Source organism: Protomyctophum parallelum (genome assembly GCF_964188405.1).
Source record: "Protomyctophum parallelum genome assembly, chromosome: 4".
Taxonomy (NCBI): domain Eukaryota; kingdom Metazoa; phylum Chordata; class Actinopteri; order Myctophiformes; family Myctophidae; genus Protomyctophum; species Protomyctophum parallelum.
In genome coordinates this window covers 43,896,690-44,040,868 of record NC_139700.1, presented here as the reverse complement: position 1 = coordinate 44,040,868, position 144,179 = coordinate 43,896,690, and the positions used below count along the sequence as shown (strand labels likewise).

Genomic DNA, 144,179 nt, shown 5'->3' with positions numbered 1-144,179 from the left:
ACACACTCACACAGACACACACACACCCCGCCTCCATCAATGATCCCCCTGCGTCAGTGAGTCAGCACTCTTCAGCAGGGTAAAAGGTGAAGCATCCATCGGAGGAATAGGCCTGTCACAATAATTACATAATTGTCTAATCGCAAATATTCGAGATAATTCGAGAAATTACTTTCATTTTAACGCTGCAACGCCTTTTGAGCTTGTAGATTTGCCATTTTCCAGATATGAAATTCTGTATTCATATGTTCCAATGAATGCTCAATGCCAAACACACAATTAAATCGTAAAGTACAATTATTTGTGTGAGAATTAATCGTCATGCTAAAGCTGTAATCGTGACAGCCCTAGGGAGGAAGGAAGACGCAAGTGTCCCACTTGTGTGAAAGGGTTGGCGTGTGGCGTGTGTGTGTGTGTGTGTGTGTGTGTGTGTGTGTGTGTGTGCGCGTGCGTGCGTGCGTACGTGTGTGCGCGCGTGTGTACGTGGGTGTGGACAGGTCGGTGTGGGTGGGGGGATCCATGCCTCTACTTTCCCCTCTCTGGTCACTTTTTATTTATTGATTTATTTTTGTAAATCTCTGGTGAGCTTTATCCCTGCCTCTGGTCAGATTGAATTAAACTCATCGCATTTCCTTTTGATATTTATGTTTGATAATATTACAATTTTACTTTTTAATGAACATAATGTGTGTTAGCCGTATTAACCACTACTGTCCATATATTGGGCCAATTTTAAAATTTCTGAGTTTATAAATATTCCAGTGTGTGTGTGTGTTCCAGTGCGTGCGCGCTCGCGCATGTCCCTTCTTTTCTTTTCTTTTACAAATAAAACCCTATAGGACAAAGGGTTGATTGGCGTGTGCCATGTATGCAACAGGTCATTCTAAATCTAAAATCTGGATGAATTATTATCAGGCAGCGTTTAGCAGAAGTAATTCTGCCTGGAAAACCGATACTTTCCATACTTTCCATGTAACATACGACATTGGGGCTGAATGTATTGCTTGTTGTACACCCAAGTGCAGAGTGCCTGGATGTCTCCTCCCAAACACCTCTAGAGGGCAGTGTTCCTGCTATTGTCTGATATGCCTCATAATGTACCCGGTTGGTGTGTTTTTGAAGGCCATGAGGGACTCTGGGAGTCTCCAGTTGCAGACCAGGCAGACTGGCTGGCACCCCGAAAGTAGCTTCTTCATCCTGGAGACAGCTGTTGTCTCCGTGACGACGCGAGCGGCCAATGGTGGAGCGGGGCCAGAGATATGGGGGGGGGGGGGGGGGGGGGTGTTGGGCTGGGGGGTGTGGGTGGTTGGGATAGAGGGGGCCGTGTGTGTGTGTGTGTGTGTGTGTGTGTGTGTGTGTGTGTGTGTGTGTGTGTGTGTGAGGCTGCAGCAGGGTCCCGATGGAGTGGCGCTACGGTGGTGTTACGGAGGTCCAGTTGGCTTTGGACAGTAAACACCATTCCTATAGTATAGCCCCTCTGTGGCAGGAAGAAAGGGGCTCCGTATACATTCATTGCTTCCACCCCGACAACTACGAGACATTAATTTCCGTGTCTGATACGTGTTGTTAGCGACTGTAAGTGTAAAGTGTCTGTGGGAACGATGATGATTAGTTTTTTTAAATACTGGCAGGGTTTAATTCAGACTAACTTGACAAACTGTATGTTACTATACTGTACACACATTGCAGAGGGTAGTCCACCACAAAATGACTTTCTTCTAACTTTGTGATTTTTTGGCCTACTTGAACCCTGAAAAGTAACAGTTTTGGACATAAGCGGTTTCCACCTGACAGAGACGATATTATAATATATTGTAGGCCTATACCTCATCATCTAATGATGTTTATGATGGTTGATTATTATTACTATTATTATTATTATAATAGCAACTTTCTTTTCCTAATGCCGGATTTATTTTGTCCAGGTCAGACCTGGACAGAAAATAGTGTCATTTGAAACCGACAAAGATCTAAGGGCTTAAAGAAATGGTTGAGGAGAGGGGAGGAAGAGGGGAGGATGCGGGCCAGGGGGGTAGACAAATAATTTCCATTGAATCAAACCCGGAGCGGAGGAGGAGGGCATACATACACACAGATGAAACAATGACGTGATGGTGGCAGGCTGGGTAATGTCAGCCACAGCGCAGCGTGTGCATGTGTGAAGTGGAGCCAGGGCACGGACGGAGGAAAGGACATCATACAGTTGGCATGGAGCTCCGCTCTATAGTGGTGGTGCTGCTGCTGCATGCCCGCCCCAACCCCGCCCCCTGGACAGGTGGTGTTAATGGTTCCAGTTCTTCCATCAATGTAAGCAGAGACATAAGCATAGGGGACAGACCGGTGATCTTTACGGGAGAGATGGTTAGGAGGCCGACGAGGCTACTCACATTGTTTTCTTTTAGACTGCATGGCAGGAATCTTTCACAACATATGCACGCAATGTTGAATATAAAAGGGGACTCAATGGGCTGCGCCGTGCGCACGCAGACCACATAATTGCAACACCCCCCCCCCCTGAATTTTGAGTACGAGTCCGCTTGTCATCGCCCCCCCACCCACTCTTTCATGATAGGCTCATCCTGAAACAATAATGGAGGCACATGCTCTGTGAAATAGTAGTCATCTAAAACAGTTGTGTGTGTATTAAGGGGATCAATCATTTATATTTCACTGTAAAACTTCAAACATGCAGCATGTAGTATATGGTACCTCTGTTTGCGAAAATGATATCAGTATTAGTACCGCACACACGCACACGCACACCATCAGTCCTATATAAACACAAACATGCACAATATTCCATTTCACCCCTATTGCGACAGTCATACCACACAACAGTCAAAACACACATGCACCTTCACCCCCTCTACCACACTCACCCACCTTCCAGTACCAACTCGCGCCCCCACATACACCCCCCCCCCCCCCCCTCACACATACACAGTTCCATATCATCCCTATCACACCAGACAAGCCACAACTGTACACACAGACACACCCACACCACAAGCACGATATGCTATATACTATCCCCTATGCCAGTGGTTCTCAACTTTTTCAGGTCGTCATCATGAGGTATTAAAAATGTCTTAAAAAAAAGGTCCTTAAATTGTCACTTAACTGTCATCCCAAATAAATCATGTGTGTGGGGACCCCGACCCACAGGTTTAGAACCACTGCCCTCCTCAACGCGCCCTATGCCTCCACCACGGCTCCAGCCCCCCCACCGCCCTCCCCTCCCCTCCATCCATGTATCCTGCAGTGTTTAGCTAATAGCTGCTCCCCTCGCTGGCTCTGAGTGCCACATTGTTGAGGGCTGAGGAGAACGCTGGCCCAGCACAGCCCCCTGATTCCCCGTGACAGGAGAGGCAGCTGGAACTAGGCCTGCCGCCACTAAAACCCTCATAAATCTTATCACCACCGTCCACGGGACCATCCCGTGCTATAGAGCATCAGAACAAACAATATGTCTACTATATACCTGTCATAGGCTAGCAGCACACTGCTAGAGAACTTTACAGCGCCTTCTTACAATTCATGGCATTTTCCAAGGATCCTGGCTGCGCTGTACTTTAGAAGAACTCGCAAAAGACCCCGGTCAAATCGATTCACCTATGTTAGGAAGAATCCTGTGCGAATCTTATCGTAAAAACCCAGGTTGTAGCTATTCATAAAAAATATATATATATTTTAGTTATATTGGTGTCTTTGACATTTTAATTCCTGAGGCAAATGAACAATATAATACGATTATCAATGACCTGTTCTGCCTTACAGTATCATGCCGTCCCTCTGCAATCTTTTTCTCTATAATTTTTATTTTGAAACCCATTTTTTCACCCAGTGTCAATTATCAACTGTAATCCTGGGCGCTACACTTCCTCTGCCAACCTGGGGGGGGGGGGCAGCGGACTGACCTCATGCTTCCTTCTATGCATGAGGAGTCCAAGCTGCTTCTTTTCACCTGACAGGGGAGAGTTTCCCCGGCCGGACGTAGCGAGTTATTCCGATCCCTCTGCACTCTTGATAGGTCAGCGAGTCCTACCCGTTAAACCTTGCTACTAAATAAGTTGCTAATATGAATCCAGCACAAATGTCACTGAGTCTAACGCATGCATGGGTATTAAAAGGTAAGGTAATTAATCTGCACACCACCAGTATATCCTGCTCGCACTGGAGGCTTTCCCAGATCTTAATACTGATGGCGTGCAGACACAGACAGCTTCAACTCAATGTGTGATGAGTCCCACACCTGTGGCCAATACGTTTAAATAAACACCCGGTCCCAGTATATTACTACAATATTACATAAAATATATACAGCACAACACAATATCTTTTGCCCAGACATTTAGGGATACACAAAAGGACTGTATACACTATACAGTATACTGTAGCTATACCTAAAGTCGAGCACCTCTTGTCTTAAAGGAAGTACAATGTAATATCTGCACAACATGCTGATGAGGGCAGACCATAGAGTATATATATCTATAGAGAAGACACCCGAGTTCTCCTCCCATCCACTTGCATTGAGTTGCTCAAAAGCGCATGAGGCGGATTCACTCCTCGTAGGAACAGAGTGCATTCTGGGACGGATTGCAATGGTGAGTGGCCCCAAACACATGAACGCGCTGCCGTTGAACGCGCACGAGCGTCGTCCGTCGTGAACGTGTACAATGATAGTCAACGGACAGCGCGTTCATGTGTTTGGGGCCAGGCTGCAATACCTTCATTCGGCCACTATGTCCATTTCGCCTCAAGATTTCCTCTGGGTGCCTTCTCTATAAATATATATACTCTAAGGGGCAGACCAGACAGAGGAGAGCAGATTCACACTCAAAGCTGTAAATATGCACATGTATTGATGCTATGGTCCTCTAAGTTACCGTTTCCCAAACAGTGTGTCACCGACCAATTTCAAATTGTTGTGCCTCACGACTTTCCAAAATTAAACTAATATTTTATATATTATACAGTACATTTCATATCATTATCATTTCTCGACCGCGGTCGAGATCATGGATTTCCCAATGCCACGCCAGACTTTTCGGTCCTTCATTGACATCCCCAGTTCCTGCGTACTGATGCATGTGTCCCTATAGCGATGACATCAGGGAACGACAGTTTTCTACCTCTGGTCTGCTTTGAGGCAGGACTCCAGAGACGAAGGGAAGATATAACCTCATTGTCAGCTCTGTAGCAAACCGGCAAACTGTGTTCTTCTGGATCAGACTATAGTGAAGAAACACGGGGAAGGTTGTCGTATAATAGATTAGTCAATGGGTGGCTCTTCCCAGAGAGATTTTGCACTCTCATTAGAAGGCGGGTGTAAGTGCCATCCAACCGGTTCTCTCATTTCTTTGAAAGTGTCTAGTGAAAATAGCCGATCTACAAGCCCGCAACGTGCAGTGAAGCGACGCCCTTTTCACTAGTTTGAGTGCATGCCGGGCAAACGTCTGTTCTCTCTTTTGGGTCTCGACCTGAACAGTTTGGGAACCATACACTAACTTTAAACCATTATTGGTATGTTATGCTTTAGCTATTGAAAAATAGCAGATCTACAAGCTCATAGCGCGGCACCGAGTGCCACGCTACAAGCTTGTAGGTCTGCTATTTTTGAAAATAATCGTGAAAATGTGAACAAATCTTTGAATATATATTCTTTCAGCAAACATTTTTAACTCAAATCTTTGCTTCTGGGTGGTGCCTGGAACAACATATTTTCAGATGGGGGTCCACGGCCAAATACAGATAATTCTGGGGGTCCTTGACATGAAAAAGGTTGAGCACCACTGACACAGAAACATAGGGGTTTTCAGAAAACCGTCATGTCATGATTTAGAAGACATAAGACTGTTTACCACCTGCAGCAGGCCCACCAGCTCTGCAGAGAACCACGACCTCTGACCACGTGATCGGACCAAGGCCGCTGCGGTCTCTAAAGACCTGACGGTGCACTGCTGTGTCACAGGAGGGAGGGGAGGGAGGACGACGTATAGGTCGTCGACACGGTGCCGCTCAAGTGACTGACCAGGCGACGTCAGGGAGAGAGAGCGGAACATTTGTCCCCTTCCCACCTCTTCAGGAAGTGACCTCTATGCACCTCTCCAGTGCACGGGACAATTAGCTCCTCTGTTGGTCTGCTCTTCTCATCTTTAACCCCAGCAACCCCAGACAGGAAAAGTGCTATAATCAGGCCGTTTAGTTTTTGAGGAGGCGGAGCAGGTATCTAGTGATCTATTCTCAAGAACCTTCACAGCCTATAAACAAGCTGCTTGTTTGTTTGTTTGTTTGTTTGTTTATGGGGGATGTTCTACCACAGGAGATGATCGTTCCAGCACAGTATCACTTGATATGGTGGATGAATCAAAATCTCTCTCTCTCCGTCTCCCTCTATTCCTGTCTCTCTCTATATATCGTTCTATTCATCCGTCGTTCAAAATCAGAATTAAAATATTTAATTCACAAACATTAAATTTGGCGTGTGCATTGAGCATTGAACAGCAACACGATTAGACAACACAAAAAACTAAATTGGAGATATTTTACATATTACGTTCTCAGATTATATAGGCCTTTAAGTGGGCTACAATAAAATAGAGGATAAAAACAATAGCAACAATATATAGGCTAAGAAAGGGCACAAATGGAATATGGATGAATACATATTATAGCACTATTATCATGATCATACTTTACATATTATATACTCCGTTTAAAATGGACATAAAACGTATCGATTGTGATTGCCTGCACACAGCCACACACACAAACCACTGTCGCCTAGCCAAAAGAAAAAGGTAGGCTATACCTCTGACAATGTTAGGCGCCCCTGACACAGACATACTACGCACACACACACGCACACACGCACAGACAATGGAGAAAGATAATGGCAATGATTTCCCAACTACAATAATGATGGCCAGGGCTGGATTGGCCACATGCAGGACGTACCGGGCATCAGAGTAATCTAATAAGAGAGTAATGACACTCCCGTTGACTCCCATTGTAACAATGGAATGCGGAAGTACTCATTCTATCTCAATAGGATAGTTCCAGCCATAGGAGCAATGTTTGGAACTATCGCCCATAGGCACCCGCTTTGTGGCGAGATCAAAGCGTGTCATTACGTGTAGATTACTCTGCCGGGCATATACCACGACTGTAGAGGGCAGCCATGAGAAAAAATGAAAAAAAAAATTGACAGGCAGGCAGGCCAATAGGAAAGGTCCGGGCGTGCTGCCATTTTGCCAGTGCCATCATGATAATTTCACTGTACCTGTATCAGTATCAGTGACAAATAAACCCTCTACAAAGGGTTGTGTAGTTGTCTGTTGGTTTGTATAATTCATGTTGTTCTGTAAAAGTGGTGGTATTAGGGCTTGTTTGTTGTGTGTGTGTGTGTGTGTGTGTGTGTGTGTGTGTGTGTGTGTGTGTGTGTGTGTGTGTGTGTGTGTGTGTGTGTGTGTGTGTGTGTGTGCGCCTCAACGGAGTGGGCGGTAGAGTTTCTGCTATCTGCACGCTGGTTGTGGTGGGCCGGTCTGGGGCAAATGACCGGGCCGAATTTTTGTCCCAGTCCAGCCCTGATGATGGCGGCACATCGACCAAGTCGGTGTGCCGTGCCTGCTTACCATACAGATGTACTACGGATTGTAGTCTTGATCACTTACCGCTGTAGAATAGATCATGGTCCCCCAGGGCTCTGCACTAGGCCTGATGTTTTTCACATGTGTTGGAGATCAGCAATCTTCGCCGAATGTTCGCCCTAGAATAGAAGTAAAAGTAGCCTACTGAAAATTGGAAATACTGCGTTCAGCACGACAAGATGGTGGCGTTATCACATAATTAACTAATTTAGACCCGAGTTAAAAACATTCACTTTGAAAGAATATATATTCAAAGATTTGCGCCACATTTTTAAGATTTTTCAATAGCTAAATTATAACATAATGTTTAAAACACCAAAAGGGGTTCCCGCCCAAAATGAAATTAGACACATTATAGGGGCCTAAAATGTGCTATCTATTCAATTTGTAAATACATCAAAGATGCGAATATAATCCAGTTCTAATGGATGCCTTGGCCTGGAGGTATTAAATCTATGATAAAGTTTATTCTGAAACGCAATTTTATACAATATGCGGGGGTCCCTACTTCATCTCTCTCTCAGCTGAGAGGTCTTGAAAAACTAAAGACCCCTGCCATACTCTCTCCCTCCTCAGCTCCTGTATGTGTGTCTGATGATGTGTGCAATTAGCGGACTTTCAGCACAGCCAGGGAGCCAGTACTCAGCCTGAACTCTGGCCCGGCAGACCTCTGAAAGAGTCTGTCATTGTTAGAGGCTTGAGGAGGCAGTGAGGAACAGTCAACATACCCTGGCTGTTCTCCCCATGTAGTGGTGGCATGCAAGTATATTTACTCAAGTACTGCACCTAAGTAGCCTACAATTTTGAGGTACTTTACTTGAGAATGTATACATTTTTTAATATTTTATGCTTCCAACTGCTCCACAACATCTCAGAGGCAAATAGCGTGATTATTTTTTCCTCCCCCTCCACTACAATTATTTGAAGACTTTAGTTACAATTTACTTTGTAGATTTAGATCCTTGTTACAAAACATTAACCCCTTAAGCCCCATTTCATACTTTGTCTAATCAAAGAAATCTCACAATGCACTGCGGAGAAAAAAAACCTTTTGGTGTTTTAAGCATTATGTTATAAGCTCAGTGCCGCGCTACGAGCTTGTAGTTCTGCTATTTTTTTTTATCGTGAAAATGTGGCGCAAATCTTCTATTATTCTTTCAGAGCGAACATTTTTAACTCAAATATTTGCTTCTGGGGGGGTTACCTGGAACAACATATTTTCAGATGGGGGTCCACGGCCAAATACAGATAATTCTGGGGGTCCTTGACATGAACACCATGAGCACCACTGACATAGAAACATGGGTTTTGCAGAAAACTGTTAGGATTTTTAGACATTTTTGTAGAATCGTCCTCAGGTCTAAATGGGTCAATCCAGGACTTTTACTTGTAAGAGTATTTCTGCATTTTGTTACTTTAAAAAATGTGAGTACTTCCATTTCCATTCCATCACGGCCCATCTGGTTCTCCTCCGGCCCTCCCAGCATCCTCAGCCTCCATTACAGAAGCACAAAACACAGAAACCCAACACTAACGACCCAGGAAGAAGAAGTCACGGTTAAGGTCAAGAGCAAGAGTCCAAATATCAGAAGCATTGAATGATCAATGACCGAGAGGTGTTGCAGGATGAGTGACCACCACCTGACAGCACTACTAATCCCAGGAGAGTCACACTGGAGAGAGAGGAGAGGAGCGGGGAAACAATGGCGACTGCAGAAAAACGCCAGTATCAACACCTTATATTGCAGATATGCAATATATATATATATATATATATTATAGCCATGATGTCATCGCTAGGGACACATGCATCAGTAAGCAGGAACTGGGGATCGCAATGAAGTACCGGGAAGTCTGGCGTGGCATTGAGAAATGAATGATCTCGACCGCGGTCGAAAATGATGGTGATTGGGTTTCAGAGTAAAAGCGACCATGTCTTTCCGGCACCCCAGAGCTTCTATTTTGAAGGAATCCCGGCACTGATTGTGTTAATGTGCAACATTGTTTTCTCACTAAGCAGTAAACAGGCCAACATACAGTATAAGTGTATACACTACAGGGTATCTGCACATTTCTGAAGTTACGATTGAATGACTTTTAATACCAAATTGTCAAATATATTATGCAAGAAAGAGGCAAACATTGTGAAAATATAAACTATACGAGCTCACAACGCCTCACAGTGCAAGGCGTTGAACTTGTGAAATTGAATTATTTTCGCAATATTTTCCAGTGGAACAGAGTCAAACTAAATCTAATGCTCACAATTGTAAGTGCTTGTCAGGTGTGGGGGGTTCCCAAGTTCAGATGAGATATCATTTCAAGGGGGTCAAAGGGGGTTGACAAGTTTGGGAACCCTTGCTGTACTAGTAGAAGTAGTACTGTATATAGTAATCGATAATGGATGATATCCATAATAAATAAAAATATGAGCCCCTATAAAAAGACACTCATTTTGGACTCTTTTGGATGTCAATGAGTGTACCAAAAAAAGAAAGAAAAAAAAGAAAATGTATGGAACACACACGTACACGCACGTGCAAACACACACACACACATACACATATACACACACACACACACACACACACACACACACACACACACGGCTGGGACGCAATAAATTTGAATGTTTCAGTGCTTCTTTTTTGCCTGCCTGACAAGCTCATTAAATCAGTTTTTATGGTATTAGCGTGTAGCAGCTGAGTTGCTTGGGCCTCCGACGCACACAATGTCTCCCTTTGCCGGTCACCTTCAACTGGTGTCTCATAAATTCACAACTCCATCTGACCTTTGCTACCGAAGGCAGAACAATAAGCACTTGCCAAAGGGTCACCCACAATCCTGTATAGGATTACGGTAGGAATCTGCCATTGTGTCGTCACTGTCAGGAGTTATGATAGATACGTGTAACAGCTTTCTCCACATGTCTGGGCTCTTGGGCTACGTACGTTCAGAATGTGCGTTGTTCCAATACCGATATACCAGTATCGGAAAAGTTGCCAATATATGTAGCAAAGCGTTAGTTCATACAGGGACATAATGTGAGACAGTTCATACAGGGACATAATGTGAGACACCTCAGCTGCAATCAGCTAGCTGTCAGTCAGCTGATTGATACAATCAGCCTAGCTAGCTGATTGATACAATCAGCCTAGCTTCCTATTAAGGTACTCTCAGACACGTCGCATCACGAAGATGCAAGATGCAGCTAACAGTACGTCTTAACAGCGGGTGACAGCTCCCCAGGAAGTGACTCCTGCTCTTAGAGCTGCATCATGCATCTTTGTGACTCACTCGACTGTCTGGGAGTACCCACTACCCACACTCATTCACATCTCAGCTGATCATTACGTCACACTTCCCTACTCCAATCATCACACCTCATTCCATCAACAAGGTGGTCTGTTTAAATACAGCTCTTTGATACACAATGGACCTTTCGGTAAGCGCCACCCCGCTCCCGCACCTCCCCCGACCCGCCCCCGTTACCGTTGCTAAGACAGTGAAGGACACGCTTGCTGCTCCTACACTGAGGGCCGTGTTATGTCTGAGTTTTTCCGAAGAGGAATAGAAGTATTCATATCAACAACAACTGGTTCACGGAAGTCATTTCTATAACATGGGGTTATCTTAAAATAGTTTCATATAAGCATTGTGGTCCAAAAATAAACAAGCTGTCTCAGCGTTATTGTCAGGGAGGTGTCTCTGTATCGTTTGCGACCGTCAGTCACTCATATATGATCTGTTTCTAGCGAAAATGTAACAAATTAGTAGTAGCAGTAACATTAGCGTTTTCTCTCAGTCAGTTGATTCTTCATATCCATACGAGTGTAACGGCCGGGATGACATGTTTATTTTTCAAAAACAGTTCTTATTTGAGGTGATCTAAAATCCCCCTATGGGGATTACAATGCAAATAAAAAGTACATGAACCCGTGGATTTGTGCCCTCTACCGATATTGACGTCAGACTACTCTGCTCTACTAGACCATTGATTTAACCATTGTTTAGTGAAAGTTGACGTTAATAGTATATGATTTAGTAGCAGGGAGGGTGACACCGCGTTCTCCACCTCCATATTGTAAACACTAACATGTGCATGTGCGCCCCCACGGGAATGGGAATGAAAAGAAAATGCCCCAAACCTTCTGGGTACCTATGAAGCACTGCTGCATGATGCCCAACAACAGCAACGTTTCAACATGGCGTTATTATAGTATTGATGTTGTCGATATGAATACTTCTATTCCTCTTCGGAAAAACGCTGACATAACACGGTCCTCAGTGTAGGAGCAGCAAGCGTGTCTTACTTAGCAACGGTAACGGGGGAGGGGTGTTGGAGGGGCGGGGGCGGGGTGGCGCTTATCGAAAGGTCCATTGCTTCACCTCTGCTACTTAATCTACTTTGAGTGTTTCTGTCATGAAATATTGCCTCGGTATCGGCGGGTATAACATGCAGTATACCGGTATATGCCATTCCGACACCACGTCATACATTATCACATGATGATATTTAATTTACAGTTCACAGAGAAGATTGTGTCCACATCTCAATGCCTATATTTAGGCCAGGTGCTGGATGTCAGGCATCAAGGCAAACATCAAAGTAGAGAAGAAAAAAACATCCGCACACTATAGTTTCTAGAGCTCCACGAGACTTAATTAATTAAAGGCAAGGAATTGCAACGTTTCCACTCTCTAGGTCTTCATCAGGCAAATATATTTGCCTGATGAAGACTTAGAGGGTTGAAACGTTGCAATTCGCTAATAATAAAATAATTAGCTAGGAGGACTTATGAAACAGAGGTGACACATTGCGACCACCACACACACCTCACCTCCCATCTAAAATTAAGCTGTAACTTTTAGACTGTGGTCTGGTCAAGTCTAAATGTAAGTTGTGCAATGTGCTTTGCAGTAATATGAGCCCTGTACAATATATCTACAGTACGTAGTCCCAAGCATGTTAAGCTGTAAATTGTTTCTATGGTGCACCGCTGTCACTCTGCATCACAAGCCAAATTGTAACCTATATTTGGCAATCAACTGATTGCCAAATTCTGGTGTGAATCTGATATGTCCTGAAAGTACAGATGGTATCAGAATACTAATAAAAGGCTGGAGATAACTCCAGTCACAAAAGAAAACAAAGCATTGACAATGCTTAAACATTATTTTACAATAAAACAAAGAATGAAGTTGTTTACAGACCTAACCAGACAACCTTTTGTTGTATTCTACTGGCTTACCTGCCACTGAGGAGCCCCCACTGGGAGGACAGACTCCAGAGCCTTCAACCTACTCCTCCTGCCAAACAAACACATCCCCCGAATGAATGCCCCAAACGTTCTGGGTACCTATGAAGCACTGCTGCATGACGCCCAACAGCAACATTTCACCATGGCGTTATTATAGTATGGATGTTGTTGATATGAATACTTCTATTCCTCTTCGGAAAAACGCTGACATAACACGGTCCTCAGTGTAGGAGCAGCAAGTGTGTCCTACTTGATATTACAATAAAAACAACGATTGCAGTTGTTACAGACCTAAACAGACAACCTTTTGTTGTATCCTACTGGCTCACCTGCCACTGAGGAGACCCCACTGGGAGGACAGACTCCAGAGCCTTAAAGCTACTCCTCCCGCCAAACACATCCCCCGCCACCCAGCCCATAGCAGAATGTGCTGTGACAAACATCACCCTTCCCGGCCCGGCTTCCCTCCTCCGAACACGGCCCGACTTGTGTTCGTAATGGCGATACGAAGCCTCAGACTAGGCTGGTACTTTATCACTGCGCCACCAGCTCTCCCAAAGAACATATTTGTTCCAAATAGCAGCTATTCTCAGTGATGTACAGCCGATCTACAAGCTCACAAAGCAGCATGATGCCACGCATTATGAACTTGCAGCTTACAGAGATATGCAATTTTCCAAAACGTTTGATAAATCCGCTCCAATAGGGGTTCCCGGCACACAATCTTTTCAAATGGTGGTCCTTCGCATGAAAATGTTTGCGAACCATTGCTCTAAAGGCATTGGTTCTCTTGAGGGAGTTACAGGGGGTCCCCAGCTAAAGGGGTTAATATAGCAACACAATGAATCATGTTAACCACTTTATCCATATTTCATACATGGCTATTCAAAAATAACATGCTATTTAAAAGAAAAAGTAAAACATTGTTTGGAACACTTTTGTAAATGTTGCATTTTCTTTTACATAAATCATCTCTTCTAGGCATCCCTGACACATCTTCTCAGATGTGGATCCGCGGCAACATGTATATCAATTTGGGGGCCCTTCAACCACTGCTCTGAGGAACATCTTTATTCGTTTCTTCACCCCAGTATGTTTCCTTCCGCCCTTCACGGTATACAATTACACGCGCACGCACGCACGCACACACACGTGCACTCATGCACCCCCCACGCACATGCACCCCCCCCCCCCCACACGTTTCCCTTAACTTCCTGGTCAGAAAGTCATTTGTCAGTATTAACTTGGATCATGTAGGGAGCCATCATAGGTACTAAGGTTAGGACACAGCAGTTGAGTAAATAGTGTACGTGCCCTGGCAGGGCATATCACTTTCACGCTTAAGTCGTCTGATTTACTACCGTTATCCCAAGGTAAACATAGTGTCCACAGACAGACGTTCAGGTATCAGGTCTTATACCCTCTTGCCTTTGGACCACTTTCAACCTGGCGTCACCGTTTTGGCCCATGTCATTATTATATATATGCGTGATATTCAAATATCTAAAAAGACATTCTATGATATTTTTTTCAATTTCTCACACATAAAAAAGAAAAAAGCAGGGACAACACTTTGCATTGCAATACATTTTCAGATTGTAGATCGGCTTCATGCAAGTTTAACATAGTATATAGTATTGGGGTCCAAGACAAATTTCTCCCTCGGGAGACAAAATAAGGAAACCTTGAACCTTGAAGTATATAATATAGGACTTAAAGGAGTAGTTCTACTGACCACCAGCCACCCTGTCACCAATGCATTTTAGAGTCTCCTACTGACCACCAGCCACCCAGTCACCAATGCATTTTAGAGTCTCCTACTGACCACCAGCCACCCTGTCTCACCAATGCATTTTAGAGTCTCCTACTGACCACCAGCCACCCTGTCACCAATGCATTTTAGAGTCTCCTACTGAACCCCAGCAACCCTGTCACTAATTCATTTTAGAGTCTCCTACTAACCACCATTACTTCCTTCCTGGACTACAAGTCACACCTCCATGCAGCCTCCCCCCCCTTCCACAAGGAGAGGCAGTGCACCAAAGCATTATGGTCTTTGTAGGAATTCAGCTATCCAGTCAAACACACAGCCTTCATTATTTTTCTGGCCATAGTTTGTGCAAATTTCAAATTGTGCTACTGTGTACTACATTAACATTGAGTCACTGCAGTTTCTTCCAACGGTGAAATGTCCCTGGTTACAATCAAACCCATCTCGATTTTGATTGGGTCCCGCCATGCCTCAGGCCACGTTTATGAAACCCCACACCAAAGATATAAATAAAAACCAAAGCACATAGTAAAATCTGTGTAAAGTTCTAATAAGCAAGGATGTTGAAAGCGGAAGATAAATTGCCTGCCATGTCTATTCACACTCTTTTAATAGTGCTATGCAATGTACGCTGTCTAAAGGTATTCTCTGTCCAACCTTGAACTTGAGGTAAAGTGAGGTGGTTAGGTCGGGGTGTGTGTGTGTGTGTGTGTGTGTGTGTGTGTGTGTGTGTAGGAGGGAGGTGCCATTGATATCGAGCTATTTATTGACAGTATTACGAGGAATGCCATCCCTGAGCCCCTCCTCCCTTTCTGCCGGCTGGCACACTTGGACGACCCCCCATCACTGAGGGCATCTTGCTCACCAAGCTCTCCGTTGTGATATCTGTGTTATGTGGAGGAAGCTCACTCAGTGTCATTGTTATTTTAGCACGTCACTATTAATCAAAGGGTCTGGAGTTTAAATGAGGCTATATGATCTGGTAACCTGAAGCCCGCTCCCTCACACACCAGCTGGAATCACAGGCGTGGGTAGAAGAACCACAGAATGGCGACCTGTGAAGATCCTTTTCACAGATTGGAGAAGAGAAATAAATGCACTGGTACCAGTTTATTTTTTAGGCTATTGTTGGGAAGTTATCGCCATATATCACACTGCTGTTAGAGTGGATAGACAACCAGACCCGCTCAAACAATTGGTTTTTACACATGTTCAGTCTGAACTATGTGCCTTCTGCTATGATGCTCCAGTTTCATGGAACAATCTACGATGTGTAATCTCGACAACATTGCCAACCTCGATGCTTTTTCGACAATAAATAAAGGTTTCAATTTGTTCTTGTAGAGTTTCTGCTTTAGTGAAGAGGGGCCAGAGGCATTATATAACGTATTATACGTTTGCAATTGTATGTCATGATCATAAAGAAAGAAGATTATTATATACTGTATCTCTAACATGCAAATGTATTTTTAATCTGCACATAACTGGTGAGCCAGTGCGCATGCGTCGTCAAAATGTTTGATGTGCAGCAGATCAAAGGCATGCAAGGTGCTTTTGCGTACCAAGAGCTGAGACAGGAATTTACTTCTTGAGAATCCTGACACAACATTCCGCTGCACTTCCGCAGCCACTTAAATGTCTATCTACGTCCTGTAACTAGACTTAGAAATAAAACTAGTGTCAACTAATCATTACACGTAGCTCTTATTTTGAAGAGGAAGTCAACAGAGGACGTCCGTTTCGGTTGTAACCAAGCTGCCATGACAGTTTTTGAAACTGAAACGTTAAGTTGTTTTGTTGCTGTTCAGAGTGCTAGTTGCTAACCCACGTTATCGACTATATTTCAATATGAAACCCATGCATCTGTCACTTAAACAATTAATGTACACACTTTAGAATTACGTTAAACAAGGAACCTCTGACCACAGCATTAGGTGAGAAAGCAGACTGACCTCATGCTTCCTTCTATGCATGAGGAGTCCAAGCTGCTTCTTTTCACCTGACAGGGGGGAATTTCCCCGGCCGGACATAGTACGTAGAAGGAACACGTTATTCCGACCAGTTCCTTCCCCCTCCATCAGGCGCCCCGGCTGACTAGGGGGAGGAAGTTTAGAGATCAGGATTGACGAGCACTTCACCGTCGCTTCCAGTCATCCCGGTACAACCGGCCAGCATGTTGGTATACTTGGCGCACCTGCATATTTCTTGCATACATCACGTCCTCAAACTGGTGACCGGTGCCAGTGTGTTGGTTCCCACAGCACCAATTTGCTGGCTATCAGTTATTGATGTCTTTGGCAGTGTCCTGCTAGTCTCATTCTCTTGGCTGTCATTTTCTCGCTCACCCTTTGGTATTAGTACTCTTTGGAATTTTTAGACATGGTATGGTACTTATAATATGTATGGAATGACAATAAACTCCCTTGAACCTTGTGGTACAAACATTTATGCATCTATATTAAGCACTGGGGTTTCAATGTTTGCTCCTATCAAATCAACTTGATCTTATACTGTATCACACAAAACCCCCAAAAAGGTTTGTTTGGAGGCATAGAAAACATGGGTATACTTTATATAAGTTAGGGCATTCCTCCTTCAGCCAGATGATAGATACATGTGAGGGGAAAACAAGTTATGATTTGCTATGCAGCCCATTGACGCGTGTTGGCTCAGCCGTTTGGCCACAACAAGTTTTAAAACTTCACCTATAATGACCATGCCCAAAATAGTGGACTCAACAGAGGGCGAAAGTGGTTACGATTTCATTTTGAATGCTGCAATGTTAACCCAACTGCCACACAGTCAAACAGTTGGACATTTAGCTATTCCATTTCCAAAACAACGGCCACTCTCTCTGGTGCTGTTGACGAAATATTCAATGATGATTGGGTTTCACATGATGGAACCTGGATCCTATGGCTCACACACACTCCCTCCCTCGCGTCCCCTGGGGTCTTCCAGCCCAGGGGTCCGTCCAGCTCCCCCGCCCAGTGGTGGAGGAGTGTAACAAAGTACATTTACTCAAATACTGTGCTTAGTATTTCCAATTTAATACTTCTACTACAGTACATCTTAGAGGCAAAATATTTTTTACTCCACTACAATTATTTGAAAACTTTAGTTACTTTGTTGTTTTTGATTATTATTATAAAACATAACCTACATGAACCACTTTGCATACTACAAGCTCACAAACGCGTGTTGTAGATCTGCAATAAAAAGTACATTTTGAATGCCGGACTTTCACATGAAACAGAGATTGCAGTATTGATACTTTTACTTTAGCAACAAAAGAAAATCCCCCACCACTGGACTTACATCACTCTGGACTGTGCCCTCGGGACCTATTTATAACATGTCCCCAACCCATCGGAACCCTTCTTTAGCACCTCTCTGCCAAGTGTTAAAAGAGTGCTTCTTAAAAATGGACTCACCCATAATGTACCGGGGGCCTTACGTTTTTAAATGGAACTTTTCATCGGGTGCCAGTGCATTTTCTCCACTTACAGCCAAGGAACTTAGACAGAGCCAAGTGCAAGTTTTCCTGTTGACAGGTCAGCCATCCTGAGGGCTTTTTTTGTTTTTGCGGAGCGGACTGGTCCGTCTTTAATGACTGGTTAATGTTGTATCGGGGCTCAAGTTTATTGTTAATTAACCCATTTCGACCTGAGGCCGATTCTTAAAAAATGTCTTCTAAATCCTGACAGTTTTCTGAAAAACCATATGTTTCTGTCAGTGGTTCTCAAACTATTTCATGTCAAGGAATTACATGTATTTGGCCGTCGACCCCCCCCCCCCATCTACAAAATATGTAGTTCCACGGACCCTCCAGACGCAAAGTTTTGAGTTAAAAACGTTCGCTCTGAAAAAATATATATTCAAAGATTTGCGCCACATTTTCACGATTTTTCAAAAATAGCAGACCCACAAGTTCATAGCGCGGGTTCATAGCGCGGCACTCGGTGCCACGCTATGAGCTTGTATATCTGCTATTTTTCAATAGCTAAAGTATAACATAATGCTCAAACACCAAAAGGGGTTCCCGGAACTTCCAGCCCAAAATGGGTAAAGTAAAACAAGGTGACGTCAAAACAGTTTTGCGACCATAGGTCAGTTGACTCAGTTGAATGAGAGACCCATAAAGTATGTTCCTTACAAGTGGTTTGTAATGTCTACTATTATCAGCTGATAATTCATGCATGTCACTCTGTCTGCATATGTGTCCAACAGAGGGTGCTGAAAACACCAAAACAGACTAGGGCTGAAACACTGCCATCATTGCTCAACTATGCACACCTCTAGGCAGTGATGCAAAATAGTCTGCATCCTTAAAACTCACTAAATTGAGAAAGGACGCAATCATGTAACCCTCCGGGGGTCCTGGAATGCAATACTGTACTCAGTACTGTACTCTAATGTCGTTGGCATATAGGACTCATAAAATGTCCCTGCGGTACCCATCTATTGTTCTCATTGCCAAATTTGCCAGTCACATATTCTTCAAATGCCCTTTTGTAGGAGACTTAGGTCATACCAGAGCCTTAGATATAGACAAGAGTTACGCAAACTGTGTTCACTTCATGGGGCCAGTCCGTCCTACATAGACTTCTATTGAGAATGTGGACAACCAACAAGTCCTGGACCGGAAGTAGGCAGATATGCATTGGACTCAGGCAACAGCCCAGCTTTAATGATCTTAAAGCCCTTTATTTTAGATTGTTTTGTAGTAATAGTACAACATAAACATTAAAGAGACTTTAGTTGTTACTGTGCAATACTTTAAAACAGTTGTCATGTTGCACACAATGCTTCAAATAGCTCTTATTTGCGCCGCCCTCGTTGAAAACAATGCATTTCCAACTCCAGCTTGTCTCAGTTCAGGGCTGCGTGAACAGCGCTCGAGCGCTCGGTTTCTGCCCCCTCAATATCGTAACTCTTCTATTAGATGGCTCTGGGTCATACAAGACAAAGACGGCCCCACTATAGTGACCTCACATGACCAGAAGGGTTTGAAGATGACCGACAAAACAAACAACATCCACCCATTTTGTGCTCACAAGTGGGACTAAAAAGCCTTCACAATGTGTGGTGCCGTGGTCCATCATTGTTGTTACAGTACAGCACAGCTAGATCAAGTAGAGCTTGAAATACAGTGTTTTGTATTTATTGCCATGACGTTTTAATGCATTCATTCTTTCCACATAGACTGACGGTCTCTCTCTCTACCTCCGCTTGAACCTGCACGTCTATTTTTAAAGTGAAATGCTAACTATGTGTGGAAGCCACATATAAACTATATAGTGTGACACTAAAGTGTCAGAGAGCAAAGATCTGCATGCGCAGGGCACACTGCCATGGCTTATGCAACGTTATTTTGTTCTGTGACATGCATACATTTTGGTAAAAATAAATTGCTGTGCAATTTTGCACACACACGCGCGCACACACACACACATGGCTTATGATCAGCTCCAAAAATAATCACGCTATACACTTCTATGCCACGGTTTGGAGAATGTCAGCTAGGAACACCTCATAAAGCTAGAGACCATAGGAGACTATGGGCTCCACCACAGACAATGATATGGACATTGGTCTGCTTTGTGGGGGAAACCAAGGCTTGTATCCTAATCCTAATAAGACCAATTCTACAAATATCATTGCCATATAAATCAGTAGTTCTCACACTTTCTAGATTAAAAAAAAATCCAGTGTGAAGCTCTTGTCATCATACATCATCACATTCCAGCCAATCACAATTTGCGTCTTTTCCATCTTCACTTTTTATCCTCGATATGTACTTTTCTCAGCCAATCAAATCATCGCTTGTATGGGGTGATAAGCCAATCAAATCAACGCTATGATTCACACAAACACACAAAACTGGGCATAGGAGGTTCTAGCAAACCCCCCCCCCCCAAAAAAAAATAAAGAAAAAAATAATTAAATAGCAGAGGTAAAAGCTTGCAGCGCAGCACAAAATATGCTGCACTGCAAGCTGCAAGCTTCAACCCCACTTCTATAGACTTACTTTAACTACTTGATTTATATTTTCTGTATTGTTAGAAGATAGTCCATAAGCACATAAGACCTACGTATATAAACGAATAGCAGAAACAGCATCTATAATCTCACAAACGCATTGTGATGCAACATGCGGTGACCTTGTAGATCTGCCATGGCATGTACAGTATAGTGCAGTTTTGTAAACGGTACAGTTGGACAGTACGTGTAGCGTGATAATTGGACAAATACAGCTGTTCTGCCACAGAAAACACACTGTGGTTGTGAGTCAGGGGGATCTGTGGGGGTCTGTGGGTTCGGGGCCACAGTCAGGAAGAACACATTTAATTTAAGTGCCGATTTCAGGCTGAACCAGTGTTGCCATATCTGCTTACTACAGTGTAAGCGACTTTTTGTAAATATTGGGGTAGTTTTCGTGCTTGTTTCTAAGGTGTAGTTGCTTATTTGGGCTTGCTTCCTAATGATGTTCAAACCTAGCCTCGGATCAAGACTATCATATGTATTTAGTAGATTGGGGGGGGGGGGGTGTAGGGGGTTAGTTCGATGCCTCATGAGTCCAACATACGTGGCTGGTTAAGACTCACCATGCAGTGATCGGCTATTTTCAAATAGCCTATAGGTTTAAAGTGCTCATTTGGCCTATAGTCGCTTCTTTTGGGCTTTCTCTCGCAAAATCTGGCAACACTGGCCTTAATCCATTCAGTCACCCCCCCCCCCCCCAGCTGTTAGCGTGGCGAGCAAGAGCACAGACACAACATAACCAATACATGATTTATAACGATCAATTTGTCTCTCTTGGAAACAACATGTCGACAAGTCGAATTTAGATTAGCAATGAGTGATGTCATCAAAAGGGTGTTGTAAGTGATATTTGTGCGCGCACGCGTGCGTGTATATTTGTGTGCGCACGCGTGCATGTATATTTGTGCGCGTGCGTGCGTGCGTGCGTGCGTGTGTGCGTGCGTGCGTGTCCACAGTGGGAGGGAGGGCTGGGGGTCCCCAAACGTGGAACGGATCTATATACCAGCATGAGAGGATTTCCCACCTCCTAAAGATTCTGAACAATGATGACAAGGATGTTAGGGAGCTGGCTCGATCCGCCCCGTTCCTGGACCTAAGGAGACGCAAGGTCCCCCTGGCCAGGGAGTTAAGTTAGGAGGAAGCCCAACGGGAAACTCGACACCCGTTCCACTGGCTTTGAGGGTTTTGTCGGACTGGCCAGACCTAAATGACCTCTGTGCCCGCACTGGAGTGTCCCTGGAGTGGCTGCGGTCTGACTCAGAGACTGGGAGGGTCTTAGAGGGCATTATACCTGACCCCCCTCATCCAGGTCAGGGGCAACAGTCACCTACGCTGGACACAGTGACCTGCTAACGGCTAGAGGTGCCAGACGCATCCTCATGGATGTACACCAACATAAGCAACAAAACTCGACTCCAGTCCAGTCCAAAGGGAAACTTGCATGTCTTCCCTATGCTGATCACTCCTTCTCACACGCATTCATTAAGAACACTGCACTCAATGAGGACATCGTCACATTCACAGTTGAAGCCAGACTACAAGTCCTTCCCACCAGACGCAATCTTTCCATCTGGTTCCCCAGCAACTCAGGTCTCTCATTGTTTGCACGGTGGCACCACACCACAGAACAGATCATCAGATGAAACACTGTCACACATCTTGAACAGCTGTTGTGCATACAAAGGGATGTAAATAGCACGCCATGATAGTGGAACTCATAGCAAAGCAAATATCATAATGAATTGCATTTTTATAGCACTTTTCCAAGTGCTCAAAGCGCTTTACAATGGTTCATTCATTCATACAGTGGGAAGTGAAGCGGCGAACAGTCGACGTCAGCGTCCTCACTTCCCTCATTCACACACACCAATGGTGGCAAGCTCACACCGACCAACTCATTGGAGGCAATGTAGGGTTCAGTGTCTTGCCCAAGGACACGTAAACATGTGGACAGGAGGAGCCGGGATTCGAACCACCGACTCAGGGATCATTGGACGACCTGCTCGACCTCCTGAGACACAGCCGCCCTAAATGCATCCTCATGCATACAAACATTCCTGTGTCATTCCGTCCATGTTCCAACTCTGTGATAACCCAGACAACTTTACCTCTGAAAGCTAATACACCAGATATTGTTGTGGTACTATAAAGAGTCCAGATAAGTGTCTGTATTAGAGATAGCCTGCACCTTTGACCACAGCCTAGAGGAAGCCTTTATGACCATGGTCATTAAATACCAATACCAACCACTTCTGCATATACAATCTCAGAGCTGGGCTATAGGTGCAGACTATTTGTCTTTATATTTGGCAGCCAAGGGCATACGCACAGACTGGTTGTTAGAGGGTTCCAACAACTTGGGATGCCCAAAAACGAGGCGAAAAGGATGGAAAAGTATTGTGGCGTCTCTGCTATAAGCCGTCATATATGGCTGGAGACGTTGTTACTTATACCCATATAATAGTACTGAGTGACATGCCTACCTACCTTGAAAGCACATGATTTTGTAAGTGTAACACCAATGCACCTATAATGATTTGTGTCCTTGTATGCATCTCCTTTGTGTGGACATAAATTATTATTAACTATGATTAACTACACAAATCATGCGATTAATCATGATTAAACATTTTAATCGCCTGACAGCACTAGTTAAAATGTGTTTTAAAAAGTTTTAACTTGACCGTCTCTGAGTCTCCTAACAAAAAATACATGTTCAGGTCAGGATACCAATTGTATCCAATCGGAAGAGAGACGTCCTTGAAGATCATTTATCAGCTTCACAATTTGATTCTCATCATCACTGTTTATCCTGTATCATTATTTGGGGGGTGGGTGGGGACGTCATGACTCACATTATTAGCCCACTGCCCGCCTGACACCTTGATCGAGTTGAGACTAAGCAACTGCAGTTACTACTACTACTGTATGTATGCAGACAATACACAATGAAACAGTGTTAGATCATATTGCACCATATGCACCAGCACTGGTCGGAATAAATAATAAATAGACCAGGCCCCAAACGACCCCCCCCCCTCTTCGGCGCCTATGACGCGAAGCGTTGTGACTTGTGATCTTGTAGATCGGCTATTTGTACAACTTTCTTAGGTTAATATTTGACAATTTGGCCAATGTTTGACCCTTTTATATTGTATAGTTTGTTTGTCACTTTTGACGGTCTTATTAGTTTTTCAAATTTGTTCCTTTTTTTGTTCCGATACCCATGTATACACTGTATGTTGGTTTGTTTACTGTGAGAACACAATGTTGCACATTAACCCATTTTGAGTGGGAACCCCTTTTGGTGGTTACATACATTATGTTATAATTTAGCTATTGAAAAATAGCAGATCTACAAGCTCTTGTAGGTCTGCTATTTTTGAAAAATCGTTAAAATGTGCCTCAAATCTTTCAGAAAATTGTCATGATTTAGAAAACCTTTTTTTTTTATTTCGACATCAGGCCTAAATCATCTGGGGGGACCCCCCCCCCCCCCCCCCCCTCCCCCCGAAAATTGTCATGATTTAGAAAACCTTTTTTTTTTTTTCGACATCAGGCCTAAATCATCTGGGGGGACCCCCCTCCCCCCAAAAAAACCAATCCTTCGGAGGACCCCCCGACCCACAGTTTGGGAACCATTGATGTAACAGACACTAGAAGGGGGGTGGGGGAGGGGGAGGTTATGCCTTAAATAGTGTTTTCCTGTTTGGTGCCCTTCTCTGTGCCCTGCTGCAGTGCAACGAGTGCACGGTGGTTCTCCTATACTCCACTAACAGTATGAGTTTCACAGATGGGGCTGTAGCTGCAGTGTGTGTGTAGGTCTGACTGTGACTGACGACTGGCTGCAGACACCTGTTGTGTTCCTGCTGCCCAGGACGGCTGCTGCTAGGCTAACCAGCCTGAGACAATGGCCCCCAGTCAGAGGGGTCAAGGGTGACGGGGTGTAAATAAACATGCTGGGCCTACTTTAGAAGAAGCACAGACAATAAAAGTAAAACTGTGTGTGCGTGCGTGCGCGTGCGTGTGTGTGTCTGCGTGTGTACGCGTCTGCGTGCGTACTAGGGCTTGTGTGTAAAGCACATTAAGTTGTCTTGAAATGTACATTACATGCATTGCCTTTACTTCCCTTGCCCTAAAAAAAAGCTTATACAATGTGTGGTATTTAACTTAACTTAACTTTTGAAATGTTATGATATTTTTTGTTTTATGTCTCACCTATAAAGACATGCCCCAAAATAGGGATTGCGCTGAAGACACTACAACAAATCTAGTTTGAATTGAGATAACTGAAACACAACAACTGCTGTGTCAGCAATACACAGTTGTAATGACAGCGTGTGTGTGTGTGTGTGTGTGTGTGTGTGTGTGTGTGTGTGTGTGTGTGTGTGTGTGTGTGTGTGTGTGTGTGTGGTGGGGGGGGGGGGGGGGGGTGAGGAGGGGTGAGGGGGAGCACCAAGATCATCTGGAATCTACATCCACTGCCACCTTCTAAAACCTCTCCGTCAGTGTTGCCAGATTTTGCGAGAGCAATAAGCAAACTCAAAAGAAGCAACTATATCAGTTTAACCACTTGAAATAAACCTATATGCATCGGTATATAGCAGACCTATAAACTCACAACACATTGCGATGCATTGAGAGCTTGTAGATCTGCTATTTTCAAAAATAACTATTGAAAAAGACAATATTTGGAATCTATATTTTTTTACATTATATGGGGGTCCCTGGCACAAGATAGTTTCAGATGGGGTCCACAAACAAATACATATTCATTCGGGGGTTTACCTTGACATGACAAATGTTTGAGAACCACTGGTCTAAACAACATTAGGAATAGGGATGGAGCTCGATAAACGATACCCGAAAATAAATCAGATAACAAGCTTATAGAGTACCCGTTATCAATAAGCTTTGGGCTTATCAAGCCTGTTATCGAGCATAGCGGCCCATGATGACGTCATGTTTAAAAGTGATCAAGAAATGTAATGTAATCGTCCATGGTGGCACAAACATGTCAGTCTAAAAGTGTATTGATAGATACCTGCCAACCAGCGCTGTCCGGGTAAACAAAATGACACTTTCAATTGCCTTCCGTCTGTTAGAAGTACTGTATTTTATTTGAAGGCCCTATTTAACAGATACTGGTTCTGTTCAGAATTTATGGTCTCCCGTCCTTCCCACGAAATAATAGAAAATGCTCAATAGTGGGCTCGATAAACCTGATCAATAAGGTGCTCGTTATCAATAAAAAAGAAACGAGCTCCATCCCTAAAAAAGCAAGGCCCAAATAAGCACACATTAATAAGCCACAAAAACCGCAACTACCAATATTTACAAACTACTTGACATAAAACAAGCCCAAAGTCTCGCTTATAAATAACAAGCAGACATGGCAACACTGCTTCTAAAACCTCTCTCTGTGTCTCCCCTCATATACCCCCTGGTGGGGGTGTCCAGGGTGGGGACAGTTAGCAGCAGTGATTGACGTCGACACCAGAAGAACAGCATGTCTGTGCATGTCCCACCAGCCCCAGGACTCCTGCTTGGCTACTGTGTGTGGCTAGCAGTGGCCATTGGGAAGTGACAACTGGTCGCGGTCCCACGGGCACAAACGAGCCTGCCTGCCATGTTATACTGTACCGACGATGACATGACCTGGAAGTCAGGTCTCAATGTGGTAGACCAATCCTACAAGCACTCCGTCTCCATCATGGGAACAGGAGATGCCGGGGAGCTACGAGAGAAAGTAGTTAAGCACTTAAAACGCTATATAATAGTTGACCAGGGTCTCCTAAGGCAGTGGTTCTCAAAATGTGGGTCCCCAAATTATTTTGGGGGGGGGGGGTCTCAAGATCATGTGCAACATTGAATTCTCACTCAAGATGATTAGAAAATCAATAACAATACCGTGTCAAAAGTAATCAAACTATATTAGAAAATGATCAAACATTGGCTAAATTGTCAAATATTACCAAAGAAAGTGGCAAAAGATGGGAAAATAGCCAATTACAAGCTCACAAGATTGGCTATTTTCATAACATTTCTCTGTGAAAACGAGTCAAATAAAATATAATGCCTCAACTCCTACAATTCCAAGTGCTTGCCAGGGTGGGGGTCCCCAGTTAAAAAATGATTATTTTGCGGGGTCTCCAGTTTTTTTAGGGGTCGCAGACAGAATAGTTTGAGAACCACAGTCCCATCAAGGGTTCCCCAAACCTTTCAGGCCACGACCGCCCAAAATAATTATATATTTGATCTGGGGACCCCCCACCCTGACAACTGATATAATAATAGTAAGCACCCTCTAGTGTTTAACCCATTTAGACCATAGGACGATTCTACAAATGTCTTCTGAAAAACAGTTTTCTGAAAAACGCATGTGGTTCTTTGGTGGTCAAAGACCGCCAAAAATATATGTAATTGGCCACCAACCCCATATGAGAATAATAAATATGTTGTTCCAGGGACCCTCCCAGAAGAAAATATTTGAGTTAAAAACGTTCGCTCTGAAAGAATATATATCCAAAGATTTGCAGCACTTTTTCGCGATTTTTCAAAAATAACAGATCTACAAGCTCAGAGCATGAGCTTGTAGATCTGCTATTTTTCAATAGCTAAAGTATTACATAATGCTTAAAACCCCAAAAGGGCCAGAATGGGTTAACATTTACACAAAATATTGTCTTTCTCACCATGGCAAAAAAAAAAGACAAAATGTCTTGTCTATGGCACCCAAAGTTAAAAAGGTCTTAAGTCATTAAATTGTCACTTTAGAAACGTGCAGATACTCCGTATACACTTATACAGTATGTTGATTTGTTTACTGATGAGTGAGAAAACAGTGTTGCACGTCGTTAAGCTATCTAGCTATCTATGATCCTGTCCATTGAGGACAGGTCTTCCATATAATAGGGCCTTCATGGCTCCGTGCCCAATCCTATCACCGTTTCGTTTTCACCACGGATCATTAGCATTTCCGTTGTGATGGGCAGTGGTGGAAAAACTCAATTTGTACACCTTTTTTCACTGAGGAAAACTAAATGGAAACTAAATGAAAACTAAGCTATGATGACTAAAACTAAATATATTGACAATTTCGTCAACAAATAAAAACTGTTACTGTTACTGGGACTAGTGGACAAGAGATCCAGTATAAGTCTTATTTTTTACACATTTTACACGCTCACAACGTAAGTAGTACTCACATTTTTTACTTGAGTAAAAGTATCAATACCCTATTGTAGAAATAGTCTGTTAAAAGTACAACTCCAGTATTCAAAAATGTATAGAGTAAAAGTACTCATTATGCAGAATGTCCCATTTCACAAGTTTTCAAAATGTATTAAAATCATTTGAAAATCTATGTCAAATAAAATATACCGAGTTACTTTCCACCACTGCACAACAGTATATGAAAACAAAATAAAAAAATCACTCTTTTGACACTTTCAGTCACAACGTAAACAGGTGGTAACAGGACAACAACGCTCTCTGTTCGGTTTCGATGGGTTTTGCAGCCCCTGGCTTTTCATTGTCGTGCTGTGTAAACACTGGGATGTGTAGGGCAGACCAGTTGGGTATCAGATTTAATATCAACCTGCCGAAGTGCACGTTCGGGGCACCTAGGAGGGCTTAGCGTGGCAGGGCGCCAGGCCGGGCCCGGAGGTAACCCGAGTGGGCGTGGAGAATCGACCCCGCGCCCAGGTGTGTTTATACTGGGTGGCAGACGGGGCAATAAATCGGCCAGCTGAGGAGCCTGTGTGCCACTTTATGACAGAGCCATGACCGTCCGTCGTAAGACGTGAGTCATGTTTCATGGCTTTCCTTTTAGTTCTGTGTTCTTCTTTTTTAGCTGGATAGTAATATGACAGAGATTTAGCTATAGGTACTGTATGGATATGAACTTCGTTAAACTACTTTGCTTTGCCACAAAGCTGTCTCCTGTACTTCCGTCTCCGTCTTGTCTCGTGTTCCCATGAATACAGACGGAGGATTGGTCTACCACATTGAGACTGACTTCCAGGTCGTGTCATTTAGTAGTATAGTTACATTATGGTATTGGCAGGCTTGTTTCATTGTGACCGTGGGATCGTGACCAGTGGCTAATTCTCCCCAATAGCCACTAGTAGACCAGTAGCCTAATGATCTATAAGTCCAGCAGCCAACATTCTTCTTATGTTTAAAGTGCAACATTTGGTATAGTCTTTTTTTATTGCTCTAGTCTAAAATATTGTCTATTATACACATGTATACATTCATGAATCCACTTGCTGACTGGCTGTTGGTATTGAGCAATTGGCCCTACTGTAATGGATGGAAAAATGTGATGATTCTGATTATGAATCCATTCCAAGCATTATTTTTGCACAAAAAAACACTCCTTGGGCAAAAAATTACCATAGCCGTCATGACAAATGTGATGAGGTCAGCACAAATGTTTGTTTTGGGCACATTTGGGCAAGTGGCTATATGGCTGTGTTTAGCCCAAGGAGTGTTTTCTGTGCAAAACTAATGCTTGGAATGGATTCAGAATCCTGAAAACCCCCTAGTTTGACATGTCACTGTTGTCACATGCTACTTAAAGCATAAGGAAAGTTTGACATTTTTGCCTTAGGATGTTAATGGTAGGGTCACATATAAACCCATATAAAAAGAATTGCTCAATGCAGACAGCCTTTCAGCAAGCTCATGAATGTATTATAGACAATATTTTAGGGTAATAAATAAAGAGTAGTATACCAAATTTCCCACTCCACAACCCCGACTGCCGGACTACTAGTCTAGTGCAATGGTTCCCAAACTGGGGGTCTAAATGAATTTGGGGGGGGTCCCTAAATGATTAACTTAATGTGCAACATTGTTTTCTCACGCAGTAAACAAACCAACTGAACTTACAGTATAAGTGTATACAGGGTATCCCACGATTTTGCAACCCATTTCTTCACCCAGTGTCAATTATCTAATGTAATACTGGGCACAACACTTCCTCTGCCAACCTGGGGGGCCTTAAAAATAATACTGAGGATTTTACAGTGTAGATTGGACACACACACACACACACACACACACACACACACACACCCCACACACCACACACAACCCAGAGATTAGAACATCTGGTTTACTCTAGTCTACAGTACACTAGCTGGTTAAACTCTTAGATAAAAGTTAAAGTAGATTATTTTAAATAGTTTCCATTAAAACAGCTGTCAATCATAGCTTTTGACAGACACACACACACACACACACACACACACACACACACACGCTGCGCGCACGCACCACACTTACCTATAGGTGTGCGTGGCCGAACCACGTATTACTGGACAACCTTCATGGGATGTGTGGACAGGCGGAATGGCTACTTCTTGTTGTGAATCCATGTTGTAAATTGCTGCTGGTTAAATGGAATGTTATTATGTTGAGCTATTAGTAATTTCAAGCTAGTGCACTGTCTATTCACATTGCCTACTTGAAATAATGTTGCTAGCCAATTGCAATTATATAGTCTACTTATCCTATAAAACAGAGTAGAAAACATGAATAGGTAATGAGCTGGAACGTAGCCTACCTGTATTTCTCTTCTGCTCGCAACTTATTGTTGTTGTTTCCATGGTTAGCAGCACGTGCACAGCATTCCACGGCTAATTTAAATGTTGTCGTGATTAATATTGTGGCGTTGAAGGGTGAAACTCAAGCACTCAAACCCCTGCAGCTGTATCATATTAGCTACTTATATCCTGATTGGAACTTTGACAACAGCAGTGGCGTAACCGTGATGTGGTTCTCAACCTGTGGGTCGGGACCCGGACCCACATGATTTTGGAGGGGTCCCAGTCTGACACTGCAGTGACAATTTAAGGACTAAGAACTTTAAAAAATAAAATAAAAAAGGCATTACATCAAAAGTAAAAAACAAACTTGCTGTGAGCTTGTAGATCTGCTATTTTCACAATATTTATCCATGGAACCGAGTCAATCAAAATGTAACTTAATTCTTAATTTCCAGTGATGGACAAAGTTCTTCTCATCTCAACCCCAGTGTTGCCAGAGTTCACGAGAGAAACAAGCAACCAGGTCTATGAAAACAAGCCCAAAAGAAGCGACTTCATAATAACTAGTCTATACTTTTAAACTTTTTGGCTTACATTGGCTATTTTCAAGAGAAAAAATATTTTATTTTTTAAAGTGAAATAATTTGGTAGGCCTAGATGTTTTATTCTTTACATTTTAACTAGCCAACACAAATCTTGTAGGCCGCTATAGGTCCCTGGCACAAAATATTTTCATATGGGGACAAATACATATAGGCCTACTAATTTGGCGGTCCTTGGCATGAGAAAGTTTGAGAACCACTGACGTAGGGCATGGTGATGATGAAGATGATGATGATGACGACGATGATGCCACCACCACCACCATGGTGGTAGTTGGTGCGGTAACCAGAATGCATGTTTTGGCCTCCAACCTCAATCTGAAAATATGTTGTTCCAGGAATTCCCCAGAAGCAAAGATTTGAGTTAAAAAACATTTGCTCTGAAAGAATATATATTATTCCATTTAAAAAAAATAGCAGACCTATAAGCTCATAGTGCACAGAGTGCCGCGCTACGAGCTTGTAGGTCTGCTATTTTTTAATAGCTAAAGTATAACATAATGCTTAAAACACCAAATTGGGTTCCCGCCAGCTTAACTATGAGAAGGGGGTTATGTGTATGCTCTCAGAGTTAACCTAACACTCAGAGTCAGGAGTCAGGACTCTATAGACCGATTCCGTACCGGTTTCATGGTCGCAGCCTACGTATTTCCTGTAGGCGGACTCGACGTAGCTGCGGGGGTAAAACCCTCACCAGGCGCATCTCTTCCACTACAGTGAACGGCAGAGTGACTGATGTTAGTTTGCCTCAAACTTTACTCCTTTACCTGCTTTTTTACTAACACTAACATTACAAAGATGCCCAGAACATCGAGATGAACCTGTGTAGTTTATGGCTGCTCCAACAGTAGTGGCAACATAACAAATAAAATAAAACGGAATGTCTAATATCCACCGCGATGGCTGAGACCAGAGCCATTGAGTAATGGTTGAGACAAAGCAGTGAAGAATCCTGCAAGATACATAATTTCAGTCTTACCCAATACCCAATCTTTCTGTTTTATGAACACAAGGCTGCTGTATTTTATACCTCATACTAAGCATTTAAAGTATGAGGTATAAAGTACAGCAGCCTTGTGTTAATAAAACATAAATATTTGGTATTGGGTAAGACTGGCGTTATGTATCTTTCACTGCTTTGTCTCAACCATTACTCAATGGCTCTGGTCTCCGCCATCGCGGTGGATATTAGACATTCCGTTTTTATTTTATTTTTATGTTGCCACTACTGTTGGAGCAGCCATAAACTACAAAGGTTCATCTCGATGTTCTGGGCATCTTTGTAATGTTAGTGTTAGTAAAAAATCAGGTAAAGGAGTAAAGTTTGAGGCAAACTAACATCAGTCACTCTGCCGTTCACTGTAGTGGAAGAGGTGCGCCTGGTGAGGGTTTTGCTCCCGCAGCTATGTCGAGTCCGCCTACAGGAAATACGTAGGCTGCGACCATGAAACCGGTACGGAATCGGTCTATAGGCTACTATATGTAGAGGTGAGTGAAGGACAAAAGGAGGCGGGGTTAAAAGGTTCCAATCCTAACTTCCTACAGTCAGACTGAACTGAACAGCCTCACCATCTCTTTCATCATTACAACCCTCTGTAACCCTCTCTCTCTCTCTCTCCCCCTCTCTCTCTCTCTCTCTCTCTCTCTCTCTCTGTCTCAGCTCTGTCTCTATGACTCTCTAACTCTCTCTCTTTCTCTCTCTCTCTCTCTCTCTCTCTCTCTCTCTCTCCCCCCCCCCCTCTCTCTCTCTTTCTCCCTCTCTCTCTCAGCTCTCTCTCTCTCTTTCTCCCTCTCTCTCTCTCAGCTCTGTCTCTCTGTCTCTCTCTGTCTCCCCCCTCTCTCTCTCCCTCTATCTCTCTTTCTCTCTCTATCTGTCTGTGTGTTTGTCTGTCCATCTGTCTCCACACACACACGTGCGCGCGCGCGCACACACACACACACACACACACACACACACACACACACACACACACACACACACACACACAGCTTATATGACTCGGTGTGACTTTAAGCACTGGGCATGTTGCTCTTGTCCAACAGTGCTCGGCACAACAGACTGAGACCCCCCACCCTGTAGACTGGCAGAGTGCCCTCGTTGGAGGACAGACCCGGCCGGGGCAGGACGGACGGCGCCTCTCGTACTTAAGGGGCAACATCTGAACGGTCCAGGGCTCCATCTCGGTGTGGAAAAGTGGGATTATGTTCTGGGGGTCCTTCCAAATCCAGTGCTTTTCTGCACCGAAACCGATCGCTGATGTCCGATTATGAGGCTGAAGCACGTGGGAATATTATAGACCCACGAGTTATACCATCATGCCGCCCCCGCTATGCCCACAGTATGTCCAGTCACACCTCTTATAGGGGCAACTCAGACCATGTGATGTTTCTCCACAACGTTTTAAATCAGGGGTCTTCAACGTTTTTTTCAGGCCAAGGACCCCTTTGTTGAGAGAGAGAGATGAAGCCATGGGACGCCCACTGCATAATCGTATAAAATGACATTGCACATTAAACTTTTTCATAGATTTCATAGATAGGTTCTTATTTGACAGCATTGTGATCAATGAATGTGTATTTTCAGACATTTAAGGAGCCTGAGGAAGGTCGCAAGACCGAAACGTTGCACTTGGACTATAATTAAAAGCTATGAACCAGCAAGTGGCAGTCTCCCTTCTCTACTCCTAGACATTTAAGGTAAAAAAGGATATATCCTATTCCTATCATACAACGGTTTGTTGGCCCCCCATACCTGTAGTAACTCTGTGAGGAGGACCCCCTAGGGCGGAATACCCATCTAATGCTTAATTAGTAGTCCAAACATACATCGATGTTGAGTGCCAAAAATAGCAGATCTATATACAAGTGCACGTGTCATGAATGCGATGGGTTTTGCACGTATCATGGATGCGATGGGTTGTGCACGTGTCATGGATGCGATGGGTTGTGCACGTGTCATGGATGCGATGGGTTGTGCACGTGTCATGGATGCAATGGGTTGTGCACACGTATGTCATGGATGCGATGCGCGGGGTCATGGTGGCACAGTCGGTAGTGCTGTCGCCTCACAGCTAGAAGGTCCTGGGTTCGATTCCCGCTGTGGGCGCTGGGGGCGTGCTCCCTCCTCCGTGTCATCAGTGCCCATACCTGAGGCGGGGTTGGCGAAAGGGCCTTTCTGTGTGGAGTTTGCATGTTCTCCCCGTGTCCCCTATAGGGTAGGTACCCTCACAAAAAACATGCAGTAATCCTGGTCTCTAAACTACCTCCCCCTGGCCAGACAGAATCATGAGGTGAGTCCTCTGCCCCCCCCAGGTTGGCAGAGGAAGTGCAGCGCCCAGGATTACATTAGATAATTGACACAAAAAAATGGGTTACAAAATCGTGGGATAAAAATGTAAAAGCTATGGATGACGACGTATGAATCAGCCTCATAATCATAATCTGCCTCGTTTAGTCTTGTTGCAATCTGGGAACCCATTCAGGGAAAAATATATATTGTCGTTATATATGAAACAGGAACTCGGTTCGTCTCCTCTCCTTTCTTAGTCCACTTCTACCGGGTGCTTCTGTGTTCATTCCTACTAACAACAACAACAGTTGAATGTTCATGGCAGTGGTGCTGACAGATTCTGCTGAGAGATTATAGCCTCGTTGTGAATCTTTGGTCTGAACCGGGCTTCGCCAGAAGCCGAGATGACTATTGCATAGAGTGGGAGGAGATTCTTGTCCGTTTAACTCTCCGCAACACCACGGGACATCTGATCCAAGTCATATAATATAAGAGGGTATAACTGGGTTTAAATTAGGGCTTTGGGGTAGTGGGGGAGGTGGGAGGTGAAAGGAGGGGGAGATGAAGGCGAAGCCATTGGGACCCTCGGAGGGGGGTTTTGTGAGAAGCTCTTCTGCTGAGCTCTTCCGTATGGCTCCTCGATGAGGAATGGAGAGAGCGTGACACGGCCCAAATGGGGCTGTCACGGAGAGCCAAACAGGCTTCACTTCCTCTCAGATCCGGATTATAGTATATCGGCTACCTCCCTCTTCTTCGGTGGCACACGCAAGCGTATACACAAGTGTGTGCACATGTACATGACCATGAACACAGGCACTCACGTTTGTACAAGCACACACACACACACACACACACACACACACACATATGAGTAGAGTACGAGTAGAGTACACAATAACACAGACTACTGTATACATAAAAGAAAATACAAAGACTCTTGAATACACACTTGTGTGTATAGGCTCAGATGTACATGCTTGCATTGACGAACAGATACACATTATGTGCACAAACGTGCAGTATACACACATTCATGCACAATACGTGCACGTCAGTGCAAAAGCACACACACACATACAAACTCACAGGACCTATACCTAATCCCATCACATCACTTCACTTCCACTCTCTTTTTTTCTCCTCCATAATTTTGTTTTGAAAAAACAACGGCTCGTATTGCCTGTCTCGGAGTAGCACCAGTGCTTTTTGAGTTCAGCGTCCGTTTTATGTATGAGGCCCTGGGTTCAGGCTACCGCTACTTAAAGACCTTTGTTTGGCTGCCGCTGGCCGGGCCGGGGGGGGGGAGATTTGGCAGGCCGGTCAGGTGGTGATAGGGACATTTTCCATAATGTCAAACACGCACGCCAAAGCCCTGCGCTAATGGCTAACTTGAGGGGGGGGGGGGGGGGGGGGGGGAAGAGAGAGAGAGAGAGAGAGAGAGAGAGAGAGAGTGTGTGTGTGTGTGTGTGTGTGTGTGTGTGTGTGTGTGTGTGTGTGTGTGTGTGTGTGTGTGTGTGTGTGTGTGTGTGTGTGTGTGTGTGCGTGTGTGTGTGTGCGTGTGTGCGTGTGCGTGTGTGTGTGTACTGTGGAACATATCTGTGGGGACGCTGTTGTTTCTGGGAAGAATGATGAGCTCAACTGTGCTCATAATTCAATGTTTTCCCCCCTCTCTCTGTCTCTGTCTCTGTCTCTGTCTCTGTCTCTGTCTCTGTCTCTGTCTCTGTCTCTGTCTCTGTCTCTCTCTCTCTCTCTCTCTCTCTCTCTCGCTCTCGCTCTCGCTCTCGCTCTCTCTCTCTCTCTCTCTCTCTACAGTGATTTGATACACAATGTATCCTATACCGTACATGCAAACGTCCTGTAGGCAGAACAGTTCTGGACCAACATCGTTGGGGTGACTGTGGTCCCCAGGGGCCTGTGGTCCCGGCCTGTGGTCCCCAGGGGCCTGTGGTCCCCCAGGGGCCTGTGGTCCCCAGGGGACTGTGGTCCCCCAGGGGCCTGTGGTCCCCAGGGGACTGTGGTCCCCCAGGGGCCTGTACTTGGGGCCCCCTCCTTTCTCTCCATGCACTCCACACACTCAGCTCTTTGCCGTTGTGAACTTATAGAGCATGCCATTTTTCTTGAACTCCCCAAAATAATCATATTTGAACCGGGGGGACCCCCCCCCCCCACCTGCTACCCAAACTGGGGCTCCTGACTCTCAGTTTGGGGGTTACCACTACCATACAGTAGTATAAGTATGTGCAGTGAAATGTTGGTGTGACATTTCACTTCGAAGATTAATACAACCATGCATGCGTTCTGTTTTCCACACACACGAGGGCCCAGATATACCTCTGTCCGACGTGCTTTAGCCCGTGTTAACCCATTTAGACCTGAGGACGATTCTACAACGGCCTTCTAAGTCCTTTTTTTGTTGTCTGAAAACTGTCAGGAACATGTCAAGGACCCACATAATTATATGTATGTGTAGGGCGACCCCCATCTGAAAATGTGTTGTTCCAGGGACCTTCCAGAAGCAAACATATTATGAGTTAAAACGTTCGCTGTAAAAGAATATATATTCAAAGATTTGCGATTTTTCACGCTTTTTCAAAAAAAGCAGACCTACAAGCTCGTAGTGCGGCACCGAGTGCCGCGCTACAAGCTTGTAGATCTGCTATTTTTCAATGGTTAAAACACAAAAAGGGGTTTCCCGCCCGAAACGGGTTAATGACGGCGCGGCCCTCTGCCCTCGCCGGGTGCGCATGCACAGGATGCAGAATTCGTCGTGCCCACGCAGGTAACCCAATCCTCCATATAGTCCAACCGGGGGCCTCGCTCTCTGCTGAGTGTTTATAGTGAGCAGCACTACAATTACACCGCTTCACACCAAGGTATAGTCGACAAGCAAGTGCATTCCTGTGCTTTTGTCACAGCCACGCTTTTTCCTATAATTTTGCCATTCAGAAGTTGAGGGAGAGCGAACGACGGCGACCGGGGCCCAAAGATGGCTAAAAGCAGGAAGATGTTCAGGAATGTGGAGGTGGACTATAGCTGCACGGACTTGGTTTTGGGTTTCCATGACTAGACGTGTGCATTCTTTTTTTTACTGCAAGGTGAAATACCGTGAACGCGATCTTGTCGAGGCTGACTTTCAGTTTATGTGATGTGAATAGCAAATGTGTATCCAATTATGTAACCTAATAATATTGTACGTGAATGAGTTGTTTCCTGTCACTGCCCAATGTTCTGGTGATATCCTAATTCACTCCCAGTCTAACGTTTGGTCCAAACTGGGCCAGGTAGTGTCTGACGACTGACTGTGTACGTCCTGTAAGTACGTACTGTATTTATGTAGTTTAGCTGTGATTCGTTTAGCAAATTCCTACACTATACAGCATATTTGAAATATAAGAGCAAAGACAAAAATAAGAAATCACCCATCGACGACGACAACAAGGCCTCTAATGAACTGTGACTACTTTAGCAACACTGTCACAATTCTCCTCAATTCTCCATCTTCTTTGAACATAATATTGCATCCATTCTGAATGACTATAATCTGAATCAATAAATTATTGACCAGACATATAGAATTAATTTTGTCTCAAAATAGTGGCTTCAAATAAAACGTTTTGGAATTTTACAATACAAATCTTTAAAGGCCGTTTTCTCAAAATGAGTTTTCCTCATACCTGGGACGAAGGAATCTCCACTTCAGTTGCACTCACATACACCAAACTTTCCAGTCTTATTCATAACTATATTCTGCAGGAATTTACAGAAGGGTTTGTTGATATATCATTCATAGCCTGATTTACATCACATTTTATTTCTGTTTCTGTATTTGTTTCTGTTTTTTGTTTTTATGCCTGATTTTCTGATTTGTGGAGTGATAATTAGAGATATCTAAGATAAATTGTCTTTATCTCTAATATGTCAACAAAATGAAACCTGGCTTTGTCAAATTAGCCCATATAATGCCTCATTTGCATATTTAAACATATAATTTCAGAAAACTTGTAATACAAAGAATCTTAGTCTTAATATAAGTAATCAACTGGAGAAGTTTCATTGTGATAACTATTAGTTAACTTTATTTCCCTATTCACCTGCAGTGTCTCACCTTGAGAATTCTAATGGCAAGTGACAAGTTAGTTATTTTGACACATGTTAAATTAACCACATGAACCCCTTAGTGTCCCTATTCTGGGCTTGTTATACAGTAGGCGAACATTTGGCAAAAACAGCTGATGTGTGTTTTGTGAGCTTGTAGATCGGCTATTTTTGGCAAGCAGATTTGGTGTAGAAGCAGGGGTGTGACGAGTCGCGGACACACACACACACACACACACACACATGCACGCTCAGCTCGCACGCGTTCACTTACACAGCTGCTGTCACTGGCTGCAGCGGCGTCATAACAGGTAGTATGTTTTTACTTTTCTGAAAAGCATGTATGGGACCTCTTTGGGGGCCGTATTTGGCCCCCAAAACGCTAGTTTAACACCCCGGTGTAGACGGGAAAAGGGGGAAGGATACCTCACTCAGAATCCCATCCCCCCCCCCCCCCCCCACATGTGATGAAGTGTATAGGTTTTAACCGGGTTTATTTCCTCCGCTCTATTCATTTGTACAGTTTTACATACAGTGCAAGCAAATGTACAAAGCCAAATATTGTCTCTGTCAGGTGGACAAAACTGTTACTTTTCAGGATAAAAAAAACAAAAAACAAAACAGAAAAAGTAGTACTGTAGATAGACAAGCTCTACACATGTTACTTGTGGATGTGCCACTCTTTTTCGACATAGTATCAAGTATAGGACATTAATTTACAACAACAACAAAAAATCTCACAAAAAGTTAGAATGTTTCTCCCCGAGAGTAACGATATACAGTAGATACTTTGAAGCAGATGGATTAAAGTACCCATTGACACCATGGGTGACACTGAATTGAATGATGCCAGTGACAACAAATGCAAGAATTTTTTGCCAAACATTGAAGGTTATATACAGTTGCATCAAATGGAGCCCATGTACAGGTGTGGATATCTTCAGGACCCTAATGGTATACTACACCATTTGGACAAACAACACAAATGTAGCAAAGTGGCCAAGGGACCACCAGGAAGGAACTAGGGGGAAAAGCAAACGCAGGAGCCAGAATTTATGTGCTACCTCGGCCACCTTAGGAATTACAAGAGGTCGTTAGGAGATGCTAAAAACCAAGCTTTTGTGTGTCGGAGTGAGGCTAATTATGGCTCTTTTTTTTTTAGCTGGTTGGTTCTTCACCTCTTGAGTTGTTCTCACCTGCTGGGGGGCGGGGGGGGGGGGGGTGTTGTGGAGACTCCAGCACCACACTGGTGGTGGAGGGGGACACAATTCAATTCAATTCAATTCAATTCATTTCAAAGGACATTTATTGGCATGAGAAAACATACGTTTACATTGCCAAAGCAAATGTTATGAGGCATTGTGTCGTTATACTGTACATGATACAGGGACAGGGACAGGGTATACAGTATACAGTATTTGAAACAAATAGCAGCAATCATTTGCAGTCACTTTTGGAGAATTAGCAGCATTTTTCTCATATATAGTAGCCTATACAAAAAAGCCCCAGATATAAAATGTGTTTAAAGGTAGCAGCTCGTGTCTAGTATAGGTGTAGAGGTCCACTCGTTACAGATAGTGCAGGAAACACAATGGTTAGTAGTCCTTAGGGTGGTTGTATTCCATTGGCTAAACCTTATTTTATCGCAACAGTTCACAAATCTTGTTGCTGTGTGTTCAAATATTGTTGTATTTCTCCCAGTAGGTATATGGAAGTTTTTTTTGTCATTGGTCATGTTTTCAAACTCACTTTGGGTGTACAGTAAAAATCTGTGTCTCTGATGTATTGGTATAGTGGGCAGGTACAGTTGTTGGAAAGTGTACTTCTGTTGCCACCACATTATTTTTCTTCTTTTTTTTAACACTTTTTATTTAAAAAAAATGAATAAACATAATGTGTACATTTTGTTGTATCCGACATGTAAATATCCTCCCCTCCCCCCCAATCAAGGTCAGAACAAGACAAATAAAACAAAGACAGACAGTACAAGACAGTAAAAGTAATTAGTAAACTAGTATTGAAAGTACTAATGAACATAGTAAGAAGAAAATAATAAAATAATAAAATAATAATAAAATAAATAAAAAATAAAAAAGGGTAAAACAGCATTTTCCATCAGGGTATGGTATCTAGGTTACATACATTGTATCCATCATTCAGTTTAGATATTAAATTGCTCTATATCCAACTGTCTACTTACTGAGGGCCTCTAACCGGAGGTCTGCCACCACATTGTGTGTGGCTGGGGACACAACCGTGGAGTCTCCAAACGCATTAGTCAGGCTCTTTCCTATCTGTGTGTGGTTCTTCAACGTCTTCTGTCCTGGAGTGGAAGCTATAGCTCTGCTGGGGACTAAGAGGTGACGCAGGGCAAAAGACGAGAGCGAAATGTAAATATTGTCTTGCTGTGATCTTAACTTGTGGAACTGCTTGGCCCCCCGCCGCCATGACGAGGGCCACCGCCTGTCCTGTCTGTCTGTCTGTCCAGACTGCCAGGCTGGGGTGGGACAGTCAGACTGAAGGCCACAGGCCTCAGGGGTCATAGGTCATAGGCCTCCTGCCTGAGCTATAGAAGAGAGAGAACCACCAACGCTCATGGGTTGCATTATCGGTTTAACCACGATTCTACAAATGCCTTCTAAATGCTGACAGTTTTCTGAAAACCCCATGTTTCTGTCAGTCATTCTCAAACATTTTCATGTCAAGGACCCCCAAGATTATATGTAATTGGCTGCCGACCCCCATCTGAAAATACCTTATTCCAGGGACCCCCCCCCCCCCCCCAGAAGCAAAGATTTGAGTTAAAAACTTTCAATCTGAAAGAATATATATTCAAAGATTTGCATCACATTTTCACGACTTTAAATCTACAAGCTCGGTGCCGCACTACAATCTTGTGGATTTGCTATTTTTCAATAGCTAAAGTATAACATAACGCTTAAAACACCAAAAAGGGTTCCCGCCCAGAATGACCACTGTTTTTTTCGTAAATGTATGCCCTGTATACTTGTTCAAACTACAGCGTCACTCAGAAGTATCAAAAGTAGCAGATATACAAGCTCGGGTTTTGAGCTTGTAGACCTGCTATTTTTGAAACATTATTTACCTCAAATAGGGACACCATGGGTTAATGTGGTCATTATTACTGCAATGGACAAGTTGGACATACATAAATTGACATTTCCTTCAATATATCATTGTTTCAAAATGTAAGCCTTGCCAGCATTGTTTTGAGGGGCACTAGCCCTCTCCTATATTCAGCTATTGGTGTAGATTTTCATCATACACAAAATTGTATTCCCATGCATTGACAATGAATGGAGAATTTACGATAGTGTCTGAGCAAATCAACTTAGTGTCTATTTTTGTCCTATACAGAAACATTAAATTCCCATTGACAATGAATGGAGAGTTTTACGTCATAGTGTCTGAGCAAATAGGCAGTGTCTATTTTACGTCATGATGATGACAATGACAAGAGCGCCCCTCACTTCACACGGGTGTGATTTTTATATTTTATGTTGATATGTCTCTCTGCAACAATATTTGGTATACAGAACCAAGAGAAGGCTTGAAAAATGACAGAATTTTGCACTCCGTCCGTCTGTGTACAGCTAATCTCCGGCACCGTTGGAGCGGCCGATGTCAAACTTTGCACACACACTCCCTAGATGCCAACGTCGAACCTCTGCCCCAATGTTTCCACAATGGCCTGTTATAGCGCCACCATGAGGCTGACTTTTTCTAAACACATTTCTTTATATTACTCGTACACATTTTATATACATCACGCAACTCGGTAGTGGTCCATGTTGATCCATGTTGATCACATGACTATAGAGATGGTATACACCATCTCTATAGTCATGTGATCAACATGGACCACTCCTCGTCCCCATATTCCATCCAGAGATTTCCCATATCACCGACAACCTAATCTAAGTTGTACACACTGATCTGTGTACAACATTGCATGCTCACTCCCTAGAGGCCAAGACAAACCCTTTGCCCTGCATTTTCCACCATGAGGCCAACTTAAACGCTTACTGTAAATCGCTCGGGATTAAAAGCATCTGCAATAAATGCTTAAATTGTAAATTGTCAATTGCTATATTATCCTGGAGGAGAACACACAAGTTGTCTTTTGGAGACAACGTGTAAGATTGTCATATAGAAATGAGACACGAAGATATCCCATATCACCGACAACCTATAACAGACGTGCTGTTGACTCAGACTTAACACCGTGAATTGAGGCTGGGTGTTGGGGTGGGGGTGGGGGGGGGGGGTGTCTCCCCAGGACCTCAGGTTAAAGGGTTAGAGAGACCACACAGGGAGCCCACTCACTTGTTTGACCACACACTAAAACACGCGCGCACACACACACACACACACACACACACACACACACACACACACACACACACACACACACACGAGCGCGCACACGCACACACACGTATACAAATTAATATGACATATCTTCCAAACTGCCATGTAACATGAGTCTCTCGTTAGTGTCAGCGGTCTGCAACGGCATTCGTTTTGGGGTCCGAGGATTAGCAGTATACGGATCTGTATATAGGAGGCAGGATGGGGGTCTTCATCATGTCATCATCGTCTGTTGGGATTGAGTGGTTCTCAACCTGTGGGTCAGGTGGGGGGGTGGGGTGGGGGGGGTGTGCTCCCCAAACTTTGGCTAATATAAAGAAAGAGAGACGATATAGCCGATCTACAAAGACCACTGAATGGGTATATGTATAGAGGCCCACCTGGGAAACAGAAGGTCTTATATATAGGTTCAATTCCCACAGCCCTATGGCAATTTGTCGAGATGTCCCTAAGCAAGGCACTTAACCCCTTCACATGCCCCCCTCCCCCCATGTGCTCCTCATGTGGGCATCAGCTGGAAAAAAACCTCCCCCACAGCCATGAAATTACAATTACAATTTGTGTAAGCTAAGAACGTAACAGTGGAATATCTACATAATGAAACTATACATATAAACTATACATATATACTATACTATGCTATACATATGTACTATGAAGTGCTATGACTACATACAATGATACAATGCAATTCTAGTGCTGTCTACAACTCTACATAACATGATATTTAGAAATGTCTGGTCAAAGAAGAGCATACAGTTTAATAAATGGAACAATGTACAACCAACACATTCATCATTCCTGCACACCCCCCGTCCTATACGCATGCACAAACATACACTCACACACATGCGCACGCACACGCACACGCACACGCAGTGAGTAAGACACAGCAAGAAGTCATGGCAGGGCCACGGTGTCTCTGGGTGGGCCCCCGTGCCCCTACAGAAGGTGTGCTCTCTCGTAACATCTTGTTTTTAAAGAGCTCCTCTTCAAAGAAGGTGTTTACAGGGAGGATGGCACGAGACACCCCAGGCAGGGCCTCTCACACACACACACACACACACACACACACACACACACACACACACACACACACACACACACACACACACACACACACACACACACACACACATGCGCGCATGCTGGGGGTCCTCATGGCGGGTGCCCCGTGCAGCGTCCAGTGGGACAGCCGGCCACTGCGTTGCTGCTGAGAGAGGGGCTCTTTACGCAGGCTTTGGTTTCAGCGTAGTTATCTCATAGAGTTACATTGCCCTTTAAATGGATGGACGCCTCATCTCCCGACACCATGCATGCATACAACACCCCTTGTATCCCCAACAGGGTGCACTGACTGTAAAACACTCACCCATGTTCACTCACCCATCTGGAACTCATAGGGAGAGGGAACACTGACTCAAGGGTTTTACTGCAATTCAATCCATTTTTGATTGATTGCATACTTTATTAGTCAAAAAAATGTAAACAGCAGTCAGACATTGAGGATAACACAGAAAGGACTTGTTTCCATTGTGGTTCATATACTGTATGTATTCAGTTAATCAACATAGCATGAGAAATGTACACAATAATACATTGTCGTCAACAAATACAAAACTATTGTGTTGCAGTGTTACACATCCTCTAATGCAGTGATTCTCCGGACCGGTACAGGACGACGACCCCTCTGGTACGAGGAATCTTCCCGAAAATGAAAAAGGTGTCCGAATGTCTCGGACGGACCTATACAACATATTGCTGCCTTCAGGACCGCCAAATATTTTCGGAGGTGGTATACTTGGTGAAAAAAGGTTGAGAACCACAGTAATCCGTGGTTTTCAGGGGCTTTCCACGTTTTGGCAGCTGAGTAGTAGAATGTTTGCTCTCTATATTTTGGCGTCAGATTGTTGTCGCTCCGCTCTAAGGATGTGGGTGTCGCTCACTTCAGGTATACGAGGCCGCACTGTGGTGCGTGCATTTGTAAATTTTTCTAAAGTGCATTACAAAGTGCATTGACTCATTCATTCACGCACGCACGCACGCACGCACACGCACACACGCACACACACACTCCTGTCCTGAGCCACTGTCGCGGTCGCCCAGTGAGCACAACTTACCCTCATCCACTGCACAGATTCCACAATAACACTCGAGTTATTGTCCATTGGTGAATGTATATATTTTTTTTTCATTACTACTTTTGTTTTAATTTAACTTTGTGACTTCCGTGTATAAATTGGTGCTATCTAAATAAAGATATTATTTATTACGTTACTGAAATAGAGTTAACACACTTGTTGATATATTATCTTTTCCAGGCAGCTATAAATATGTGCTGTGTAAGACTACCTTGATGAATGGGTGATGTCATGTAAGGTCAGAGGGTGATACAGTACATTTGGAACGGTAGAACATTTATTTCATATGACTCCAGTCCTGGGTCATCGTCACTATTCCTAGAGTGTCTGTTGGAGAGATAAATCTTCAAACTGTAAACTGGCATATGGATTTAGCACGGCTATCACATTCGTTTCTTCTTAAATCATCCACTTAAATCTATCTGGGCCGTATTGTTTTAATGCACCATGACCACCATAGTCCAGAGAATATGATACGCAGTATAGAGTATAGAGATATTATTCACAAAGATACACTATACTGGGCACATCTGTATTTATATTGATTGATTGATTGATTGATTGATTGATTGATCTGAATAATCTTATACATAACATAATCAGATTTGATTATGTGTACATATCTGACAGAAGGGGGAAAAAAACGAGAACCTAAAACCACACAATAACTATGTTTCACGCTGTCAAAGTTACAAAAGATAAAAAAGATGGCTGGCTGACATTGAAAAGGAATGATAGCCTGTATCTTAGCTGCCAGTGTGAACGCGGCATTGGCTCGGAAGTCGGAAACTTCCGGTGACCACATCCTCTGAGTGGAAGTTAAAGTCTGTGTAAACTGAGTGGCACTCAAGCGTTGTTGTTGTTGTTTTCCACGCTATTTAATCCATGTTTATCCCCTGCGTAATACGCTAAACCCGCTATTTGTTTTATGTGTTTATTCGCGTTTTTTTAATAATTGAAAAGATTATTAAGCGGATTTGTCGCGGACCTGGTTATGATGAGAAAACCGGAATTTGACCCGTGCTCTGGGATGCAAAGGCTTCTGGGAAAATGTGTTCAATGCAAGTGAACGGTAGTTTCACACTGGTATGTTGTTCCAGGGAGGTCCCTGGAACAACACATTTTCAAATGGGGGAGCGGAGGCATATTACATATAATTTGCGGGGTCCTTGACATGAAATATTGAGCACCACTGATACAGAAAGATAATGTTTTTCAGAAAACTGTCAGGATTTTGAAGACATTTTTTTTAATTTGCCTAAGTGGATTAAAAGCCAGGGCATGGATCCTCCCAGGAAATCGAACCATACGTATTCCCATAAATCATAAAACAAACTGATCTCTTATAGGACTTTGCCTTAACTAAAGAGCTACCATGGTGGTCTTTCCTATAGGAAGCATCAACAATGAGAGTGAGAGTTTTCACGCTGGCTCTCACTGGGATCCCTCCCTGGCACTCTAGTGGTCTTCCTTGTCCTGGCCCACCCCCATGTGTAAATCACCATCATCATTCATCATTAATTTTTGTCACATAATGCAAGAGGCATCCATTACATACACCCACCACCATATTTTTGACTAGGACCATGCCAGGCTATATTTGTCTCTTTAATGAGGAGAGGGCATTCCAGGGGGCTTTTCTGGGTAATCACAGTGTCTGGCACAAAGGCATCCGGGGCTCGGTGGTCTCAGTGGAACCTCAACACCAGCGCCGGGATCTACTTACCCCCACAGCGGGCAACAACATTTCTTAAAAGATCTGAGTACACATAGGGATTGGCTGACATGTTTTTTTTTTTATAACTCAACCAAAGCGGGGGAAAATTCAAGTGCAAAAAGAAAAAAAGCCCCTCATGAAAGTTAGACAAGTATACCCTCCGATGAGGTTACAGCGCCCACAGTAACAAGGCCCTGTTTCGGGACAGACACTGGTATCGGGTACCAGCCAATGAAACAGGGCACCGGGCCAAGGCTGGCGTTATGATCATTAATTGTATTTACCTTGTCTCTGTCTCCCCTCCATTAAGGTTTGTAATTAGCAGAGTTGTGAGCTGAGGAGCGGGGACGGGCTGATGATGACGATCTAAAGTATTCTTAATAGACAGCTGTTGGCCCGGGTTTAAAGAGAAGGCCTTTCGTGATCACTTCCACAGCTGTGACCGACCGGTGGAGTCAAAGTGCACTGAAAACTATAGTACAGACCAGAGGAAAGAATGCTTTCACTTTTTTGTTGCAAATGTGAGGTTATTCTTTATCAATTGTGTAAGATAAGTGTTCTATAGCAGACTTTTCAATGTTATTGAAACCCTTATTCCATATCATAAATTCATACAATTGTATTTTTGAGGGGCGCTAGCTCCTCCTATGTCCAGTTTTGAGTGTGTGTGTGTGTGTGTGTGTGTGTGTGTGTGTGTGTGTGTGTGTGTGTGTGTGTGTGTGTGTGTGTGACTGTGTGTACACAAAACATTAAATTCCCATTGACAATGAATGGACAATTTTACATCAGTGTGTAAACACAAACGTTGCGTAACACAAACATTGACAGGAGGCTTTCAACTCAGTAAAGGCCTATTCATAGTCTGGATTTTCGGTGATGAGGTGACCACCGCTCCGGTGGTGAGCTGACCACCGGAGCTGAAATAACGTTGAGCGGTGGTGAGTAAAAACAGAGAGAAGGGCTGGAACGGTGGCGGTGGTTTGCTCTTCACCGCGGCTCGTGACGTCATGTTGTAGTTCGGTGGTCACCCCACCACCGTAAATCCAGACTATGTATGAGCCTTAAGAAGTCTGTGATGAAGATGTACGATGATGATAAGAGCGGTGTGATTTTTTATTCTTTATAGTTTGCTTGACTAAATCACCTCTGAAAGCCGTAGACTGACCATAGTGTAATTTCACTGTACTGCAACAAAGGGCTGTGTACTGTAGTGTGTACAAAATGGAAAACTGCAAAACCTTAGTTATACACACAGCTCACAACACAATGCTATTTTTGGTGCACGACACAATGTAGAACCAAGTATAAATTGGTAGATAGTTGAAGATCAGTGTTTTTTATTGTGATGCTTGGTATACATGGTGAAAGCAAATCAAGAGATATAATAATACATTAAGAACAATCCAGTTTACACATTTGCACTGTTTGACGTATATGTCCTTTTGACCGATGTGTACAAATGCACATATACATTTCGGTCAATGAAAACCTCAATCAAATAACATATCGTTGCTGTCGGGGCAGAAAACTCTCATCTCCATATTTATACCTTTGTCTGTTTGTTTTCGTAAATGAACGCCCTATAGTTGATCATTCTAAAGCATCACACAAAAGTATACAAAATAGCAGATTTACAAGCTTGAAACATTTTCAAGCTAGTCAATCTGCTGTTTTTGCTATTTTTTTATTTGAATCCATTTCAGGTTTCTAACCGGCAGAGACGATATATAAGTTGAGAGAGATAATGTATGTATACAGTACAATGTTTGTATGCGCAAAGTCATATGTGCAATGAATCAGTGATCTGTACAGATGTGCAATAAGAGATGAGAGAGAGAGATGAGATATACTTTATTAATCCCCGAAGGGAAATTGGAGTGCCACAACAGCACAGAGTGACGCATAAATCAAGCATGACAGACAGAAAAACAATAAACACAAATTAACACAAGTGGACATGAACACACTAGACCAGGACCACTATGTGACCATAAGCAAACTTTGGGGAGGCAGTTCTTATGCATTTGCATTATAGAGTCTGATGGCATGCAAGAGTGTCTATATCGCTCCGTGTGCATTCTCGGGGTTTCAATAAGTATGAAATGTACATGTATACTGCATACTGTACAAGTACGTACTAATGGATGACATGATCCATCAACTGTACAAACATGATAATGAAATATACAAAAATAACATCAAAGAGAGAGAATGGGAGCAGGGGGGGCGTCCAGTTGTCCTCAGCTCTTTTATAAGTGGCGCAACATTTCAGAGATGCACAATTTACCCCACGACGTGGGGCTGTTTTCGTCTGTTTTCCTCCTCGGCAACCAGCTGTTGCATGGCTGAACTTTGTCGGAGAGAGAGCGTGAGGGAAGTCTGGTACATGACGCATGTGGGCATCCATGTATTTACATTTTTAGTCATGTGATGAGAGATTGGAATTCAAATTGAAAGGCAGCATGTGGGGCGTTAGCGTGTGCTATTAGGCCTGCATTTCTCCATGCGACTTAGATCAACAACTTCTAAAATAACCCGCTCCGCTGACCAGGCAAGCTATAGAACTAATGAGTCCTCGAGGGACCGTCCAGTACAGTAGACATACGTACTGGACAGCCTAAAGCTGGCTCTGGTGCCTCATGTGTACAGCAAATACACATGATACAATATATAAGTGATTTAAACTTCCTTGTTCATTTGACCCTTTTAGGCCTGACGTCTGAAAGTCTGAAATACCCATGTTTCTATATCAGTGGTTCTCAATATTTCATGTCAAGGACCCCAAATATTATATGTAATTGGCCTCCGACCCCATCTGAAAATATGTTGTTCCAGGGACCTCACACCCAGAAGCAAATATTTTAGTTAAAAATGTTCGCTCTGAAAGAATATATATATTCCAAATTTGCGCCACATTTTCACGATTTGTCTGCTCATTTCTTTGTGTCATCATCACTTCCCATGCCACTTTATTCATCCTGTATCTTGTATGAGTTCTCTCGCCTGATTGGATCAAATTGGTATCCTCTTGTTTGCAAAAGAGCTGGAGAGACAGGGATGAGACCCTGGTTACGAAAACCAACACTATAGCAATGATTACTGAATAAATATAGAACTATTGGTGTAAACGTGCCGCAGCTTGTGAGCTTGTAGATCTGCTATTTTCAGAGAGTGTAACATCAGCCATTGCGACAGCATCAAGGCCCGCCAAAATACATTTTAGTCGACTAAATCAACTGCAGATTTAGTCGACTAAAATCTTATGATAATTAGAGTGTGTGGAGGGCAGCAATTCAGGAGTCCCGAGTTGGTGTTGGCTTTCCAGTTTTTCATGTGGTGACAAATATAATACTTCATTAGACACCCTGGAGTCGTTTTTATGTGCAATGGTGTATTAACTTTGTATTTAGGATTTCTTCCTGGATGCTGAACACTTGACAGTCAAACGGGCCAATGAAATAAACAGAAATATAGTGACATCACACTATCAGCCACTCCCCTAACCCCTCCCCCTTTATCATACAAATACAGCTGTGGGTGTGGCTTCAGTTCAGGTAGATCACCACCCATCACCACCCACCAGGCAAACCAGGCATACTTAATGAACTGGTGGGCGTGTCCACATAAAAGCATGATTTTAACAAATACTGTACACTTTTTGGAAAAGGTTCTTCCCCCTTATATTGTAATAATACCTGATGATCATGTTTTAGGGTGGAAAAAGATCACGGCACTCCATCTTTAACAAAAAGCAGATGCATGAATCCCCCCCACCCCCCCCAGATACCCCATACACGCCCTGTGGGGTATATATCTTGTTGTTTGTGTAACTTAATGAGGAGGGATTGAAGAGCCACTCTATACGCCTCTTCCCCCACGCTATAATTTCTTGCGGGTCCCGTGGGTCCAACACAAGATCCTCCTGGGGCCGTCTCCATGTATACCAGAGCATGGACCAAGGTAGAGGTTTAGAGTCAGACAATATACAAACACTAGCTAAAGCAGCTCCTGGATGGGACGGGGCACAACCCTAAATCTGGTGGCTTTGAGGGGTAATCCCTGAGCTAGCCCCAACAACACAAGGACCCTCATGTCCAACTATACTCTCCAGCCTGTAGTGTATAGTGTATATAGTCTCTCCCCTTAACCCCCAGGGTCCCAGGAACATGGGAGGGGGAGGGGGGGGGGGGTCTTGAGGGAGTGGTTGCCTGAATTGTAGTGTGTGTGTGTGTGTGTGTGTGTGTGTGTGTGTGTGTGTGTGTGTGTGTGTGTGTGTGTGTGTGTGTGTGTGTGTGTGTGTGTGTGTGTGTGTGTGTGTGTGTGTGTGTGTAAAGCAGCCATTCTCAAACTTTTCCTGGCACGACCCCTCAAAATAAAATGTATATATATTTTTTATATATATTTTTATTTATTTATATTTGAACTGTAGACCCCCCCACCCTGACAAGCATTTGGCATTTTTCACAATATTATGCTTCTTTCTTAGGTAATCATTGACAATCTGGCCACGGTGGCCAATGTTTGACCAATATTTTATGGTATAGTTGTAGATATTATTTTATGCAGTATTGGTCTTATTTATTATCATTATTATTATTTTAATTTTAAAGTCCTTAAATTGTCACTTTGGAACTGAGCAGATACTTATGTTGGTTTGTATACTGTGTTGAGTGAGTGCAACTTCAAGGCACCAATCTGCTCATCTGCAGCAGTTAGGGTCTTTCTTAAGCAAAATGTTCTGGGGGGCCCCCAAAAGTATTGTGGGGGCCCTGGGGGTCCCGGCCCACACTTAGAGAACCACTGGTGTAAAGTAATCTTCCTCCATGCAGGGCAGCCCCCCGCTCTGGTACAATGCTGCTTTTGTGGCTTGGTGGGTCATTAGGGGCAGGGCCGCCCGGGGTCTTTACAACAGGCAGCAGGTGTGAGCAATGGCACCTTGCCTGTCAGTCAAGGCAAACACCCGCCCATGGAGGCATTAGTTAGTAAGTATTTTGTATAAGCGTGCAGGCACGCATGTTTGTGATGCCACTGAACTGGTGGTGAAAGGGTTCGATTGGGTGGTGGTGGTGGGGATTCCATGCCTCTGCTTTTGATAACCCAACCCCCCCGTCCCCCAACACACGCGCACGCGGCATACGGCACACAGCACACACGCGTGCACACGCAGGCAGGCACACACCCTCTCTTGTCATTCTTTTGAGGATATACTTCTGGTCTAAATGAATTAATTAGATGCATTTCCTTTTGGGAAATGTAGATTGATTGTCTGATTGATATTTATGTTTGATAATGTCACAATTTAGATTGACCAAGATGTGCCTCTTTTTTCTTAGATTTTAAAATAGATTTTTTACAAATCAAAGCCTGAATGGCGATCATTCTCAATATTTCCTTGCTGGCTCCCAGAGAAATGAGGAAGGAAGTGGATCGTCCCCTCTCGTTCAAAAAACAAACAAACAAACAAACAAAAGACTGATAAAGTCAGTGATAGGGCAATATGGCATTAAAGGAGTAAAAACAACTAGTTTTCCACTCCACCGGTCACTAACTACATCCATTAGGTGTGTGGGGGGGAGTGTTGATCTGTTAAAGGCTGACACCCGCTCTGCATTTAAGCAGCTGGGCACCAGCGACACAAGTGTCCAACTAGTGCCTTTGAGTGTCTGTCGACAGCTGGGCCTACCAAGACACCAAGACACAGTGCAGGCCAGCAGGGACCGAGGATGGATGGATGGTCATGGACTGGGGGGGGGCACCTTATTGCGGGGGAGGGGCAGTGCCTTGTTGAGGGGGGGGGGGGGGGGGGGTGTGCCTTATTAACCCATTTCGACCTGTGCCTTCCAAATAGTGCATTACATTCACCCATACACACACATTCATACACCGATTGCGGCGGAATCCTTGCAAGGTCCCAACCAGCACATTGGGATCAATTTGGGGTTCAGTGTCTTGCCCAAGGACACTTCGACATGTAGGCAGGAGGAGCCGAGATTCGAACCGCCGACCCACGGATCATTGGACGGACGACCTGCTCTACCTCCTGAGCCACAGTCACCCCTGTTAGGTTTAAGTATAGTTTTACTGAGGTTTACTGAGGTTAGGGTTAAGGTTAGGTTTAGGTATTGTTTTACTGAGGTTATAGGGTTAGGCATAGTTTCAAAAGCGAGAACTGCCAATCACATGCAGCGACTACTGGCCAATCACAGTGGGGCTTCCCTAACTGTGGTGGCATCCATATATAATAATGTGTCTGCAACACATGGAATTAATCACTTAATTAGTACTGTATATAGCTAAAATAGAGCCCACACTCACAAGCTGGTAGATGTGCTATTTTAGCTGTTTAGTAATACACACACACGTCACACACACACACACACACACACACACACACACACACACACACACACACACACACACACACACACACACACACACACACACCCTCACACACACACACACACACACACACACACACACACACACACACACACACACACACACACACACACACACACAGGACACTTTTTTCCCCTCCCCGTTCCAGCAGCATCAGTCTCAGTATCTCTGACTGACTGAACATCATTGGAACCTATAGTCTCTCTGGACAGACTTCCAGGGTTAAGCGTGGTGGTGGTGGACATCATTTGTTACACTTAAGTCCAGCCGGGGTGATTATGTAGGTGTCTGCGGGTCACAGGGGGTCATGTCAAGGGTGCAGGTCCCCGTTGACCCCTTGTCCGGGCCGTGCGGGGCTTGAGGGGGGCTGAGGGGACTGCGCGGCTGCCCTATATACCGGGGCCGAGCATGGAGCAGACCCCCGAGGTGCGCCCAGCCCCACGCGTCACTCATCTGCCCCCCCGAGGGCTTGGTGATCACCACCAACACGAGAGGAACCCTCAGGAGAATATGAGAAGGACAGAGTGTGTGTGTGTGTGTGTGTGGGGGGGGGGGGGGGGGGCGGGGGGTTGGATAACGTTACATCTATTTATCATGGATGTGTGAATGAAGCATAATACAGTATATAGTTCTCCAACTTTTTTGTTCCAAGGACCCCCCAAATTGATATATTTGGCCCACGGACCAGGGCAGGCCACAAGAGAAGATTTGTGGGTTTTTTTCAAACACTTTCAAGATTTCTTCGAAAACGTCAAAAATATAGCAGACGTACAAGCTCGCAGCGTGGCACGAAGTGATGCGCTTGTGAGCTTTTCTTACATTTTTATAGCCACGGTAAAACATTTAGCTGGGGAACCCCTACTTGGAACCCCTCCAAGGACCACCGGGATGCTATAGGACATTCACATGTATCATCATGTAAAATAGTCATGTAAAATAGTTAAATACTTACGTGGTTTACAATGCTGTCACTTTGGCTATAGCGTCCACTTGGGGGCGGGGCTGTAGCTCCGGTCCTCCCTCTATCCTTTGATACCTCTATGGTCTGTCTCCACTTAGTCTATCAATAAAAAGGCAAAAATACCCCCCCCCCCCCCCCCCCCACCCCAAAAGAAAGTTGCCTATAAGTGCATGGGCACCAAGGAGGAAGAGTGGGCATCTCAGTGTTAAATTGACTATTTACTGTTCTGGAACCCACAATGGAAAAGGAAGAGAGGCAGACCACGAAACACCTGGCCTGGATGCAGATGTGAAGAGATCTGGCCACATGTACATGGGGACAGCTGGAGAAGATGGCCCAGGACCGTGATGTCTGGAGAGCTCTTGTTCGTGGCCTATGCCCAAAGTTGGGCTATAGGCGTAAGTGAAGTGATTCCAAAAAAAAGATAAAATATTTGGAAAATGTGTTTAAAGAAAACATTTGACAATTAAGATCTAATATGTCTACAATTGCATGTTCACATTTACAATAAGACCATTGTTCAAATATTCAATGCTAGTAGCTACATTTTGGACAACATAGCCAATTTTACATCGAGATGTAAAATATAGATAGTGCCCACCTATTCTGTATCCTTTCAAGTCTTCAGTAACATGTTCTATAAAGCTAGCCTATAGGCTATTGGCTGGCAGCAAACATGAAAAATAAATAATAATAAATTAAATCATAAACGACAACCCATTAATGATTATGAAGAAGAAGAAGAAGAAGAAGAAGAAGAAGAAGAAGATAATGATGATTGTTTTCCCCTTTTGAGGAAGTGTTACCAGCACCAATTCTAACAACAATGATTATTATTATCATCATCATCATATTAATTAGGCTAAAATTACCTACATTCAGACAACTTGCTATAATCATGCATATTTATAAAATTAACTAACTAACTGCTCTTTGAACTGTGTGTGAACCAACTGAAGGCCGGTCACGGTGCGATCATGACGCACACTGCACCGGATGAACTTGGGAGGCTGAACCGGCTCAACGGGTTACATGTTGTTCCGTGGCGCGCCGCCGCTGCGTATTGTAATCCCTGTGTGTGTGTGTGTGTGTGTGTGTGTGTGTGTGTGTGTGTGTGTGTGTGTGTGTGTGTGTGTGTGTGTGTGTGTGTGTGTGTGTGTGTGTGTGTGTGTGTGTGACTCCTATTTTTGACCACAGCTCTCTCTGGCAGAGCAATGATTGGAACCGAACCGACGCTCATTGTTCATTTTGTCCTATTCAATCAAGCCTTTTAAGCGCTGTATTTCGTTTTGCAGTTCAGACACCTGTTGGTTGAAAAAAGGCTGTAAGATTACGAGTCCGACTTAATACTGACTGTTGTTGTTGCGACTGATTAGGCTACTTAAGTTGCGCAACGTAATAATGGCTGAACCTGAACCAAGTGGCAAGAGATTTAAAAGCAACCTACCGATGTGTAAATGTCACCGAGCGTTTCTCGGCAGCAGAGTTAGACAGAACCTCCCTGCTGTGGTGGAAGAGACGCTGTGCGCCGTGGCCACGTTGATCATGGAGGGGGCGTACAGGCTGGAGGCTCTGGTAAGATAGGATCTCCGGCTGAGGGAGGGGGAGGAGGGGTTGTATGTAACACGCATGTAATGTTCTAAATGTAAACAAACATAACAGTCGCCTCTGTCCCAGCCTTACTGCGAGCTATTATAACGGGTTCTCAAACGTTTTCAAGTCAAGCCATTGGACCCCCAAATAAAAATTGTATTTGGCATTGCTCATCTGAAAAGGTTTTGTGCCAGGGACCCCCCAGAAGAGAATTCAAGATTATTCAACAGTGAATAGCTAGCATATATATGGATATGGATATGGTCATATGGATAAAGTGGTTGAAGGTTAAAGTGGTGAGCTGTGAAGGTTTTTCCAACTTGTTCAACTTTCTGTCTTCTGTTTTCATATTGTTTACTATCTACGGTATACAGGCAAGTACATTTGAGCAGGACGACATGGCGTTGCCAAGGGTGGCTGCATTCTTCCGTCAACAGTCTGTGGAAGAGCAGACTCAGGCCGCTGCCATGCTGGCCTACCTGTCAGAGCGGGGAGGGCAGTACTGCAACAAAGACATACCGGTAGATACCTCTATACCTCCCATACTGCACATGTATGCTGCGTCGTATGATGATGTATAAATCTGGTTATATAAGGTACGAGCCATCATGACAATTAATTCCTCCCCACACACACACACACACACACACACGCACGCACCACACACACACACACACACACACACACACACACACACACATTTCTGTGTAGTCACTGTTGCTGTATCCTACTGACTCAGGGACATGCACACACATAGACATTTTACCCGTCTGTAAAACAACTGCCCCTTTCCAGACCACGAATACAGCTATTTACTATGGTGAAAAAAAAATGCAAATGCCACTCCTTTCCATGCTATGCCGGATGTAGCATTTAGGAGAATTACTTTTTTTCCCCGAAGTCTCCTGAACTTGAACGCAGCATTTTTCGTTGAACAAATTTGTTTAGAAATCCATGTCGTTACACCTGCATCTCCACTAGCTAAAGGGTGCTGGGTTGAGCCCCGAAAATAGCTGATCTACAAGCTCTCAACGCTCTCAACTTGAGAGCGTTGTGAGCTTGTAGATCTGCTATTTTTGCTGTGTAAAAGTGCCCTCTTACGGGATGTCAGCCAGCCCCTGCCTCTCTAACACTCTGCACGTCCCTGTACTGACTCACCTGCCAGTGAGGAGCCCCCAGCGGGAGGATGTGGAGCCTTCATCCTACTCCTCCCGCCCTGCACAACACTCCCTGTCGACAGGTGCCACCCCAGTCGTAGGATTACCCTGTCCGGTCTTCCCTCACCAGAACACTGACCAATTGTGCGTCGTCTAGACGAAGCCGGATGCACCACGGTGGTTTCGAACCCACAACCTCTGTGGTGGTGGACAGGCATGTTACCAATGAATGCTCCCTAGTGGGTGGTCTGCATTTTTAACTAGTAACTACTTATAACTGGCCCTATTTTGGGCATGTCATTATAGGGGAATCTTCACAACGTTTTCGTGCGTAACCGCGTATTGTCGATCTTGCTTTGATTTTTACAGTTCGATCATAATTAATGTTTTGTTTTTTGTTTTCTTTAACTAAATATCATGTGGGTGGATTCTCCAAAATTTGGCATTATAGACCCATAAATCTTGCATCAGGGCAGGTTCTGCAAAGTCACACCACATGCATCGTCATGCCAGTGTGGAAAGTCCCCGTTCCAACCTTGGCACGAGATTAAAAAAAACGTGGGCACTTGAGAGTCTGCTCTAAATATTTCAGCTGGCACGCTCATCCCAAAGTCAAAATATATACTGTACTTCCTGTATTTAAATGCACTGCATAACTCTCGAAATACACGCGTGAAACGCATGGCGTCTTGTATTTATGATCTGGAGCATCATGATATACGGCTGTATCCGTAATATATAGGGCAGGGCCGCCCTAGGGGCTATACACCACAATACACACAGTAAACGCAATACCCTACGTCATCTCTGTCGGGTGGAAACCTCATATGTCCAAATGAAAACTTTTCAGGATTCAAATTCTAAAATAATGAAAGTGGCAGATCTGTAAGTTCTTAACGTGTCACTTTGCGCCACGTTTAGAGCTTGTAGATCTGCTCTGATACTTTGTGTGTGTTAATTTACAGGGATTTTTGTTTTTACTTAAGTTGTTACTCTCCTGCAAGTCACACACCTAGTGTTTCCATAGGGATTCTAAGCTTCAAGTATTAGACTATTATTATAACGTTACACAGTAAAATAACATCCTGCTGTGTAAACTATAGGCCACAAATTCTCGGTCTCAGTGAATGGAAACAGAAAATTCGCAATTTTGGGAAATTGGAAATTGCAAGTGTGGTTGCAGTGCCCAACGCAAGTCGTGGTTTGCGGCGACACGAGCTCAGCCCACAACTAGAACATACTATTCCTGAATAAGTACAGTATGATGACGATGTATTGACCCACATGACGTCACAGGGGGGGGGGGGGGGGGGGGGGGGCTCTATAAATAAAGTCGGGCAGTTGCTATTGTCTTTGTAAAGACACAGTATACTATAGTCATAGTTAGGGGCATGCATTGTACAACAGGCTATTGCAGTGCAGAAAGGCAGTACTCAACTGTCGGGGTTGGGCTTAAAAATGAGATGGTGTTTGAGATACAAGCTGGCCGGTGAGAGGGGTAGAGGGGCTTCTATACCCCCCAGGGTTTTACCCTTGGCCCGTTTCTAATGCGCCTGCCAGGGTGTACATTTCCCCTGAGTTCCGGAAAATCGGCGAGATTAATGTGAAGGCAGAGGGACAGTGTATTAATTGTGTTTCCAGATGTGACGTGTGTGTGTGTGTGTGTGTGTGTGTGTGTGTGTGTGTGTGTGTGTGTGTGTGCGTGTGTGTGTGTGTGTGTGTGTGTGTGTGCGTGTGTGCGTGCGTGCGTGCGTGCATGCGTGCGTGCGTGCGTGCGCGCGTGCGTGCACGCGTGTCGGGGGAGGGGTGTATAGCGTTGCCACTCGGATGCGTGTCCTCTTTCTGTCTCCTCTGGTTTTATGACTTTTATGATGACAAAATCGGTCCTGAGTGAGACCACTAAGGCTCCATCATCGGCGATTTGGGACACCTTGTTATCACGAATGATCGTAGTGTGGGCCGAACGCAGTGTCCATCTTGTGACAACATCGTCACTTCTTTTCGGGAGAGTCATGTTTGTTGAGCATGTCTGTCTGTCTGTCTGTCTGTCTGTCTGTCTGTCTGTCTGTCTGTCTGTCTGTCTGTGAGTGAGTGAGTGAGTGAGTGATTCCCAAACCTTTTAGCTCGAGACCCAAACTAGTGAAATTAGCCATTGGCTAAGCTCATGGCTGTGTACAGTATGTGTGTGCATGGCTACTATATGTGTGTGTGTACTGTACTATGTGCCTGTCTTAACAACATGAACCCCTGCACCATTACCCTGGGCATATGTCATAATAATATACGGTAGGCAATCATTCATTTCACCAAAATGTGCATGACCTTGTCTCTATCTGCATCGATTAAAGTTCTCAGTCATTTGAGTTCCATTCAGGCCAGAATGTCTTCTTTGAATGTATATTGATTCGCACACCGAAAATAGCAGACCTACAAGCTCACAACATGTCGTGAGCTTGGAGAACGGCTATTACCTAGTTATTTTAAGATTAAAGAGTATTTGGTACATGGTCAAACTTAGCAACAAAGTAAACATTTAGAAGTGTCTCCCATAAACATGAATGTTCTCGGAAATGTCGTAAAAGCAAAGGTCAAGGCCTGAACCTGTGATTTCCTTGAACTGGTCGGCTGTATGTAGAACAGCACCAACATAGGTTTAAATCATACATGGGCAACTGGTGGCCCGGGGGCCACATGCGGCCCCCACCTTCACTTAATGTGGCCCTCAGGTTAATGTCAGATACTGATATAGCCGTTCGACGCTGCGACGCGTTTTGAGCTTGTAGATCGGCTATTTTTGCTACAACACTACCATGCAATGTGGCCCTCTGGGGTGAGTGTGGAAATATAGTGGCCCTCTCCATCGTCAACGTTTCCCACCCCTGGTTTAAATGATAATACATAAACATCATTACATTTTCAGTCAGGAGATTTTATTTCGCTTCATTCCATGTCTCTGTCTGTCTGTCACAGAGGCCAGGCAGTGAGACGGTGTGCGCGCTGCTACCAGCCCTGGAGCTGACCCTGGGCCAGTGGAAGGAGGAGATGGCCGCCCTGGAGGCAGTGAGCCGGCTGGCCCGCGACCGCGGCGACCCGCACACAGCCAGCGTGGTCAAGAACCGCTTCTTGGCACCGCTGGTCTCCCGCGTCAAGCTGGCCGGGGACCTCCTCACCAACGCCCGCAGGGTGGGCTGTGCCGGCGACCGCTCGGGGGGCTTTGGGGAGTACCTCATTAATGAACTTCAGGAAGAGCTCACCGTATGAGACAATAATTAATTATGCAACTCTGTGATTATCAATTATGAGCATACCTATACTTGTAGCCTACCCAGGTATGATGATGGGTACAGCAGAGGTGTGATTGAACCAGTCAATTTGGGAACCCATTTGTCACCACCTCCTTTTTTGCATAGAGACAGGAACTCGTTCGGGCTCCTCCCCTTTCTTAGTCCACTTCCTCCAGGGCGCTTCTGTGTTTATTCCTCCTAACAACACCACTGTATGGCAGTGGTGCCTTAAACATGTATCTGTTTTGAGAGATTTGGAGAACATTCGTCGAAAATACACAATCTATGGCCTGGGCTGCCGGCGTGGTGGTCCGCACACCCTAGGCCGCAATGCCAGCCTGACAGTGTGTCACGGATTCGAATACCGATCCCGGCGATCTTTGCTGCATGGCACTCACCATCTCTCTCCTCATTCCCTGTCAGTCTACTGTCCTATCAATAATGGCATGAACAAATCTTACAAAAATAAGAAAATACACAATCTACAAGCTTGCAACGCATCGTGAGCTCAGTTGATCTGCTATTTTCAGCAAAGATATTTGGTGGAGGCTTGAGCCGCTTGACCCACTTCTGGGTCACGACCCACTGATTGAATATAGCGTCAGCAAGGTTGACTGAACTCTTCTACAGCCTAACTACTTTTTTTGGGCACACTGACTTATCGTGTATCCTAAAGGTCAACTTGGCCTTCGTGATTTTGAGGATTAGTGCAATATCACTAATATGCTGCTAATACCTTTTTAAACCCTTTTTATTTGGCTTTGTAGGACATATTTTATAGGAGTAGATCACTTGCGTATTTTTAAATAGTAAAGGACAATGGTATATTTACTTGCCAATAGACTGAGGAGAATACTTGTGATTGTATGAAGATAAATGAATCCCATGGTTGTTGCTATAGTTGTGATTTGGATCCACATCAGGCCTCTTCACGGTTTGTGTTTGTACGAGGCATCTGTGGCGTGGTTACGATAGCATTTGGAACTCGCACAAACAGCACCTGGATCTCCCACAGAGTTTTACTTTGAATGAAGATTACAGTAGCCTACATAGTTATTTCTTTGTGGAAATACCGGTATATAGAACAAATTAATTTTAGGTTTATAGGTTTGTCTTGAGTCTATAGAGTTTTAGCTGTATGGCATAATATCGGTATATAAAGGTGTTATAAATGTTTCTTTCCAATCACAGCACCACCTTTAAGAGTTGTTAATACATCTACTGATGCACAGACTTGGACACATCATCAGTTTAAGACGGCATACCAAAATATAATTGACCAATCCTTCAAAAGGGCAAAGCTTAGCTCTATGATGCATCTCATATTCTTAATACGTTATCCTCATGAAATTACATGCAGTAAATCCTCAGTGTTCATATTTGTCGGCTCATTTGCATCTATCTTTACACGCTGAGCACAACATTGAGGATTTTACTGTGCACATTTAAATTTTATGACAGACTGTCATCTGTCTGTCATATAATATCTGCCTTTTGATAACCTACAAATATATTTTTACTGCCGCTCTACTAAGATCAGTAGCGCTCAGTTGGTGTCTCTCTTACTATGAACTATAAAGCCATGATCAGCGATGATCCCTGCCGTGACGTACTTCGGTGACGCTTGCAGAACTCGGATAAAGCCTTGTTACATTACTGGCGTGCCAATAATCACGATATAAAAGCACACCACTGACTAGTTGTCATGTCCAGCAGGGAGTACATCATGCTGCCTCATGCAAACAGAAACAGGAGATAGGGTCCTGCCCTATCCACATGCTATACTTACTTATAAAGCATCTGTTTTTAAATGCGTTATGTTCTTACTGTCTTGGCTGTGTCATCATGCCAAGACACTTTGGTGTCTCGACCTACTGTATACTGATTGGAATTTGGAAAACACACTCCATCTATTTATCATCATAAGCTTTTTTTAATTTATAGTTTATAGTTTATTTATTACTTAATATGACAAATCTTTTTCGTGATGTCCTCCCCATGAAATATCACAAACACATCATTTTAATCAGTTTTTGCTTTTTTTAAATGTGGTATTTATTGCTTCAGGGCTGTGCATTGCCTTGGTTTGTTTTTCAAAAATAATATAAGTAATATATTGGCATGGTACATGTGTGTCTACTTATGAAATAAAGTTTTGATCATTATTTCACCAAGTATTGTTATTATTATTATTATTATTATTGGACCACTTCTTAAAACAAATGTCCTTTCTATCATTAGATTTTTTTAAGCTTTTGATTACTTTATGTAGCCTATGTGAAGTTCGAGTTCACATCTGTTGACAGTAAAGTAACTACTTGTCCTTAAGTAGGCCTACTGTACTTAAGTATAACCTACAATTTTGAAGTAGTCCATTTGTATACTTTATTAGAGAGAGTATTTCCACTTTCCAGTTGAAAATATTTTTTTTTTATAGATATTGAACTTGTGAAATGGGACACTCTAATGAGTATATAATACTTTTGGTACTTTTAAGTATATTTTGAAGTCAATAGCCTACTTTTGTACTTTGACTTGTAATAGAGTATTTCTACATGGCAGTATTAATACTTTTACTTAAGTAAAACATGCTAGTACTTACTGTACTTCCACTAAGAAGCCACAAGTGTCTTAGAGCTTAGAGGTCTAAAGATCAACTCACTACCGCCATCTAGCGACATCAGAACTTCAAGGCTACTACAAACAGCAGTTTTAGAGCTGAACAAAGTTGGTTAAAAGTTAAACAAACAGACAAAAAGATGGTGTTTCAAAGAAAGCTAATGACATGAATTATGTTAGATCTGTGTCAAATAACAAATAATCCAAAACAGCTATCGTTTTAATTCCTGTATTTTCAGCTGTAGGCCCCTGTTTTCACACTCATGGACAACAGGCCCACACCTACAGTATAGGTACCAGCAGGCCTTTGGCATACATGCAGCTGCTATTGTTAAAAAACAAACACAAAAACAAACAATTATTTTAAGACAAACGGACGGCATGTATGTTCCCATACCATCATAGCTATAGTGTTTCACACAGCTATGATTGCATTTATTTTTGATCATTTTAGAGGCTGTATAATTTGAATGTATATTGTGTACTAGACTAATAATAGTTTAATCATGTATGACTCGCATTATTTTCTATTTATGTTGTGTTGTTCTAATTCGAGGCAGCAGCCCTCTCTCTTTACATTATATTATTGCCCACACTAGACAGTTACGGGTAATTGTACACTAATTACCGTGCAGTTGTAAATGCCCCTCCCTGTGCGCCCATAACGCAGCCCATTGGCCGAAGCCTTGAGCTGTCAGAAACCAGAGCAACGCCCCATCCTTCTCACCCCAAACATATAAGCTGCCTGGGGTCCCATCATCAGCAACAGGTACCTACCGAAAGGGGTGCAGCAGCACAAATAGACAAAGTTGTGTGAAAAACAACTACATTCCTCTTACTAACAGCAACTACCCATCCTTATATTGTAGTTTGTGTTAGCTGCCCATAAGGATCTTAATATTATTTTATTTTTTTGGCCCCCACCAAGCTTTCTTTCCTTTTTCCTCGGGGACATTTGACAACTGCTAGCCTATACTTTGTTATACAAAGTTGGAAGTGCAGGATTTGTGTTTATCAGTGAAACTAAAAACATGGAGTTGTCGGATATTTCCTTCCCCATCACCTCGGCCGATGACTTCTACGACGACCCGTGCTTCAACACGAGCGACATGCACTTCTTCGAGGACCTGGATCCGAGGCTGGTCCATGCGGGCCTCCTGAAGGCCGGTGGCGGTGCCGCCGATGGCGACAGCACCCACGGCCACCACCACCACCACCACCACGGCCACCACAACGAGGACGAGCACGTCCGGGCGCCCAGCGGCCACCACCAGGCCGGCAGGTGCCTGCTGTGGGCGTGCAAGGCGTGCAAGCGCAAGACCACCAACGCCGACCGCAGGAAGGCCGCCACCATGCGCGAGAGGCGGAGGCTGAGCAAGGTCAACGACGCCTTCGAGACGCTGAAGCGCTGCACGTCCACCAACCCCAACCAGCGGCTGCCCAAGGTGGAGATCCTGCGCAACGCCATCAGCTACATCGAGTCCCTGCAGGCGCTGCTGCGCGGCCAGGACGACAGCTACTACCCGGTGATGGAGCACTACAGCGGGGACTCGGACGCGTCCAGCCCCCGGTCAAACTGCTCCGATGGAATGGTGAGTTTGTTTGTTATTATGAACTTTGTTATAGGCTATAGCTCTCTGATATAGGACCCTACAATTACGAAACAAATAGAGCATGTGCTCATGCAGTTCATTCATTTATTAAAATGTATCAAGCATTTATTTGTTCATTCATTTTATACAATTTAATAAGCGTTTTACTACATTTCATTGAATTGGTAAACAACCAAAGTTAGGCAGGCCATTGGATGGCTGCATTTGTTAGTCTATATTGTTGTTGCTTGTTTTTTATTATTATTCAAATTGCTTGATTTTTTTTAGGCCTACTATGGTCTAATTAAATGTATTAATTAGGCCTGCTGTTATAGTTCTGGTTGAATGCAAACTAAAAATGTAAACTTAATTCTATTTCTCTCTCTTCTCTCCAGATGGATTTTAATGGCCCAACATGCACGTCATCAGCCAGAAGAAGCAGTTATGACAGCTCGTATTTCGCTGAGACGCCAAATGGTAAGAAAGAGATTCCCTCGCCTCTCTCACTCCATTGCTCCATTCATTCGTATTAACAAACTGTCCTAATTATTTCACTGTATATGGCTGCTTCAACACCATGTTTCTTCTTTAACACGCGCATATTTTGTTTACAACAGCAGGTGCCAAAAGCGACAACAAGAGCTCTGTGATTTCCAGCCTGGACTGTCTATCGAGCATCGTGGAGAGGATTTCCACGGACACCTCGACGGCGTCCTGCACGCTGCAGCTGCAGGCGGCTCCTAACTGTTCCAGCCAGGACGGCTCCTCCTCCGGGTCGGAGGGGAGCACCGGCGAGCCGTGCTCCCCGCAAGAGGGCTCTGTCCTGGGGGAGAGCGGGCCCTCCGTGCCCTCGGCGACCAACTGTCCCCAGCAGGCCGGCGGCGCCGCCGCGCGTCACGACCCGAACCTCATCTACCAAGTTCTCTGAGAACTTAATATACTTTGAGATTAAGGGACACTTATTAAAAAAAAACTGGACAATTATTATTTTTCTACTATTCTTCTGCAGAGGATCCATGTGTGATCGAAAGAAACGTGTCCCGAAGTCGGATCGAGCCGATGCGGTTCACGGCCACGGATCGAGTTTTATTTTTTACTGAAGAAAGGAGGGTTAGTTTTGGCCAAATGAAATCGCCACATTCCTCCAACTACGAGGCCCTATACATTAATGTCATATCGAACGAAGTAATTTTTTTTTCTTATTTTAAATTCTCCAAATAGACATGCTATGTAAACGTAGAAAAAAAGACCACTTTGTTTGATTTCTTTAGTGTAAAAAAAAAAGTTTGCATTACCTACTATTTCATTCTCATCAAGGACGGCGGACCATTTTGTTTTTGTACATGTTGTAAATAAGAGCTGATTTGTTACGACGCGCAACGATCGAAAAGTATTAATATTTGTATTTAATGTCTCCTTGTCTATACTGTGTGTTTGTTGTGAGAAATGGTAAACTTTATATTTATACATCTAAAAATGAGTGAAAGTCGATGTTATTATAACAAATAAATGAACTTGGCTATTTATACAAAATACACGACTCGTTGTTTATTTATTCTGCATTATAGGCCACTGTCCTATAGGGCTGTTTTGTAGCATATAGCATCTATACATTATATACCCTATCTTTACTATATCCATTGTATTCATTCGTGATGTTCATGCATGCATGCCTACAGTCAATAGAGTTTTTTAAATAGAATAATTGGTGAAAACTATAGCGAATTTGAGGCTTTTGGGTTAATGTTGGGCTAACTGCAAACAACATTTTCCAAACCCCAAATTCTATATAAATATTTGAGCATTGTTATTTAGCCAGCGCTTTGAATTCTTATAGGCCTGCAATGTTGACAATGGTCCTGACAGATCATATGTTGAAACATGATTACTTAATTACTGCAAGCCGCAATGTTAGTTTTATTGTCTTTGCGTGAGCAATGAGCATGTACAGTAAATTATTATGCTATAAGTATAAATTGAACTATAGCCTATAGGCTACTAACTTATAGGTACTGTCTGTATAGGCTATAAAATATCAAGCTGTTGCCATAATAATGCAGCGATCATTATAGCTGAATAGTATTGGCAATTGGCATCATTGAAAATGCTTGACAAATAGTTGTAGCATATAGGTTCTCAAAGTGGGGTCCGGGGAATCGGGGTCCCTGGCACAAAATATTTTTGAAATGGGGGTCCACGGCCAAATTAATAGAATTTTGGGTCCTAAATTGGCAATTGGCATGAAAGAGTTTGAGAACCGCAAAGTTTAAGTAATAAAATATATTCTAATATATTCTTAATCTCAAGTAGCCTACATGGCTATGCATGCATATATTGGGATAGATAGATTAGTCATGCCGTTACAGGTTAAAGAAATTAAATTGTACAATTATATGTTGTAGGCCTATATTGTATGGCCTATTGTTGCTGTCGGGCACAAACCTCTTATATCTCCATATTTTACATTATTGTTTGAGTTTTTCCCTCGTAAATGCAAAAAGCCTGCATGCATGCCCTATTGATCATCTGCCACTTTTGCTATTTTTGAATTATATAGGCCTTATGGCGCAACAAGCCAACAAGACACGTCTGTGTATAATTTCCTTAACATTCTACAATTTTAATAATAATAATAATAATAATAATAATAATAATAATAATAATAATAATAATAATAATAATAATAATAATAATAATAATAATAATAATAATAATAATATAAAATACAATCAAGTGTTATATAGGTAAGCTAGATACAAGTAACAAAATAGCGCCATCATTCAATAGGATGAAAATATAATAGGCATCTTTAAAACTGTAAAACACAGTGATAAACATAAAAGTTAGCTACCATGTTACAAATAATCTATGATAATAATAATAATAATAATAGCAAACGTTAGAAATCTATATCAGTTAATAGCCTATACTGGTATACTCCTTTGTTGTTCTTCTGTTTTTAGTTGGGTTTTTGTTTTTAGGTTTGTAGGCTTTGACATTATACAATATTATTAACATAATAGGCCTGTATGAATGAAGATAATTCAAGGCAAGGCACAATTATTTCAGTTTTGTGGTTTTCCACTCTCCACAGTACCATTTACTATAGGCTATAATATGACCTTTAGGTCATCTAGAATATGAACATCCGTAGCGAACGAAAAGCCTGTGTACCGAGGCTAGTATATGAACACAGAACCGAGGAAGTGGCGCCATCCAGTGGTCTAACAGTTTACTACCAACGACCAAAAGTTTAGCCGTTCATTATACAATATTGGCTACTCCAGTCTCCAGGCCACGGAGTATTTGCTTGCACATGGTCTTCGCAGGACGGACTAATTCGCACTAATATAGACTATATTAGTGCATTATTAAGAGGTACTAAGGTATACACGTCACCGTGGCCATACAGTGGTGAGTGGTTATGGTTAACATGTCACATTTCTTTTGTATTGCACTGATTGTAATGGGGTTTTTTCCTACTAGGCCAGGTGTATATCCGGGCACCTTATTGTTTCATTGATTCACTGTGTGAGGGCACCCACCGAGTTGTTATCCTGACCTGCATAATTATGCAGGATAGTTCAGTTGTAAGGCCTACATAGCATAGCCTACTGTAATTTGTGTTGGAAACATTATGCCCGGACATGCCAAGTTGCCAACAACGGCTCTGTAGGCTACTATCAGTCGCCTGTACAGGCCTTACTTACAGACTCTGTAGGTATAATGCCTGTACAGGCGACTGAGACGCAATAAGCCACGGTCAGCAGCAGTGATCTTTGACAAAACCATCGAATATTACATGCGCAGCAGCAGCAGCCATGTTGGGAAGAAATTGGGCCTCTTAATGCTCTGTTGTCTGTTCAACTGCAATTCTCACTGGAAATAGGCTACTCTGATACACACTGGGTATTGGGACACTGGGTTCCTTGATAGGCTAGGCCGCGTGACCCAAAATAAAATTATATATATAATATTATAGGGTCATCCAAATAACATATAAAAATGTGTCAATTAAATATGTGGCTCATGGTAAATTCAGGGGTTGAAGTTGGGGTAGGCCGGCCTACCATTAACAACCTATATAATGCAAAAATAATAATAATCAAGATTTCATTATGCTTTAAGTGGCATGTGACATGTCAAACTAGAGGGTTTTCATGATTCTGAATCCATTTGCAAGCATTAGTTTTGCACTCCTTGGGCTAAATTCGACCATAGCCACTTGCCCAAATGTCATATGAGGGGGTTCCCTTCCCCCTTATAGACCGATTCACAGAGGGTTTCCTGGGTGCGGCCATTACTGAGGTGTACCATTGAGTGCAGCAGCACTGATTAGCTACACCTGGCCTACGGAGCACCTGCTCCATGGATTACCCCTCAGTAATGGCCGCGCCCAGGGCACCCCTCTGTGAATCGGTCTATACCTGAGGACCATGGACCTGAGAGTGCCGCAGACTGTGGAATGTTTTAAAACAGGCCTGAAAACCTTCCTGTTTCGGAAGGCCTTTTTGTGTTGAACTGTCGCTTTGCACTGTTTTTGTTTTGTTTCGTTAACCCTGTTTTTAACCTTCTATGATAGATTACTTTAATATTTGTTTTCTGTAGGGGGGTTGTTAAGATTTTAGGCCTATACGTCTTACATATATGCAATTTTGAGAACATAAGACTAATGTAAATAAAATAAGCACAATGCCACAGCCAATCAGTATTGATTGATTGAACATTTAAAAGCACTAAGACGGTAAAGACCACTATTTTCAATTCATTAAACATTTAAAGACGCACAAATACACTTCTATGCAAAAAACAGAAATAATCAAATACACGGTTAGAAGAAAAGGAGAATGTGTACAGTATTGAAATATTGTATATACCGGTAGTATATAATGTGTTACAGGGGCCATTTTGGAATTGCAGCCGCTTTTACAGTAAGTGCTCTTTGAAAGCGGTTTTGAAGGTATCTTGGGTTGAATGGGTATCTTAGTGCCACTAAGATACCCATGTACCTGTCTGGTGTAGCGAATCTTGTAGACCAGGCCCATTGCAAGTCACTGGGGCGGTGGTGGCTCAGGGGTAGAGTGCCTGGATGGTAACCGTAAGGTTGCCAGTTCGAACCCGGGCTCCTCCAGAGTTACTGTCGAAGTGTCCTTGAGCAAGACACTGAACCCCTAATTGCTCCCGATGTGCTAGTTGGTGCCTTGCATGGTTTCCGCTGCCATTGGTGTGTGAATGGGTGAATGTAATGCACAATCTCTGTAAAGCGCCTTGGATAAAGGCGCTATATAAATGCACCATTTACCATTTACTCCGTCGTCAGCTCTAAGCCATTCCAACCTAAAACGAGCAGGAGTGCAGAGGTGGGTTCTGGAGTAAGGCCAAGTAGTATAGTCACCAGTGGTGGAAAAAATACTCAATTGTTTTAAGTAAAAGTACCAATACTGCAATTTAGAACTACTCCGTTACAAGTAAAAAAACGGTATTGAAACTGTACTTGATTAAAAGTACAAAAGTGTCGGCATCAAAATGTATACTTAAAGTACTCATATTGCAGAATGACCCACTTCACAAGTTAAAAATGTGTACAAAGTCTATTGAAAATAGCAGATCTACAAGCTCACAATGCGTCGCGTTGCGACGCATTGTGAGCTTGTAGATCGGCTATTTTCAAATGGCCAAAATGTATAGGGTATATAACTGTAGTGGAGTAGAAGTACAAATATTGGCTCCGAGATGTAGTGGAGTAGAAGTAAAAGTATTGGAAATTGGAAATACTCAAGTGAAGTACAAATACCTCAAAATTGTACTTAAGTGCAGTACTCAAGTAAAAATATGTAGTTACTTTCCACCACTGGTAGTCACTGTCTGACCAGTTTGTTTTGGGATGTCTGGAGCTTGTTTATGGTCTTTGAGGTGCTGTGGTACCATGAGGTGCATAGTGCATAGTCGAAGAAACCTTGTATGAGGGCTCTTGTTCAACGTATTTTTAGCTGGAGATACTGTACAGGAATCTTAGATGCTGTACACAGGAATCTACACAGACTGCATGTAACCAATCCAACACAAATCTGGACAGCAGCAAATCACATTTGGGTTGCCAGTCGGTCCGAACAAGGCCTAAATGCCATATACTGTCAACAGTGATTCTCATCCTTTTCAGGCCGTGATCCGTGACACCCCCAAAATAATAATTGAACTGATCGAGGACCCCCAAACCTGGCACCCACCCTGACACGCATGTGGAATGTATAGTTGATGATGCATTACATTTAGTTTGACTCAGTTCCACAGATGATTGTGAAAATAGCAGATCTACGAGATTATAGATCAGCTATTTTCTTTCTTTTCATTTTGTTTTTGTTGCCTCTTTTGATATTTTGGCCAATGTTTGACCTATTCTTATAGTGTAGTTTCTAGTTTGTTGATTACCTTTGATGCAGTAATTGGTAATTGTCTAATTTCTTTAAAACTAGGGTCCAGTAAGTGATTTTTTTCCCCATTGCTACAGAGTGTTTGTTCAGTAACAGTGAGTCTCCCTGTCTCTCCAGCTCTTTAGTACAAAAAAGAAAATACATTCCCAGGTCGGGATACCAACTTTATCCAATCAGGAGAGAGAACTCAAACAGAGTACAGTATAAACAGGTGAAATTGGGAGTGGAGGACACAGAAATGAGCAGACAAAATTGGAAGTGGAACACTAAAATTTAAGCTACGCTCTCTCTGATATTATCAGAATATAGACCGTTTATGAATGGTTTTTAACCACCTTTTTAAAATTAGAATGCAAACAGTGTTGAAATAAAAGTACATGGCTATAGAAATATTGATCTTTATTAAGGGTTGAATAATAACAGATCTACAGACATGGCTTGAAGTGTCACACTTTATTTACAAAAATATTTGAGAACCAACAACAGCCCAAATCAAAGCGGGAAGGGCGGATATTCCTACAACAGCATGCTAATGGCTCCTTAGGGGATGTAACACAGAAACATGAGTGTAACAAAAGGCAGTGGCTCAGTGCTACTAATGTCTGATCCAACACCTTTGCCATAGCGTGCGTTGCAACTTTTGAGGCGTATGTCCGACAACAGTTACGATGGCAATTCTGGTTTCCAAGCCGGTACGACAGGTCCTGTCTACTTCCTGCGCATAGTTTTCGCTCCCTTCTTGCTGCTACAATGCGTCAAAGGAAACAGAATAAGAAGAAGAAACGAGTGAGATACTGTGACACAGAGTTCATCATTGTATTAGGAATGAATATCTGAAGAGGTGCTGTGAACCACCTGTGCTCATGTTTTACTTACTATTTACTGAGCTCCTCCACTCTCTTACGCAGGGTGGTCACCTGAAGGACATCAGAGCGTTATGTCTATGTTCATAATCTATGTTCATGTTCTCGACATAGAGCACTGTGGGTGTTAACCGCGTGGATTTACCACTTAAACCGTAGCATGCCGTATTCTGGGAAAACATTCGGCGGAAAATAGCCGGTTGACAAGCTCAACACGCGCCATTTTCAGCAAAAGCTTTCCCCACGATAACGGAAAACAGGGAATACACCAGTATGGACCCCTGAGGGACCCCACTCAACAACATATGGGTGGTGAATGTGGTGAATAAAAAAAGAAATATCAATCTTTGGCATTTAGCATTCAGATATGGGTGGAGGTCCTCCTCCGTCGTCTCATCCTGCCACTAGGCAACCATTACCATCCTCATCATCGCAAGTCCACTTGGTAAAAAAACCTCAGATACACCTCAAACCTCTCTGAATAGGAGGATGCTTTTACAGTGCCGGCCATTTTGGCTCAGCTCTAGAAATGTGAAAAAACAACAAGATTATACAAGGAGTACAACACCTTGGATATCGTCGCTGTCGGGCATAAACCTAATATCTCCATTTGTTTTACAAACTTTTTCTTTTGATGTTTTTGAACAGTTTTGGACATAATGTGGTTTTCCAACCGACAGAGACGATATGTTTCCAAGGTGAGATAACGGATATGTGGAAGCGTATATACACACATTGTGTAACAGTCACACCATAACATTATGATGTTTCATCTTTGTGCAGCACCTGGATGGACACCCACCTCATACTTCTGCCTCTTCTGCCTCTCCATGTGGTCGAACTTCTCAGATTCCAGGGTGACCATCCAGTCATGCAGCTCCTTGATCTTCTCTCTGGAGGTGAACCGAAATGCCATCATGTAAGTTCAAAATGTCTTCAATGCAAATGTACGCTAATAGTGCTTCAAATAAACTATACCGGGTGAACTTCAAAACTATAGCATCTCTCTGTCCAAACAGCATCACATAGCATCTAAATAACATCCTTAGCATTTGAAGTCAAGCTAAAAACCATTAATTTGATCTATGCGAGCCAGTATTGGTAAGTAACCAACAATCACGTCGCACTCACTTCAGCTTGTCCTCACTGAGATGGTCAATGTTGACCTGCTTGCGTCTGCCTGCCAAGATCTTCTTCTTCTTCTCTCTCTCAGTCTCTTTCTTTCCACCTCTCTTCTGGTCGGCCTGTGAAAGAGCGGTGATGATAAAGTTAAACGTTTTATTCATGGAAGTCCTCTACACTTAGCAGGGGTCTTTCAACTGGTGGTCCAGGACCACTCATTCCTCAGTTACTACAGGGGGGGAATATTTGTGTGATAGGATCCCCTCCCCCCTTTCCCCTCACTGTATATGTTTCTTTTCCCTTTTTGCTTCCTTTATGATGAATTCCTGTTCTGTTCTTTGACTATATGGAAGTATAGTCTTGTAAACAAGTGTAATGCTTAATTGGGTCGTCCACTCACAGTTAACAGTCTTTGTATTGAGTTTGTGCTTGAAATGTACTGTCATTCTGCAAACTGTTAATACATATTTCAATCAATCAATCAATCCCTATTCTGAGGAGAACTTTAGCTCCCCCAAAAAGTACAGAGTGAAAGTAGTAGTAGTAAAATACATTAATCCCAAACACACTGATGATCGTGCTATCAAACAAATCTATAAATTAAATCTTATCTATGAAACATCTATGAAAAAGTTTATTCTGCAACACAACTTTACACAATACGTATAGTGGGGGTCTCTGCTTCATCTTTCAGCCAGGTGGGAGTCCTTGGCTGAAAAACTCGTAAGGACCCCCATGGTCTCCAGCATGTCTGCAGTAGTAGATAGATACTGACCCTCTGGAGATGGCTGCTGGCACTGCCCATGTTGGTCAGCGCAGACTTCTTCTTGGCATCCTCATCAGACTTCTTCTGCAGATCCTTCTCCTCCCTCGCGCGCCTCTCCTCCTGTATTCAGGAAGGAAGCACACGGCGCAGGGTATTAGCACAACCTCAGTCTGACTCTGAACACAACAGCGGAAGCCGGAGGAAGCGCATCCAACATTGAGGAACTGGAATTGGTACATTTGGAACCAGTTACGGAACCATTTTTCTTAAAAAGAAATAAATAATAATAAAATATTGATGATAATAATAATAATAATAATATTGAACCAAATGAATCCGTAAGGGTCCATTTTGTTCCATCTGTACACAAATGGAACAAAATGGACAGACCTATCAGAGTTAATTTGGAACCCTCTATATAGGAATTGGATTAGGACCGGAGTCGTTAGACCCCGGCCGGTATACAGAACGATACGAACCTCACGTTTGGCCTGGCGCTCCTTGTCCTTCTCGGAACGGATTCTCTGCTGCTCTGCCCTCTCTGCCCTACGCTTCTCCTGTAGACGGACAGAAAAGGTGTTGCATCCACAGAATCAGAACCAGAACCACCAACAATCTGAGTCATTTAATGTACACGCACAAGGGATTCAATTCAGTTCAGGCTCTATCTTAACTGTGAGAATGGACAAATGGATTTGTTCTCAGAATATTCACATTTTTGATCGCGAATATTTGATTTTTGTCATATAATATCCCAGGATACTCTAAACACTGATGCACTGCAACATTCTTATTAATATATACATATATCCATATTTTAACCTTTTTCGTTATTTATTTCTTCTTCTAATACATTAACGTAAAGTAGCAGGCATTATGTTCTCATAATATTCAAATGTTTTGGGTTGTTTCTATTTTATTTTTGTCAAATATAATATCCCAAGATACTCTAACACTGATGCACTGCAACATTCTTATCCATATATCCATTATTTCTTTCTTGAACGTAAAGTAGCAGCCATTTTCTTTTATTATTTGAATCCTGTCATTCACACTCCCAACACAGAGTTGGCGGCACAACAACTCAAACTCACGATTCTCTCCTTGAGAGCGATGAGCTCCTCCTCCTCCTTCTTCCTGCACTCAAAGTGAGCATCGATCAGGCCCTGCAGCTCCTGCAGGTCCTTTCCCATGCGCTTCTTTGCGATGTCCTGCAGGGGGCGACAGACCAGAGGCAAAGGAGCATTAGAACCACACACGCCATCACCATCAATGCCCGAGAGATCCCAGACACAATCCCGTTGGAAAACACAGGATTCAGTAATATTCACCTTATTCCTGGCCACGCGCACCATTTCCGCTCTAACTTTCGTGTTTACCAGTGTTGCCATTATCTGTTTATTATGAGCGATGTTGGATGTTTGCAACACTGCTTATTACCTGCATTACACGTGCAGTGGCCTACTAGGGAGAATTATGAACAGATGATAGCACACAGCGGGAGAACTCAATGGTGGCCGCCCCCACTGAGGAGAGCCAAGAATAAGGTGAATAGCCCCTCTGAGGTCTACTCACATCAAAGTTGACTGCATCACCGTCGGGAAGCTTAGGTGCTCTATGGGAAATGAAATATATCGATGTCTTACCATGAATGCATTCACGAAGGCAATAATGGAACATGACAGAAGATTGAAATGTGTGGTGGAGATCATTTCAATGCGGGGTTACATGAGAAGTTAAACTTACTTGAACTTGGGCTTCTCCTCTGTTCATTACGAAACGAAGAAGGGGAACAAGTACACGTTACTGGGTTAGAGATGCACACTAGATTGTGTTGTTTGATGTAGTACTATGATATAAGTTAAACACAAGATGTTAAAATGAGATAATACAAATCGTTGTCTGGGCTTTCGAGTGAAAGGAAAACATCAACAACATATCAAAACTTCACATCTTCTACTACTAGACACGCAGATTTACACAAACAAATATAAGATATTTAGTAGGCTATAACATCGTGCTGATGTCTTGGCTGTTAACTATATTTTCATGTTCACTACGGCACGTTCAAAACAGATCAGCTTGTTTATTACAAATTAAAGTTTGCTTCACGTACACTACTACACATGCAGTTCATGTTACTGTTACTGGCATCCTTATTTGGGGCATGTCATTATATATGCGAACATTTTCAATGATTTGTCTTCCAAAAACTACTAGATCTTAAGATCTTTCGAAAATGTTCAAGTGTTGAAAGTGGTTAAAACGTTGAGTGTCATTGCTGAAAGTTGGGAAAAACCTAAAAACAGTTTGTATCATGTTTTTGGCTTGACCCCAAAGCCTGCTTCAAAGGCAAGGTAACACATGTTCCTTTTGGAACATGTGGGTGAAACCATGCCATGCAAAGTTGTATAGTTAAGCAATAAGTCAGGAGAGGGAGAGCTTTCTTGTGGTTATTGGCGCGGCAGCGCTACTACGGCATAGGCGCGACGCGGACTTGTTAGCATTATTCTTTCACCCTTCTTCTCCGCCTTTTGTCAAACTAAATTCCTTTTGGAAACTAATACATATATAATTAAATAAATGTATTGATATCCTATTGTGGTAATTTGACCTCAGAGTGTAGCCAAATAACAGACAAATATAATTTTGGACAGACATTTTGTGCCCAGCAGAGCAGATATTCCCTCATCACCAGAAACAACAGACACAACAGGGTCCAACCAAACCAGAATGAACACACCAAATTCACCCAAGTTTTAATCAACATACCTTCCTCTTCAATGGCCTCTGCATGCAGCAAGCATTGAAAATAAGAGCAGAGCAGAATGAACAGCATTAACATGGCAGCGAGAGCTGCACGCCGTTAGCCTCCTAGCATAATGGCCTAAGTCATATTTTGAAGGTTTTCAGAAAAGATCATCTGCCTAAGTCATCTAGTAGTTGACTTAGGCAATCATGAGTAATAAAACTCATGTGTGACTTTATTCATATCTGCCTAACTCTACTCTACTCCTGATTTACCCTGCCTTATTGCCTATGTCAATATGCTTGTTACATTAAAAGATAATTGATGCTGAGGTCAAAAAGTTGACTTAAACTTCTGAGGACATATAGGCAATAAGGAACAATGAAGCAGCAGTGTTTAGGAGAGTAGAGTTAGGCAGAAATGTCAATTTGACCCAAAAATTACTGTGAGGCTAAGGACATTCACTATGGTTTCTTCTCTAGCGCACTATAGCTTTAGTGCTAGTCCCTCTTCAGTGTTTGATCAATGATACTTTGTTGAAATAAGGATTGTAAAGTTATACTAGAGATAATGTTGTAATCAATTAATTGATACAATTATATTTAAATTGACGTTCAGAGACTTTACTACTGTATTTAGACATTCCAATGGCTCGTCAAAGTATCATTGTTCTATTATGGAACAAGTTATGCCCATTGAGAAGAAACAAACAAAAGATCGCACTCCAAAAGCCTTAATTTCTTTCCCAATAAAATTATCTTTGGAGCATAGCAGTTTTCATGTCTCCTTTAAGGAAACGGGCATTTCATGATTAGTGATAACATTAGCAAGCCTTTGATATGCTGACATCATTAACACTGAATGACAGATATCAAAAGTGATAATTTAAATGTGTTTCCAACGAGTGCCTTTATTTTGGCCAAATTACAATGGAAGGCCAATAATTTAGTTACAGTGTGTGATAGCAACACACAAAACTTTAACTGCAAATTCGTTATTTTAGGTTTCTGTTTTTGGCAAATGTTGGCACACATGCATTTTGAGTTGTGTTCTGAAATGCATTTGCATTAATTGGCGCTTTGAAACCTAAATTGTTGTCGAGAGAAACATTCATAATCGTCAGCCATCTTTAATCTGGCCAGTAGTGAAGGGAAGGTACAGATTAGTAATAGTGTAGGGTATAGAAGAATAGAGGTGTGGTTGGTTAACCCATTAAAACCAGTAAAGGATCCGTATAATTTTAGATCTTGGCGTTGGCTATTAAAAAAATATTTAACCAGTAAAAAACACATTGAGACAGCGTCTCTTTTTCAAGTGGGAACTGGCCAAGTGGCAGAATACATTAGGGAATACAAAAACAGCAGATCTACAAGCTCACAGCACGTCACTTTGTACCGCGCTGCAAGTTTATACATCTGCCGTTGTTGAACCATAAAAAAAAATCTTGAAAGTGTTTGGGAAAAAACGTTGAATAACTAGTCACAACATAGTTTGAGAACTACTGGTTTTGTTAACGCAGAATTATAATAGAATTGGCCTCGCTCGCTGGTCTTAATGGGTTAAAAAAGGGTCTGTCTGCCTTTGGTAGCAGATGGTAGCTGCTGCTGCTGGTAGGGGGTGGATGAGATGAGAGAAATACCCCCATCGTGCCACATACCTTCAGGCTCTGGCTCGGGTTCTGGTTCTACCACGGGCTCTGGCTCTGGCTCGGGTTCTGGCTCAGGCTCGGCCTCGGGCTCAGGCTCAGGCTCGGGCTCTGGGGCAGCCTCAGGCTCAGGCTCTGCCTCGGGCTCTGGGGCCGCCTCAGGGGCCACCTCAACTTCCTCCTCTACTACTTCCTCCACGGCTGCACCACCAGCACAACACCATGCAGCACGAAGGAGTAACCGGGGAGAGGAAGGGCGATGAAAGGGTTAATGGAAGCATGGGTGGGGGGGGGATGATGAGAGAGATGAAGGAGGTTGGGGAGGTGATAGTGTGGGGGTGGAAGATGGAAGGGGGGGGGGGGGGGGGGGGGGTTGTAAGTCGGAAGAACTGAATGAGGTGAGGTGTTTTTTTTTTGTTTGTTTTTTTGTTTTGCTAAGAGAGTTGTTTCACAGTAATGGCCACCAGGCGGCGCTAAAGCGGATAAGAGAGCAAGCAGGTTAAAAAAAAGGGAGGAAAAAGGTCAATGAGTGATGGACATTTATTTTGGCGGACTGTTTTGACAACCAGGCAAACTCCAGATTTGTCTTTAAGGGTGTCAGGATTCAGGATTGCTACATCAACTGACCATAATAATGCAGTGGGCACATCAACACATAAGGCACATACTAGTTTGCATTTGTGTTGTCTGTCCTTTTATTTTCTTTTATTTTCTTGAGTTAGTGTTGATCGGCATGCCACAAAGACGACTTTTGTATTTAATCATCACGATGTAGGAAAACACCGACAAAAATTAGTTATTATAGATGAGGACATGAGCGTTATCATCTGAAGTTTGTAGGCCGTTCCTTACCATCGTACTCTTCATTTTGGTCCGAAAAAGAAAGGAGCAAAACAACATACATGATCAAAAGATCTCATCTGGACCCTCTGCATTTTTATGCAGAATAAACACTGCAAAAAATGTGGGTGAGGCTGAAATCCATGCTAAGCATTCAAAATACAGTCTCCTCAACTGACGAGAGTTCACATTTCTTCACAAGTATATTGTGAATTGACTAAAGAATCATGGCTAGGATAACTTTAGTGCAATTCCTTCTCACATAAAGGTTCAGCTAAGGAGACCTGTGCAGTTGCAGTGCCACAGATTAGCAGGACCCTGTTGCCAGTAGACCAGCGCATTTTAAAATTATGCCCTGATAATTTTCACTCAGGTGCAAAATGACACTGTTCTGTTGTCAATTTTGGTGCCTGCATCCATGCAAATAGAGTGCGAGTTGCTGCCTGTCTCACAGCCAGTGTGCATTGTACAATACATGTGTATTGTATGTGCTGCACATACAATACATGTGTATTGTATGTGCTGCGCAGTGCAGTAGCCTATTCGTAACGTGTTGAATCTCAGGGAGTCAAGCCAAACCTGGACCAATTATTTATCCAGTGCCATTTAATTCTATGGGGGATTGGAAAATCAGTTAAGCAACATTTTCGGTAAACATTTTGATATTAAAAGTCAATACATTTTTGTATAATGACAATAATTGTGCATGATGACTGTATCTACACTATCTATTATCAGTAATGATAATATATAATGTACTTACCCCCACTGTAAGAGAAAAAGAAAGAAAGGGATATTTAGAAAACGGCCAGAACTACTCGCCAATAATGAATTATAAAAGGATACATTTCAGCATTTTTAGATGGAAATTTGGATAAAATAAATATACATTTTATAAATATAAATGTATTTTATTATGTACTTACACATCTTCTGTGTCAGACATGATGACAAGTGTGATTTAAACCTGTGCACAAGAGAGGGCAAAAGAGAGGAGATATTTATAGCACAGGATTAAGTTGCAAACTTCTAGAATGCCCCCCCCCCCGCTCCCCCACAAGTGCCCCTTTAACACCACCCTGTGGTCCAAAGCTTTTTGTTTTGGGGTATACCAGAGAGTTGTTATTTAATTTAAGTGTTGCTGTCATTGGCAACGATGATGCTCACGCATTAAGGGGATGAAAGAAACATCTGACTTTATGATTATAATTAGATTCAAGTTTAGATTCAACAGAAATTTGAACCCTAACCTGAATCTGCTTCTCAACTTGTAAGTGAGAAGTCGACCAAACATAGCTTTGTGCCCAGCGGCCTCTCTCTCTCTGCCACCACCCAGGGCGTGAGATTCATTTAGCCATACATCGGGTCATCGGAAAGGTCGTGGTCCAAACCCACCCCATGTTTCCATGTGTTAATGAAGGCCTTAAAGAGTTTTAGGCGTTCTCTAATATATATACGTTCTTTAACAGCCTTTACCTCCTCCTATACACCTTAATTCTTCTTATAGCATTCCATTGTATTTGTTTGTCTTGAACATTAATCGTATAGTGTTTTAAGGTGACTACTAGGATTTAAAATGTAATCGCTAATGAAACGTGTATTTATAAATGGTGAGAGGCTTGCATGGGTAACCCATTAGCCTCATTAGTGTGAGGGCCCTGCGAAGGGCTTCTCGCATCAGAACTATTTCCAAGCGAGACAGCTGCAGATGTCTCCAGGACGCCGGGCAGCTAGGATCCTGTTTCAATAGATGCACAGATGATGCATCTCAGGTTCTTTCTCTTGGAATAGTCTTTCCACAATTCCAAGTCTCCATAGCAGTCCATATCTGGGCATCGCTCGCACCTAGGGCCTTTCAATCATTTTCCTTTTCAGACCCCCCCTCCCCCCTTCCCCCCTCCCCCCTTATGGCAACTAATGACTTCCTTCAAGGTAAAAAAAAAAAAGAAAAGACAAATAATTATAAACAAAACAATAAAAAGTAGCAATTTTAAAAGAATTATTTAGAAAATGAAATCTTTCAAATATAGCAGTCGTATATAGATGTCCTCATTCGTTTCTCTGGTGTAATGCTGGTGGCTGTTGAATGAGAGGCTACAGTGTGTTGACTGCATGCTGAGCCTGTGTATATTTGTTTATCCCGACGGTATGCCAACCATGCCCCACCCACCCTCAGGTTATAAGTTAATAACCACACGGCCAATTATCAATTAGCCAATTAACCAGAAAAAACTAACTAAATCGAAAACGGAAAAAAACAATGTCCAAATATCCAAGCCATGTTGTAGTAGCACTGCTCGGTAGTAGTGACTACTGTACTGACTGTTCTGTCACATAATCAAAGAACAAGGACCGTCTGCATAGCTGTGACTCTTCAGAGGCTTATCTGTAAATCCCACTCTGATGACACACAGCTGGGTGATTGAAATCTGATGCCACGTCCGATTGTCAGAGTACAAAACAATGTCACTTTCATCTTTTTAGACAGCAATGTCAAAGGTGTCATAGCCAACACACACACGCACGCACGCAGGCGCGCGCACACACACACGCGCAACCGCAGGCGCACGCGCACACACACACACACACACAGTCACACAAAGACACACACAGACGCACACAGGCGCACGCAGGCACACACACACACACACACACACACACACACACACATTCAACCAAAATTCCTTATCAATGAGCAACGATTTGATTGCAACTAAGCTGAGATCGGTCTGTATCGATTATGTGTGACCTTCCGCACAAACCCTATGCACTCTGGGTAAACCCCATATGTTCCAAAAATCCATTAGATAATTCAACAACTGTATATTCCAAACCCCAGGCTGGGTCCTTCACCTCAAACAATACTGTGGAGCAGCTTCTGCTTTTAGGCAGAATGTTCCGAGTCAGTGGCAATGTTTTTTTTTTTACAACACGTGGATTCAGCTGCTGGGGCCGGGCAGGGGCTCGTATAACACTGTACTTTAGCTTTAGTTGTTTTGCCTTATAGCCATTGTCACCCACTCTCAGACACACTCATTCTCAGTCACACCCTAATCTCTCTCTCTCATACTCTTACCTCGAAAAAGGGTGAAAGACGTGAGCTCCCTGACGGCCGAGACTGAGGCTGTAAGGTTCTGCAAACTTACCGCTCTGATTATCTCTTCTGTTATACTGACACCCAATACAGGCCGGCTCCCCATTGGCCAAGGAGCTGCTGGAGGGCGAGGCCGGGAGGGGGGACGTCTAATAAGGAGATGCGACAGACCCTGTGGTATGGCCGGAGGCATCGAGTTGTGGAGCCTCAGCTATTTTTGCCACAGCATTAGGCAAGCACATTTTCCCAAGGGTCTTAGTAGCTGTAAAGACACAAAGGGAAGCCATCATAGAGAGGTGTATAGGACTAGACAACATAAACATAATGCATGGTAACGGTCGTAGGAGGACAGAGAAACCTGAGTTGTGCGTGTCTTTGCGACGTCATAGAAGTGTTGGCGATACTTGTATAAACAAAATGTATGATACGCTGATGCGCGGTCAAAGCAGGACGGGGAACCTGAGTTGTATCTTTGCCCCAAATGCGTGTGGCTCGATGAGTCATCTTGTGTTTTCACATGAGTCATCCTTTAAGCTGTCTGTCAGTCTGTCTGTCTTCGTGTGTGTGTGTATTTGTGTGCAGAGTTGACGTTATGCGGCGTTGTTCTGAGTAGTTTTAAATTAAGGTTGCATGTTTTTAATATAACTGGACAAAAAGACAGAAGAGAGGTTTGCACTCAAGGCTTACTATAGGTCTGAGGACAGGTGCGAGAGACAAAGCATGACAGGCCATAAACAACAACAAGACAGACTCACAGCACACACTGACAACAGTGGTACACTTTGTCAACTTTATTTTCACCATGTCACCTTTTGCACTTTTGCAAGTGAAAGACTGATATTTTTTTGCATCCAAAGAGCTTTTTAGTACAGTGTAAGAACATCTCTTCGCCCTAATAACTTACAAACCGCTTCTCCAATGTGATTGACACCCACAGCCACAACACCATGACCTGGTACCACCCAAATTTAGAACAAACCTGGGACAATTCTTATTTTACTGCTCTGTCACCAAAATGTGGCAAAAATTCATTTGGTTTTTTAAGCATTATATGCTATACTTTAGCAAGCTCATACAGCTCATACAGAGTGCCGTGCTACGAGCTTGTAGAGCTGCTATTTTTCTTTATCATGAAAATGTGGCACAAATCTTTGAATATATATTCTTTCAGAGCGAACGTTTTTAACTCAAATCTTTCCTTTTGGGGGGGTCCCTGGAACAACATATTTTCAGATGGGGGTTGGCGGCCTATTACATATAATTTTGAGGACTTGACATGAAATATTGAGAACCACTGATATAGAATGTTTTTTAATTTCGACGTCAGGCCTAAATGGGTTAAAAGATGTGTAACACTGGTTATTTTCTAAATTGGCCTGAAAAGAACATCTATCAGGAGACTGCAAGGGGATGTAAATGTAATCTTAATATCTTTTGTACATAATAATAGTGTTTGTATTTGTTGATGACATGTATTACTGTGTTAATTGTGCATGCTATGTTGATTGATTGAATACATGGGACCACAATAGAAGTCCCCCAGGAGTTCTTTGTGTTATCCTTTTAACCTTAATGTCTTACTTACTGTACCACATGCTGTTGCTGTTAACATTTCTGATCAGTGAAATATTCAATCAATGAAAACCTTAATTTAAGTAGAAGTATCAATACTGCAACATAGAAATAAAAGTATCAATTCTGCAACATAGAAATACTCTGTTAAAAGTAAAAGTCTGGTAATCAAAATATATATAAGTATATAGTATATATATATATAAGTATATATATAAGTATAAAGTATTGGTATCAAAAGTAGGCTACCTAAAGGCGTGATAAGCATTGGTATTTATTTATTTTCAAATCCATCTCAGGAATGGTTCTCAGGAACATTTGCTCTATGTTGGATCAGTACCTATCAAACCCATTCTTGTGACTTCCTGATCCTCAAGGTTCCATTTGCTAACACAAAGCTAGGTTCTGGTTGGAATGAGATCCAGAAGTCCTTAACCCATTTAGGCCTGATATCGAAATATTAAAAAAAGTCTTCTGAAAGAATATATATTCAAAGATTTTTGCCGCATTTTCATGATTTTTCAAAAATAGCAGATCTACAAGCTCATAGCACGCCACCGAGTGGCGCGCTATGAGCTTGTAGATCTGCTATTTTTCAATAGCTAAAGTATAACATAATGATTAGTTATCACTGCCTTCCCTGGGACAATTCAGGGAAATTATTTCCAGCACTTTTGCTCAATATTGTAATTGTTTTCATAAATTATCTGTCTATATCTCTTATAGTTCTTTAGTTTTGGTATCATATATGTTTTCTGATTCGTATATTTAAGATTTCTGTTGTAAATTGCTGACTTGTATAGTGTTGATTTGTGTTCTGTGTTCGGCTACATTGAAAATGAGGGCCTGCCCCTCAATTGTACCATTTCACAAGTTGAAAATAGAAGATCTAACAATTTCACAATGGGTCACGTCGTGAGGCATTGTGAGCTTGTAGATCTGCTATTTTCAAATGGTCGAAATGTATACAGAGCCGAAGTGTTTAATGTATGTTAATTTATAATAATAATAGCCTAAATCTATAAAAGTAACTAGTAACCGGGACAACGCTCCACACGTCCCAAACTCTTCTCCCTTCTGGCTCCAAAACTGTGGAATGCACTTCCCATTGCAGTCAGAACTGCAGCATCACTCCCAATCTTCCGCCATAGTCTGAAAACCCACCTTTTCAGACTCCATCATGGCCCATAGCACTTACCCTATACCCCCTTAGATAGCATTTGATACAGACTTATAGCATGTTATGTAGACAGCACTATAATTGCATTGTGTATGTAGTCATAGCACGTCATAGTACATATGTATAGCATAGTATAGTAATACTATACTATGCATACTATACATAAACTATACATATATACTGTATATATGTATAGTTTATATGTATAGTTTCATTATATAGATATTCCACTGTTACTTTCTTAGCTTACGCATGTTTCATGATAAATGCTTTTTATGTGATGTATTCCCATGCTTTTTGTTGTTCTTGCTTAATGTAAATCGCTCTGGATTAAGAGCGTCTGCTAAATGCCTAAATTGTAAATTGTAACTAAAGTTGTCAAATAATTGTAGTGGAGTAAAAGTGTAATATTTGCCTCTGAGATTTAGTGGAGTAGAAGTAAAAGTACTGAGATTTTGGAAATACTATTTTGGAAATATATAATAATAATACTTGTACCGGTAGCACTGTTGTTTTTGGCAGCAAATTTTAGTTTTAGTCATAGTCTCTTGAATAGTTTTAGTCACATTTTAGTCACCTGGAATGTTTTAGAGTTAGTCTAGTTTTAGTCGACTAAAATGTATTTTGGCAGGCCTTGATGCCGTCGTAATGACTGGTTTTACACTCGTTGAAAAAGGCCGGTCTACATTAAGCTCACAACGTGTTGTGAGCTTAATGTATCTGCTATTTTCAGCATACAACCAAGTGTAAAATGACTTATACTGGATCTCTTGTCCACTAGTCCCTTCCTAACATTTTAGTCTAGTTTTTATCTGTTGACAAAATTATCATAGCTTAGTTTTCATTTAGTTTCCATTAGTGTTCATCAGTGGAAAAAAGGTAGTCGACGGAAATGTTTAGTCTTAGTTTTTCGACAAAAACAACACTGCCTGGCAGCACTGTTTAATGCAATACATTTGTGCGTGTATAAGTATTTTTGTTGACAAAGTTGTAAATGTCGACAGTATGTATATCCAGCAAGCGGCACGCTAGCAGACAATACACTAGTTCTGTCTTTCAATCATTTTATTATTATTTTCACAATTACATTATCGATTATTATGATAATCTTCTTCTTAATTAAATACACTATAGTTTAAGCTCGTCACATGAAACTCTATACCGTCATATGCATATACATCTGTCGCTCAAATTATCAAAGCATTAGAAAGTAGCCGGTGTATCTGTGTATCAGATTGTGAAAATATAATAATAATAAAATGATTGAAAGACATAACTAGTGTATTTTTCAATTCAATTCAATTAAATCTTTATTGCAGACTCATATCACAGTAAAAAACAACAATATAATAAATAAAAATAATATAGAAAGAAATATACAATAAAAAGAGTTCCACCATGTTCAGTTTCAAACATACAGACAAGTTTGTCAATGGTTCCACAGTCTGGAGGAGAACCTGACAGAACTACGTATCGGGTTAGTAATGACATCAATGATGTCATTTACTGACCCAGATACCCTACACATAAATCTATTTATTCTTGCATTGGAGCTTCTTGGAGCTCTCAGTAGCAGCCTCATACAGTCATTATAGGCCACTGTCAATGGTCTAATACTGGCTTGTTTGTAACGACACCGCAGGTGGGCGGTATACAGGGGTGTACAGAAGGATTTAAAAAGTGATGTGTGATTGTCAAATTTGTCTGATTGTGCATACAGCTTCCGACGTTGTCTTATGTCCTTGTCATCAGAGAGATATTGTCTGCTAGCGTGCTGCTTGCTTATTTCATGGATATAGGGCCTACATACTGTTGACTTTTACTTTGTCATGAGTATATCAACCACAAAAACGTATAACGCACACAAATACATTTCATTAAACAGTGCTGCCGGTCTTTGCGCGACCGCTCCGGGATTTAGATATACAGTAGACAGTGGATCTTCTCTATACTACCAATGGCTTTCTCTTCCTGCTTCTTGCAGTGAGTGGTATTCTAAGTGTTCCTAATTTACACGGGACACTTTCCAGCGAGACGGGTTTAGGGTGGGACCAATTTATCCGCAGCTCTGTTTCCGTAGACTTTGTGCAGCTGCGTTGAACCAACGCTGGGGGTCCTTCCTGACAGTCTCTCTCACCGACCTCTTGAACGGGCTCATACTTTCCTCCAGGGGGCAGCCGGCAACCTGTTGGGGAGACAGACGCAGGCCACCCACCCACCCACCACCCACCCTAGGGTGGGCTCATGATTATCTGAGGGTGCCGTGCTGGACACCACCCCCTGCCTCTCACTGAGGGGTCGCTGTGCGCTGTCACACGGCTGGAGCAATTCTGAGCAAAGGGCTCAGGACTTTATTTTTGGACTTGCCATGGAGACGGCTCCGTCCATTTGTAGGAAGAGGGGGTATAGTTGGGAGCTCAACATGAGCCTCCCGCTCTGACACACTCCGGGCTGGGACTAGCAGGCGGCAGCAGCCGGCCGCCCCCAAAGCAGCAAATCACACAGGTAAACACAACGCCGCACAATTCAACATTTTTGTCTTAGTATTCGGTCCGGGAAGGATTGGCAGGGAAGCGACAGGTGTCAAACGGCAAATCCCGCAGCCCGCCCCATTAGCTATTTTGTCATGTCTATAGGGTATAGGGAGATATTCAGTGCAACGTAAAACCACCTTGAGCTTACACATTCCATTACAGTTTCTGCTGCCATTGAGTAAAGACTCATTTGAATAAACTGAATATAAATTATGACTTAATTAAGATCAATTATGTATGGTATTGCTTGTTCGATATTAAAGAAACTCAAGCAAAGATGCCACAGACTTGATATGTATTTGACTTGAAGCGTTTAATTTACAATACATTTTCTCTCCTGCCGCCTCAAGGGGGACCCTCTCTCCGGGGTGTTTTTGTACCACCAGCAATAAGCTCTACCTGGTAAGTCCCTGTGATATTGAATGGAAGGTCATCAGGGGATGTCTGTCTTATAGCATCCATGGCATGTGAATGGTTTTTTGGGGAGGATTCCATTTGCTCCCGAGGCCATTGTGCCACAGAGTCATCTTATTACCGGGGTTATTATTACCCTTTCCTCTTTTGAACTTGCGTCTTGGAGGTGCTCCAAATACCTAACCTACCACGGCCTTAAAAGGGAGGAGCTCTTCTCGTATGTCAGGCTGTGAGAATCCAGTCCAGCCTGTCTTCTTGCTGTGGAAGTGAGGGCCCTTTAAAAACAGGAACCTACGCTGGCCTATATTTCTGTGGCGTGACACAGATATTAAACTCGGCACATGATCGAATACACAGACCTCAGCCCGGGGGCTGTGTTTTGCTCACTATATTTACACCATTAAAAATAAGCTAAGGATTATATTGCTGAGCTATAATATGTTAAGCTTCTTCCTGTGATACAGCAGATGTTGCACGTTCCATTCTAGAACAGGTCTTTAGCAGTCCTGCCATTAGGCCCTGACAAGAAGATCTTGTCACGCTATGATTTAAACTGTAATACCTGATTCATTCATATGTTGTCGTACAATGGAGAGATGCCTAGAAATAGCCCGATCTACAAGCTCACAAAGCATAGCCGACACGCTGCGTTGTGAGCTTGCAGATCGGGCCATGTCCGGCTACGCAGCTGTAGTTGTATACGACAAAGCATAAATGAGGCTTAACCCTGAAACTTGACCTGCATGTAAAACGTGTGGTCCAGTTACCAACTGGCATTCTGATAACAGCTGCAAAGCTCTAAAATGTCATATTTGTTATGCAAGGAGTATTTATGATGTGCAGTACAATGTAGGCAATTGATTTATTGTTGTGTGAAAAGTGACGCTACTTGTAATGAAGTGTTCTCAATAAAAACCAAGCAAAGTGATTGGCTGACAGGCCTCATCTCCACGACTATCAGCCTATAATTAGGCCAAGGAACCCTTCCAGCTGGGTGGGTGGGTCCAGCTGGGTGGGTGGGTGTGTGCACTGTAGTTTGTTGTGTGTTTGTTGTTCATGATGAAACTCCAAAGGTGGACATGAAATCTATAATAATTGCTCCATTGATTAGAAATTGATAATTCAAAATAGAGGGTATGCGCGTGACATCATCATCATACCAGGAAGTTATGCAGGAACACTTACTAAGTGGCAAAAAACGACATTCTGGCCATGACAGCCCATACATCTAAACATAAAAGTCCTATCTGACTGCATTAAACGTTGTTAAACTGACTTTGTCACTCACTTTGCCTCGATTTGCCCTTCACTTTATGCATGCACATACCCTCTATAATATGCTCCTCATTGACTTACATTGTGCAGTGAAACAGCTCTCAAAGTCACCCTTTTAACACATAAAACGATCGAATGCAACGAAAGATGATTCTGATGTAGAACATCACAAAACCCAGTAGTTTTCTTTATATAAAATGGTGAACTCCCTATTGGTTTTTATATATATTTATTAGGACTGGATCTGCAGATATGGTTCTTCAAATGGTAAAATCAATAGGAAGTTGTCATTTTTATTTAAAAACAAACGGTACTGGCAGGTTTTGTGATGTTCTATCTATATTATATTATTACTTTGTTTGTGTTTGTTTATGTGCTAAAAGAGTGACTTTGATAGTTGTTAGCTTGTTTCATGCAATTATTAGAGATTTCTTGTCCACCTTTGGAGTGACATAACGACAAGGTAACTACACAACCCAAACCTCTTTCCCTTTAAGGAGCAAACGCCAAGAAGCCAAGAAACTAACAACGCACAAAGTCATATATGACACCGCAGAGCAAATGAAAGTAGAAAATGCTTTTAATTTATTTAAGAAAATGTAGTTATATAAACACATCAAATAAGAAATAATAGGCTATTTGTGTATGAGGTGAAAATGTTTGCATTAAGAGCATAAATATAGCTGGAAGGCACCAGATCACATTACTGAAAAAAGAACAGCATAGAAAAATAACAGTATGTGTAGAGTAAGTTTACATCATGCTTGTGTATTGATTATGCATGCTGTCATACAACAGAAATATAAGTAATATTCTCTACTTAGGCATTTGTTGGTGAAACCCATATATTTTTTCAAGGCCTGTGTTGCATAAATACAAATCGTAAAAAAGATAGATCAATTTAACACTTATAACTGCAGTAATACAGGTTAACAGAATAATGGGTATTTGTATGATATTTGAACGGGGCACTTAAAGTAATTTGTCTCTGTCGGGTGGAAACCGCACATTAGAATCTGTTACTTTTCAGGATTTATATAAAAAAATAGCAAAAGTAGCAGATTCTACAAGTGTCACGCCGCCTTTCGAAACCTGTTGTTGCTGTTATATGGTCAAGTAGGGCGTACATGTATGGGAAAAAAACACACAAGGTTATGGGTTTCTGCCCGACGGCAACAAATTAATCCTCCACATTTGGCAACTGGTAAAAGAATGATTTTGGTTTTTGAGAGTTTTTCACCACACCAGCATAAACAAATACTTGGTGTGAAAAGACACCACAACAACAACAAAAACAATAATCCGTAAAAAAAAAGAAAAGGAAAAAAAAGCATTGTCACAGTCACATACAGTATATAATATATACACAGCACAAACCATTTGGAGCAAAATGTGTTTGGAAAACTGAAGTTGGACATGATTTGTTTATAGAGAACTAATCGTCCCTTTTGTCTTTAAGCATTGCACTGAAAGTGGCAGAAAATAATGATTTAGCCATATGAAATGTTTCACAAGAGGTGCTTCTGGTAGTTGGCATGATGCTAAATGGGGTTTATTTGGGTGGGTGGGTGGCTGGGTGGGCCACATCTTCAAACCATCTGACGGGAAGACAACTCTTCAATAATCGTCTTGGCAAAGGTCTGAAAATAAAAGAAAAATGTTAAAGATGTAGGCTACTGTCAAGCGTCCTTGAATGGGTTATTGATATTTAGAAACCAAATTGACATTTCTTTGTACACATGGAAACAAATTGACCCTCTGAGGAGGGCCTAAAAATGGGGAATCTGTGGCTATATGCATGTCAAACTAGGAGCCCTTGAAATTAAAAACTACCAGAGGTCAATATTCAGCATTGCTGAGACTGCTAAAGGGTGCATTTATATAGCGCCTTTATCCAAGGTGCTTTACATAGATTGTGCATTACATTCACCCATTCCTTGCGGTTACCATCCAGCCACTCTACCCCTGAGCCACTGCCACTGTTGACTATGATAACGTTTTAGGCGGATAGCTTGGGTCAGAACTAACTGAACAACATAAAAGATATATAATGTAAGATCATCTTCTTGAATTTCACCATAATAATCTTGCCCTTGTATTTTTTCCCCCTCCCCAGGGGGCTGAAGTGGTCATGGCCGTCAGTTATAGTAGCATCATGCTGCCCAACCTGCTGTACCCGCAGTACCGTCCGCCACCTCTGCTGCCCAAGCCTGGCAAGGACAATGTACGTCTTCAGAAACTCCTCAAGAAATCCGCCAAGAAGAAAGCCGCCCCTCAGATAACGCACGTTCCCGCCCCGTTCCGCATAAGTCTCTCTCCCGTGAACGAAGCGAGCGCTGACCTGGAACACAGTGACCACTCCACGCCGCCAAGGACTCCCGAGACGCCGTATTACTATTATGGAGGGACACAGCCTCAGGCCCCACGCTTCACGGTCAGGCCCCTGTATCAACACGTGCAGTCGCCTTATCCACAACGTGCCGGATTCAGCAGGTTCTCCCCGCAGCCGGTGCCCGCGCCGTCGTCGGCTTTCCCCCAGCACGTGACGCCGCTGTCCTGTCACGTGCAACAGTCTTACGTGATAGGAGTGCCGTCGTTTCCGGGGTCGGCTACGAGCACGACGCCCGTGCCAGAGGTGACGAGGCCTCCTGTTAAGGTGACAATAGTAGCCCCTACTACTGCCTCACAAATGGCGCCTAGAAGCCCACTTCCCCGTCCTTTCATGGCATCGGGCGGCGAGACCTTTCTGAAACCCCTTACGGTGTTAGTCCCACTTGGGAAACCCAGAAGTCCTCGTCCGACATTCATAGCGACTGAAACTTCAAGATCGCCCAAACCGATGTTTGACGTTCCTCAGATTAGGATTTACACCGCAAACACGTCATATTACGAGCCATCTAGGACGCCACCGGTGTACGATATGACTGGACTAACCTCTATTGGAAGTACCGTACCTCGAAGTAAGACGCCTTCATCGGAAGTAAGAAGAGCCATAACTCCGACGCCTGAGGTAAAAATTGTGATCACAACGTCAGAAGTCAAAAGAGGTGCGACACCAACAGGTCAAACACCTAGCTCGGCCACAGATCCCAGGAGTAGAACGCCTACATTAGAAGTCAAAAGAAGCACCACACCTACACCAGAAGCAAATAGATCTGTAACCCCAACGTCTGAAAACAAAAGAGCCTTGACCGTGACATCTGATGTGATGAGGGCTAAATCACCTACTTACGACTACGGTAGAGCAAGAACTCCAACCGGGCGGCCTAGGACGCCTTCATACGGAACCCGAGCTGCAACACCGATCTTTGAAGTATCAAGACCCAATCCTCTTTTATTTGCGGTGTCACTAGTGCTGGTAGAAAAAGAGCAACCAACAGCATCAACGCCTGTTCCTTCTCACGCCAGTTTATCAACTTCCCAAAGTGTGAAAAGCACAGAGGCTCAGATCACTGAAACAACATTAAATTCAAAGATTACTGTAAATGGTGATATTCATTTAGACATGGCACCAGTTGAATCAACTCAAGGATGTATTTCCAAGCCAGAATCGGCTCAACAGCAAGTTGACCGATTGCTGAAAGATTTCACAAAAACAAAGACAACACCCTTGCCAGCTGCTTTTCCACCACCTAAGACTCCAACAAATGCCACGCCAAAACCTGCAGTGGTGGCACCAACGCCAAAACCTGCAGTGGTGGCACCAACGCCAAAACCTGCAGTGGTGGCACCAACGCCAAAACCTGCAGTGGTGGCACCAACGCCAAAACCTGCAGTGGTGGTGGTACCAACAGGATATCAGAGACCCAAGACTCCAACAAATGCCACACCAAAACCTGCATTTGGTGTACCAACAGGAGGATTTCAACGACCACGGACACCATATTATGGAACATTACCCTCAGAGCCTGTAGCTTTTCAAAGACCTAAAACACCAACCTCTGGGGCCCTCAAATCAAAATCAGCGTATCGCGGTTTGACACCAGCTGAATATGTCGCTTTTGGTGGAATCCAAAGTTTTACACCAGCATTTGGTATATCCAGGGCTAGGACGCCAACTCAAGAAGAGGATGAAACCGAGAGAGAATTATCAGAATACCTTGTGAAGCCAACCCAACCTGTGAAAACACATTCTTTGGTTGAGGTATTTACAATGGAAGATATAATGGAAGATATAGCTGTAGATCACACCCCAGCGCCGGTGATTCCAACCATTGTCGTTTCACAAGCTTCAGATGTCCCCAAACCCGCAGGACCAGTAACAAGTTATGTTCCAAAAACACCCGAAAAACAAACTATGTTGCAAGAAATGACATGTCCCACAGCAGAGAAAGTGGACGTCAAAACTCCTGAGAAAGAGAGGACCACAACACCATCTCAGCAAGTCCCAAAAGCAAAGATACCTGAAGCGAAGCAACCTGTGACCACTCCAGTAATCATGAGTGATATGAAAGTGCCTCTGATGGTCAAATCAAAACCCATAGTCAAAGATACAGCCAAGACCACAGAATCAGTAGCAAAAACAGAGACATCAACCAGTGCCTCTCAACAAAAAGAGTCAGTAAAACCTACGTTTGTAACCAGTGCAAAGGCAGAGGAGTCAAAGCCAATAACGCCAACCCTACCAGCTGAGGGTTCAACTGTTAAAGCACTTGCTAAGTCAACAGTCAACGAAGACAAAGTCAAAGATGAAAAAGATGCTTCAGCCGTGCCTTCACCAGTGAAGAAGGAAGGGGACGCCTCACCCATGGCAGCTGAGCCTCTTCTTAAAGCACTTCTGAAGCCAAAGGGAGCTAAATCTAAACTCAGTGGCTGGGGACGCCTCAAGAAACACATGGTTGTGGAGCAAGAAGAACCCAAGTTTCCAGAAGCAGAGCCGACACAGAAAGACTCCACACAGAAAGAACCGACCAGGCATGATCAGAGTGCAGGTCAAAAGGATCAAAAGGATGAACAGAAGCCGAGTGATAAATCTGCCGCCAAGGATGAGACACAGAGTGCAGATGGCGCTAAGGCACCCCAGATGTGGGAGGCCGTCCTTTTCGGGATGTTTTCCAGCAAGGAAAAGATCATGCGCCAGATCGAGTTAAGTAAAGACGAGGGAGACGCAAAGGAGGAGAGAGCAGCTGAGAAACCGGACGAGGCGAAAGACACAGACATCCCGACATTCGCTCATCGTCTGCCCGTGCTCCTTTTCAGTCCCAAGTTCGATGCCAAGAGACTGAGAGAGGCGGCGTCGAGACCAGTCACAAAAATGAGCACGGTGTTTGAGATGGGTCTGATTGGGCGTAAAAACAAGGAGGAACCTAAGGACTTTAACAGAACAACAAGAGGGTTCATTGTTTCTTAACCACGTCAAATGTGACATTTGTACAAGAGCTGAAAATATTGAAAATTGCTTACTCAGTTAATGTTTTATGTACAGGTGTAGAAATCCTATAGTGAAAACACATTGTACAGGTCTGGTGTTTTTGTCTGTGTGTAAAGGGGATGACATTTGTGGCAGTGTCGTAGAGGGAGTTGGGTATTACATTTATACTGTATACTTGCCAAATGCATTGTGTTGCATTTTGGGGTGCTGATTGTATGATTGATTGGTTGTCTTGACTGTTACAGTTCAAATTTGTTGCTATGGATTAACCTTGATAGAATATGATACATTTGTCTTAAAGTCATTTAGGCACCGTATGAGATTAAAGCGTATGTTTTAAGTAATTTCAGAGCTTCTCTTTTGTCAAGTGTGGAACCTTTGTTGGTCATTATTATAGGTGTACTGAAAATGAATGAATCCAGGCCATTATGCTATGTGTTCTTGATATACCACATAGTTTAACTCATGACCTTGCATTGTGACTGGCTGAGAGGCATGCTCATGTGTGCCAATATCTCCTGATATCAGCACTCCGAATGCATCCACTTTATTTACAAAACCTAACCTAAAAAATAATAATGAAACTAAATTGGCACTGCTGTGCTGTAATATACAGCACTCAACCTTTGTAAACTTTGTAGCAAATTATAGATTATATTCAGATTTACTCGTTCCAACAAAGCTTAATGTAATGATAATGGGCCCTATTTTGCACTGCATCGTATGCCTTATAGCTAATATTATTAGGCTTTGTTTTATTTTTTACATTTGACAATACTGAAAATAGTCAATCTACAGCGAATCGCTGTGAGTTTGTAAATCAGCTATAGCCTATTTATAATTAAAAAATGTTTGTTTTTTTCCAGAATGATGAAAAATAATGCGTAAATAACTGTCACAAGGCATAAGACACCATGCCAAATAGGTCCCTATGTGCTATTCTGTAAGATCAGTAGGCCTACATGCAGTAAATGCTTTATAATTGGCTCGGGTTGTGCAGAATTGCTTAAATAAATGCTTAGAATCTGTAGATGTTTTAAACCTAAAATGTAATATATATGCAGTATCTTTCTTCTCTGTTTTGTTTTTCTCTCCAATACATTTCCCATATTCACAATGGTGCTACTTTTTGATGCAAGACTTTCAATCCATAGGTATAGTGACAGGTTTTAGCATTGCTTTTGGTTATGAATTGCTGAGATAAAAGCTCAACCCCTTTTGGTGTTTTAAGCATACTTTAGCTATTGAAAAATAACAGATCTACAAGCTCATACGAGCTTGTAGATCTGCTATTTGTTTAAATCGTGAAAATGTGGCGTAAATGTCAGAGCGAAGTTTTTAACTCAAATCTTTGCTTCTGGGGGGGGGGAGGAGGAAGGAGTGAGGGGGGCATTTGTAGAAGGCATTATTTTGTAGAATCGTCCTCAGGTCTAAATGGGTTAATGCATGTCATAGATAGATTAGTAGGTTGTATAGTGCGGTGCAGTACTTAGTTCAAACTTCAGACAGTATTTAACTTTAGACTAGTCATTGGTTAGACCAGTCATTGGTCCTACAACTACAACCTATGTCAAACCCTCACCCTTACCCTAACCTCCCACAGGGCAGCACACCTAAACCTAACCCATGTCTAACCAATGACTAGTCTAAACTAAGTATGCACCCCGTATAGTGGCGCTATAGTGAAAGAAGCAAGTGAAGGACACTGGAGTTATACTGTAGGACAGGACGGAAGGGAGGTTCAGATATGTGTCATAACTCAATGGTGAAGTAAGTAGCTATAGCTATGTGGAATGGACTTCAGGCTGTCAAATGAAAGGTATTGATTTATAAGTGTTGAGGTTGAGCCGTACTGTGTGAAGAATCTTAACATGCAAACACTGTGCAACAAACAGGCAGCTGTCTACTTTAAGGGCCGATTCATACTAACATTTTAACGCTGTAGTGCCGAAATGATTTCGGCTCGTCAGAAATCTTCAGTAGCACCGCCCCCCGAACCTCAATTGTAGGCTCTACAGAGCCGAACCGACTTTTATTCGGCTCTAAAATAGGAGTATGAATCGCGCCTTAAGGCAGTGGGTCTCAAAGTGTGTTCCAGGTACCCTAGGTTCCTTGGGGGAGTTAAAAAATGGCCCCTTACGGGTGTGTAACGCTGAGAGTTATTATGGGGGTCCTTGAAAATAAAAAGGTTTTGAGAGCCACTGCACTAAAGGGACTCAAACGGTTTGTATTTCAGGACTCTTTGTGCTTTGTATTTTCTTGCATGTTTTCCACGTTATTGTTTTCATGCCCAGTTAAATGCTGCGCATTAAATAAAGTAAGCATATTTCTTTTTATAAACACAGATTTGAATAGAGGACTGGTAATCTTACTTAAGGAATGTTTCAGCGTTGTACAAAACAATGAACTGGAGAAGGCTTTGATCGTTGCAAAATTGATGGAAAATAAATGTACATACATACAGAAATATCATTCAATGGTAATTCAGAAAAGGGTCTTAGTTTATACCTATGTTAATATAACAATTGGATCAGCAGAATAGAAATTATCATTTGGCCATATGATATGACTTGGTGAGAATGTATTGAAGTGTGCACTAATAAACACTAAACACTGTTTTATTATGATTTCTTGTGGCATAAATGATAAAACCATAACGCAATAGAATAAAAACCCACACTGCTTACCAGATTTTCTGTTAGGGTATTCCTCTCCATTCTCATCTGCTGCTGCAGGTTTCTTCTTCTCATATTTTCCGTGACCAGTTACCACAAATTTGTACTTTTTACCAGTGGGTGTACCCTAAAACAGAGATTAAAGACACGTTAAATACTCACCTACTGTGTGTATTACTATTTGTGTGTGTGCGTGCGTGCGTGTATGGTTACTCACAATAGTCCTTTGCCCTGTTCTTCCAGATGTATCTGAAATACCCTCCCACATGTTCTTTTTGTTCATTACATCGCCTGGTTTGACATCCTGAAAAAGGAATAACAATCATTGAGTATGTGGAAACAAAACAAAAAAGTATTGCCTGGAATTGAAGGTTTCACAATCAAATTGTATTGTTTCAATAGTCATACTGTACAACCTCCACAAGAGGGCGATCTCTGATAAGAGGCACAATGCCTGCACAATGCATTCTAGCACTATCACTGTCTATAACTGTTGCAACTTCATGAGTTATTTCATATGATAGAATCCTATGGATAAAAAAATGATTTAGGGAAATTAATACCTTAAATATTAATACCTTTTGATGTAACAAGGACAACTAGAGAAAATCAGTAGGTCTACGACGTCCCTTTATTAGTATTGACAGCAACATTGTGTTTTTTCATATACATCACTTAGGCATGTATATCTCAGCCATAAGCAGCTCACAATTTGTACGTTAAAAAATCTTTGGTGAATATGACCCCGGGGAGAAATAAATAAAGAACTGCTTTAGGGTTGACAGAAATACTAGCTGACATACAGTACAACGGCCAGAGAATGATAAAAACACAGATTTAAATTATGGCCCTTGAGCCTTCGAAAATAAAGTTTGTGTTTCTTTCAGCACCGTTGAGGTATGCTTTAGCTGAAAGCAATTACTCACGTAAAAGAATAGTGTACTAGTTAATTTAACCACTTGAACCCTGGCCTGGGGGTAACATTTGCTGAAATTAGCCGGGACGCATTTTGAGCTGTACTTATGGATTAAAGCAAAATAAAATCTCACAGCTGAAAAAAAAAGACCATATACCAGACCGGACAAAAAAGGACAGTATTTTTGTATTTTAAAACAAAATGACACAGACACGCCAGAGGGTTATAATAACCCTTGCTTTCATGAAATACCTGATATCATTATGATTTCATGGAAGATTGACGGTGTATTCTATTGCTAGTTTGACCACGTCAAATACTCACAACAACAACACGTGTTGTAAAGCTTGTCGATGGCCTATTTTGGGTGCATACCGTGCATGACATGCTTCCATAGAAGACACGCTGACTTCTATGCTGCCCGACAGCCTGGGCACACTTGAACTTCCATGAGCGGCCAAAGGAAGCTGTCTTTTTTGCGTCATTTCCGGGTTTTTAGACAGCTGGTGGATGGAAATGAAGCTCCACCCACGGAGCAGAATGCCGCTGGGGCAAACTTTTCCGGGAATCTGGCCGTCGCGGCATTCAGCCGCGTGGGTGGAGCTTCATTTCCATCCCCCAGTTGTCTAAAAACCCGGATATGACGCAAAAGACAGCTTCTTCTGTCCGCGCATGGAATCTTAGGTGTGCCCAGACCCCATACAAAGCCAAAGTGCAGTAACTACAGGGGGGAGAAAAGGTCTGATAAATGGGTGTAAAAGTGTTTCAACTGGTCAGATGAGATTTCAGCAAATAAGTGATGTTACAGTTACACTAATTCTAAATATGTTCTTGAGGTAAATGGTTTATCCCCCCAAAATTCACAAAGGCTAGTTTGATCTTTGGGATACACAAATAAGTCGGTGTGTCCAAAAATGTGGTTATACTGGACTTTGGCTTTATTAGGGCAATGTTATGGAATCCAAACAACCAGTGTTTGATTTAGTTGACTAAAGCTAAGACGGAAAATGTTCGTCGACTAAAAACTGACGAAAACTAAATGGAAACTAAGCTATGATGACTAAAACTAAGACTAAATATACTGACAATTTCATCAACAAATAAAAACTAGACCAGATGTGAGGAAGGGACTAGTGGACAGGAGATCCAGTATGAGTCATTTTACACCTTAGTCTACAAGCTCACAACGTGTTGCAGCGCAATGCGTTTTGAGCTTGTAGATGGGCTATTTTCAGCAAGTGTAAAATCAGCCATTACAAAGCCAAAGTGCAGTAACTACAGGGGGGAGAAAAGGTCTGATAAATGGGTGTAAAAGTGTTTCAACTGGTCAGATGAGATTTCAGCAAATAAGTGATGTTACACTAATTCTAAATATGTTCTTGAGGTAAATGGTTTATCCCCCCAAAATTCACAAAGGCTAGTTTGATCTTTGGGATACACAAATAAGTCGGTGTCAACTGTCAAGGCTCGCCAAAATAAAATGTAGTCCTAAATCAACTGTAGATTTGGTTGACTAAAGTCTTATGATATTTAGTCGACTAAAACTAGACTAGACACTAAAACATTCCAGGTGACTAAAATCTGACTAAAACGAAATGAAAACTATTCAAGAGACTATGACTAAAACTAAAATCAAAATTAGCTGCCAAAAACAACGCTGCAAACAACTGAGATCAGTCGTGGCGACAGAGAACTTTTGGGTTTTGGGTTCTAGGACATTGGACTTATACAGCTGGCTTGGACAGAGACTGTTTGAGTTTTGGGGTTCTATAGGACATTATTGGACTTACAGCTGGCCTGGACAGAGACTGTTTGCCGCTGCCGTCTGGGTTCCCCTTCACCCACTGGGTAATCAGGTCTGCCACGCCCACTTTCAAATCCTCAGTGTCCTGAGATGAAGATAGCACAACACTTGTGTTTACCACCTGGACAAAGGCTTTCTTTATCAACATTTTTTATCACACGATTTTGAAGCAGCGGACTGAACTCATGCTTCCTTCTATGCATGAGGAGTCCAAGCTGCTTCTTTTCACCTGACAAGGGAGAGTTTCCCCAGCCGGACGTAGTGCGTGGAAGGAACACGTTATTCCAACCAGTTCCTTTCCCCTCCATCAGGCGCCTCGGCTGGCCAGGGGGAGGCAGTTTAGAGACCAGGATTATTGCATGTTTTTTGTGAGGATACCACTACCTACCCTAGGGGACACGGGGAGAACATGCAAACTCCACACAGGAAGACAAAGGCCTTTGTCTTTCTGTGTGGAGTTTGCATGTGGGCCGTCTTTCCAGCAGTAGGCTACCTGGCTGGGAAGAATGCTCGCCCCAAAACGCACTCGCCCCTGGGTCATATCCGGCGACCTCGGAACGGTCACGAAAATATATTCTTAACCCATGGGCGGGAACCCCTTTTGGTGTTTTATTTATGTTTATACTTTAGCTATTGAAAAATAGCAGATCTACAAGCTCATCTACAAGCTCATAGCGCGGTAGATCAACATATTTTCAGATGGGGGTCGGCGGCCGATTTCATATATTTTTGGAGGTCCTTGACATGAAAATGTTTGAAAAAGACTGACATAGAAACATGGGGTTTTCAGAAAACTGTCAGGATTTAGAAGGCATTTGTAGAATCGTCCTCAGGTCCAAACCTTGGTATAAAAGAATTGGAGCAAGAGTGTTTTTTGGGGGCAAGCGTTCCAGTTACCCCTGAGGGTCTCCCTCTCTAAAGACCTATTGTAGAATGTGTGAAGTCCAATGCTTTTGAAGCTTGGAGTGCAACATTGGTTGAACTTTAGCTGGATGTCAATCCGATAGGAAAGAAGCACAGCCATTTGCTTGTTTTTCAGTGAGCCAATCACTCCCGAGTCAAATGAATGAACTACACACCAGAAAACTGGCACTCTTGCTGGAAACGTTTTTTTGGAAAACGTTCATCAAAATAACAATTCTTCTACATTCTCTAATTGTGCATACTTCTTGTAAAAGAAGTAATGCAGATGTGTAACAATAATGTAACTCTTAATTATATTGTATTTAACATAGTCTACCAAATCTTTATTCATTCAAAAAAGTCTAAGCTTTAGAATTATTTTTCTATTTTAGTGGGGCTCTCATATACGCTGCCTCATTCCAGACATTTTGCACTTCAGCCTGGAAGTGTGAATCTTGGGGTTTTTGGAGGACAGGTTAGGCCTAGCGTGTGGAAACACCAGGGATTCATCCGAGACGGCGGAGCATAGGGGAAAACCGAGCGCTTTGTGGGAAGCGTATGAAAACAAACGGAGCCAGGAAAGAGCCTCAGATCTCTTCAGCAGTGCGGCTCGTGCTCTCATTATTACCGCTTGTGCCGGAGTGTTGCCACGTCTGCTTATTATAAGCAATCTGGCTCATTTTGTCTGTGAAGTCTGCTTGTAAATAATGCGGTGGCTTGTTTTTTTTGAGCAGTGCTAAGTGCTCACAATAAAGGGTTTTGTGTGTACTGTGTAGTCTGTAGAAATGTGTCCGAGCACGAAAATAGCGTTATAGCCTTTGTTCACCACCAAGTGTCACTCTGTTGCACAGCCTGACACACACAGGCCAGGGAGGAGGGCTTGCACAGTACAGTACAGTACAGTACAGTACAGTACAGTACAGTACAGTACAGTACAGTACAGTACAGTACAGTACAGTACAGTACAGTACAGTACAGTACAGTACAGTACAGTACAGTACAGACCCCCAAATTAATAGTATTTGTCTGCATATACCCCGTTACCAGATTTGTGTTTCCAAAATGTTCCACATTTTGCACTTTATTTCCACAAGATAGCAGATTATGCGATGCGTTGTGTGCTTGTAGATCTGCTATTCTCAAATAGCCAATGTATATAGTAGGTTTAAAGTGCTCATGTCATGTGGCCTGGCTATCATAGTCACGTCTTTTGGGCGGGAGGCGTACTATCATCCGACAGAGCATTGCTCCGAAGGAGCAATGCTCCGAGGTGCGCTGCGGGTCGGGAGAGGGTTGCGGTTAGGTTTAGGTGTCTGCCCCGGGGGAGGTTAGGGTTAGGGTGAGGGAGGAGGTAGGTTGTCGTTCGGACCAATGCTCCGTCGGATGAAAGGCATGCACTCCTTTTGGGCTCGTTTTCTTAAGACCTGGTTGCTTTATATCTTCCACAGAACCTGGCAACACTGCTCGTGCCCCAGTCAGACCCATACCTTCTTGGTTGCCTCAAAGAACGCTGCTGCACAGTGTGCACAATAAAACAAATTAAGTAATTAAACGTTCGTGGAAGAAGGGGAGTGAGGGTCTCTCTCTGCCAAGCCTGGATGATTTTACACAGGAGCAGTGAGGTCATCATAGCAAAGAGCACGCACACAATGTCTGGATCCTGGACAAACACATTCTTCCATTGGAGTTTGGAGACAGGAACTGTTTTGTGTTTGTGAACACAACATCGTCAAACGATCTGGTTATTTGAAGAAATATTGCATGGCGATTTCTTCTTTGTGGGGTTGGGAAGTATAGCCTATAATTTAAGACTGATTTATACTTTATACACGGCAGAAATGGACAATCACGATGCGTCCCGTCGTGATGTATTGTGAGCTTGTAGATTCTTTTGCACATTTTGGGTGCATGACACTCTTTAGCTAGTGGAGATGCGGTGTAACGACATGGATTTCTAAAACAAATTCGTTCAACGCTAAATATTTTGTTCATGTTCAGGAGACTTCGGGAAAAAAACGCTATGCTCCTGAATGCTGCTGCCTATAACGACATGGCATGGAAGGAAAGGAGGGGCATTTGCGTTTCTTTCACGGTAGTAAATGCTGCATTCGTGGTCTGGACAGGGCAGTTGTTTTACAGACGGGTAAAAGGGCAGGGGCCCTAAGCCTCCTTTGATGTCTATGTGTGCACGTCCCTGCTCTCCTGCAATTATAGCTCAGGGTCCGACTGCTTGAATCGGCCATTAACCCACTCAACCTTTCTTGTTAAAATGTATACTACAGCCATATGGCTGTGTTCCAGCCTTCATACCTTGCATGACGTGCCCTTGGCAGGACTCTGGGTCCATACTTCTCCTCCCTCAAAGAGGTTCTTCTTGGAGGAGACCGCTTCAGGAGGGCTGGGGATGTCCATCACACCTTGTTTGACTGCCTTGGCCTCCTGGGAGTTCTGGTGAACATAAAAAACGCCTGTGTTTTAGTTACAGTATACATGAAAGGTTCTTCTTCTGGCTTCTTCTGGCTCGTCGGGGTCGACCTCCAACAAAACAAAGAGATCCCCTGCTTTGCAACCCCCTGTTGCACGAGCAAACACACTGCCAGGTGAACTTTGACACCCAAAAGCTTTTAATGTTCACTTTTGAAGATATTATATCGTTATATAAGTCCAGGAGGCTGAATATATTAGTGTTTCTTACGATGAAAAACACATTCGTCACAAAGATGAAACATCGTGATCATAAATTGTGATCAAGAACAGAAACTTTGTGTTTTTCTTTCTATTCTTTATTTTCTTTTCTTTTTTACATTCCATGAATCCTCTATTAGTCATATACATGTCAAATTTTTTATGTAGCACTAATCAAAAACATGTGTACATTTAATATGTCGTAATAACTATACTCTTAACCACTTAACCCCTATACAGTAGGCTGTACATCCCCTTTACACCAGCCAATCTATACAAGCTCTTAACGTGTTGTGAATTGCGACATTTTGTGAGCTTACAGATTTGCTATTATCGCAGAATGTTCGCCTAAATAGGGCATGGCAGTGGCAGCCATTGTCTGGTTCTATCAATCCAGACCCCATTCATTTTCCCATAGAGATTAAAAAAAAAAAATCAATCAATTATTTTAAGAGAAAATTAAATAAAACAGCAAAACAAATATTATTATTATTATTATTCACAGAATCAAATGTTTTGTGGTCATGGTTCACCAGGATCCTGGATGGCTTGATTCTAGGCTTAAAATAATTTCTATATAGTGTGGAGTCTCGCCACAGTACCACCAGAATAAGGGGCGCGTTCCTATGGCAACCAGACAAACGCCGGCCGCGCCGACGCGTTCCGCCCATGGACGTGTCATAGACGCCGTCTACTACCCCAGAGCGATCCTAAACCAGCTGCGCCTAATCCGGCCGCCGCCCGTATAAGCAATCAACGACAGCCGCAATCTGCGCCCTTTATAAACGACACTCACACACTTAGCAGTGTCACTCGCTGGTTCACTCCAAGACGCTCGGGCAGCGTATGCCGACAACTTGGCTCTGGATGGTAAGTCCACACTTCTCTCACTAATGGATCCAGCAACACGAACTAAACGTACTGTTTGATTGTTTGTACCGCCACTCAAATCTGTCTTGTATTCCGCTTCATCAGGCTTGTAGGAGTGGGGCTGAAAGCACACACAGGAGTGTGTGCCCCCCATAAATAAGAGTCGCCTGGAAAGCCGCACATACCTGGAAACCCTCCTGGCTCGGTTCGGGGACGAGTAGCAGAAGACGGGACCCTCGTATCAACCGGCAGTCCACCGCACGTTAAGGTCGCAGTAAGACAAACGTTCTCTCACTATCACACGTTTTGTTAAGAGGCACTCACAGACGCTTGAGAAGCTAAGGATAATAAGAAGAATTGTGAACGAAGAAAACCACCCTGTTGATGTTTACTGAAGAGAAGACGTTTAGTTAACTGTGTCACGTTAACCCTGAAGACTGTGAAAGAAGAAAACCCTGTTGATGTTTATGGAAGAAAGCATGTTCTAGTTAAAGTGTCACGTTAACCCTGTGAACGAAGACAGGCCCGTTTGTGTTCAGTTAAACCCTTAAAAGACTTTAAGTTGACGAGAGCCCCCTTACACCGGTGAAAGAAGACCGAGACTGTAGTTAGAAATATAGTGCTCTTTTACCCACTGGCTGCCTTTGAAGTAGAGCGACCCCAGTATATAGAGAGAAATCAGAGTATAAATGCTTGTGTACCTACCTGTTGGCCGAGCCTAAGGGGCCCTAGGTCACATACTCCCCCCGGTCCCAAACCAAGTACTTTTACTCTGATTACTCACCCAAATGTAACCGAGTACTTCTACTCAAAAGTACTCTTCTGTACCCTGTGGATAGAGAAAGCTACCTAACCTCGTACCTACCTCCGGGGGAGCCTCCTGGCGCCCTCTGGACCCTGGAGAAGAAGAGGCGGAAAGTTACAGAAAAGTCTAGTTGGTAGATTGCCTAGACCGGAGTCTCCGGCCCCAACCCTGTACTTACCTTAACGGTGCTCTGACCGTTTGCTAACCACCCCTCTCATCCTCTGCAGTGACGTATCCATCCTAGGGGACCGGACTTCAAGAAAGAATGTTGTCTGATGAATTCTGATGTGAAACTGACTTTTGTTTGACCTTATCTGAAATAAAACAAGGGGCGCACCGTGTGTCTAACCCCTGATACTGCACTCTGAGTCCTGATTCCCACCCGACCTCCCACAATATATTTCTCTGGTCTGGAACCATTATGGAACCAGCAAATGACTGCCACTAAATATGCCCTGTAAGCTACAGTGTAAACATGTGTTTCTGACACCATGCGCTCTGCTTCATCGACATACTGCAGACCAAAGTATCGTCCGCTTCCTAGAATAATGGTATTTTTTTGTAAGATTTGTTTTGGAGCTTAGTATAGGCCTTTATTTAATACAGTAGACTGACAGGAACCAGCAACACGCAGCCTGCAGGGTGCCTGGTATATCTGTATCTCTGCTGAACAACACAGCACGTATAAAACCAAGCATGCTGTGTGTGGACGGTGATGTCATACTGTTGGCATTGGGGGTTTTGCAACAACCAGGGGCCTTCGGGCATGCACCCGGCCGGCTCCCTCATGTTTTAATGGCAGGTGTGATGATGACTCAGGTACGACGTACAGGGATGAGCGAGAGAGAGAGCTTGGCTCTGCCTCAGACGAGGCTGTAAATCCTCTCTCTCTAATGACAGAGCAGGCAGGTGTTTTGATGGTCTGACCTAAGGGGCCAGGTGGTTGACTTTGATGTGAGTACTCGGAGATATGACGAAGAGACACCCTCTGTATCAGTGGTTCCCAAAGTGGGGTCCGGGGACCCCCAGGGGTCCTTGAGGGAGTTCCAGGGGGTCCCCAGCTAAATGATAGTTTGGAACCAAATGGACCCTTATGCGTCTGTAACTCTGAGAGTGTACAAATGGAACCAAATGGACCCATGAGGGTCCATTTGGTTCCATTTGGTTAAATTAACATGATTTTACAATATACATTTTGGGGTCCCAGATATATAAATGCCATTAAATGGGGGTGTCAAACTGGGGGTCCTTGAAATTAAACTGCTAGAGCCCTAAAAATCTTCACTTATGGGGGTCCCTGGCATATATTTTCAAAGGGGGTCTGTGGGACAATTAGTGTCAATTTGGGGGTCCTTGACATGAAAATGTTTGGGAACCACTGATCTATATCGTCGCTGTTGGTAAGAAGCATCCTATCTCCATATTTTAAGTTTTGGTGTTTTTTTGTAAATTAACGCCCTACTTGATCATACTACAGCATCACACAGAAGCATCAGCTATCTGTTTTGGAATTTGGATCCTGAAAAGTTTATTTGGACATTGAGGTTTCCTGCCCGACAGAGACAACAATATAGACAAGTGAGGCGTTCTGAATAAGCCTGATTCATACTTCAGGCATTATTATAAACCAAGGCAACGGAGTAATAACACATTGTGTCACCACCAACAGTAGTATTGGTGGTGGTGGTGGTGCTGTGGAGGGGAAGCCCGTGAGGAGGGCGTTGATCATCGTCTCATCAATGGGGCCCTGTGTGTGTGTGTGTGTGTGTGTGTGTGTGTGTGTGTGTGTGTGTGTGTGTGTGTGTGTGTGTGTGTTGGACTTGGACGGGCACACACACACACACACACACACACACACACACACACACACACACACACACGCCAGGTGGCCGATCTCACCTCAACAGCGTGTGTGTACTGCTCTCTCTTGTCGTCGATCTTGGTCAGCAGGACGGGGGGATGGGTCTTCTTGAAGCTGTTGCTGTATTCCCCCCAAAAAACAAAGACATTCATTGTCAGTGAAATGTTAAACGTGTCACATACAAGGAGAAGAGAGAGAAGCACATGTGGGATAGAGGTCCGTTGTGCACCAATGGGACATATGATCCATTTCACACACTGGGTCCCATTTATACAATGTGAGTAATCATTTAAGTCTAGCTCTCTAGCTCTAGACGTGTGTTGCGTCAGGTCAGAGCTCCAGGGAGTGATACGGCCAGTTCATGTATAATACGTATCACCCTCAGGACAAAATGTGTCCTGAGGACAAATGTGTCCCCCATGGCATTGCCAGGACAAACATGTTCCTCTGGCCCAGTAGACGTGTCATATTTTGTCCTGTCATTTGTATAGACCAGCGGTCCCCGAAGCGTTTATGGCTGTCATATGATGTAAACTCAATGTACTTGTAACAATAATTATGCAGACACTATACAAACACACAAAGTGCTAGACCAATTCAATCTGATCTCAACTACTATGCTCTTTTTCAGTACTTGGACATTATTGAATAAATACGGCATTACAGAGTAATGGTTTTGCCAGTTTTTATTATACTTTTTATTTTTACCTGTCATGCAAAATCTATGTAGTATTTTGAGAAACCAGTAAGACGCCTTAATATAGGCGACGGGCGACCGAAGGGCTGACACACACTACCGGAAATAATGTCACTTCATTATGTCAGCACTGTCGTAGAAGTTTCATTTTAAATTGTCTCATGCAAGCATTGTGGTCCAAAAATAACTGTCTCAGCGATATTGTCAGGGAGTTAATTGTCTATGTGTCGGCACAACTGTAAATAAACTGTATCATTGCATTTTTATTTGTACACAAACACACATGGCCTCGACCAGGTTCCCATTTTATGTTGTGTAACCATTAAGAAAGAGTGTAAATTCCATCCCCCAGCCACACACACACACACACACGTGCGTGCATTTCATAGACCCTCGGAGCACAGTGTTGCAGTGCATCGATCACTCTTTGTGTACTGTAGACGGTGTTGATACGATTCTTGGCCTGGTTCAGGTGACTTTTGGCAGTGCAAAGGTACCTTCTAGTCTTATGCGTATGTATACTTGCGTCGATTACGTTAGACTCTGCAAGGCACTTTACAGTAAAGTGAGTCTTATATACTGGCCTCAGAATGAGACACGGTCTCACTCTCAGCCCACCTTCTGATGTCCAAATAAAGCCCATAGCAGCCTAATCCACGGCTAATCTCTCGCCTTTTTTTTTACTAAAACACAAAGACAAACCACATCCCGTCTGGTTTATACAGACTGACCCCGACATCTTGTGTTATTATTATGTCACCGGCTCACTTTGTGCATTATTTGTATTTGGAGTGTTTTGTGGAGAAACCTAGGCATGCCTGAGTCATTAGAATAAAAGTCCTGGCAGATTACATGGTAGCTTTTTGCCATGCCTGGATTCATTGTTAACTGCTGAGATACTGATCCAGCTGAATGATGTCATACCTTCTGTACAAGGAGGGGGGGGGGGGCGGCAGGACATTTTAATATGGACAAGATCCTTCACTTGCATTTAATAAGAATGGCTCAATTCCTTTTCCACAACTGGAGGGAGAACACACACATCAAAAGACATATATGTCTAATGATGTCATGATTAGTAAATGGGATGTCAGAAAAAATGGGGCAATCTGGGAATTATAGAGGCCTACTAGGCTATATTCACTGTTCTCACTCTGGGACCAAGAAAGAACTCTCACTACTTCATCGTACGATAGTGCCGCGCACAGAAACTAGCTGATCTATAAGCTCACAAAAACGGCGTGTTTTGCAGTCTTGTTTTTGACAGTAAATTAGTCAAATAATCTACAAGTTTTAGTCATAGTCCTTTGAATAATTTTCATTTAGTTTAGTCATATTTTAGTCACCTGGAATGTTTTAGTGTTAGTCGACTAAATGTCATGCGATTTTAGTCGACTAAATCTACAGTTGATTTAGTCGACTAAAATGTATTTCGGCGGTCCTTGATGTCGTCTTAATGGTTGATTTTACAGCAGCGCGATGCATTGTGAGCTTGTAGATCGGCTATTTTCAGCATGCAACCAAGTGTAAAATGACTTGTACTGGATGACTTGTCCACTAGTCCATTCCTAACATTTTAGTCTAGTTTTTATTTGGTGACAAAATTGTCAGTATATTTAGTGTATCTTAACCATCGTAGCTTAGTTTTCATTTAGTTTCCATTTAGTTTTCCATTTAGTTTTCCATTCAGTAGTCAACGAACATTCCGGCCGCGCGACGACACCGCCGTACGAGAAAAGCAACAGATCATAATGGGGCTTTATAACACTTGATAACTTACTACCGTAGAGTAGACTGCCCGGAGCCATGTGGCCGTTCAACAGCCCATACTTCAACCGTCCGGCCACTAGAGAAAAGAATACGCTAACCCCAGCCAGCGCCCCCCCACCCCCACCCCCCCTGCCTGCATCTGGTCGGAGTTATAACCACCAGCCATAAATCACGGCTGACAAAAGGTGATGCACGGAGAGAGGTGGAGAGGTCGCCTCTAAACCCTCTTGTGTCTGTGTTTACTTTCCGACACCAGCCGTTTAACCAGCATAAACTGCCTTTAGTGCCGTCAAGGGGCCGCGCTGTCTAAAGACATGTATAATAGGCCCTTCGGGGGGTTCTCACGCAATCAGACATAGCGATTTGGATTTGGAGGGGTTTTCTTTTTTTATTGCTTCCTTGGAATACTGTATTACTGCTACATACTTTATCACCACTGGCACTGGTTCCTTGCTTATAACTTTTGTTTCTTTTTATCACCTATTTATTACACAGTATTTCGTTATATCGTCGCTGTCAGGTGAGAACCGTGTAGCCTAATAAAGCCTATATGTCCGAAACTGTTACTTTTCAGTAGATGGAAAGAAAATAATCAGTTTTGCTTTTTTGCTAAAATGTGAACTCACCTTTTCTTCAGCGACCTGTTGAGGGATTGTGTTCTCTCCGTGATCTGAAAAAGAAAACGATATTATGTTATTTCTTGGACTGGAAGATGGATGACTTCCACATTTCTACATAAATTCAGCGCACGGGGAGGAATTTGCTGATCGAGGTAGTGTTGTTAATTACACTTCTGCATTTTTGGTCTTAGATTTCTCTATTTTTCCTCCAATTCAAACAAAGTAACCTCTACTGGGCTTCATCAAACGACTGCAACCATAGCTGCTCTCATAACTTCAATGTATTCATGCAGCCCCTGTACAGTGCAAGGCTAGTATTTATGCATGATTACAGTGAATTCCCAATATCAGGAGAGTCCATTCCATCTGCATTCGTTCGTCATCTTAAGGCCGTGGTTAGATGTTAAATGTCTCAAATCTTTTTAATTACAAGGTTTTGGTATGCATTAGTCCTCGGACCCCCTGCATAACTCACTCTGCGTTACAGACCTGTAAAGGTCCATTTGGTTAATCGTAACTATTATTAATTTAGCTGGGAAGGAACCCCCTGGAACCTCCTCAAGGATCTCTTGGGGGTTCGCGGAACCCATACTCTGAGAACCAGCGGTTTAGGAGGTGAATCAGAATCAGAAAAGTTTTATTGTCACACATTTAACTTTACAGTGGACAATTTACAGTCATGAAACCCTTGTAATGCAAAACTATATGGGCCCCTTGGTGGCAAAAACTACTTGACCGCCCTGTATCCAAACAGAAAAGTCCTATCTGATTGTTACACGATGTTAAACTCACTTTGTCACTTACTTTGCCACTCGATTTGCCACTCGATTTGTCATTCACTTTAGCATGTGCATACCCTCTATTGAACCAGTCCAGAGTGTTTCCACTGAAAATGAACTGGTTCAGAACCCTAAAAGTTGGTTCGGAACTGGAACCAAAAAATGGCCGCCGGTTCCGTGAAAGCACCAAGGTTCCAAGAATAACAACTAAATTAAATAAATAAATTGTAGTGGTTTTCTTTTCCCTTCCATTGAGACATTTAGATCCCGTGTCTATCGGTTTTACATGCCCTTATAGACACCTGGTTTCTGGTTTGACACAAATTTTGACCTGGATGTATAAAAAATGTGTTTCTCAGTGATAGAAATAACTAAATAATAAAGAAATAAACATTTGAGCAGGAGATCCGGGTTCACTTCAAATACCCACCGGCTGCAAACCAAAACAGGAAAGTTACAGTGCAGCTTAATCTAATCACGCACGCACGCACGCACGCACGCGCACACACTCACACACACACACACACACACACACACACACACACACACACTCACCGAGAAAGTATTTTCTGCTGTCAGAACCTCTTCATTCCCTTTCTGAAATTACAGACACAAGCAGAAGGCTGGCTCAAGGACACAGCCTTCAAAAACCATGAACCTGTCCTGACCTATCGCTGGGTCAATCAGTCTGAACTAGCTTTCATAAAGAGAAGAATGTTTTAATAGAGAATTGATATTGTCAATAAAGAAGACTGGATTTGCAATTGTCTTATAGTTTGAGTGGATTCAGTTACGTATAGCCTGTGGACAAAGACAAAGAGCATGTTCTGGTTACAAGGGATAACGGCGTTATCCTCTCCGTTTAATCAAAACCTCATATTGTCCAAAACTCTTACTTTTCAGAAGAAAAATATATATCAAGGCGAGATAAGTTAACATTGAACTTACTGTAGTTATATTTAATGTTTTACTTCCATAATTGAAGTGAGAACTTGTGAGTAGTTATTGAATATGTACACCTCTGTGGGAAGTTGGTTAGAAATTCCTTTGGGGACAAAAAAAACCCCTTAACTCTGTGACAGTGTTGATTTAGTCGACTACCTTTTTCCACTGACGAAATCTATTGGAAACTACATTTAAACTAAGCTATGATGACTAAAACTAAGACTAAATATACTGACAATTTCATCAACAAATAAAAACTAGACTAAAATGTTAGGAAGAGACAAGAGATTCAGTATTCAGTCATTTTACAATTGGTTGCATGCTGAAAATAGCAGATCTACAAGCTTGCAGATCGGCTATTTTCAGCAATCGAGGCATCGAGGCCCGTCAAAACACATTTTAGTCGACTAAATCAACTGCAGATTTAGTCGACTAAAATCATATGATATTTAGTGGACTAAAACTAGACATTCCAGGTGACTAAAATGTGACTAAAACTAAATTAAAACTATTGAAGAGACAAACAAAATAGTCAAAATAATTAAAAAATATATATAAGATCTAGCTCACAATGAGTCACATTGCAAAGTATTGTGAGCTTGTAGATCAGCTATTTTCACTAAAGTTTCGGGAACTACTGTTTTAGTATAACACAGCACAAAATGTTTGTTTTGCCGTCGTTATCTTTACCATCTCCAACATGAGTGGAACATTTCAACCAATTAAAATCCTACATTATACGTATTTGATCCCCGATCCCTTTTCCCCCTCAACATCAAATCATTCTTCCCCCATATTGGCTGATCCCCAAGCTCACAACGTGCTGTGTTGTGATGCGTTGTGAGCTAATAGATCTACTATTGTTCACCTATCATGACATACCAAGGAATAGGGGGTTCATGTGGTTAACTTGACAAACCTTTGTTCTCCAGTGGAGTGGAACATTTTAAATTGTAAATGGTGCACACCACACTGTACAGGCATGCTTAAACCACTTATGTGAGGTTGCATTACAAATGAGTGACAAACAATTACTGGGTTGAACCCAAAGTAACCCGTTGTCTTTAGCAGGTCTCACACAACACAATGTGCTGAACAAACACACCGCAATAAATCCATCCATTATGCATCCATTATGAGTTCCTTGATCACACTAACATGCACTGTAGTGGGACACACGCACGCACGCACACACACACACACACACACACACAAATACACATGCATGCGACTTACAAGTTGAAACTGAACACATTGGCTGTAAAGATAATATAAAATGATGTTACATTTTCTCCCCAGCAATTTGTTAACTGCATCATAATCATTTTAAAGCCTTTATCCATATTTTATGTTGGCTATTAAAATATATCTATCTAATCTACCTTTTTACCTTCTTTTTCTTTGATTTCTTCTTTCTTTTTTATTTCACCTTTTTTTTCTTTGGAAAATGCTGAATAATTTTGTCATTTTGAATTTGAATACAGATGTTCCATCCTGGGGGTCCCTGGCACAAAACAAAACATTTTCAGATGGGAGTCCGTGGCCAAAATATCAATATGGGGTATTTGACAGGACAGTGTCAGTTTGTGAAGGACCCCCAGATATATGTATTTGGCCGACGACCTCCATCTGAAAATATGTTGTTCCAGGGACCTCTCAGAAGCAAAGATTTGAATTAAAAACGTTCGCTCTGAAAGAATATATATTCAAAGATTTGCACCACATTCGAACTTTTCAAAAATAGCAGACCTACAAGCTCGTAGCGCGGCACCGAGTGCCGCGCTACGAGCTTGTAGATCTGCTATTTTTCAACAGCTAAATCATAACATAAAGCTTAAAGAAAACACCAAAAATGGGTTAATTACCTTGGGGACGGGACCCTTGGGACTGAAGGGACTGAGGGTCATCTCGTCTCCGTCCACACTGGTGCTGCTGAAGATCCTCATCCTCTCCGCTGCCTCCTGGCGTCTCTTCTCCATGTCCCCCTTCATCCTCCTCTTCTCCTCCTGCTCATCCATACAGACACACACACACACACACACACACACACACCGTTTTAATGAGGGGACGCACAATTTTATATACGGTTTATTTATAATGATACAGAACTAATTGATTTAATCGATTATAAAATATATATATATATATTTTAGATTTAATTTAAAGAATATATTTTTAGGGAAACCTTACATTTCTTTCTTTTTTGGTTTTTAAAAGCGTTGAAACTGATGATTTTGTAGATCGGCTATATTGGGTATATTTTGGTTTGACACCACTTTGGCGTGAGCTGCGTGACACTGTTGTATGATTAAGTATAAAGTGGCTAATCAGACTAATTGATTATAGTCGATTATACATTTTAAATTCATTGTTTTGAATGCGCTTCTCAATGATTTGATTAATTGATAAAGGTGATCGATAGAATAATATTAATCGCTAATCAATCATTGCAGCCCTACTACTGAGAAATATTGTCCACTGGAAGTGTGTTATCATGTTGTAATGATACTAAATTAATGGTATTTGGCTTTTTACCTGTCACTTCAGGCATCGTTGCAAGTCCAGTGCAGAATGTTTTGATAATATTTGACTGTGTAAAACGGGCGGTTTTTCAGTCTACACCAAGTCTCTTCGCCAAACTCTATCTTTCAAACTATTCAATCAAAGTATGATCAAAACTACACACCTGTAAAGTTTTCTGACTGCATGTTGCACGGTCGTGACGCAAGGAGGATGTTGACAAAATGTGTCCACAGACACATAAACACCAAACACACACAGACTCACAGGGGTAAACCAATACGAGCCACACTGTCGCGGCTGGTAACCACATGTATGTATGTGAAGGAAGCAGAACAGTTTGCATTGTGGGTAGTGAAGACGCAAGACTTTACTGGCTTACAAACACATACCAAAAAGGAAGATATTTACTTAAAGCTTCTGGGTAGAAAATGTTGGTGGCTTTGCCATCTGGAGAGAGCGGATTGTTACCATTCTTTTTATCTACAGTTACGTCACGTCCTAGACTCCTAGTACGTGTGAATAGGGGAAAGGAATTGATTGCGTTGGAGAGGGAAACAAAGGTGGTTGTTATCTTGCATAGATTTGGCTCCTTTTTATGGCTCAGGAGCTTGAAAAACTAATATTTGGATGTCCTGTCTTGTGTATACTATCCTCAAACACACCCCTCAAATACCTGTATGTGTGTCTCAAAGAAACTCCAAAATACAGCTGACCAAAAGTGACGTAGGGTGGCTGGAGCCGGTTAAAGATTATGTAATCTTTGGGCATAATAGTTCTATATAGCTAATGATGAAATATAGCTAATGATGTTTGAGCTGTCCTGGTGAAAAGAGGCATCCGTATCGGAGTGATATCGGAATCAGAATTTTAGAGCAATCGGACATATCAGCAAAAAATGCCAATATCGGACATCTCTACACGTGGCCTGGATTTTGACCCGCATGACCTTCTCAAGATTCTTTGCTTTCCAAGATTGTTAAGGCCAATCTGAACCGGGAATGTGTGTGTGTGTGTGTGTGTGTGTGTGTGTGTGTGTGTGTGTGTGTGTGTGTGTGTGTGTGTGTGTTGTGTGTGTGTGTGTGTGTGTGTGTGTGTGTGTGTGTGCGTGCGTGCGTGTGGGATGGGGAATGGTGGGGGCGTGCAACACATTTTGAAGGAACCTTAACGGTGCACAGCTGTACGTCACCTCCTCTTTGGCCAAGCGTTGCTGGTCCTCCTCCTCTCTGCGGTGCTCCTCGTCGGCGCGGACCCTGCGCCTCTCCTCCCTCCTCGTCTTCAGCTCCTCCAGCTCCTGCTCGGCGCCCGCCTGCCGCTGTCTTAGCTGCTCCAGCTCCTGGCTCTCCTTCTCCTGGTGGCTCCGGCGGATCTTCTCCAGACGCTGCTCTGTCTCCAGGACCGCCGCCACCTCCGGTTGGTCCGGTTGCTCCGCCGCCTGAACCCCCGTTCTGTTACTGAACGACGACGCACAGCGAGAAACATGAACCACTGTTCTGTTACTGAACGACGACGCACAGCGAGAAACATGAACCACCGTTCTGTTACTGAACGACGACGCACAGTCAGAAACATGAACCACCGTTCTGTTACTGAACGACGACGCACAGTCAGAAACATGAACCACCGTTCTGTTTTCGTCGAATAAAACTAAGACGAAAAATGTTCGTCGACTACCTTTTTTCACTGACGAAAACTAAATGGAAACTAAGCTACGATGACTAAAACCAAGATACCGACAATTTCGTCAACAAATAAAAACTAGACTAAAATGTTAGGAAGGGACTAGTGGACAAGAGAAAGAGATGCAGTATAAGTGATTTTACAATCGGTTTCATGCTGAAGATAGCCGATCCCATGCCCCTCTAACACTCTCCGCACGTCCCTGGTCCCCGACATATCGGTAGACATAGATCTCCATACACCAGACTATAGTCATGATACCACACTGTAATGGAGGTGACCTCATTAGCTGCCACGGTCGTGGATACGTACCCGGAAGGTGTTTTGGATTTATTGTTATTGCAGGACGTCGTCACATCCTCCCTGGCTGATGCGTCTCTGTGGCTGACGTGGCTGGGCTTTGCCTCCTGGTGAAGGAAGACCTTGGACGTGTACGAGACTTTCACCTCTTTCCTCTTTTCAACCTGCACAGTGACGACGGTTGTGGAAATGTGATGTCCGGTTAGCTTTCACATTATTCAATCGTTTACTTTTTTCACGGTAAATTTCCTGGGTGTTCATTTTACCCTGAAGGCCTTTGCAGTTTACACAGTCAATATTTACTGGAAAAGCTTCTGTGGAATTAATATTTGGAGCTCCTCCCAGAGTCTTTATCACTGTGTGTTGGAGGGCAAGTTAGTGCATGTGAGTGTGTGTGTTTTCGGTGTGAATCACCGGAAGGCAATAAGGCCAGTGAGACAACTCCCGCTGACTGGATCATGAGTCGTGTCAGTGACATTGTTAAAGTAGTTGTGTATCTGTGTGTGTGTGTGTGTGTGTGTGTGTGTGTGTGTGTGTGTGTGTGTGTGTGTGTGTGTGTGTGTGTGTGTGTGTGTGTGCGTGCGTGTGTCTGTGTGTGTGTGTGTGTGTGTGTGTGTGTGTGTGTGTGTGTGTGTGTGTGTGCGTGCGTGCGTGCGTGCGTGCGTGCGTGCGTGCGTGCGTGCGTGCGTGCGTCATTAGAACGTGGGGGCCCTTTAGGGCAGTGTTTTACCGGTAATTACTCCCATAACCTCATATGTCCAAAATGCTTACTGTTTTTTGTTTTTGTTTTGCTTTAAGAACTAAAATTAGACAATCCCCTCCCCCTATAATGACACAGTAAACAGAGACGCCAGGCTGACAGAAACTACAGTTTATGTGTTTTTGTTCAAAGAAGGGACTCCACCATTATACCTCTGCTTGTGACTTTTGAAGCTCCTCCACCTTCTTGGCCGCCCGTCTCTGTTCCTCCCTCGTTTTCTCCTCTCTCGCCTTCTCCCTCCTGGCCTGCTCTGCTGCTCTAAACGCCTCCTCCTCCTCCTCGCGTTCCTTCCTCCTCTCGCTCGATGTCCTCCTCGTCGTCTTCTCCTCTTCCTCCCGCTCTTTCTGCTGTCTGTGTAAACGCGTGGAGGCCGCCGCCGTCGTCGTCGTCGTCGTCGTCGTCGTGGTCGTGGTGGCTGTCCGGGCGGTCTTGTTCCGGAGAGCTCCTTCTCTCACGGAGGTCGTCGTCTGCTTTCCGTTCAGCAGCGCCTTGCCGTCCACCTCCTCCGGCTCCTGCATGCGCTGCTGCTGCCTGCGTTTCTCCTCCTCCGGCTCCTGGCTGCTGCCGAGCTCCTGCATGCGCTGCTGCCTGCGTTTCTCCTCCTCCTCCGGCTCCTGGCTGCTGCCGAGCTCCTGCATGCGCTGCTGCCTGCGTTTCTCCTCCTCCTCCGGCTCCTGGCTGCTGCCGAGCTCCTGCATGCGCTGCTGCCTGCGTTTCTCCCGGCGCTGCGTCCAGTCGCTGAAGCCCTCGTCCTCCTCCAGAGAGGGAGAGCTGCCGGGCTTCAGGCTGCTGTCGTACCTGAGGAGGGAACACAGGGAGAAGTTTGTTATGTTATGTCATACTTATAGGTCATATACTACTCAGGTCATAGGCTACTACTCGGGAGGGTACTCGGGCGGTAACGTGCCTGCTCACCACCGCGGAGGTTGTAACTTGTAGTTGTAATCCACCGTGGTGCATGCATCCGCCTTTGTCGAGCTTCGGAGGGGGGAGTCAGTATAGGATGCAATAGCAGTGACAACACACTTAATGTGTGGCATAATGACTAAAATTGGAGATATCGGTCGCATCAGCACTTCTGCACAACTGAACCGTCCACAGAATGTACAGTATGCCTATGATTGTGCATATTGGTCAGATCAGTTGGTTCTGCCTATCTGACTGACTTCGGTGGGACGGTTCTCAGGTGAAGGAAAGATACACACACCCTGCACACACGTACGCAGAGATTTTGCACATTTATAGATAGATAGATGCTGATGAAGGATGTAGAGTTGATTTATATTCATAGTGGCTATATAGCTATACTACAGTTAATTAATTATTAACCCATTCTGGACGGGAACCGCTTTTGGTGTTTTAACTAAGCATTATGTTATACTTTAGCTATTGAAAAATAGCAGATCTACAAGCTTGTAGATCTGCTATTTTTTTTTAAATCGTAAAAATGCGGCACAAATCTTTGAATATATATTCTTTCAGAGCAAACTTTTTTTTTGTTTCAACGTCAGGCCTAAATGATTTTGAGTTGGGTGACTTTTGTCTCTTTGGGGGTTTTAATCATAGAGTACAATAATTCAACATAAGACAATGGGTCCATTTTTGGTTCCATTATTTTGTTCACCCACGCAGGTCATGCTCCCTCCCCCTGCTTCCTGTAAGTGGATGATAATCTCTCTAGAGGCTTTTCTCATGACTCATGTGTCAGCTGTGCAGGTCGTGTGCAGGGGTGCATATATAAGAAATGGCGTCCGCCCCGGTTAAAGAATCCACACTACACCACTGTACTGGTCGTGTATTAGCGCAGGGGTTCACAATGTTTTTTAAATGGAAATGATTTGGCCATGTCTCGCGACACCCGCCCCGCCCCCCTTCCCCACCCCCAATACAAACTGACTGCAAAAATAACCTTAATAATAGAGAAAATACATCATAAATAAATACTGACACCAGATATAATCATTAAGGAAAGTTTATGCATGTACTATGTGAGTATGTATGTGTACTATGTAAACTCTTCATTTCCATTTCCCAGCCATTCCGTTTTTTTTTTTCTCAACCCACGGGTTGAGAACGCCTGGTGTAACCAAGGGTAGAGAAGGGGGCTCAACATGCAGCCCTGAGGGGCTCCCGTGTTGATGTGTGTGTGCATGCTGCCCATTCCCACCACCTGGCGACGGCCTGACAGGAAGTGCGATATCCAGCTACGTGCGGTCGGATGCAAGCCCTGCCCTGATCCCCGAGCGCGGCTGGCAGGAACTATTGTGTTGAATGGTGAGATGTGCTGTTAGGCCACAAATAGCATTATTCACACACTACAGTTACTTTTCTGGCTGAGTTAACAGTTATTAAAGCTGAGAAGGCGGTGTGAAGACGAGCCATCGTATCACCGGGTCATGTTTTGAGGATATCGCTGATGTCAGAAAACCTCTTTTCTCCATATTCAAACTTGTGTGGTTTTGTTTTCCGTAAATTATACCTGTATATACTGTATGTTGTGTGTATTGCTTTGTACTCAAATTATTGTTTTTTTTTTATACCTGTGTTTGTATGTTGTTTGTATGTCTGGCCTCGTGGGGAAAGATGGTGGGTGGGTGGGGAGGACTGGGAAGGGAGTTGTGGGAGAAAATGTAAAAAAAGAGTCGTATTCTCTTTCTGTGAAAACTGCACATGATCTAACTCTTTGAATAGAATTTACTTAATTCTTTTTTATAGTGTTCCAGTTCCAATGTTGTCTGCTAATTTCTTTGTGTCATCAAGTACAATTCCACTTGTTTAATCTGTACAATCCGTCATTAATGGCACTTCTGCGCTGTCTATACGGAACTTGCCTTATATGGGCTCGTTCTTGCAGCAACGCAGGCATAATAATGAATTGCATTTTAAACGCTTTTCCCAGTGCTCAAGGCACTTTACAATGGTTCATTCATTCATACATTGGGAGGTGAAGTGGCGAACAGTCGACACCAGCATCCTCGCTTCCCACATTCACACACCGATGGTGGCATGCAAGCTCACACCGATCAACTCATTGGAGGCAATGTAGGGTTCAGTGTCTTGCCCAAGGACACTTCGACATGTGGACAGGAGGAGCCGGGAAACCTCACATGTCCAAAACTGTTACTTTTCACGATTCAAATGGAAAGCAATATAGCTTCATGCCATGCTTATACTGCTTGTAGATCTGCTACTTTTTATGCATTTGTGTGACACTGTATAGTATGATCAAGTAGGGCGTTCATTCCCGAAAAGAAAGTTAGAATATGGAGATAAGAGGTGTCCGCCCGACAGCAAAGATATACAGTATATAGATATATATACACTTTGCACAAGCCAGATTAGGTGACTGGAAGATATGTGAGCAATCATGAGTGGTAGGGAAGACAGGATATGAACAGGAATGCAGTAGTTAGAAAACATGCTGTTCTAACAAATACATCCTGTATCCTTGTCTCTGCAGTATGCTGATAAAGGAACACATATCTACATATGATTACACAGCTAAGAGTACTGTGTAGTTATCTATAATGCTTATACGCAGCTTAGCAGTGAATAAGTATAGTTATAAATATTATGTACAGATGTGTACAGTAAAATAAAATAAGTAGTAAATGTACAGTCAAGAAGTAGTGTTGCCAGGGGCACGGTGGCACAGTTGGTAGTGCTGTCGCCTCACAGCTAGAAGGCCCTGAGTTCGATTCCCGCTCGGGGCGCTGTGGGTGCTTGTGGCGTGTTTCCTCCTCCGCGTCATCAGTGCCCATACCCGAAGGCGGGGTTGGCGAAAGGGCCTTTCTGTGTGGAGTTTGCATGTTCTCCCCGTGTCCCCTAGGGTAGGTACCCTCACAAAAACATGCAGTAATCCTGGTCTCTAAACTGCCTCCCCCTGGCCAGCAGGGGCGCCTCATGGAGGGGAAAGGAACTGGTTGGAATAATGTGTTCCTTCCACGTGCTATGTCCAACCAGGGAAACTCAGGTGTAAAGAGCAACTTGGACACTCAAGCATGAAGGAAGCATGTGAGCCCAGGATCACATTAGATGATTGACACAGGGGTGAAAAATGGGTTACAAAAATGAAAAATATAAATTAAAAAAGTAGTGTTGCCTGCTGCCGAATCCATGTTGGTCCTCTGCACTGTCTTTGTTTAATCTGTGATTTATTGGATTGAAGATGGCATTCTTTGTACGTATATAGTTTTTGATAACGGGGGCCATTAAGAGTGTGTCGTAAATAAACACACACATTATTGAATTTCAAGGGGGTCCTCCTCATCGAAAATCTGTAGCATCATAATCATTTAAACCACTTTATGCATACGTTGGCTATTAAAGAAAATATCAGATCTTCGTGCCACAGTAGTACTTAGGCTACTATAACTTTGCGGGTCTGTGGCACAAAATGCTTTGAGAACCACTGCACTATATAGGCCATGTGGGCATTGGGCACCCCCATGCTGAGTCTATTTTTAATCTTCACTGAATCTCTGTGGGAGTGGAGAGGGAGATAACAGGATGAGAATGGACTGGACTGAGCTCAACTGTCTGTCAGCAGCCAGGCCGGAGCACCTACACTACACACACACACAACATGAGGAAACAGCTGGCATGTGTCTATGTTGTTGTTGATGTTGTTGTTGTTGTTGTTAATGCATTTCCTCTGTAGCTGCTGGGCCGGGCCGGGCCGAGCAGAGCAGAGGCTTGTGAAACTCACACATGGAGCGAAGAAGGTGCGAAAATTGGAATGCAGCTGACATCTGCACGCAGCACACACAGTGGGTGGCTGTGGTGGAGGCTTTGGTCTGCAGGTGTGTGCGTGTGCGTGTGCGTATGTGTGTGTGCGTGTGCGTGCGGCTGTACACTGCAGCTGGGCGTGTGTCTGAATGGACGCGTGCGTGCATGTGAGTGTATGTGAGCAGGGTGGGTAAAAACTTAGAACACCCAACTAGAGTGTGTTAGCTAAATCCCCTTTTATAGCCATAATCTTACTGGCTACCTGGGCGACAGACAGACAGACATGCATTTTGGACAACAACAGGCCCCGACAAACTAGAGACCACACAAGCTGGACAAAAGATCTATCCAGCAGCAGCACCACCTGGGAGAAAGTCCTGTTTCTGTCAAACGGTATTAAGTGATATCCTTTAGTGCCCTGAGCACGTAAGCCCAGGGCTTAGAGACTATAACGTATACCGGCAGGCAGGTGCCCACTAGTCTAGAGAACCCAGGACCCAGGACCCATGTTCTGTTTTAAGCCAGCAGCCGTGACACGGGGGGGGACATTTTAGTGGAATCCAAACATGTCACGAGTGGGGGGAAAGTGGGGAAAGGCTTCCGCTGGGTAAACAGCTAAAGTAATCTCTCTCTCTCTCTCTCTTGATTACAGTGTGTAATCAGAATGCTATTAGCAGCAGCAGCGGCAGCAGGGCACGGCTTGACAAATGAGTGTGCGGTATATATATGGATGTGGTCACGGCAGCAGACAAAATAGAAAGTGGAAGTGGCTGGAAAAACATAACATCATTATCTGGACTTTGGCCAGGAATGTTTTACACATACACACAGCTGGCACCAAGTCAACACAATCATTACTGAGTGATATTTTAAACAGAGCAAAAGTACAGCATAATACGCGAGGTTTCCAGAAACCTACTGTCTCTGTATACAACATTACACATCGATATCAAATCTGTCTGGAGCCGTAAGTCTGGGTTTTACTTCATCAGACGATGGTATCACACAACAGAAATAGGGGGTGCATATAGTATTACGCGGATGGATGTGTTTCGCCGCCAAGCCTTTCTACGTGCTGAGGAAGGCTCAATGTCCGTGCCTCTTCAAATTGAAAGTAGAAGGACTTTAGAGTGCTAACTATTATTTTCTTTTAAATGGCTGAAAGTGCCAGTGAGAGAGCTGTTTTTTTTCCTTTGGGTCAGTCAATATTGACCCTGCTGCTATACGTTCCACACAGAGAACGTGTGGAAGGACCATCGATCATGGTTAGCGTATTTGGGTCGTCGTCACCCTTTCACCAGCCTCCAGTACAGTGCCCTGACCTGACTTCTTTATCCTCACACTAGTAAACCAGGGGTCTTCAACATTTCTCAGCCAAGGACCCCTAATCTGAGAGACAGATGAAGCAGGGACTCCCACTGACTACATATTTTATGAAAGTGTGGTGCAACGTTTCATAGCTTCCATGCATAGCTTCATAGATTTTGGATTTGTTTCACTATCACCAATGTTGTGTAAATTATTATCTTCTCTATTAATTCCTGTTAATCTGTCATTTCAGATATTTAGCCACAGCCTCAACGCTAAGCTTGACAGTTGGCTCTGTACTTATAGTTCGCTCTTTCATCTCTCTTTTCTCTTTGCCAAAAATATCCGATCTAGCTCACAGATAGATTGGCTATTATTGGCCAATGTTCCCCTCACTCCTCTCAGAATCCTATCGCACGAAGATGTGGAGGACCCCCCGTTTTTCCCCTTTCTTTTCCTTTTTTACCTTCTTTATGATGAAATCCTGATCTGTTCTTTGTCTATAATAGAAGTGTCTATTTGTACGTCTCTAAATGTTTTGATGAATTGAACATGGTGGACCCTCAAGTGTACTGCTTAATTGGGTCGTCCACTCACAGTTAACAGTCTTTGTATTGAGTTTGTGCTTGAAATGTACTGTAATTCTGCAAACTGTTAATAAATATTTCAATCAATCAATCAATCAATCAAACCCCCTGTAGTAACTCTGAGGACCCCCTATGGATCCTGGACCCATGGTTGAGTGCGTCTCTCTCAGCTAGGGGGTCCTTGTACTGAAAAACGTTGAAGACCTCTGCTTTAGGGTTTAGTACTTCGTCCACCACTTATACTGATGTATCGTGCCAAGGTTTTCTCTGGCAACCAGGCGGAAGTATAAAATAGGGCTTTAGTGCTTAAAGACCCATTTACTTTTGGCCATAAAGAACAGATTTCCAATGTTGACCACATGTTCTTTTAGCCAAACAACGGCATCGTAAGACGAGGTGTAAATAATGAGGCTTTTAGCCTAAACATCTGCATCTACTGTACAGGCTGCGATGGGATACCAGGCCTATTGTTGTACACGGCTACACACAGCTCCGTTTAACCGGGATAATGCAACTTTTTTTTTTTTAAATCATTAGCAAGTTGCTAATGATTTTTTTTTTAATGACTTGTGCAAATGTCCGAGGTGCACACCTCGGACATTTGCCCCCACATTCATTAAAAGTGAAGTCATAATAATGCACGTCTTCCCAGGAGCTGCCTGGAAAGGTTTCAAGCAGGCATTCCAAAAATGATTAAGCAGATTCGGCTAGCTAGTCGCTAGAATAAACGGCTCCCAGATGGCTGGAAGCCGGCGTTCTAATCTCTGAATGGCAAATTAGCGATAATGAACAGTGATTCCGGCGAGTGCTTTGCGTTTGAGATGTTAAGATGTTTAAGTCACGAACATGATTTTTACATGCTGCGGCTGCTTTTCTGGCAGGAACAACATGACACCTGGTTGAGCGCTGTGGTGTGTAAAGTAACTATAAGTGCATGAGTACTTTAAACAAAAGTTTTTTTTTTTAAAGGTTAAATCACTATATTCTGATAGTAATCATAATCATTGCTATAGAGCACCGAAGTCTGACGTCAATATCGGTAGGGGGCGCAAATCCACGGGTTCATGTACTTTTTATTTGCATTGTAATCCCCATAGGGGGATTTTAGATCGCCTCATATGAGAACTGTGTTGGGAAAATAAACATGTCATCGCGGCCGTTTCACTCGTATGGATATGAAGAATCAACTGACTGAGAGAAAACGCTATTGTTACTGCTGCTGAATTAGTTACATTTTCACTAGAAACAGACTGTTTGGAAGCACTCGTTGATTAATCACTCAACAGCCCTGTACCACCTGTTTTGAATTTGCACATAATGCAGGAGGCAGCAGGATGTTGTGTTACTGAAAGGGAGCACTTCCAAACTCCAACACTTTTAAAAATCACCTGCAAGGAATTTCTTGACATAAAGTAGCATGATAGAAAGAGCATCATTCAAGCTTTTCGTACAGCTGCAATTTGAGTGAGTTTGACATAATTTAATACAATTAGATAGGACTTTGTCTGTTTGGATGTATGGGCAGCAGTCGTTGGCAAATTGCGGCTAGTTTCCACCCTGTCATTAACTTGTGGAAAGATGACCGCCGTGTGCATATGGTCTATTGAGTATTCAAACATGAGTATTCTGAACATTTTGAGCATCTCAGGAAATCTGTCGCACAAACAGTTTAGAAGATATAGAGCCATGTTTGAAGTAGCTGTCTGGTGTGGTCATTTCCGGGTATTTCGCCCCGGATAGAGAATTTTTCACAGTTCCCACGTTGTTTGCAGCGGTCATATTAGCCAAGAACAGTAAAGATATTCTCAGCTAAATGAAGGGCATACAGTACATATCTTAGCCAAGTCCTAGAGTATATAATTATGAAACGATTTTAAGATGACCCCATGTTATTCTCCATAGAGAAATTACTTCCGTGAACCAGGGGAGACCAGGGGATGTGACGACAGGACTTCGGTCTTCGGCGCTCTATAGAGTGTTTGTTAAGTGTCTCACTGTCTCTCCAGCTCTTTAATAAACAGAAAATACAATTTCAGCCAATCAGGAGAGAGTAGACATTTATCAGCCAAATTTGTATAGTGTTCCAGTTCCAATTTTGTCTGCTCATAGATGGTCGAAAAGTGGGCGGAGCAACGTCGCCCGAAAAGATAAAAATTATTCATCAACTTGAGACACAATGAGTACATGAGTTAAATACACTTTTACTCAAGAATACCGACCTTTTACTTGCAGCAGAGTATTTCTACATTGTGGTATTGCTACTTTTACTTAAGTAAAAAAAATATTGGCACTTCTTCCACCACTGCACCTGGTGGAGTGGAATGCTTTGAGTTTGAGTTTTGAGTTTTGAGTTCGGGTCGAACAACAACACAGAGAAGCTGCTGCCCGGTTTGATTTTGACCCATTGAGACGTTTGTCGACAGAGCGTGGATGTCAGCAACATGCCACCGATGTGGGCGATGACAGCCGGTTGACTTTTCGTATTCCCCAAACTCTTAATGGACTGTAGCATTAACTCCCCAGGGGGGTTGGTTTAGTTGAGAGGAAACAGTGTGAATGTTCCCGAAGAGGCTTTGGTGGAATTTTTTCCCACAAGCCTCTTTCATGTTCATATACCACAATTACAGACTACTGTACATGTGGGAACTGCTCTTATGTCAAGTGTGTTATACTATCCGGATTGGGAAACACTACAGTGTCTCTGCTATGATGTAGTAATACTTAATTATGGTGCTGGCCTCGCCCCCTCTACACCAAGGAGAAGGTGTTGGAGAGAGAGAGAGAGGCAGTCCATAATTAGGCATCTGAAATTAAAAGTGGCAGCCGCCATGCTGAGGGCGATGACATAGCGGTAGTTTTCCCAAGACACTTTGTAGTATGTAGTAAACATTCTTCGGAGATTGTGTAATGAGAAGGCAGCTGTGCGGCGGCCTTCTTCCTCACGTAGATGGAGATGGGATAGGGAAGGGGGTGTGTGTGTGTGTGTGTGTGTGTGTGTGTGTGTGTGTGTGTGTGTGTGTGTGTGTGTGTGTGTGTGTGCGTGTGCGTGTGTGTGTGTGTATGTGTGTGGGCGTGCGTGTGTGTGTGGTGTGTGGTTTTCCCAATGGAAACATTTATTTTATGTAAACCGTGCGTCCGTGCAACTAAAGGATTAGCGAATCATTAGCGAATGATCGGTGGAGAATATACATCACAGCTAGTGCACGACGACCGCTATAGCGCTGACGTCCACAGCTGGGAACCGTGACAAGCAAACAGTATTATCGCGAAGACAAAACATCCTGCAATAAAGTTATCGGTGGGCTCAACCAATGTCGGACCCCGGCGAGACAAAAAGGAATGAGTAATGTCCCCGCGAGTTCAATCCCTTCATTATGTGTCGGAGCTGTAAAACGAGGGGGATTTAAACGTACGTGCTGTCGTGGTCTTCTTCGGCGGGCGTGCCGTTATTGTCCTGCGAACACTCTCCTCCGGGGCCTTCTCCTCCGCCTGAGTTGGTCCTGCGGAAGGACTGGCGGGACCTCCGTCTGCGTTCCCTCTCCACCTCCTCTGCGTCCTCCATGCTCCTCTGGGCCGTGACCCTATGGAGGAGAAAACCGGGGGAGGGGAAGAGACGAGACATTGTTTAATCCATTTTGACCTGGGAACGATTTTGCAAATGTCTTCTAAATCCTGACTGTTTTCTTGAAAAAGCAGTTTTTCTATGTCAGTCGTTCTCAAACACTTTCATGTCACTTTTCACGATTCTTCAAAAATAGCAGACCTACAAGCTCTGAGTGAGTATAAACTTCTTTATGTTGCAGGACCCCCAGAATTATATTTGGCTGCGTGGGTCCTGCCTTCTGCAAATATTTTGTTCCAGGGACCCCCCCCCCCCCCCCCCCCCAGAAGGAAAGATTTGAGTTAAAAATGTTTGCTTTAAAAAATATACAAAGATTGGCACACATTTTCATGATTTATTTAAAATATCTTTATCGTGACGCACACACTCATATATAGTGTAAAGGAAATCTAAAATGACACAGACGCTTTCCCGGTTTTAATAGGTTATACCACCATCCCCCCCCCTGTTTTGAACAAGAACCATCTTTCAAAAGGATGACACCGATATTCCCTGAGTCATCGTCCAATTACACCGGCCTCTTTGGCTCTCCCTCCCAATAAGATCTTTCTAAACAATGGGCGCCGTTAATTCCTGAAGATGCTTCAGAGAGTGAGCGGCGGGGGCCAATGGAACATCTGGCTCGGGGGAACTTGATGCTCACCGCGGAGGAGCCATGACATCCCGGGCGGGAGGACATCGCAGACACGGCAGCATCCTCCCCTCGTGTTTATGTCTACCATAAACATAACGTAACGCACATGATGTAGTCACACCGCATGATTGTTTGTATTAATTACTGATGGAGCCATCTGCACTTTGGAGGGGAGTTTGGACTACTGCTTACGTGGCTCTTACACTGGTTTTGACAATTCCACTTTGTCAGGCTTTCCAGACAAAAATGTAATTCACGAATTGAACGAGCATATTGACAAATTCAATACACATTTCAGCCAAAAAAGAGTGTAGTAACAGCAACAGGCGTAGTACAGCAGTGTTGAAGAATAATATTCTGCAGACAACTTATGTGTGTTGTTGTCGTCTAAATGACAAGATAAATGTAACAATTTCATTACTCTATCTATGCCAATAGAAAGTATACAATTTTAGACTCGGAGGAGAGACGAGGCACAAGAGGATTAACTGGTCAATAGGTTCCAGCTGGGTACCGTAGCGTAGAGCGTATACGTGGTGTCGGGTTGCTACACTCACATTTGGCTTCTGGGCCAATTAAAGCAGCCCGGGTCACTAATAGACCCCTAATGGATCCCAGGCCAAGCGGTACCACCTGAGACTCCATCTGTTACAAACACTGCATGGCCCCCCTTTTATTTTTTTACAGCATAGCTTATAATCAACGTAGGTGGGATGGATGGCTCAATATAACCCTTCACCCTGAACGTCAGCGACAACAACCTTTAGTCTTGAAATGTGGTTTCAGGACCTTGTAGATTTTTTTATGTGCAGATACAAAGTTGCAACTTCTCCCCTCTCCCTAACATACACCTCTAGTCTACACAGGATTTGATCAAAGAAAGATAGAAAGAAAATCATAAGGGGGGTGGGGGGGGGGGGGGGTATTATCTTAACCACTTAAGCCCTGGCCTATATACTTATGGCTTAGAATAGCCATACGAGCTCGCAATGTGTCGCGGTGCAATGCGTCTTGAACTTGAACTCGAAGTGTGAGCTCTCTCTCCTATATGATAACATATATTTAATTAAAACTAGTTGTCAACCACATTAACCCCGGCTTAACATAGATTTTTAATTAAATTGTTAAGCTGTGATATTATCAAACATACAAATATGAAAACATATCAAATGTATTTAATTTGGTCGAATCTATGGGAACCTGAATTTGATCAGTCTGACCAGAAACAGAGATGAAAATGAGCTGCAACTCTTTTTCATAATCTTTCCTGTGTTCTCATAGCCGTTGCGTCATCAGTTTGCCGTCACGGTGTGAGGCGGGGGGGGGGGGGGGGGGGGGGGGGGGGAGGGGTCAGGGGTCGACATGCAGCTGGGTGTTGGACCACGTTACTCATGGTTTCTCTGGACAATAGTTTTGTGTGACCTCAGAGTCTGTGACATCATGACATCATGTGTGGGTTAAAGATCAATGCACTGCAGAACAGGATCATACACTTCATTTTCTAGGGTTTTGTTTTGAACTTCTTGGCAGAGTAGAGGAGCGTATGTTGCTACATACTGTACAATGATCGACAGAAAAGCTACGCTGCAGAGATGTATTTGAAAGTCAAGTTATCAGAGGGCTGACCGTACCATTTGTTTTTGTTGCATGTCACCCTCGCCATGTTTCCTGTCTCTCTTAGTTGTGGGCGGATGGGTTGACTGATGGGTGAACTGGACTGGTGGACGAACGCTCATCTATAGAGTAGACCAGTGGTTCTCAAAAGTCAGTGTTCATTGAGGGGCTCTAAATTGACCTTTACAGGTCTGTATAACTCAGTACGAATGGAACCAAATGGACCCGTATAACCCATCAGGGTGCATTTGGTTCCATTCGAGTTGAGGGGAGTTCTTGAAATGAAAAAGTTTGAGAACCAATGTTCTAGACGGATCATAGACGCCACACTGTAAAATATATGAATTCTAAGTAGATGTCAGTTTGCAGCTGTATCTCGTTTACTAGTTTGTTTTGGCATTTTGACACATCATGTTGGGACATAGTGTAACCAGCCTGCGGGCAACTGGGACAACCATCCTGATTTATTTAAAGGGGAGGGGATCTTAAAAGAAAACCCCAATGCTATTTAACCAAACCTACATGTGCCTGCTCATTATTTTTTACCCTATAATCAACCTTGTGGGATTATCTCATATTTGGCACTACTAATGTCTGAGTCAAGATTAAGCGAATAATTCTGCTAATAAACGGAGACAACGGTGAAATGATCTGGATTAATAACGTCTTTGCTTCTGCTCTCTCATTTGGTGCCTCACTGATGCAAATCAACTCAAATTATTGTCTCTCGGTCCTCTTCGTCATCTCAGGTCACAGCGGGGGAGAGAGAGAGAATAAACCTCTTCCTCCCTCAAGTCCTTCACAGTAGTGAGAGAAGACGACGTGCCAGGGAGTCTGGTTTGAATTTATTGGACTGATGTGTTGTCTCTCCTGGCAGAGATGCAGCAGCTTCATCTCAACGATGAAGAAGCATGCAAGGCAGCAGCAAAGAAAATACCTAACATAGTGAGTGTTCAAATTAACCACATGGTCCCTATAACGTTCCTATTCTGGGTCTTGTCTTAATAATATGACAAGCCCCCAGAATAGACAAATGTTTGGCAGGAGTTATTTTAGCGTCACGCCCCTTGTGCACAACTAGGGAATTGACGTCAAATGAGTTTGTTGGGAGCTACAAAGGAGCATGCTTCTTGCGTGGATTTGGCTCCTTTCTTGTGGCTCGGGAGCTTGAAAATGGTATCTTTGGACAACCGTGTTCATTTTTCACGTTGCAGCCATGGGTCCCCTGCGCTATTATACTTAACCATAGTTTTGCACCAGGACAGAAAATAACATCACTGTGTGTACGATCCATCTCACAAATGCTGACAACTGCGCCGCGTTGTCAGCTTGGAGATAGATCGGCTATTTTCGGGGAACCGATTTATAGACGAGGAAAAATGAGGGGCCGAAGGAAAGTATAGAGTAGACCCCTGAGGGAGACACCAGTCAACAAAGTATATAGGATTTAAAGGGTGGGGGATGTTTTTCTTTTTGCATTTGTGCCAAATCACGAACGCAATGAAAGGGAATGCTTTCTGTCTTTTTGACTGACTGTATCTTTCTTTTTTCTTTTTTCTTTTTTACTGCTTGTAAAGTTTCACGGCCGAAGCTTGTCTGAGCGTGCCGCCTTCCTCTTGCAGAGTGCTTCCGAGGCGAGCTGAAGACAAACGGGCCCCGGAGGGGTTTCGTGTTAGGTGTCACAGGTGAGTGTGATTTCAGGAAGTGCCAAGTGCCATCAGATAACGTGACCCAACGCCACAGCTGTGTGCCAGACATCTGTTTTTTGGAGCAACGGATACATATCGTCGGTCTAACACAACGTTAGAATATGTAATGGAGATAGGAGGATTCTGCCCCACAACAACGACATAACTCGTATATCGGTGTGCTTTTCATCCGTTTCTCATCCGCTTTTCATTGTGTACGTGGTCCCACAATGTGGCTATTGTGGTGGAAAGGTCATACTCATTGCTTCCCTGTGAACTATGAAGTCAGAATGCTGTGTGCGCGAGACACATTTACAGATCTATTTTTTATGCTCTCTCAGAGTTAAATGAACACTGGATTTTAACGGTGTATCCCTGTCCCTGCGCTACCCCATCATTGCGTGTTTTGTGGAAATGCGGTGTGTTAAATGTTCCAACCAGACTTGGAAATGTCACCAGAAGTCTCCGCATCACTAGCTATTATCGACAGTCATCAACCTTTTTACAGTGGAAAAAGGTTACGACTCCCAAATGTCCCACTTGTTGAAAGCTAGATACTCCACCACCACGCCAATGACGATGACTCATTTTCACTGACCCTCTTGTGATGTGGAGCACCTGGGTGGTGAAGGCGGAGACATATACTGCACACTCAGCCAGGACAGTGGTGGAAAGTAACTGATACATTTACTCCAAGTACTGTACTTAAGTACAATTTTGAGATACTTTTACTTTACTGGAGTTTTTCCAATTTTCTATACTTTTACTTCTGCTCCACTGCATCTCAAATATTATACTTTGGGGGGGACTTACTTTGTAGATTGTTATTATATATTATTTAAACTAGCAGATTTGCTAGATCGACATATAATAACTTGAAATGGGATATTCTGCATAATGAGTATTTTAACTTTTGTTACATTTAGTACATTGGTATATTTTGAAGCCAATACTTTTGTACTTTTTACTCAGGTACATTTTGAATACAGGACCTTTACTTGTAACAGAGTATTCCTCCATTGGAGTATTGATACTTTTACTTAAGCGGTCTAAATACCTTTTCCACCACTGAGCCAGGGTTCATGGCAGGACAGGAAAACACTTGATGACCTGGAGTCCCTGTGTACATCAGAGCTTTCCTGTAACGTGCCGAACTCACAAGCACACAGACACAGAGGCAGATTTTCGTACCATTTTGGTGAATACAAGAAAGTTGTATTCCTACATGTCTCTAGTTTATTATTTTGGTATGATACATCTCCATTCAGTAGCTTAACCCATTCTGACCGGGCACCATTTTGGTGTTAGCATCATGTTATGCTTTATCTATTGAAAAATAGCAGATCTACAAGCTCATATCGCGCCACCGAGTGGCGCGATACGAGCTTGTAGGTCTGCTATTTTTGAAAAATCGAAGAACGACTGACATTTTTAGAATCTGATCTCAGGTCAGAATGGGTTAATCAGACCAGTGTGTGTCCAGTGGAAACCTCGTATGAATCTGATCTCAGGTCAGAATGGGTTTAATGCCAGTTATTGCCAGTTATACTGTATGTGACCATACCATTAACAGAAAGAAGGTAGGATGTCCGCACACCATTCTTAATGCTCCCACTAGTATTTGATTTAAGATTCAACGTTTCGACCCTATCAGGTCTTCATCGGGAATCAACCCTTATCAACCTACGGCAAAATTTCCCAAATTTCATAATGCATGGTGTCAAACTAGGGGGTTTTCATGATTCTGAAACACTCCTTGGCCTAAATTCGGCCATAGCCACAGGTCATTTGTGGCCATAGCCACATTTGTGATTTTTAGCCTATGGACTGTGTTTCGTGCAAAACTAATGCTTAGAATGGATTCAGAATAATGAAACCCCTAGTTTGACACATCACATGCTACTTAAAGTATACAGAAATGTTGAAAATGTTGCCTTATATACAGTATGTTGTTAACAGTATATGGTTTCATATAACTGGCGATAACTGGCATTAATAAGCTGCTGAATTGGGAGATGTATCATACCAAAACATAAACTAGAGACATGTAGAAATACAAAAATACAAAAATGTTACGGTCACCTTAGGTGGTACCAATTCGTCAAAATATCCCTATTGGCGCCTGCACTATCAGGGCTTTCCCTGCAAAGAGGAATCCGTGCCCAAGTTAGATAACGTTGCCGTCGGCCGGCAGAAACATCTTATCTCCATAATTGTAAATGTTTTCACGTTAATTAGCTGTTATTTGTCTATCAACAAATCAATCACTAGTATTGCCCCTACATCTAATAATAGCATTCCACTCCCGTCTCCCTCAGGAATAAAGTTAACACGGAGACACACTGCCTTTATGGTTTAGAGTCCCGAAATATAAGAAAAACAGGCTAAATAACTATTTTGTACACCATAGTCTGTTCTGCTTTCTGCTGTTCTGCTTTCTGCTGTTCTGCTTTTAAACCAAGAGGATGTGTTCTATGTTGTTCTTGTTCCTGTCTGCTCTGTGATTTGTGTCCTGTAATGTATCTTTTGGAATGTATTGTGTCTGTCTTGTCTGTAAACTCTGTATCTTGAACGGTGACGTCATGGACGCAAAGAAATTCAGTGAAAGCTGACAATAAAGTTGTATCGTATCTTTTACTGTTGTGCATTGTCCAGAGGCCCTTCATTCAGAGCTAGGATCCTCTGCACACACCAAACACACACTGATACTGTATTTGCTAGATACTGTACAGTACACTCCGCAAATAACATCCGCTTTCCAAGCACATAGATTCCAGACATAGTGATAAGGGACCTTATCACTATTTCTGTAATCTATACGCTTCTGTATCCAAGCTTGTCATTGAGATTATCACTTTATTGTTTTGTCAACAAAATGTTTCACCGGAAGGAGAGCAAAAAAAGACGTCTTCACTCTTAATGAATGGCACCTTTCTATGTAAAGAATACAATGCTGTTATTATGGCATGGGGACTTGACCAGAATCAAAACATGTTGGCCTTCTTTGTGTGTTTGTTGCAAAGCCTGCAGAGGTCTGGGGAGGAGGAGGAGGAGGAGATGGTTGGGAAACGCTTGTGAGATGATGTCATGGATGTCTTAAAACAAGTTACAACAGCAGAGGGTACTGAATCACTCTCAGGCCCAACTGCATGTTGACAGTACAGAAAGAGAGAGAAGCTATTCCCAGAAGCACATGTCACCCAAAAAACAACCTTGCATTAATTCATTTCCACTGTAATAGAAATTAAACAAAATGCTAAACAGTTACAACCTGATTTCTATATCACTGCGCAAAAAGCATGGAATATGGATGTGTATATTACAGGATCTCCCATTAAACTTTCCAACAAACTCCGGTAAACTCCCGAATTGTAACATCTGCACCTGTAAATTACCGTATATTACTGTATATGCCTGCTAAACTTAAGGTTTACGGGCAAATCCAGTGCCCATAATTGCCCATTAACTCCTCTTTTCACGCAGTATTGCCTGTTTGATTTGTTTGAAGTCCCTCCTTTGAGAGTCTATAGCCTCATGCTATACGTGTAGATATTTTCCGTGTACAACACACACAGTATACATTTACCGCACTTGATTTTGTTGAATCTGTTCACCAAAAACAGCCAATCTAACAAGACGTTCACACCGGTGAGCTTGTAGATATTTGTGTGTTTTGAGTGTTCGGCTATTATGACATTATGCCCACATTGCCAGGCTAAGTTTGGGAACTTGTGAGTGAATCCCACGTGATCAGTCTGGCAATGCCAGGCTATGGATGCCAGGGTTCACTTGGCATGATGGTACTGTCAAGTACTGTATGTCACAAATGTCTTGACATTTCGTTCAAAAAGCAGCTTTAAGCGCTTATATTTTGTCACTGGAGACACACAGGGGTGACGTCCATGCAGGCCAGACAGGGTTGTACACACACAGTAGCCAGGAAGGGGACCATGGCTGGCAGTGTACCAGGCTGGGGGTCCGTCCCTCTCCGCTGGGGGTCCCTCTCTGTCTCTGTAAATAAAAGCTGTCAGACAGTAATCACCATGTTCTGGGTTATGGCTGTGTGTCTGACCCCCCCTCCCCCCCTCCTCCCCACTCCTCACGCTGAGCTCAAATGGTCCACAGCTCATTTCCTACAGAACCAAAGGTCTGAGGGACTCAGAGGGGGGGGGGGGGGGGGGGGTATGTGAAATGTCACTTTTTCACCCAGTGAGACTGAGGATGGAATGTCCTGGTAGACATGTACGACGTGTCACCCAGAAATGTGGTCCAATGAGGGTTCAATTACTCAATAAATCATTCATTGAAGCCTATAAGAGCAAACTATGTAAACGTTATTGAACAGCAGGGGGGGGGGGGGGCTATCTTGGCGGACCGACGGCTGAGCAACATTTCCACGTTATTAAACGGAGTGGGAGGATAGATTGGACAGAACTATGCTACCTGCTGATCGCTATGACATTCCAAGCATTTCTAGAGTGATGGCAAACCAAAAACCACCTAATCTACTGCTAATCTTTGCTGACCAAGCTTGGGACAGATAAGGACAGTACAGCTCTCTCTCTCTCTCTCTCTCTCTCTCTCTCACTGTAAGCAGAGCTGTGTGACATTGCATAGATTCATAGAGGCTATATTGCATACAGGGAAGACTATCTTACAAAACTAATACGGCAATTGTGCATTTTGTGTCCAAAACAGTTACACGCGTCACACATCCATAGGAAAGGTTAGCTTGGTATAAACCTTTGAAAGTTGACAGTAGCGTTTCAATGTTTTGCCTTCACTTGGTACAAAACCTTTGTGACAAATAGCAGCAATTTGTTCAAATGAAATTCTCTCTCTCTCTCTCTCTTTCTCTCTCTCTCTCTCTCTCTCTCTCTCTCCATGCCCACCTCTCTGTAATCAGAGTGACATGACCCCTGGAAACAGGAAACCCCGTGCTGTTTACTTTATTTCCCCCTGTCCTAAGCTGACAACCTTCGGTAAAGCGGCAAAGCCCATAGGGGAGGGGCAGGGGAGAGGAGGCAGGGTTCAGTGCCCCCTTCACTCAGCAGTCAATCCCTCCCAACACACACACACACACACACACACACACACACACTCCCCCAACATTCCAGAGTGAGTACCTTATCTCTACATATCATAAACAGAGACTAGTGTGGTGGATTTAGGGGTCATGGGTGCTCAGGAGAGGAGGGGGATTATAGCCAATGTGTTTTTGATGCAGGTTAGCAGAGGAGAACACACTGCTCTGCTCTCCCACACTATGCTATACTCTCTCAGAGTTGCCATCATGTCTGCTTTAATATCATAAGTGGCTTGTGTTTTTCTGTAAAGTCGCTTGGAAATATTGGTAGTTGCGTGTTGCGTTTATTTATTTATCTTTGTACATACTGTAGTGTAAACGCTTATTTTGGGCTTGCTTCCTAAATGTTGCTTACGCATAAACCAGTGCTTCTCAAACATTTTCATGCCACGGTCCAAAGTGTTTTGCTTTTTTTTCTCCAATATGTTTGTTTGTTTTTGCCGATGCGACAAGTTGTGAGCTTGTGGATCGGCTATTTTCAAATATCCGATGATGATGTGGCCTAGCGTCTCTTCTTTGGGGCTTGTTTCCGTAGACTTGGCTGTTCTCTCTCTCTCTCTCTCTCTGTCTCTTTCTACCTGGATGCTTCCTGAGTGACATCACCATCGCAGGCGGTTTCGGAGCCATCCTGAGATCAGAGGCGATGTCAGTGCAGGGTAAGAGCTTTCTCTCACTTGGCTGATTAAAAGCAGGCCAGCAGCTCTGCATGCCTGACTGCCGCTAAGCCGCTCAGACGAATGGCAGAGGATTGGGATCAAAAACATGTTTTTTGGCCTCGAGCCCCGCCTGACGTTGGATTCTGCCCAGAGAGAGTGAGACATTCGGGTGAGAGTTTGAAATTGTGTCGCTATATCCGTTGGGAGCACTGATGAATGAATATACCTGTGTCACTTTGGAGTATCTCCTTACACTGCAGGAGCTGTCATAAAAATAAAAACTGTGCTTGTTGTCACTATGAGAAAAAAGTTTAAACCACATGAACCCTAGCATCTCTACATTCTGGGCATGTCACAGAGTAGGTGAACATGAAAAATGAATGAACATTCAGCAAAAATGAATGAACATTCAGCAAAAACACTCAGAAAACCTGGATTTCTCTGGTCTCTAAACTGCCTCAAATGGAGGGGAAAGGAACTGGTTGGAATAACGTGGTCCTTCCACGCGCTTATATGTACAACCAGGGAAACTCCCACCTGTCAGGTGAAAAGAAGCGGACGCTCAGGCACTGAAGGAAGCATGAGATCAGTTCGTTGCTCTCCCCAGGTTGGCAGAGCGCCCAGGATTACATTAGATAATTGACACTGGGTGAAAAAAATGGGTTACATAATCGTGGGATAAATATTATAGAAGAAAAAGAGGAAAACCCACATTTATGAAAATTCAGCAAAAATAGGTTTCACATTAGGCAACAATCTACAGGCTCACACAATGCCTTGTGTTGCGACTCACGTTATACGAGCTTGCACATCAGCTATTTTAACCACGACGGACAGTACTACAAAGTAATAGTATACAAGGTTCAAGTGGTTAAACAACCAGGTATCATCAGTGCTCTGCTTTCACCATGGTTTTGCCTTTCAACCAGCCCTCCTCGCTCCCGCAACATCCACCAACACGACTAAAGTCTGTCTCCGGTGAGTCTTTCAGACTCTGACTCACAGGTTGATAAATCCGAAACAACGACAGACAGACGCTGACGTATTGCGAGTGATCCAACACTTTAGGGATGAAGGAGGAGGAGGAGGAGTATCTGTGGGAAGGTGATGTCATTCATCTGTCTTCACTCTCCCAGAGTGATGCCATCTGCTGAAGTGCAGTGGATTAGTACCTCTTATATACCGCCATGGCGGTCGCCACTTCACCAAGCGGTTATCTTCTCTAACGTGCAATTCATTACATCCTCAAAGCTCACTGCTATAGCCAAGCTACCGTACTACATCATGCCACAAAGTTTACATAAAATGTGATAAGCTTGAGTGGGGTTGAGCACATTTGAAAGAATCATTGCAAGTGTGTGTGTGTGTGTGTGGGGGGGGGGGGCACACACCAGTAGCTCAGGATAAGATTGCATGCATTTAGTTACCACCATAAATATAAGACGTCCATGTGGTATGCACTTGTCTTATCAGGTCTTATCAGGTTCACGGTACGGAATAGTAGTAAGGTATAACAGGCGCGTATAGCGTGGATCAAAATGATTGACTGGGCAAATTAGCGTTGCGTGGGGGGGTAGAGCATCCCCGGCCGATAGGTGTGAAGTGTGAACAGTATGGGGGGACCATTTAAAACAAAGGCAGCTTGCATGCTGTGGTTTGCTATACTAAACAGAAATGTGCATGAACGACCTCAGGCTGCCAAAGTAGGCTATCTTTTGTTGTTTTTCTTGTTTTTTTCGCCCCCTCTCTCTTCGAAGTTAGACTGGGCCTGCTCTAAACTGACTGGGCCATGGCCCGCGTGGCCCAATGAACCCTACGCCGGGGAGGTATAATGGTCGATAGTTTCTGCAGCTAGTCCCGCGGGTTAAAATCCGACCCAGACTTTCTTTCTCCCCCTCCTCTCACCTCCGGATTTATAGTGTCTCTTGTCTCCCTGTCAGTTAAAGCAGCACTATGTAACTTTCATCCTCTACCCCGGATTTGAACCCGGTTTTTACCATTGAGCTAAATAGAGCCTGTCTGCTTGCTCAGGGGATAAATTAAATCCTGACTATCAGTTCAAAATTCGTGTCAGATCCTGGACATGACCTTTGACACAATCTAAATCTATTGTATTAACACAATCTACCATATATACAGATTGGACATGACATTTTATTAATTAATAGTTTGTATAGAGCTGTAACTTTAGAGATGGTAAAACTGGTAGTATAGAACTGTCGAAATTAGGTTACAGTGTAAAAAGTGTTGCAGTGACTTCTTCTTTCTAGTTTTCTATTCTATACTATTCTACTCAGCTCTGCAGTTGTAAAGATGTACCCTGTTGAGTGAGAGAGATTTGGCAGGACAGAGAGAGAGGGCTCAGAGGTTGATCCTCCTGGACACCACACACTCCAAACAACACTGCACAACTGTTATAGAGAGCTCTCCTGATTCACCTGAAACAATTTTTCTTACTGTACTATATCGTACATGTCCAAAACTGTCACTTTTCAAAATGAGCAAAAGTAGCTTGAACTACAAGCTGGAAATGCGCCTTGCTTTGAGTGTGTACAGTATGTATTACTTTTGATGCTTTTGGTGTGACGCTCTAGTATGATCACGGTGTGGCCATTAATCATAATGGTCATAGAGTTTCTGCCCGACAGCGATGAAATACAAAACGTAAATTCTATTCAAATTCAATGTATGTCTTGAATGATTTAATGTTCATAAATATGCATGCCTAGTAGTGCAATGCACTGTTGGCTGTTGGGGGGGACCTTTTAAAAGAGAAAGAGCACATGCACACATCCGATATGTGGTTTGCAAACTTTTTCATGTCAAGAGGATAGACACCCAAATTTAGGGGGGAGGGGGGGGGGGGTGGTCATCTCCAGAAACGATTTGTGTTTTGCTTTGAAAAGTTTGGGAACCCTTGACCTGAAATACTATCGGGACTCCCCCACACTCAAAACAACACCCCTCCCCTCCCGTCCCATCCTCCAACAACACCATGATCCCCTCCAACGCCGTGTCCTCTCCAACAATGTGAGCACTCTAATGAAAATATGTATAACAGCTGTTTGAATTTCAACACGTTATTCCTGAAGTGTTTCCTGTGTCTGAAAACATTCAGACAGGAATGCTACAAATGTGTGAGTATAGTATATATATATATATATATAATATATACAGTACATTCTGTAGACTATAATTTGTGTGCTTGCAATGTCTTTGAAGTGTAAAAGTTTGAGAAATACTGGTGTCATGTGGCCTGCTTGCATTTCCTTGTGGTTGTCCTAGTTCTCAACTTGGAATCTTTCTCTAATCTCTACAGTGGAGAATATCGGTTTACCTCCAAGTGATCTGAAGAGCAACTCTCCCTGGCATGGACACACACACACACACACACACACACACACACACACACACACACACACACACACACACACACACACACACACACACACACACACACACACACACACACACACACACACACACACACACACACACACACACACACACGCACACACACACACACAAATCCAGGATAAAGTGCGGTTAATGAATGAAGGAACATGCCGACACCCGTAAACAGCCACGAGAACAAAGGAGGGACCCACATCACCCCTGACACCGGTCACACAGGTCACTGATTCGATTTCCCTCTGTTTCAATCAGAGGAGCCGTTTGGCCACTAAACAAGACTCTCTCTGCCTCAGGACCTGTCTACTACACACTCCCTTTAACCCTGTTCTCTTTGTTGTGGTCTCTTATCTCTACGTATAGTCGTATACACTATAAAAGGCTTCCCTCTGTCTTTATGGTTTTATGATGTTATTGCTGCGTTTAGACCCCCATTAGCGGATGCCTTTAGTGGTGGTGACTGACTGATACTCTTCCTGGCTGGGGGTGACTGACTGGTCCACCCTGTCTCTCCACATTTATTTCCTCATTTTCCAACTTCTCAGCTCGTCACCTCAGGTCTTAACTAGTACAGCCTGGGTTTTTTCCCAAGCTTTTTTCAGCTTTTTTTTGGGTGTTTCTCTCGAAGCACCAGAGAGATGATGAATTAATCAGCTAAATGTTCACTATCGTCAGTAGAACGTTTAGCTATTTTTGGAAAATCTTGGAACATTTCCGAATAACGTTTTAATACATTTTTTTGTAACAAAAATAAAATAATTAAAAAAAGATTTTTTTATGGGAAAGGTATAAAGAAAAATAAATGAACATATGAGTTGCAATGGGGTCACACGAGTCAGTAGTTGCAACCCTATGTTTGGGAAACACCACGGCTGATGGCTCTAGTCCATTCTCTCACCTACACACACTCATACACACACACACACACACACACACACACGCACGGACGCACACACGCACAGCGGTCACACCAAATCTGTGTAGAGCGACCCAAAGAGACCCCGATAGTGGTGGAATCTGGAAGCTCGGGTGAGTGAGTGAAAGGTACGCTGTGTAGGGTCACCATCAGGTGACACTAGTAGTGCAATGTGTTCACGCCCGGTGCCCATGTCCTGACAGCGGCCATGGACCCCCGGCCCGCACGCTGCTCTTTGAAATCCTGACTGTAACGGGACCCCCCCCCACCCCACACACACACACACACACACACACACACACACACACACACACAGTAATCCCCCCTCTGTCCCTAATCAGGCCGACATGTTTATCGAATAGAGGTCAGACTCAGCTGTGTATAAACAGATCAAATCAATGTCACTCTCTCTCTGTGTGTGTGTGTGAGAGAGAGAGAGAGAGAGAGAGAGAGAGAGAGAGAGAGAGAGTACAATTGCATGTGTACTGTTCTCTCAGAGACACAAACTGAGAAATTAACACTGATAATGTGTACACACACGGTAACAAGACAACTCACCCATTTTTCTGCTTTCCTCCCGGAATTTTCCCCAGTGAGGGGTGGGAGAGGCTGGACGTACGGCAGACGGCTGGACTTTGAATTTCTCTAACTATAAACTCTCATGACAGAAGTATAAATATAATTTATGAAAAGCTACAGTGAAGTATGTTCACAGAAGTTGTTGTAGGCTATGTGGGGATTATCTGACGAGGTACCATTTGAGTGTGCAAAACCTTACTATATAATACTAAATTGTTTATAGGGTCAATATAAGTAAAATAATATAGCCTTTCCACAGGAGTATCTTTTCATATTTTTTCAAAAAGAATACAAACAGCCAATATAGCATATTACAAAGTTATCCCCCTCACTGGGGAAAATTCCGGGAGGAAAAATGGGCACGCACCGGGGTGAGTTGTCCAGTATTACACACACACACACACACACACACACACACACACACACACACACACCTCCAAATATCGCAACAAGAGATCTATGTAGTAGTGGCCGTAGTGAGAAGTTAAAACAACAAGCATGCTTTCACAGGTACCCGAGTCCACATGCACTGTGTGTGGGTGTGTGTGTGTGTGTGTGTGTGTGTGTGTGTGTGTGTGTGTGTGTGTGTGTGTGTGTGTGTGTGTGTGTGTGTGTGTGTGTGTGTGTGTGTGTGTGTGTGTGTGCGTGCGTGTGTGTGTGTGCGTGCGTGCGTGCGTGCGTGCGAAAAGCAAAGAGCATGGCCATGGTCACACAAACAAAAGATAAACCGGTCACACCTTTCTCCACTCGTATTATACCTGCAGTGCACACATTATGCATCCTTTAGTGATTTGTATTTGCTGATAACATGATGTGTTATTTTGTTATGCTATATTGATGAATTGAATACACATAGGACCACAATGGAATGGTTATCCTTTTAGCCTTATAATGTTTGACTTGACTGTACCACGTGCTATTACGTTACTGACTAATAAAGTATTCAAACAACCAATCAATCAATCAACCAACCAACCAACCAACCAACCAATCAATCAATCATTCAATAAATAGACACTTACTTCAAGAGGGTCTGCAAGCCCACCTTGCTGTTGTTTCTTCTCAAGATGGCTTTTGACATGTTGGCTCCCTCTCTCTCCTTCAATCAGAATGGAAATCAAATAATATCGCACTGTCTTCTCCTCTCCTCTGTACTACAGAGACTGTCTGTCTGTCTGTCTGACCGGCTGTGGTCCTGTAGCCTCTCAAAGGGCAGTCGTGTGTGAGGTGTCCGGGAAGAACAAAGTTGAAGTGCAGTTCTCCTCTCCTCTCTCTGACACGCTGTCCTCTCATACACTCGCTGAGGTAAATGGCACTTCTCTCACTCACTCGCTCAACTCACTCCTCTCTCTCTCTCACACACACACATGCACACACACTACCCTCCTAAACTAGTCTGGTTGAAAATGTCAGCAGAGCTCTCTCTCTCTCTCTCTCTCTCTCTCTCTCTGCTGGAGACTGGGGTTTTACCGTTTTAGTCACCTCCTCCTCCCTCCCGTCCATTCCTCCTCCCTCTCCTCCTCCTCCCTCTGTCCTACATGTGGTTCTCATTGAAAGCTCAGACCCCCCCCCCCCCCCCCCCCTCTCCGCTCTGTTCTGCTGGGTCATGTGGTCTTCCCTTGGGGGGGGGGGAGGGGGGGGTGAAAGATGATACCCCCCCCCACCCCCAAATCCCTGAGACCCCCCAAGTCAAAACCCCCACATCTAACTAAAAGCACCATGACATCTCCGAGTCTCCACCACCACATCTCAATCTCACTCATATTGCAGAACACGCAGATTAGGAGAAAACAATGAGTGTCAGCAGAGACTCATGATTCGGTGACAAACAACGCAGTGTTATAGCCTATCATCATATCAGAGACCGGCGTTCCCCCCCCTCGCCATGGTTGAACGAACTTTGCGTGAATTATGATAACAAGTGGATGGGGTTGCACGTGTTGTTGCGCTGACTGTCTGACATTGTATGCAGTCGCACTGGACTTCTTGGGGACAAGACGTGTTATTTCATTCATACAACTCTGAAATATAGAGACAGACAGACAGACAGACAGACCCGCCGTGCTTATTTTAAACCCATAAATGAGTAGCATTTCACAATTTATAGCTGACATTTCTTTTCTCCCTAATGCTCAAAAGCTGCTGAAGTTGAACGAACCTAAAGTGTGCCACGATTTCATAACGATCAAACACATCCCTGCAGCGGAGCACTGAACACATGTTGTATAGCCTAGTGTTACCTGCCAAGCGGAACACATGGGGGAGGGGGGGAAGCGAATAAGCGATTACTACACCTTGGCGCTGTGCACTGTCTCTGTTGCCCGGCTTCTCTGTCACATCAAGCAGTCGACATGCAGATCAACAACGGATGGCACTGGAGGGCTATGTTTGTTTTTGTTTTATACCCAGACAAGACTAGTGATCCTGATTCCTGGCTGAAGCTGTGTTGAGCCTGTGCAGACACATTAATCAGACCTTCGTTCGACACGTGATCTAGGAGGCTACAGCAGTGGGTCTCAACCGTTTGAGGGCCCCAAAATAAACTGGCAACCCCTATGAATAATCATATTAATTGTATTTGAACTGGGGACCTCTAAAAAACAAAAATACATCGCATGGATGCACCTGGGACGTATCCTCATTGATGTATCCCAAGGTCATCAGGGCTTCTAACATTATACCCCTCAGGTCCTCACTCAGGTGACCCAGCCGGGGTAAGTCCCGACTTACGTCCCAGTAGCTACCCTCGATCAGTCTCATTAGGGAAAAACCAGGGC

At 43.2% G+C, this 144,179-nt stretch overlaps 5 protein-coding genes and 1 long non-coding RNA gene across 9 annotated transcripts; 3 read left to right on the top strand and 3 right to left on the bottom strand.

The window, feature by feature from the left end:
- Positions 1-55,059: 55,059 nt before the first annotated feature.
- LOC310857334 (ferritin heavy chain B) lies at positions 55,060-62,068 on the top strand. Its single transcript, XM_083762957.1, has 3 exons — positions 55,060-55,457; positions 55,850-55,996; positions 59,603-62,068. The coding sequence occupies exons 1-3, from the start codon at positions 55,284-55,286 to the stop codon at positions 59,891-59,893; spliced, it is 612 nt and encodes a 203-aa protein (XP_083619083.1). The 5' UTR covers positions 55,060-55,283; the 3' UTR covers positions 59,894-62,068.
- Positions 62,069-63,315: 1,247 nt separating this feature from the next.
- On the top strand, positions 63,316-65,079 carry myod1 (myogenic differentiation 1). The gene is made up of 3 exons (XM_083762956.1): positions 63,316-64,127; positions 64,523-64,604; positions 64,745-65,079. The coding sequence occupies exons 1-3, from the start codon at positions 63,567-63,569 to the stop codon at positions 65,053-65,055; spliced, it is 954 nt and encodes a 317-aa protein (XP_083619082.1). The 5' UTR covers positions 63,316-63,566; the 3' UTR covers positions 65,056-65,079.
- Positions 65,080-71,433: 6,354 nt separating this feature from the next.
- On the bottom strand, positions 71,434-77,791 carry tnnt3a (troponin T type 3a (skeletal, fast); the record flags this gene model as incomplete). The annotated part of the gene is made up of 9 exons (XM_083763922.1): positions 77,716-77,791; positions 75,056-75,074; positions 74,885-74,924; positions 74,404-74,520; positions 73,789-73,866; positions 73,319-73,429; positions 72,553-72,665; positions 72,224-72,314; positions 71,434-71,475 (listed from the first exon to the last, which is right to left on the bottom strand). The coding sequence occupies exons 4-9, from the start codon at positions 74,500-74,502 to the stop codon at positions 71,434-71,436; spliced, it is 534 nt and encodes a 177-aa protein (XP_083620048.1). The 5' UTR covers positions 74,503-74,520; positions 74,885-74,924; positions 75,056-75,074; positions 77,716-77,791.
- Positions 77,792-77,831: 40 nt separating this feature from the next.
- Positions 77,832-81,825, bottom strand: LOC310857926. Its single transcript, XR_014569187.1, has 3 exons — positions 81,620-81,825; positions 79,470-79,510; positions 77,832-79,311 (listed from the first exon to the last, which is right to left on the bottom strand). It is a non-coding gene; the product is annotated as an uncharacterized lncRNA (long non-coding RNA).
- A 4,926-nt stretch (positions 81,826-86,751) lies between these two features.
- Positions 86,752-94,327, top strand: prr33 (proline rich 33). Its single transcript, XM_083763916.1, has 3 exons — positions 86,752-86,894; positions 87,274-87,325; positions 90,729-94,327. The coding sequence occupies exon 3, from the start codon at positions 90,744-90,746 to the stop codon at positions 93,960-93,962; it is 3,219 nt and encodes a 1,072-aa protein (XP_083620042.1). The 5' UTR covers positions 86,752-86,894; positions 87,274-87,325; positions 90,729-90,743; the 3' UTR covers positions 93,963-94,327.
- On the bottom strand, positions 89,175-142,825 carry lsp1a (lymphocyte specific protein 1 a). 4 transcript variants are annotated; one of them, XM_083763920.1, is made up of 14 exons: positions 142,425-142,825; positions 126,610-126,777; positions 116,726-117,371; positions 115,826-115,977; positions 115,023-115,287; positions 113,179-113,319; positions 110,924-110,965; positions 109,596-109,639; positions 106,541-106,622; positions 102,592-102,729; positions 99,365-99,463; positions 96,876-96,962; positions 96,671-96,785; positions 89,175-90,252 (listed from the first exon to the last, which is right to left on the bottom strand). In XM_083763920.1, the coding sequence occupies exons 1-14, from the start codon at positions 142,481-142,483 to the stop codon at positions 90,230-90,232; spliced, it is 2,061 nt and encodes a 686-aa protein (XP_083620046.1). In that variant the 5' UTR covers positions 142,484-142,825; the 3' UTR covers positions 89,175-90,229. The 4 variants fall into 4 exon arrangements, with proteins under 4 accessions (XP_083620046.1, XP_083620043.1, XP_083620045.1 ...); XM_083763917.1 differs by lacking the exon at positions 89,175-90,252 and having other exon boundaries at positions 96,273-96,785; XM_083763919.1 differs by lacking the exons at positions 89,175-90,252; positions 99,365-99,463 and having other exon boundaries at positions 96,273-96,785.
- Positions 142,826-144,179: the final 1,354 nt, after the last annotated feature.

Coding starts and splice junctions, on each gene's coding strand:
- LOC310857334 (XM_083762957.1), top strand. CDS start 55,284: ATGGCTGAACCTGAACCAAGTGGCAAGAGATTTAAAAGCAACCTACCG. Junction 55,458..55,849: donor CGTACAGGCTGGAGGCTCTG/GTAAGATAGGAT, acceptor TACGGTATACAG/GCAAGTACATTTGAGCAGGA. Junction 55,997..59,602: donor ACTGCAACAAAGACATACCG/GTAGATACCTCT, acceptor TGTCTGTCACAG/AGGCCAGGCAGTGAGACGGT.
- myod1 (XM_083762956.1), top strand. CDS start 63,567: ATGGAGTTGTCGGATATTTCCTTCCCCATCACCTCGGCCGATGACTTC. Junction 64,128..64,522: donor CAAACTGCTCCGATGGAATG/GTGAGTTTGTTT, acceptor TCTTCTCTCCAG/ATGGATTTTAATGGCCCAAC. Junction 64,605..64,744: donor TTTCGCTGAGACGCCAAATG/GTAAGAAAGAGA, acceptor TGTTTACAACAG/CAGGTGCCAAAAGCGACAAC.
- prr33 (XM_083763916.1), top strand. CDS start 90,744: ATGGCCGTCAGTTATAGTAGCATCATGCTGCCCAACCTGCTGTACCCG.
- lsp1a (XM_083763917.1), bottom strand. CDS start 142,483: ATGTCAAAAGCCATCTTGAGAAGAAACAACAGCAAGGTGGGCTTGCAG. Junction 117,372..126,609: donor GAAGAAGACCACGACAGCAC/GTACGTTTAAAT, acceptor TTCCCTCCTCAG/GTACGACAGCAGCCTGAAGC. Junction 109,640..110,923: donor CAGCAGAAAATACTTTCTCG/GTGAGTGTGTGT, acceptor TTTCTTTTTCAG/ATCACGGAGAGAACACAATC.